This window comes from Carassius auratus, unplaced genomic scaffold (assembly GCF_003368295.1).
Source record: "Carassius auratus strain Wakin unplaced genomic scaffold, ASM336829v1 scaf_tig00040428, whole genome shotgun sequence".
Lineage (NCBI taxonomy): Eukaryota > Metazoa > Chordata > Actinopteri > Cypriniformes > Cyprinidae > Carassius > Carassius auratus.
The window spans coordinates 5,985-146,304 of record NW_020526592.1 but is presented as its reverse complement, the minus strand read 5'-3'; the positions used below and the strand labels follow the sequence as shown (position 1 = coordinate 146,304).

Below are 140,320 nucleotides of genomic sequence, written 5' to 3'. Positions count from 1 at the left end.
GGAGTTCGTTAAAATACAACACATGGAAATGACCAAAAATTACACAAAATATGCTCATAATATTAAAAATAACCGACTTCCTGTTGGGTTTAGAATTTCGCTCCAAGAGTCTTTTTGTAGGTATTGGTGTGTTACATATGTGTGCCAATTTTCGTGCATGTACGTGAAACATAGCTGGAAGGCTGTTGATTTTCTTGGTATAGGTGGCGCTGTCGAGCCATTTTGCCACACCCTCTTCTGAATCCTATATCAGACGAAAAATTTCACCAGGTTTGACGAGTGTGCAAAGTTTCATGACTTTTGAGCATGTTAAAGCCCTCAAAAATGCGATTCATTCGGAGAAGAAGAAGAAGAAGAATAATAATATAAAAACAAAGCAGATACAAGAGGGTCCTCGCACCTCGGTGCTCGGGCCCTAATAATATAGCTGCAAGCAGCGATGGCGGGCTCAAGCCACCAATGCCATCGCCACCCCGGTGGCATCAGGTAAACTGTGCCCAGCGGGCACATGCATTCACAATATCCCTCTGGCAGTGAGGTTTTAAAGGGTATGGCGGTTAAAGGTTAATCCGAATCATCTAGACTTTAAAATCACATTCACAGAACAATATATATATATAATATATATATATATAATATATATATATATTTAGTAACACTTTACAATAAGATTTCATTTATAAACATTATGTTAACATGAACAATATTTATATAGCATTCATTCATGTCATTTAATATTCCCAACTTAAACATTAAAACATTGTTTTATTGTGATTTTTTTTCCAAGCACATTTTACCAATTCCAAGCCATATCAATCTTAATAACTACCATTATTTTTTGTTTAATCATTTATGAGTGCTATACAATATCCAGGAAAGCTGGAAGAGAAAACTCCTTATATTCATGTGCAGAATCATTAGGCATGTTTTCTTTTACAGATGAAATGCGCTAAAAAAGAGTTTTAACTCAAACGTTTTTAACTCAAAGTCGAAAATTATGAAATACCCATGAGAAATATCAAACACAAATGCAATACAGAAATGGATAAGTTAAGATTTGACCATTGTACAAAAATGCTGACTGGGTCATGAGGTCAGAAAAGAAGAAGAAAAAAAAAAACAGGTCAAGAAGAACTGACAAAAATAATTGCAAAATAATTAGGAATTAATGTGAAGATTAATTTTTAGTAAATTCTGCAAGACAGACTTTCAGGAAATGAGGTGGAATAAAAATGAGCTCCTAAATCTTAACCCCGGATTCAGGAAGATATATTCCTCAAACCATCGGACAAGAGGAGGTGGTGCTGGTCCTTCACGAGTCACTCTAATCTGTTCATAAAGCCTATATATAAAGTCTTAATATGTAGTATTTCACAATACTTCATGGTATTATAATTAAATCATTTTTTGGAATCTTAGATCTCTCAGAACCTGACACATTGTAATTCTGAGACTCCAGGAAAGTGGCAGTTCTGTAAAATGTTGGCACTGGAGACTAAATGCTCCCTGATAGTTTCACAACTAATTCACTTAACACACACACACACACACACACACATTACCCACAGTGACAGAGGGACAGAGTGACATCAGATGTATGATAGTTTTTTAATTTTCTATCATCCATATAGTGTTGTATAGTCATGAAACTATGCATATTTCCTCAGAATGACTTGTCTTCTATGTGTAATTTTTTTTTAAGTGTTTAGAAGCTGCACTTAAAAAAATAAAAGACATTTTACTGGTTACTTTTTTACTAATATTTAAAAAATCACCACGACAAAACCATTCAAGCCATTCAAAATTCATCCGCACCTGTACTGTAAGATACATTCTTTAAACTGGTAAAAGAGGATGTGGTGCTGATCCTTCAAGTCACTCAAAACATATCTGTCCATAAAGCCTATAAAGAATTATTCTTAATATACAGTTCACTAATACTTCAGCTTGTTTATTCCTAATTAAGTGAATGTCATTTTATCAGTAAAATACATAAAATTCATATTATTTTTCTTTGAAAGATTTCTATAATGATTTAATCATACTTGTTTCTACAATAATTATTTAAAAGTAATCCTATAGCTCCATCTGGTGGCCATTATTGGTACTAAGAATTGCAAGCTTGATTTATATGTTATGATAGTTTTAAATTTATGCTGGCTCTTGAAAATGATAAAGCTATTAAACTTACTGTGCTTCCTTCAAATGATGACTTCTACGTATATAAAAAATTATGAAGAGTTGGAATTAAAAATTTTAAAGATATAGTAAAATTACTATTGTATTTTTTTTATGTTACTTTAATAAATCGCTATGGCAACACCATTTAAGGTATCCTAAACCCATTCGCAATTTAACATCTTCAGTATATGGCTTCATGTTAAAACAGTTTGGTGTGAACTACTTGTGTCTTCTTGGAGGAGAATGAATTCATTTACAGGCTGAGTTTATCATAAATCCACAATAACATTTATGAGTTCTGTATCAATCAGTGTTGTTGTTTGTTTATTTTTTATTTATTTTTTTCATAGGAAGATAACTGACCCTTTACTCTCCTTTTTAATAAATGTGCTTATAAACCAAGAACAAGCTATTTATAGCTGTATTTATAAACTGCTTACTACTGACTATTAATATTGGGACAAGGCTTTATGAAGCATGAACTGACTATTTACTAATGAGTGCAGTTATTATAAAGTGTTATCAATGCATTTGCTAATCTTAACAAATTAGACATTATTTTACAGTGTTATCAAATCCCTTAAATGATTTGTAAGTGTTTTGTAATGATTTTATTGACCTAAAAGCATTTGTGAAAGTTCTGCTTGCATTAGAGCTTAGTCTTGATCTGTGAGCTGAACAGATTTACTGTTACATCCATGAGATTATGTAAATTCAAATAAATATCATGTCACAGGATGTCAGAGGTCAGTATCAAATTAGTTTTGAAATTATTATTTGCAGCACAAATAAGGTTTTTTAGGATTTTTAAAAATCCCTAAAACTGTCAGAAAAGGATAAGGCCTAAGATTTCTATGTGAGTGGCTAAATTTGTTTGTTTTTATAACTATAATGCATAAACTATGAAACTATACAAAATGTATAAAAAAGTACAAGTTATTCTTTTCCAATGTTTTTAATTTTTTTTTTTTTTTTTTTTTTTTTTTTGGATTTACATTTTAAAAAATTAGCCTACGGCGATCATTCTAAACATCTTGAATAAAACCTGTCAATATTTATTATAGACCACTATAACTGTGTATAATCTAACAAACGAGTTTATTATGAAAATAAAAGCGTGTACACCAGATAACTTGGACGATAAAGAAATTGCTAACAATAGTATAATAGAGCATGTTTTAGGTTTTTAGGCGTTTAGATGCAGAAATGGACAAATCAAATGTAAAATAAAATGTAATTGATTTAATTAAATATAGATTAAGTCTTGTTAGAGCAAAATAATAAATAAATACGTACACACATTAAAAAAGCAGCCAGGATGAATGAGTTTAATTTTTTTATATAGATTAAAATTGAAGACAGAAGCAGCTGGTATATGTGGTCACTTAATATTAAAATCCAGTAGATCCACTTCAGATTTAATTCTCAACAGTTTATCACGTGGCTGTTTTCGTTTATATTAGCCAAGCTATTATGTATTTTGAAATAATCTTGTCCGTGATGTGTTCGTTCTTACGACGAAAGGCAGAAACCTGCAGCTCGAGAGATATGTTATTCTGCCAGACGCGCTTTCAAATAGTCTTGCACACTTAAACGGGTCACAAACACCTGCATTTAGCTCGTGTTGTGTTATAATGGATATATTGTGTGCATTTATGGCAATAATTTATTTTAAAAAGCTCTTAAACAAGAATAAATTCGTTTGTTTTGAGCTCTGAGACACTGTGCGCGCTGATCGGAGGCAGTGATTTCAGATAGGCAGCCGCAAATATTTCATTTTCACACAAACAGTTCAAAAACATCTTAATTTAGCTCTTGGTGTGCTCTAATTGGTGAATTGTGTGATATCGCTGCAATACTTTATTTTTAATAGCTATAAAACAAGAATAAACTATTTTTTTCTGAGCTCATCATTCCACACGCTCCTGCTCAGAGCGGTGATTCATCTCTCGTGTTTCTCACGTATCACTGACCACACATCAATTATTAATGAGCCCTGACCTGATAATAATCATATATGTTGGTTTAGCTTGTCACTGTGAATTAAATCCAAGTATTTATTTGTATTTTAACCGATTTAAAATCGAAACCAAAAGACAGTCTCCTCCCTTTTTTAGTCCGGTAACTGAACCTGTAGGGGCGCTATTTCTCTCAGACAATGGAAGTCTAAGCACACACACTCAAACAGATGGACAGAGTGAGATGAGATGTCTGACAGTTTTTTAATTTTCTGTTATCCATACAGTGTTGTAAAGTCATGAAACTATGCATATTTACTCAGAATAACTTTTTTTCTGTATGAAAAAAGGTTTTGAAGTGTTTGGAATTTAAAAATGCAGGAAAATTAATAATTCCATCTTTATTGTCATTTAAAAAAATCACCACGACAAAACCATCCAAGCTATCCAAAACCCATTCACAATTTAAGTTCCTCAATGTTTTTTCAACATGTAGACTAAGTTTGGTGTGTATAGTGTTACTCTCCTCTGAGCAGTATGCATTAATTCACGGCTAAATGTAAAAAATAATCCACATTCAAATCAAAATAGCCGACTTCCTGTTGGTCGTAGCTGATGACTGTGAATTAGAAAGTTGTCCGTCTTGATAAGAACAATTTTTGTACTGAGTTTGGTGTCTGTAGCTAAAACTAACCCCCCCACTTTTGACAAAAGGTGGCGCTATAGAGTGCCTATTCCACGCCCTCTTATGAACTTTTGCCAGTGTCTAGCTGTCACTAATACTGATGTGTGTTCAGAGTTTTGTGAAATTCTAAGCATGTTATATGCCTCAAAATCACCTGAGAAGTATTCCAGTTTGACATGTTGCCACGGCAACAATTTTTTAGATATCAATATCCCCCTTGCAGATTTATATCAGCTGTGTTTTAACATTATTCTGATGAAGTTTGAAGCAAATCGAGTAATAATAAGATGCTGAATTCAAATCATTTTGAAAATGACACACTTCCTTCTGCCAGTTGGTGGCGCTATAACTTTGACTCCTAATAGTCACATATATGCGATCGACATCATACAACGAATAATCTGATGAAGTTTGATTAAAATCAGGAAATGTATGTGGATGGTATTAGACACTTCCTGTTTCTAATTTCTCGCCATAATTTCAACGCCTCGCCACGAGCAAACCGTTCGAGATATCAAAAATCCCCTGGCAATTTTTCATCCCCAGTGTCTTGAGATCATGTTGACCGAGTTTGGCGGCAATCGAGAAAAAAACCTATGACAAGTATTTCAAATTCCAGAGCATGCGCTTTTTACATAACTCTAAATAGCTGACTTCCTGTTGGGTGGAGCCTATGACATGCAATACGAAAGTTGTTCGGCACGATGAGATCTATATGTGTACTGAGTTTCATATGAATATGTGCAAGTATGTGTGAGCTATACATCAACATTTCTGACTGTGTTCCAGGGGGCGCCGTAGAGCCCCTGTGCCACGCCCGGGTCCCAGCCTCTGCAGGCTCCTAAAGGCCACAGATTCCAAAGTGTGCGCAAATTTTCAAGAGTTTTTGAGTATGTTAAGGACCCCCAAAGCCCCCACAACTTTGACGAAAAATTTGAATACTAAACCCTAAATAGCCAACTTCCTGTTGGGCGGAGCCTATGATATGCAATACAAAAGTTGTTTGGATTGATGAGATTTATATGTGTACCGAGTTTCATACGTCTACGAGCAAGAATGTATGATATATGGCCCTCCATATTCCAGGGGGCGCTGTAGAGCCCCTGTGCCACGCCCGTGTATCAGTCTCTGCCCGGCCCTAATGGCCGCAGGTTCCAATCTGTGTGCCAATTTTCAAGACTTTTTAAGCACGTTAAGGGCCCCAAAAGCCCCCGAGACGTTGGAAAAAAATAATAATAATAATAATAAAAAATAATCCTAAGGAAAACAATAGGCCTCTCGCCCTTTGGGCTTGAGCCCTAAATAATAATAATAATAATAAACAAAGCAGATACAATAGGGTCCTCACACCATCGGTGCTCGGGCCCTAATTACAACAATTAGGAAAACCAAAATGTTGTCTTCAAGCCTATAAAAATATCTATGTAATACAGTGACTAAGTTTGTGAGATGTTACATTTACATATTCAGAGTGAAGCTGTTTTCAACATGATTGGGAGTTTTGGAAAAGATTGACGTTACGTTGTAAGGCTGGTGGACACAAGCCTAAGTCTATTTAAAACTATGGACTTTCTAAACAGTGTTACATGAAGTACATATTATATCAAACAATGTATACCTTGTTTAGATGGCCCAGCAGTGTCAGTAGCAGGCCTAGGTACAGGGGGAATGTTACCATCCTCTGCACACTGCAAAATGGCAGGATGAGTGCTCCTCAAATGGCGCATCATGGATGATGTATTGTTGAAGTAGGCTAGCTGCCTATCACAATACATACATCTCACTTTATTTGGGGTTTCCAAATGGAAATGCTCCCACACCACAGATTTACGGCATCTCTTCTGTGGAGCCTCCATTTCTATCTATTCTATTAATGTCTATATCTATCTATCTATCTATGAATCTATATATTTATGAAAGTATATATATATATATATATATGAATCTCTCTCTCTCTCTCTCTATATATATTAATATATGAATCTATATATAAATTTATATATCTATAAATCTATCTATCTATATATATATGAATCTATCTAAATTCTATATCTCTAACTACTGTGCTATCTGTCAATATCTAACTTAGCCTATATAAATGTGTCACTATATCTATCCTAACTATCTGTCACTGTCTTTAGTTTATCAGTAAATATATTTAACTTAAATGTAACCTAAATATAACTAACTAAATCACACTATAAATGTCAATAAATCGTAAACGCTATCTCAAAATCTTTCTCCTCTCACAAAAACCCATGAGGTGAAGGTGCATTAACTCCTCTTTTAAACTTTGTGGCAGTTGAGACAGATGTGCGATTGTGTGGTTTGTTCCCGCCCCTGTCAATCAAACGCAGACTCGGCAAGCGTGCCACCTGTCGGTCGAGACACTTATGAAACGCGCAGAAGCTTCGTTTAGCCATAGTCACGTGACATGGGTGTTTTGAATCACAGTTCGGAGCAGTGTTTCGAAACATCTACGCTTCGGGATCTCGACACTGTGTCGAAACGTAAGTTTCGCGTCAGCCATCCCTAAAATTCGGACCACATGCTTGGTAAGATAAACAAATGATTTATGATCCCCCCCCGAGCCAAGACAATATCTGATTGGTCAAGACAACATTTGAGGTGTGGCCAACAGGCCTCTTTAAATACTTTGGACACCATGAAATCTTAGCTTTTTAGTCTGCGTTTAGTCTGCTTTTAGTGTCTGCTAAGCGCGGTTTCAGCGTGCTTCAGCCTGCACGCCTGCTACTTAGCCACAATGAGAAGGAACACAACCTAGTCTCGTCAAACTTTATTTCTTTTCTTTTCCGTTTGAGAGTTTCGTGTTCTGAGTTAAGTTTGGTAACGTCGAGTCTTCGACGCCTGACCTCGGGTGCCTGTTCAACTTCAACAAGCGCACACGACTCTGCACTTTCAGCCAACGCCCAACAACCACGGGCTTCCCAAGACGTCACTTCAGCGACTGAACTTCCAGCCAATCAACGACCTCGGGATAGCCCTTTCACCGAGGCTCCTTCTTCACAGGAGATGCAAGTAACTTTACCTCCAGACTGTGACCTTTGCTGGTGTATCTAATATAATTTTAACCTCACTGAGGAACTCAATGCGAGGGCTAATTACTTGATTGATGGTTGTACATGTCTATGCAATTTAACATATTGCTGTAAACTTGGGATTCCATATTTCCATTCTCTTAAACTCATCTTTTCCTAACTTTCGATCTTCCTGCAACTTGTGTGAATGTGTGAGTGCGTGCGTTTATGTGTTAGATTAGTTTATATGTCTTAAATTTATCTAATAAAGCCTTATTCATATTGAAAAGAGAAGTATCTTGTGTTTTGTGCTTACAAGTTAATGTCTTAAACTGCCGATCTTGTTACTGTGCCAATTGATAGTGTTTTCACTATAGCTTGGATATTAATATCCAGCGCAGATTTGATGTTAAACGGCTCGTTCACTGAATCGCAGGGCGTCTCAGTGACCAGCCGTGAAACAGTGATTCTGTTCAAATTCCCTTTAAAATCTTAAATGATTCCCTTTGAGCTAAATTGACCTGTTTCCCTTACAGTTTGGTGGAGAATGCGGGCAGTTTAATCTAAATTGTGAGCATAAACCAAGTTATTTAATCTTTTATTTAGCTGCGGATGAAAGCTGAGTCGAGACGTGTGTGTGTGTGTGTGTGTTTGTGTGATGCATGACTTAAGCAGCGTGCGCCCCCCCCTCAAATGAATGAAAGCAGCCAGAGGAGACAGTTAAACTCGAGTCCGTCTCTTTATTGTTAACAGCAGTAAGTGAACTTAAAAGTAAACATCTGAGATCGTACAATAAGGTAGTTTTATTTTGGTAGTTTAAAATTGAGCGTGTTCCTCATTTGTGTAATGCCTTGTTTTATAGCTGATTTGAGTTTACTGCATGTTCCAGTGTCTCAAACGCTATCTCAGTCACTGTTTGCTGAACGGAGCTAAACTGTTAGTGTTTCAAAAGGGATATATATCGGTGAATAAAGAATAGTTTTGAGCGTGTTCCTCAATCTATTTATCAGAGCCTCCGTATTCATATTTCATATTGTTTGATTGCCAGTGCGTGTTCCACTGCCGAATCAAATTTTATATTTGACTCCCCTAAGTTAACGTTAAACATTAGAGAATAATGTTTGCCCGTTTGTGTCTGTTCACAAAGTGAATGCAATCTCGCGTAACACTGCGTGTGTCTGAGAGTAATTTGAATGGGAGTGTTCTAAAAGCTTGATCAAGTAAATTTTAACTGTACCAACAGCGAAGGAAACCTTTTTGTGTTTGTGTCCAGAGAAACTGGCACGGAGATTCAGATCTGCAGAAGGTCGCTATCGCTGTGTCCCCCTAACTACAGCAAAAGCTGCTATATTTGAATTAAGATTAATTTAACTCTATACAAACTGAGAGTTTAAGTGCCACATCGCAAAACCAACTAAAAGGCGGTGTTGTTATTTGTACAGTGTTGAAATGAACCGACATTTCATGTAACATGCTTAACTGTATTTGCAACAATGCAACGATTCATGTGCTAACGTTAATTCACCTACGTTACACACTACGAGTGTGTTTTGGTTGCCATAGTGACGCCCGTGACCCGGAAGGGAACACCTGAGCTCTAAAAGGAGACATTGTTATCCCTCACTACAAGTTCAAATAAATTAGAAAGACAACCCACTTTCACTTAAAGTTTATTTTGTTTGTTTGGTTGTGCAGCAATTAACACAACGCTCTCCTTGTAGTGAGATAACCGCTACTGAGACTTACCATCTCCGTCCTCTCTCTCCTTTACTTTCCTTTTCTCTTTTTACATTTGTAGGACATTTAAGAACCATCAATCAATTCTAAGTGAATTAAATACACAATCGTGCCAAAGACGACGAATCATCCTTATGAATTTTGATTGTAATCATCCTCTCCTTTGTTCTTCCTAACCTCCCTACATTTGGAAACGCAAAAGTTTTAGCATCTCATCCAACGTTGAGATCAATTTAATAGAGATACGTGTTGAGCAACTGTCGCCTTCGCTGACTCCCTGGTGAGCGGTCCAACTGTAAGGTGTATGGTGTCAATCCTGTCAGACTAAGTAAAGAGATATCAGAGTTATTATTGTATTCTTTTGTCCAAAGCAAGAAATATAATAATATTGTTTACGTTTTGATAACATTTAATTGGAAAAAAATAATTTTCCTCATTTGAAAAACAGAAATTTTGCTTGTCATTTGAATTTGTTTTTCACCTCTGTCTCTCTTTTCCTCTTCCTCATTAGAGTGACAAAGTCTTCGCATCTCTAGTCTACTTAGACACCCTGAGACCAACACAGTCATCACCACATTTCACTAGTGGTTCACAATCACTGATACAACACTTAGTTGTCCCACCACACATAGGCTTTTACTCCACACAGATCTGTGTCAGTCTCTCTTCTCCCCAGCGTGCCAACATGCCGCAGACTGCAGACCCCATTGCCCATGGGGAAGATGTGAACATTTGGCTGAGAGGCATGACAGACAGCCTCACTCCAAAGACATTTGAACTGTTATTATTTTTAATAATAATCCTAATCCTGAGAAGATTCCTGACACAAGATTCAAGCCAGAACAACAACCACGAGGAGCTAGTCAAGATCACGAGCTCACTAAGCTATGCCTTCACAACCCAGCTGAAACTGAGCGACAAGCACATCACCCACCTTCAAGAGGAGCTGACACGTGCTCAACGTCGCATAGACAAGCTGGAAGTGAAAGTTCAACTCAAAGCACCCAGCGAGAGGGAGCGGGAAACAACGGAACAAGTTATGAAGCTCCAAGCAGCCCTGGCAGCAGCTCAGCTCGACCAGCAACATGCAACGGCTGCTCAGAAAGACCTGGTAAACAGACTCCAGTATGCCGAACAGCTACTAGAGAAAGCCAAGATAGACATCAGAAACAAGAATTCTGAAAATAGTGCTTTGAAAGACCACCTTGAAAGGTACAGAACTAAAACGGACAATCTGACCCAAAAACTAGACGATACCAACGATGAGCTCTACATGGTCAGAAAAGAACTCCAAAATGCTTACAAGCACAAACAAGAGCCAAGGAAAGAGAAACCTCTCTTAGCCTCATCACTGCTGAGCAGAGCAGAGTCCCACGTCCAAGAACTGGCATATGACGAAAGGAGCGAAGGGCCACAACCCAAAACCTCACCTGCCTTCGCCACACAACCCTTTCCTGCCAACGAAAGAAAACCTCCCATCCAAGACCTTGGAGCTGCACACGGGATGACAATCAAAGACCTCAACATGCTGTCTGAAAACATCAGCAGGTTCAACCCGGACTCCACAGAGAGTCCCGACATCCAAGCTTACCTGCGAGATATCGGATTTCATCTGGAAGTGAGACCTCATGTGACTGACAGAGACTGGTTATACCTCCTTAGAGCCACGTTCAGTCCCGAGGTATGAAACTTTCTAGATCGACAGCCCAGTCAAACTAAGTCAAACTACCAGCGACTTCGTGAGGTCCTGATTAAAGAGTTTACAGACCCAGAGTCTGAACATGGACTGTTAACTGCCTTGGAAACCAAACAAGGTCGTCAAGAGACTCCACAAGCTTACTACAACCGACTCCGACAAGCCTACTTTGGTGCACACAACAAGCCTGACCTTGAAGAGGATGTGAACTTCAAAAGCCTCTTTCTAAGAAATCTGCACCCTGGAGTCAGTCACCATCTAGGTGTCATAGCCTGTCCGAACTCCATGACCATCCAACAGTTGCGTGACCTAACACAGAAGGCCAGTAACAAGCAGAAGTTGGCCTCAAAGAAAGGTAACAAAACATCCACACTCTTGAACTCTGTCAACAAAGACTCAAGCCTTGCACTGGACGACACCCAGTGTCATCACAACACCAGAGTCTTCCATCAAGAGCACAGAGAACGTGACGCCCATATCCACGACCGCTTTCAGCCCAACTGCTGGAAAAATCCATGGGACCAGCCACGCGTCTCAAGAAACCAAAAGGATAAGAACATCTGGAAACCTAACCAGATATCCAAAGGTAATCACCTGACTCATCCAAGAGCAACTCGTGTGGGTAAGCGACAACAAAACCCACCTCAGCACCACTCAGACACACACAGTGCTGAGTATGCACAAGAACATGACAGCTTACCATCAGAAGACATGGAACAAGTCATGAAACGACTGAGAGAGTTCTTTCAAGACAATTTACATGCATATGACCACAAAGCTGAGTCATCCTCGCTGTGACCAGCGACAGAACGGAAGGCCAGTGATCACCTGGTGCACCACATCAGAGATGACAAGCACCTGTTCAACAACGACCCAGAACGAACAAGTCTTTCACGGCCAACTGTTGATGAAAAATCTGAGGTACTAAAGGACATCACCTCAGACACCTAACACAGTCACTAACAAACTGTCAAATTAACTCCAACTCCAAGAACCACATTCCCTGTCTGTGCAACAGCAACCACCAGAGCACAGAAGGTCAGAAAGTCTGCTACAGCCAGAAGGCATCACAAGAAGAATGCAACATAGGAGACAAAGTTTTGCAACCCAGATTCACACAGCCATGCCAAACTGCCTCCGACTGTCTGCTAAAGAACTTCCTGCCTTGCTGGACTGACCCCTCATTAGACCATGGACACACCCTCATCCAAGCCAAGGATGCAGAGAGCCAGTCTTCAGTGAAATGCTAGAAAAAGGGGGAGACAACACAAACCTGAAAAGATCTGACCACACATGCACTACACCATTATCACACACAACATTACCTACACCCAGAGGTAAACACATCTACTGATAACACATTCAACAAACATATTCTTCCCACAGGTAGAATATCCAACTTTTAGTGTAACAAAGTTACACATACCCACCATGAAGAAACGTGCAGCCATCCTCACAATAGGTAGAACACCTGACACTAAGTTAAGGTTCATGACACACTAGAACACCTGACATCCTAGCTCAATAGTAGTTGTAACCCATGCTAGGAAAACCCACAGCAGCATTGTTTTGTTTTGGTCTTCTTTTACCTATCCTTCTCCTTCCCCTCTTTCTTGAGTAGGTGAAACGCCTAGACACCCTGCAAGGGTCAAAGGTCTGATATTAGGATTGACTCGCAACACCTAATATCCGCCAGAGAGCTCCTTTCATGATAGGTTAATTAATTTAATTGAAAATGAAATTACTAGAAAACTAACGGTATACGTGTAAAGTAAGACAACCTAGAAGAACCAAACAAAGTTAACCACAAATTTGATTGATGAATCAGAATAAAACAACAATTTCCAAGATGGTCTAAACTATCCTCAATGTGCTAAACTACATTGACTAATTGAACTTAACCACGTGTACCTAAATAACCTGATGCCTGCACCAGTACAGTAACTGTCATGGAGGTGTTGTCTTGCTGTTTGCTGTGTTTGTCTGCTTCTTCTGCCTTTGTTTCTCCAGCGATCGACGATGTCTTCACCTAAACACCTCGCCGATCAAAAGGGGGATATATGTAACAGAAATGAGTCGAACCAGACAAATTAAAGAGTCTATCAAAGCTTCCTCAGGAAGTCATAAATCAGTTCTAGTGCCACAAGAACCAAGCAAGATGACCAACCAACTTGTGCACACAACAGTTTTCAACATTAACACCACTAGAACAATTATTGACTATTTTAATTTGCAGAAGAAATCACTTATTGTGTATGTTTTTTTAAATAAGTATGGGATAGCTGAAGGGTACATAGTCATGTCTGGTATGTGTGTGATTGAATTTTCTTGCTTGATATTGTCCTGACAATCATTTATTTGTAAAATATATCATAACCTGGTAATAGGAATCATGTCCGAAATTAGACCGTGCAAGGCAGGAAAATTCAGACCACATGCTTGGTAAGATAAACAAATGATTTATGATACCCCCGAGCCAAGACAATATCTGATTGGTCAAGACAACATTTGAAGTGTGTAGCAGGAACATTCCGTTCTGAGTTACAATCGCCACAGGGCCAGTCTGGTATGTTGACAGCATGAATGCAGATTTACTGGGCATGGCTAACATTGTTGTGGATTTGCCCATATACTTGTCGATCCCTTTTACACTCCGGATACACCGTTTTCAGACCAACTTGTTCAGATTGCCTGGTCTGGTACATTGACAGCATGAATGCAAACTGTGAGTAGTGGAGAGACAGCATGTCCGTACAGCATGTCTGTCCTCCTCTGGTCCAGCATCTCAGTGCACACATGCCAGAAGCGTATGTTAAACCACTGGAAAACAAAAACAACTCTGTGACCTCTGCTTCTTATAGAGATGCTTTTTATGCTTCAAATCCAAGAATCGCACTACATCATCTATGTTGTTTCTGTAGACACCTTCGAGTCTTTCAGCTGGAAAGCCCATAGCTATGATGCAGTTAAATTTGGCAGTATCATAATGTCTTTCCGCACATAGATTATGTATTTTGTAATGATTTTTATGCTTCAAATCCAAGAATCGCACTACATCATCTATATTGTTTCTGTAGACACCTTCGAGTCTTTCAGCTGGAAAGCCCATAGCTATGATGCAGTTAAATTTGGCAGTATCATAATGTCTTTCCGCACATAGATTATATATTTTGTAATGATTTTTATTAGGGGTGTAACGATACGCGTATTCGTATTGAACCGTTCGGTACGAGGCTTTCGGTTCGGTACGCGGTAAGCATTATGTACCGAACGGTTCGTTGGACTAATTAATTATATTTGGAAAAAATAAATAAATTGTGAAATATAATGATATGCGTTCAACAAGGTAGCCCAATAACCCAAACGACGTAACAGGCAACGCCCCTGACACCCCCGAAGAAGAAAAAAACACCAACTTATATGTTTATGTTAGGCTACTCAGTCAGGTGCTCGCTCACTCAGCACGCGCTGAAGGCTCGTTGCAAAATGGCCAATGCGTTTAACAGACCAGAAATAGAAGATCCTCCAGTAACCAACAGGTCTGGTGTTTGGGTGCACTTTACCAATCGATCAGGGCATCCAAACAAGCACAGAAATCAAAATGGACTAGTACTGTACTGTGTCGGAATTTCCTGAGCAGTACGATACAATTAACAGGCCTGCACGTTATTAGATAGAAGAACTGTTATAAATAGAACGTATGCACGGGCAGTTTTGAAAACTCCACCTACTTTGCTCTTGGCATAGTGCAGCGCAAATCGCGTTGTATCTGAAGGGCAACGCTGAGCCCAGGGTCCAGCGCCGCGCATACCGCGTCCTGTGTGAAAGACCCTTTAGCCATTTTGCAACGAGCCTTCAGCACGTACTGAGTGAGCGAGCGCCTTACTCTGTAGTGGAAAACGCAGGTTTTAAGAACATGCTTAATGTAATTGAGCCCCGTTATAATATTCCGTTACACCCCTAATTTTTATGCTTGATTTTTAGGCTCCACTTTAAATCTCCTCTTTCACTGTCTGTACAAGACACAGTAAAATCATGCTCATATTTGTAAACTGCAAATGTTCAGCTTTAATTAGATACTAAATATGTGAAAATAGCTTAAGATTTGGCTCATTTACAACCATTTTGGTGAGAATAGGTCCACAACTAAGCTTTGAATGACCTTGACAAGGCCTACTTGACCTCAACGCACAACACTGAGGTTGGGCTAGACTCAAACTGCACAACACGAGCTTTCCAACGATGTGATACACATTCTGATTGAATATTGTTTTAATGAACAACTAGATAAAAAAAGTTTGTCAAGACAAACTTTAAGTTGGCTTGAGAAAGCCTGACCAGAAAGTTTGAAAAGTTTGAAAAGATTTAAAAGTTTAAGAAGTTTAAAAAAGACAGTGATTAACATATTGCTAGCATAACAAGCAAGTGACTACCATGTCATTAGCATGATTAGCAAAGTTGCTAGCATGTTGCTAGCATGATTAGCAAGTGACTGGCATGTACTTAGCATGATTAGCAAGGTATCTAGCATGTCGCTACCATAATTAGCAAGTGACTAGCCATGTCGCTAGCATTATTAGGAAGTTACTACCATGATTTTAGCATGATTAGCATGTTGCTAGCATGTCTCTAGCATGATTAACATGTTGCTAGGATGTTTCTAGCATGATTAGCATGTGACTAGCATGTTGCTAACATGATTTTAACATGATTAGCATGTTGTTAACATGTTTCTAACATGACTAGCATGCGACTAGCATGTTTCTAGCATGACTAGCATCCGACTAGCATGTTGCTAGCATGATTAGCATGTTGTTATCATGTTTCTAGCATGTGACTAGCATGATTTTAGCATGATTAGCATGTTGCTAGCACATTTCTAGCATGTGACTAGCATGTTGCTAGCATGATTTTAGCATGATTAGCATGATGCTAGAATGTTTCTAGCATGATTAGCATGCGACTAGCATGTTGCTAGCATGATTAGCATGTTTTGCTAGCATGTCACTAGCATTTTTCTAACATGATTAACATGTTGTTATCATGTTGTTAACATGTTGCTAGCATGATTAGCATGTTGCTAGCATGATTAGCATGTTGCTAGCATGACTAGCATGTGACTAGCATGTTGCTAGCATGATTTTACCATGATTAGCATGTTGCTAGCATGTTTCTAGCATGATTTGCATATTGCTAGCATGTCGCTAGCATGTTTCTAGCATGATTAGCATGTTTCTAGCATGACTAGCATGCGACGCATGTTGCTAGCATGATTTTAGCATTTTGTTAGGATGTTTCTAGCATGACTAGCATTCGACTGGCATGTTGCTAGCATGATTTTAGCATGATTAGCATTTTGCTAACATGTTTCTAGCATGACAAGCATGTGACTAGCATGTGACTAGCATGTTGCTAGCATGATTAACATGTTGCTTGCATGATTAACGTTGTTAACATGTTTCTAGCATGACACAGTACTTACTGTATTTTTTTTTAATAAAAAGCCTAGGCTATGATAACAGCTACGACAGGGTTGTCTAGCTGAATGCGAAATAAGTCATGCAAAAACCATAATCTCCTAATACCATTCAATTTGATCTTATTTTAACAGTACTGACAACATATTTTAAGTTATCACACATTACTGAAAAATTAAAGAAGGGACACTATATATAGTATAATTCGGGGAGTCAAGAGCTAAACAAAAAGTCCTGTTTCATTACAAAATACTGTAACTTTTATAAACTTTATACGATCACTACAAAATTTTAATTAATATTTATTAAAAAATAAATATTTCATAAAACTGAAACTTAAATATATTATTTCTATAGGCTATACAAAACAGAAAAGAAAAAAGACTAAATAATAAGGCTGAATAAGCTGATCTATAGCATGTTAAATGGTGGTTGCCTGTCTATGAATGGTACACCCCTCTAAGCACACAGAAGTGGTTTGACCCAAGTCCTCAGCAGCCAATGACATTGACCTGTTCAAACTGATTTTTAACACGTACTTCATGTGTATTTCACGTGTATTTAACGTGTATTTAACACTTGAAATACACGTTAAATACGCACAGATTTTTCACGAGTGAAAAATCCAGAGTGAATACGCGTGAAATACACGTAATTAACGTGTTGTTGACGCGTTAAAATTCATGTGTATTTTACCCTCTTGGCCTTCCATACACATATAATGAAGGGAGACGTGAAAAAAGGACATCGCGTTGTTTTGATATGGATTACTTTATCACAGAATATTTGTTCGGCAGCACTTGTTTAGTTTAAAAGTAGACATATCAAGCTTTCTATAGATATATCTCTCATGTCTCTTCGTTGAGTATTCATGGAGTTACAGTTAATTTTAATGACGTGTTTGTAAATTAAGATCAGCGCAGACAAGGATGCAGACAGCACCTTTGTTATCTTTATTTTTTAAGTGCACAAAGTTTTGTTGTTATGATGTCTGTATCCAAAAAAAAGTAGACCCTTTACAGATTCGATTGATGTATTGCTCTTATCTGTACGATTAAAACTAAAAGTGTAATTGAAGTAATTTTCAGGGTTATCAGGAGAAAATGACTCAAAACGCGTATGCGTTAATCGACTCCAGAGTTAAAAGGCTGTCGTGACTTTTTTTCCTTCAGTATTCATAAGCTGTATCACGCTGTCAAATTATATTTCATTTTGCACACATAAACATTTCAAAAACACCTGAATTCTGCTCTTGTTGTGTTCTAATGGGTGGATTAGTGCATTCGCTGTGATATTTTTGGAAGCTCTTAAAAAATGCTGATGAAGCGCTCATTTCTCTCTCGTCTTTCTCTCTGTTCTTTGGTCAGAGACATAATTTATTAATGAGATCTGACCTGGTAATAATAACATATGTCGGTTTAGCTTGTCCGTGTGAACGAAATGTGTAGCCTATTTTTTGTCCGATAATTTTTCTAGCATGACTACCATGCGACTAGCATGTTTCTAGCATGATTAGCATGCGACTACCATGTTGCTAGCATGTTGCTAGCATGATTAGCATGTTTCTAGCATGACTAGCATGTGACTAGCATGTTTCTAACATGATTAGCATGTTGCTATGGTTGTTTCTAGCACGACTAGCATGCGACTAGCATGTTGCTAGCATGTTGCTAGCATGTTTCTAGCATGACTATCTTTGACTAGCATGATTTTAGCATGATTAGCATGTTGCTAGCATTTCGCTAGCATGTTCCTAGCATGATTAGCATGTTGCTAGAATGTCACTAGCATGTTTCTAGCATGCGACTAGCATGTTGCTAGCATGATTTTAGCATGATTAACATTTTGCTAGCATGTTTCTAGCATGACTAGCATGTTGCTAGCACGATTAGCATGTGACTAGCATGTTGCTAACATGATTAGCATGTTGCTAGGATGTTTCTAGTATGCGACTAGCATGTTGCTAGCATGATTTTACCATGATAAGCATGTTGTTAGCATGATTAGCATGCGACTAGCATGTCGCTAGCATGTTTCTAGCATGATTAGCATGTTGCTTGCATGTTTCTAGCATGATTAGCATGCAACTAGCATGTTTCTAGCATGATTAGCATGTTGCTTGCATGATTAACATGTTGTTAACATGTTTCTAGCATGACTAGCATGCGACTAGCATGTTGCTAGCATGATTTTAGTATGATTAGCATGTTGCTAGCATGTTTCTAGCATGATTAGCATGTTGTTAGCATGATTTTAGCATGATTAGCATATTATTAGGATAGATAGATAGATAGATAGATAGATAGATAGATTAGATGAGTTTGAAGGAGTTTAAATTGATTAGCATCAAAGCTTGATTGAGTCTAATGGGATTTGGAGCTTGGGTCATCTGAGCATCCTGTCAATGAAAGTCTATGGGCATTTTTATGATTTTTTATATTAATTTTTAAGAAAACCATAACTCAAACCAGTCTGAAAAGATATAGCACACCAAGTCAGAACAGTATGAAGGTCTGACCCGAGTTTGGAGTATGTAGCTTGGACGGTCTAGGAGGAGTTATGCCGCGTTTCCACCGAATTTACCCGGAACATTTGTACCAGGAACTTTTTTCCCCCCAGACCTGTTGCTTTCTGCGTTTCCACCGCGGTGTAAAGTACCGGGTAGATTAGGCAAATAGACTGGTGACATAGGTCTGCGCGCGTTTCTCAATATAAAGTACTGCTGATTAAAAAAAAAAAAGTACGCTGATTTTGGACGTGCATCACGGTAGTTAGTTCTGACTTCCTGCATTCGTCTTGGGATTGTGATGTCGGCGACTACGCAACATCATTCCCTTTACTTGCTGGGCAGAAATATATACTGAAAACTTTAAGATTTAACTTCATTGTTTTTTTTCATTTATTAGGAGATATATATCATTAACCATATATTTGAAAATGCCGGGCAGAAATACATACCAAAAACTTAGATCTGACCTCTGACCCCAGGCGGACAGGCCTGCAAAATTTAATACACTGTGATGCTGATCAAAAGCTGATAGGGTTGGCCTGAATGGTTGAGCCTGGACTTGTGGGGCAGAGGAAATGGGTAACATATAGCCCAGATTCAGGCCTTTCACTGGTGTTTTGTATTGCAATAATGTCAAAAATCATATTAAAGGTTTATAATCCTTATTTAAATTTATAAACTACAAATGTTAAGCAACAAAGCTCTAAATTACCTCGACAAGGCCTACTTGACCCTTGATCTCTCGGCCTGCAAACAATGCACAGCACTGAACTTGGGTTCATTTGAAACTGCACAACACATTTGGTCTAAAATTTTATTGAACCCCATACTTATTTTGTAAATTACCATTCAGTATGTTTATTGTATATAGGTTTGTGTATTTGTATATATGTTGTCCACTCAAATTAATTTTAAACTAACAGCAGGTTTAGCAGGGCCCAACTCAGCATTTCAATGGATTCTCTCTTTGTGTGTATCTGTGTGTGGGTGTTTGAAAGAGAGAGAGAGGCCTCCAAGTTGGATGGTTCCTCCACTAATTTTGTGAAATACAGCTTCACCTTGAAGTTTGGAGAGAAGTATCTGTTGGCTTTATCCTTATTGGCTTTATCCAAGTTGTTCTTGGCTAAAGTCAGGATTAGATAATCCTTATCATTCTCTCCCCATTCTGTGGTTTGTTTTCCATCCAGTTCCTTCACTAAACCTCCATTTTCAACCTTCTCTAAGCTCTCATCCGGTTTCAGGGACGAAGAAGGTGTTCACCCAGAAGTGAAACATCTTATCCTTTTTCAGCATCTTGTTCTGCTTGTGGAAGAACTCCACCTTGATGTCTCCGCTCACAGGCAGTGGCTGTGGAAAATCAAAGTACATGTACTTCTCCTCTCGCCTTGTGTGCACTGGATTAGATGTGTGGATTTTCACTTTCAGTTGGTACACCACAAACTGAGGATCCCAATGCCAATTGGTTTTTCTGAACCCATGTGGAATCTGCTCACTCTTGCTTTTTACAGCAGAATCCCTGCAAGTCCCTCCACTGAACATAGGCACGGTCTCAAACACCATCTTGTGTAGTACACATATCGCCTCTGGCTGGGAATAGTTACTCCCTTCTTGTCTCTGGTTCTAACTTCACCATAGAAGTCCAGAGCCTCTTGTGCTTTTTTGAATTTGCCTCGGTGTAACAGGCAGCCACATGATTGTCATTTTCACTGAGCCACTTATCTAAATCTTCACAGAAAGGTTTGAAAATCTTTGCAAATAATGAAAGGGTTAGGCCGTCCATCATCATCACAGCCTCCAAAGCGCTGCTTTGCCTTCGTGACATCCGTTCTTTTAGGTTTAATAAGTTCTAACTGAGGAGGATTGTGATCCTCAAATGGATACTGTGCAACTCTGCAGTTAAATTTGGCAACATCATAATGTCTTTCTGCACATAGATTATATATCTTGTAATGATTTTTATGCTTCAAATGCAAGAATCGCACTACATCATCTATGTTGTTTCTGTAGACACCTTCAAGTCTTTCAGCTGGAAAGCCCATAGCTATGATGCAGTTAAATTTGGCAGTATCATAATGTCTTTCCGCACATAGATTATATATTTTGTAATGATTTTTATTAGGGGTGTAACGATAAGCGTATTCGTATTGAACCGTTCGAGTACGAGGCTTTCGGTTCGGTACGCGGTAAGCATTATGTACCGAACGGTTCGTTGGACTAATTAATTATATTTGGAAAAAATAAATAAATTGTGAAATATAATGATATGCGTTCAACAAGGTAGCCTGACACCCCCGAAGAAGAAAAAAACACCAACTTATATGTTTATGTTAGGCTACTCAGTCAGGCGCTCGCTCACTCAGCACGCGCTGAAGGCTCGTTGCAAAATGGCCAATGCGTTTAACAGACCAGAAATAGAAGATCCTCCAGTAACCAACAGGTCTGGTGTTTGGGTGCACTTTACCAATCGATCGGGGCATCCAAACAAGCACAGAAATCAAAATGGACTAGTACTGTGTCGGAATTTCCTGAGCAGTACGATACAATTAACAGGCCTGCACGTTATTAGATAGAAGAACTGTTATAAATAGAACGTATGCACGGGCAGTTTTGAAAACTCCACCTACTTTGCTCTTGGCATAGTGCAGCGCAAATCGCGTTGTATCTGAAGGGCAACGCTGAGCCCAGGGTCCAGTGCCGCGCATACCGCGTCCTGTGTGAAAGACCCTTTAGCCATTTTGCAACGAGCCTCAGCGCGTACTGAGTGAGCGAGCGCCTTACTCTGTAGTGGAAAACGCAGGTTTTAAGAACATGCTTAATGTAATTGAGCCCCGTTACAATATTCCTTAACGAGCCCATTTCAGCCGGACCGTAATTCCTGCTTTAGTTATAGAGTTCCATATAAAAAGTTACATCTTTGTATTTGTTCATAACTACTACAACAATCTAACATTTAAAAAAAAATTTTATAAGGAGCTGTTTTTGTTTTATACAGTATGCTGCTAAGAAAACACCATAGAAGATGGGTAAAGAATAGCTCCATCATTGTTCAATGTAAAAAATAAATAAATAAACATACTTTGTTAGTTTTAATAAATAAAAACATTTTTTAAAAATCAAGGAAATTTATCTGCCAATTTTTTCTTTTTGCTGTATCTAAAACGTACCGAACCGTACCGAACCGAACCGTGACACCAGTGAATCGTATCGAACCGAACCGTGAATTTTGTGAACCGTTACACCCCTAATTTTTATGCTTGATTTTTAGGCTCCACTTTAAATCTCCTCTTTCACTGTCTGTACAAGACACAGTAAAATCATGCTCATATTTGTAAACTGCAAATGTTCAGCTTTAATTTGATACTAAATATGTGAAAATAGCTTAAGATTTGGCTCATTTACAACCATTTTGGTGAGAATAGGTCCACAATTAAGCTTTGAATGACCTTGACAAGGCTTACTTGACCTCAACGCACAACACTGAGGTTGGGCTAGACTCAAACTGCACAACACGAGCTTTCCAACGATGTGATACACATTCTGATTGAATATTGTTTTAATGAACAACTAGATAAAAAAAACGTTTGTCAAGACAAACTTTAAGTTGGCTTGAGAAAGCCTGACCAGAAAGTTTGAAAAGTTTGAAAATGTGAAAAGTATAAAAAGATTTAAAAGTTTAAGAAGTTTAAAAAAGACAGTGATTAACATATTGCTAGCATAACAAGAAAGTGACTACCATGTCATTAGCATGATTAGCAAAGTTGCTAGCATGTTGCTAGCATGATTAGCAAGTGACTGGCATGTACTTAGCATGATTAGCAAGGTATCTAGCATGTCGCTACCATAATTAGCAAGTGACTAGCCATGTCGCTAGCATGATTAGGAAGTTAATTGCATGATTTTAACATGATTATCATGATGCTAGAATGTTTCTAGCATGATTAGCATGCGACTAGCATGTTGCTAGCATGATTAGCATGTTGCTAGCATGTTTCTAGCATGATTAGCATGTTTTGCTAGCATGATTGGCATGTTGCTAGCATGACTAGCATGCGACTACCATGTTGCTAGCATGATTAGCATGTGACTAGCATGTTGCTAGCATGATTTTACCATGATTAGCATGTTGCTAGCATGTTTCTAGTATGATTTGCATATTGCTAGCATGTCGCTAGCATGTTTCTAGCATGATTAGCATGTTTCTAGCATGGCTAGCATGTGACGCATGTTGCTAGCATGATTTTAGCATTTTGTTAGGATGTTTCTAGCATGACTAGCATTCGACTGGCATGTTGCTAGCATGATTTTAGCATGATTAGCATTTTGCTAACATGTTTCTAGCATGACAAGCATGTGACTAGCATGTTGCTAGCATGATTAGCATGTTGCTTGCATGATTAACATGTTGTTAACATGTTTCTAGCATGACTAGCATGCGACTAGCATGTTGCTAGCATGATTTTAGTATGATTAGCATGTTGCTATCATGTTTCTAGTATGATTAGCATGTTGTTAGCATGATTTTAGCATGATTAGCATATTATTATATAAATAGATCTATTATAAATAGATAGATAGATAGATAGATTAGATGAGTTTGAATGAGTTTAAATTGATTAGCATCAAAGCTTGATTGAGTCTAATGGGATTTGGAGCTTGGGTCATCTGAACATCCTGTCAATGAAAGTCTATGGGCATTTTTATGATTTTTTATATTAATTTTTAAGAAAACCGTAACTCAAACCAGTCTGAAAAGATATAGCACACCAAGTCAGAACATTATGAAGGTCTGACCCGAGTTTGGAGTATGTAGCTTGAACGGTCTAGGAGGAGTTATGCCGCGTTTCCACCGAATTTACCCGGAACATTTGTACCAGGAACTTTTTTTCCCAGGAACTTTTTTCCCCCCAGACCTGTTGCTTTCTGCGTTTCCACCGCGGTGTAAAGTACCGGGTAGATTAGGCAAATAGACTGGTGACATAGGTCTGCGCGCGTTTCTCAATAAAAAGTACGCTGATTTTGGACGTGCATCACGGTAGTTAGTTCTGACTTCCTACATTCGTCTTGGGATTGTGATGTCGGCGACTACGCAAGTCCGGTAAATCTATAAACAGCAGCGTACTTGATAACTTCAGTCTGCTCGTCATGGCTACTGCAATTTTCCTTACTGTATTACAATAAAACGAAATATGATATCAAATACTACTGCCTCCTTTCGTTTTCATTTAAGCATAATAACAGCTGCAGAAATGTACTTAGTTCAGGGAAATGTGTATATGCAGCCATAACAATGAAACAAAATATTATATAAATTTGCCTTTTTTATTTTCATTTTAACATATAGATAAATTGAATACAGACCAAAGAAAACCTGTTAGATTTACCCCGCAGCTGAATTATATGTTATGTTTAACCACTAAAGACACATCAGAGCCAGGGGCACATATCAGAAGGTCTATCCCAGGAGAGGCTGCTCTCTGCAGATACATGAGGACTGAGCTCCCGCTGATCGAGTGGAGCTTACCGTCTACGAGATCGGCGAAACACATTTTTTAAATAGGCACTGTCTTTATAAAAAACCATAGATTTGAGTTTTAAACAACTACTTCTCGCCTGAAATACTTTTAAAATTACATTTCATGACACAATAACAGTAATATTTGAAAATGATCCGAATAAATGGTGGTTGAACTCCACCAATGCTGCGTGAACTCAGAACGCTTTGGCTACTGCAATTTTCCCCTCAGTATATTTACAACAAAACGAAATAGGATATAAAATACCACTCCCTCATTTCGTTTTCATTTAAACATAATAACAGCTGCAGAAATGTACTTAGTTCAGGGATATTATTTTGAACAATACTGTATGTGTGTGATTGAATTTTCTTGCTTGATATTGTCCTGACAATCATTTATTTGTAAAATATATCATAACCTGGTAATAGGAATCATCTCCGGAATTAGACCCTGCAAGGCAGGAAAATTCGGTAGTGGTGGGCAGAGCGAGGCTTCATGAAACACTGAAACAGTTGAAGCAAAGTGGCGTATTTGTTTCGAGGCTTCGAAACTTTACCGACACCCGTCTCCACGGTGACACCTAGTGGCCAATTGCCCATGTTATCTGAAACAACTTTGACAACAAGCCATTTAAAAATAAATAAAAATATTTTGTTTTCGTTAATGTGGTGATATTTTAAAATCCTATAATAATATCCTATATAATCCTATATCATAATAATAACTAGGTTATTTTGGTCATGAAAAATGAATAAAACAAATAAATCCACAATGGTCTAATTTTTTTTTTTTTTTTAAGATTTTTATTCAAATATATTAATTGCTCTGCTGTGGAAGGGCTTAGCCTACTTCTTTTTTTACTGATAATTTCTCCAGCCTTAGAAAAAATCCTCTCACAAGGGACACTTGTTGCTGGCATGCATAGATATTTTTTAGCAAGGACATACAAATGAGGAAAAATCACAGCTCTCTCTTTCCAGTAACTTAGTGGATCATGGGCTCTTGGCAAAAATGCATCTTTTAGGTACTTTTTAACTTCTACTGTGGCATCTGCTGTGGCACTGTGTATCGCCTGGGTTTCATGGATACGACTATCAAAAAGTTCCCATAAACTGTCCTGGGTTTCTGTTGTTGATGTTGTTGTTGATGATGATGATGATGGGCCTGATGTTGACTGTGGCTCTGAATGAAAGTAAAAACAACAATTAGTTACTAAGTCTAAACTGACAGCATATATGAAGTATAAGTCACATAATTATTCAGATGACATAACTCCATAATGTCAGATGAAGAGTGAAACTGCTTACCAGGAGTTGCTGTGTTTGAACGCATCAGCGAAGCACACTCCAGTGTGATCTGCTTTTCATTCTCCTGGGCTTTGGCAGGATTTCCAAAACCCACATTTTTGAACCTTGGGTCCAGCAGTGTAGCCAGAGCCAAGGCTCTGAATGACTCGTACCCACCACATCTTGAGTGCAGACCTTCTTGCAGGTGTGTGCCTGTTCAAAACACAAGCAAACCATATTGGTTATATTGATAAAAAATAATATGACAGTTGTGGCCAATACATTACATACAGTAGTATGGTCATTGTGTGCAGTGTCAGTAGCAGGCCTAGGTACAGGGGGAATGTTACCATCCTCTGCACACTGCAAAATGGCAGGATGAGTGCTCCTCAAATGGCGCATCATGGATGATGTATTGTTGAAGTAGGCTAGCTGCCTATCACAATACATACATCTCACTTTATTTGGGGTTTCCAAATGGAAATGCTCCCACACCACAGATTTACGGCATCTCTTCTGTGGAGCCTCCATTTCTATCTATTCTATTAATGTCTATATATATCTATCTATCTATGAATCTATATATTTATGAAAGTATATATATATATATGAATCTCTCTCTCTCTCTCTCTATATATATATATTAATATATGAATCTATATATAAATTTATATATCTATGAATCTATCTATCTATATATATATGAATCTATCTAAATTCTATATCTCTAACTACTGTGCTATCTGTCAATATCTAACTTAGCCTATATAAATGTGTCACTATATCTATCCTAACTATCTGTCACTGTCTTTAGTTTATCAGTAAATATATTTAACTTAAATGTAACCTAAATATAACTAACTAAATCACACTATAAATGTCAATAAATCGTAAACGCTATCTCAAAATCTTTCTCCTCTCACAAAAACCCACGAGGTGAAGGTGCATTAACTCCTCTTTTAAACTTTGTGGCAGTTGAGACAGATGTGCGATTGTGTGGTTTGTTCCCGCCCCTGTCAATCAAACGCAGACTCGGCAAGCGTGCCACCTGTCGGTCGAGACACTTATGAAACGCGCAGAAGCTTCGTTTAGCCATAGTCACGTGACATGGGTGTTTTGAATGACAGTTCGGAGCAGTGTTTCGAAACATCTACGCTTCGGGATCTCGACACTGTGTCGAAACGTTAGTTTCGCGTCAGCCATCCCTAAAATTCTTTTACCTATCCTTCTCCTTCCCCTCTTTCTTGAGTAGGTGAAACGCCTAGACACCCTGCAAGGGTCAAAGGTCTGATATTAGGATTGACTCGCAACACCTAATATCCGCCAGAGAGCTCCATTCATGATAGGTTAATTAATTTAATTGAAAATGAAATTACTAGAAAACTAACGGTATACGTGTAAAGTAAGACAACCTAGAAGAACCAAACAAAGTTAACCACAAATTTGATTGATGAATCAGAATAAAACAACAATTTCCAAGATGGTCTAAACTATCCTCAATGTGCTAAACTACATTGACTAATTGAACTTAACCACGTGTACCTAAATAACCTGATGCCTGCACCAGTACAGTAACTGTCATGGAGGTGTTGTCTTGCTGTTTGCTGTGTTTGTCTGCTTCTTCTGCCTTTGTTTCTCCAGCGATCGACGATGTCTTCACCTAAACACCTCGCCGATCAAAAGGGGGATATATGTAACAGAAATGAGTCGAACCAGACAAATTAAAGAGTCTATCAAAGCTGTTTGGAACACGAGCAAAATTCCTCAGGAAGTCATAAATCAGTTCTAGTGCCACAAGAACCAAGCAAGATGACCAACCAACTTGTGCACACAACAGTTTTCAACATTAACACCACTAGAACAATTATTGACAATTTTAATTTGCAGAAGAAATCACTTATTGTGTATGCTTTTTTAAATAAGTATGGGATAGCTGAAGGGTACATAGTCATGTCTGGTATGTGTGTGATTGAATTTTCTTGCTTGATATTGTCCTGACAATCATTTATTTGTAAAATATATCATAACCTGGTAATAGGAATCATGTCCGAAATTAGACCGTGCAAGGCAGGAAAATTCAGACCACATGCTTGGTAAGATAAACAAATGATTTATGATACCCCCGAGCCAAGACAATATCTGATTGGTCAAGACAACATTTGAAGTGTGTAGCAGGAACATTCCGTTCTGAGTTACAATCGCCACAGGGCCAGTCTGGTATGTTGACAGCATGAATGCAGATTTACTGGGCATGGCTAACATTGTTGTGGATTTGCCCATATACTTGTCGATCCCTTTTACACTCCGGATACACCGTTTTCAGACCAACTTGTTCAGATTGCCTGGTCTGGTACATTGACAGCATGAATGCAAACTGTGAGTAGTGGAGAGACAGCATGTCCGTACAGCATGTCTGTCCTCCTCTGGTCCAGCATCTCAGTGCACACATGCCAGAAGCGTATGTTAAACCACTGGAAAACAAAAACAACTCTGTGACCTCTGCTTCTTATAGAGATGCAAGAAATTATTTTACGATCTAAATCTGTATCGATTATTATACCCCTCTGTAGCCGTAGTCATCATATCTAATTCCGTACATACAAGTGGAAGTGTGTTTCTTTTTTTTAATGATTCACCTGGCCTTAGACCTGTTGAGATACATAAACAAATGATCTCCCGCTGGTGCTTATGTGAAGGCTCCGGGGGAGTCTCGGAGACATCTTCAGCATTTTAAAAGGTTCTTTGTAGAATGAATAAACGTATTCAATGTTGCTACATATTTCTGAAACTGTGAGCAGTGAAGAGACTTACCGAATCCCAAACTTGCCCTGAATATAGTTCCAGATGGCTCTACGGAGCATGGAAGTGTCCACACCCAGGTGTCTGGCCATTGTGTTGTGTTGCACTGATGAGGGCGGAGCTCTGGAGTGGGACTTCCTGTCGGAGGAGAAACAGTTCCTGTTGGCTTCTTATCAGTCACTCTCTTCTCCGACTCACTGAAAACCAGACATTGTGTTAGAATGAAATGTTTAATTTCTAAAGACTCACCTTGATGCTGGATGGGTCGAGGAAGCTCTGCTATCTCCTGGGACCAGTAGTGCTTTAAGCACATGGGCTGGTGCGCCTCCTCTTTCTGCTGTGTGGCTGGCTGAGCTGATGCACAGAGACCCACAGAGAAAGAAATCTAAAACGCTCTTTGCCACTTACATGCAGAATGTAGATTTCATCATCAATCAATCAATCAATCAATCACCTTTATTTATATAGTGCTTTAAACAAAATACATTGCGCCAAAGCACTGAACAACATTCATTTGGAAAACAGTGTCTCAATAATGCAAAATGATAGTTAAAGGCAGTTCATCATTGAATTCAGTTATGTCATCTCTGTTCAGTTGAAATAGTGTCTGTTTTAATTTGCAATCAAGTCAATGATATCGCTGTAGATGAAGTGACCCCAACTAAGCAAGCCAGAGGCGACAGCGGCAAGGAACCGAAACTCCATCGGTGACAGAATGGAGAAAAAAACCTTGGGAGAAACCAGGCTCAGTTGGGGGGCCAGTTCTCCTCTGACCAGACGGAACCAGTAGTTCAATTCCAGACTGCAGCAAAGTCAGATTGTGCAGAAGAATCATCTGTTTCCTGTGGTCTTGTCCTGGTGGTCCTCTGAGACAAGGTCTTTACAGGGGATCTGTATCTGGGGCTCTAGTTGGCCTGGTCTCCGCTGTCTTTCAGGGCAGTAGAGGTCCTTTCTAGGTGCTGATCCACCATCAGAACTGTGAGTCCACATGAATAAAATTCTAATTACCTAAAGCATGGCATTTTGGCTGAGGTCCGTCAGGTCCGTGGGCCAGGACTTGTCCTTATATTGAGGTTAAAATTGGCATAGTTTTGCATGTCCAATCACTTATTTCCTGTAAGCAGTGACCATTCAAGAATCTGTCCTACACCCGGTGCGTTAGGCTGAGACGGTCTCCGAGGGCACGCTGTCACTGTGTTCCTCTGAAAGTTCTGTGAATGCAGTTATATGACTGACATTTGAGAGTGGCTCTAGCCATAAAATGCCATTTTCATCAAGACTTAAATCCACGCTGCTATCCATCTCACCAACATCTGCTTCATTAGCCCAAAAAGGTCCCTCAGAAAGCTCCAGAACCTGCATGGTCTTTTAGACTTTGTGACATGGAAGTAAAAGCAGACACATCCATCTTTTACCATTCCTGTTGTTTCTTAGTTTTAAGTTGCCTGGCTGTTGTACGCACACCTCCACAGGTTCTGATTGGACTGGGAGGTGAAAATACAGACTTGTTTGAGCCGATAAACTCAGTTTGTGTCTGCATTTGTCCAAGTCACATGGAGGCATAACGTCGCTAAGTTCCAAACTGTCGTTTATTTTCTTCAATATTTCATACCTTTCCTTACCCTTCACCTGAACGACATATATATCTTCATATATGTCTTCATCTTAAACGTTTTTGCATAATAAGAGTTAAAATTAAAAACTACACAGTGAATGCAATGAAATAAAAACCTTAATTTTAAAATGATAAAATTAGCTTTTGAATGTAACTTAAAGCCACTTTTCAGTCAAATTTCAAGCCTTCTTTGTGTTTTGATTCATATTCAAGGTTAGTATTTGTAGTTTAGTTACTACTGATTTATCTGTATCTTTTTTATGCAGTAAAAGAGAGGTGGTCAAACTGGCCTTGTTTCTTTGAGATGTACAAAGTAGATTCAATTCAATTCAAGTTGAATTGAATGTAGATTATGAAAAGTGGAAAAAGTTTTTGTATCAGACATGATCACATTGGCGCTGAAAGGTCTCATGCTGTGGCACATTAGTTTAAAGGCCGGCCCATCTTTTACGATTATGTTGATTTTTTTCACTGTAGCCATTGTGATCATATCTTATCCTGTACATACAAATGGAATTGTTGCATTTTTGATGACTCACCTGGTCCACTGTTTACATGGTGGTGCAGGACGGGTCACTGCTCTCTACTGAGACCAGTAGCGCTTTCACCACATGGACTTGTGCGCCTCCTCTTTCTTCTGTGGCTCTGGGCAACTGGAGTTGATGCAAAGAGCCACATAAATGCTTTGTCCAAAATCATACCTAGTTTCCCTGGGCGAACGGCTTTCCTGGATAATAGGAATTAGTTTACCCTTTAAGCATCTCAAAACGCCCTTTCCGACAGACCTGTACAAAGTAGATATTATCATAATGATCCAGTGAGTTTAAAAATAAATAAGTCTTTCCCTGCTTTCCCTGGGCAACTGGCTTTTCTGCCTTCAGGATGTGGCAGCATACCTTCATAAAAAAAAAACAGTGACGACCCGTCACCATCGAGCATAGGGTTGAGCACAGATGGTCGATGTTACAAAGTGGCGTCAGTATCAGAACTTTAAACTGGATGGTGCGTGGGGGCCACAACCACAGCTACTGATCGACCATCAACTTCACCAACTCCCTTCTGACAAATAGGGGCCGTCTGCATCAACATAAATGTACTTTAGGACTGTAACACTGCAGAAATAATCACACACACAAATCAACAACAAATGATTTTGAAAATGTAGATGATGAAATGGCTCTTCAAGTAGACTTTCTTCTAAGGGAGCTTGACAAGCGCAACACAGAATGCAATTAACTGATAAGTAAGTTGGACAGCTTGGAGCAGGAGAAAACTCAGTTACAGAAGGAAGTAAAAGAGCTGAGGAAATACAGGGAGGAGTGGAGTAAAGACGATTAATATTATTTTGTGGTAAAAATGGCATTCCCTGAAATAGTCAAGTGGACTAATCCGTGTAGCAGGAACATTTTGTTCTGAGTTACAATCACCACAGGGCCAGTCTGGTATGTTGACAGCATGAATGCAGATTTACTGGGCATGGCTAACATTGTTGTGGATTTGCCCATATACTTGTCGATCCCTTTTACACTCCGGATACACCGTTTTCAGACCAACTTGTTCAGATTGCCTGGTCTGGTACATTGACAGCATGAATGCAAACTGTGAGTAGTGGAGAGACAGCATGTCCGTACAGCATGTCTGTCCTCCTCTGGTCCAGCATCTCAGTGCACACATGCCAGAAGCGTATGTTAAACCGCTGGAAAACAAAAACAACTCTGTGACCTCTGCTTCTTATAGAGATGCAAGAAATTATTTTATGATCTAAATCTGTATCGATTATTATACCCCTCTGTAGCCGTAGTCATCGTATCGTATTCCGTACATACAAGTGGAAGTGTGTTTCTTTTTTTTAATGATTCACCTGGCCTTGGACCTGTTGAGATGCATAAACAAATGATCTCCCGCTGGTGCTTATGTGAAGGCTCCGGGGGAGTCTCTGAGACATCTTCAGCATTTTAAAAGGTTCTTTGTAGAATGAATAAACGTATTCAATGTTGCTACATATTTCTGAAACTGTGAGCAGTGAAGAGACTTACCGAATCCCAAACTTGGCCTGAATATAGTTCCAGATGGCTCTACGGAGCATGGAAGTGTCCACACCCAGGTGTCTGGCCATTGTGTTGTGTTGCACTGATGAGGGCGGAGCTCTGGAGTGGGACTTCCTGTCGGAGGAGAAACCGTTCCTGCGGGCTTCTTATCATGCACTCTCTTCTCCGACTCACTGAAAACCAGACATTGTGTTGAAATGAATTGTTTCATTTCTAAAGACTCACCTTGATGCTGGATGGGTCGAGGAAGCTCTGCTATCTCCTGGGACCAGTAGTGCTTTAAGCACATGGGCTGGTGCGCCTCCTCTTTCTGCTGTGTGGCTGGCTGAGCTGATGCACAGAGACCCACAGAGAAAGAAATCTAAAACGCTCTTTGCCACTTACATGCAGAATGTAGATTTCATCATCAGAACTGTGAGTCCAAATGAATAAAATTCTAATTACCTAAAGCATGGCATTTTTGCTGAGGTCCGTCAGGTCCGTGGGCCAGGACTTGTCCTTATATTGAGGTTAAAATTGGCATAGTTTTGCATGTCCAATCACTTATTTCCTGTAAGCAGTGACCATTCAAGAATCTGTCCTACACCCGGTGCGTTAGGCTGAGACGGTCTCCAAGGGCACGCTGTCACTGTGTTCCTCTGAAAGTTCTGTGAATGCAGTTATATGACTGACATTTGAGAGTGGCTCTAGCCATAAAATGCCATTTTCATCAAGACTTAAATCCACGCCGCTATCCATCTCACCATCATCTGCTTCATTAGCCCAAAAAGGTCCCTCAGAAAGCTCCAGAACCTGCATGGTCTTTTAGACTTTGTGACATGGAAGTAAAAGCAGACACATCCATCTTTTACCATTCCTGTTGTTTCTTAGTTTTAAGTTGCCTGGCTGTTGTACGCACACCTCCACAGGTTCTGATTGGACTGGGAGGTGAAAATACAGACTTGTTTGAGCCGATAAACTCAGTTTGTGTCTGCATTTGTCCAAGTCACATGGAGGCATAACGTCGCTAAGTTCCAAACTGTCGTTTATTTTCTTCAATATTTCATACCTTTCCTTACCCTTCACCTGAACGACATATATATCTTCATATAGGTCTTCATCTTAAACGTTTTTGCATAATAAGAGTTAAAATTAAAAACTACACAGTGAATGCAATGAAATAAAAACCTTAATTTTAAAATGATAAAATTAGCTTTTGAATGTAACTTAAAGCCACTTTGCTTTCAGTCAAATCTCAAGCCTTCTTTGTGTTTTGATTCATATTCAAGGTTAGTATTTGTAGTTTAGCTACTACTGATTTATCTGTATCTTTTTTATGCAGTAAAAGAGAGGTGGTCAAACTGGCCTTGTTTCTTTGAGATGTACAAAGTAGATCTCATCATAATGAGCCAGTGAGTTTAAAAATAACTAAAATAATAAGTCGTACCTGCTTTACCTGGCCAACTGGCTTTTCTGTAGTCTGCCTTCAGGATCTGGCAGCATAGCTGAATTAAAAAACACACTGACGGTCCGTTACCATTGAACAAAGCATGGAGCACAGATGATCGATGTTGCAGTGACTTCAGATGGCGCTACGGAGCATGGAAGTGTCCACACCCTGGTGTGTGGCCATTGTGTTGTGTTGCACTGCACAAACATATTCATTCATATAGAGGTTTTTGCCCTAGACAGAAAACAAATCCCAGATGATAGCAATCCCTAGCAAAATAGTCCCATTTGTCGACGTCAATGCCATTTCCTACGACTGCTGTGGATGCTTTTGTTGAAGCAGTCGTGCACGTTGCTGAGCAGGCGTAGTCAGGCCAAAACTGAAAGTAGAAGACCCTTGAAGTCTTCTTCAAGTCCTGAAATATGGGCAGAACAAGAAGAAGCTCATTCATCAAATACATGTGGGTCTGGAATACTTGCCATAAATGCTTTCGTCAACTTGTTTCATCTGTGGTTCACATCGCTGTATTCATCAGGCAGGCAGGAGAGTTGTCTGTTGTCCATCATACGGCCACACCCTGCCGACAATGTTACACCTGTACCTGGAACATACAGGGGAACTACAAAAGGACATGACTGAATAAGTATGAAACTCACTCCCCTTTATGTGTCCCCCTAATAGCTTCAGTCAGGACCATAGAAATAATTGGGTTAGGCCGGCGACACACTGGATGCGTGGCGCTTCGGTTTTTAATTCGGCTCCCATGTTAACAGGTTAGAGCTTACAGAACGCCTGCGTGAGCCGCGCGGAAAACGCGTGCATGCTAGAAATAGAACCGACACCTATTTTTACCGCGACACGCGCGCGTGTTGGAAGCCTTTCCAGGCAAAATATAATAGGAAAATGTGTTTTTATGTCATTTTGTACACAAATTTTGTCCTCACATGTCACCGGCCTTACATTTTGAAACGTTCTTTGCCACGAACATGTGGGATGTACATCTCATCTTTAGAATAAATGGAGCATTACACTAATTGGACTCTATGCTAGGAGGATGAGAGACCACAATAATACTATTAAACACAAACAATACATTCTCTTATTGACAATATATCATTGAACTAAAAATACACGTCTGAACAGACACTACATAGAATAGGTAACGGTACTGCCTCTTGGTTCAACTTCTGCAGCCCCTGGATCACTGGCTTAACGTCACAGTTAACGCTTCATTTACACGTGTGGCTGATGCTGCGCCTCTCTCAACCCCAAACGCCATCTTTCATCAGTTTTTTGCACTCTTCTCTTTAATTTCGGCAGTCTATAGAACTAGAAATGTTTTTCAGAAGCAATAATCAGCCAAATTTGCGAGTCCGTTCAGTGCCTCCAAAATGGCCGATGACGTGTCGTGAAAACCTCTATAAACAAACAAACATGGCCGCACTCATTTACTTTGAGCGAGTCAATGGCGGCCATCATTTCTAATAGCGGCTGGTGGATTTTGGCTCACTTCTCTGCGAAAAATCAACGAAAACGTCTGGAATATACAGAGGGGAGAGTGTTCATCTCTACGATTCGAACGAGTTCAGTGCTTCTCGGAATGGTGGAGAGTTTTGTTTACTTTTTGAATTTTCTCCTCCCGGGACGAAGATAGTTTTACCTGCCTATTCGGTTGGACAGCGCCATATTTGTCACAGGTAAGTTAATGTTTTCAGATGTAAAGGCTTTACGCATTATTTGTGAAAGTTTGTATCATCATTTGACTCTTATTCTTGTTTTCATGTCGCACACCAAGGTCAGATTATTTTGTTTACATTCGTTTCTGATGACAATTTCTAGTTCATTAAAGTTTATTTTTAAAGTATACATTCATTTTTGTTTTGCTTAAAGTTTCTCAAAGCGTTTTTTAAAACATTTATTGTCACATGCAGCTCCTCACTGTCCACTAGCTAACTTACCTTTCCCCGGAACACACTGTTAAAAGACGCAGTCTCTGTCGGCCCAAAAAACAAACTGGGCTAACAGGCAGTTTGAAACATAACAAATTGTTCCAGCCAATAACCACAAGAAGGATTTGGGGGTGTGGTTAGTGTGCGGGTGAGGAGGAGGGAGGGTCTAGCTAGATATTTTTTTTTTTTTTTTTTTTTTTTACAATACTTCGAACGTAAACAAGAAGTGACGTCAATTAGAGCACCTTTAAGAGTGTTTTGGTGCTGCTGTTTACATGTGAGTGATCAGTGTGTTTTGGTTGATAATGACTCTTATTAAGCTCAGAGGAGTCAACGTGGACTTTCCCTTCACTCCATACTCGTGCCAGGAGGAGTACATGAGAAAAGTAATCGAGTGCCTGCAGAATGTAAGAATCTCAGTCACCACACTGTGTGCAACCCTGCATGCACTGCACTGCAAGCAACATTTATTGATAGTCTTTGAAATACTCAATGCCTGTTAAATGTTCTGCCTTAAATTAATACATTATTAGGTAACTGTAAATGTGTATATGTACATTTCTGAAATGCATAACTGATAACTGAATTGCATGCATTTTCTGCAGAGCTCCTTTAAAACGATATGTATTGTGAAAAGCACTATGCAAATACATTTGAATTTAATTTAATTGAAAATAAATACCCTCAAAAACTTTAAAAGATTCACCCTCAAAAAAAAAAAAAAAACTACATTTACTACTAAGGTTATAGCCAAAAAAGACAAAAGTCTGCCACTTTTTGTTGTTTCCAAAAAGTTAAATCACTTTTTCCATCAGAGATAAAATGTAATGGCAGAATGACATTCTATCGAAGGTAGAATTACATTTTGTTTTATAATATGAAGGCTGTAGTGCTTTAATCTAATGCAATAAATATTTGAAAGTCTTCCTGTAAGGTCACACATGTTCTATTATTTTTCTATTAATAAGAATGACATGCACTTGTACTCTACCAGAAAGTCAATGGTGTTCTTGAAAGTCCCACTGGCACTGGTAAAACGCTCTGTCTGCTGTGTTCAGCGCTGGGCTGGAGAGAGAACTTAAAAGACAAAATCTCTGACCGCAAGATAGCCGAGAGAATGGACGGTGTGGAGCTGTTCCCTGACAGACCAATGTCATCGAGGGGAACAGCAGTCACCAACAAAGACACTCCAAGTACTGTCCTTCATTTATTGATTCAAAATTGATACGATTTATTTTCATTAACATTTCTAAACATTGCTTGTGTTTTACATTCTTGTCGAAATTATAAACCAAATCATAGTGACAGTTGACATTACGCACAACCATATGAATTATATTTCAAGAACCAAGTTTCAATATCATGAGTTTTGTCTTGTCTTTGTTTTTTTACTTTAGCTTATGACACGGACATCCCTAAGATCATATATGCTTCCAGGACCCATTCCCAGCTAGCACAGGTCATAAATGAGCTCAAGAACACATTCTACAGGTCAGCTATCTGAGTTAACATCACATATTTAAAGGGATAGTTCACAGAAAGATGAAAATTCTGTAAGTATTTACTCACCCTCAAGTTGTTCCAAACCTGTTCAAGTTTCTTTCCTCTGCTGAGCACAAATGAAGATATTTGAAGAATGTTGGTAACCAAACAGTTGACAACATCTATCGACTTCCATAGTAGAGGAAAGTCAATGGGTGCTGTCAACTGTCTGGTTATCATAAAAGTTATAACTGATTTTTATAAATAATTATTATGTTCTCTGCATTCATAAATTATTATGTTTGTAAGTGTCCTTTTTGTGTGTGTGTGTAAAAACAGTTGACCACAAACAAAGAAATTCTTCTAATATGCTTATTTGCCAGGACACTCTTGAAAAAGAGATTTTCAATCTCAATTAAAAGAGTCTCTTCCTGGTTAAATAAAGGTTTAAAAAAAAGTTTGGTACTCAGGAAACATTTCGTTTTAATATCATAATGTTAATATTTGTCGAAATTGTGATATTTTTTTTTTTTCTCCAGGATTATTTTATCAATAGAAAAAAGAACAGCATATTCATTTGAAATGAAAAAATAAATTATAAAAATGTCTTGACTGTCATTTTTGAGCATTCATCCTTGCTGATTAAAAGTATTAATTTCTTTAAAAATATTATTAACAGATGGTACTGTTCTTTATTATAGGCCAAATATTTGTGTTTTGGGATCTAGAGAACAGCTGTGCATAGACCAGGAAGTGATGCGTCAAGAGAGTAACCACTTTAAGGTATGCTGATCAGTACCTCACTGTGAGTATGTGTGACGACAGACAGTTAAAATACCAGAGGCTGTATCTCAACACCAAATTAATGAAGGCATTATGCCTTAGTTCAAGGTCCACATGTACAGGGCAAATGAGACTATGAGACTAACATTGGTGGCCTGTCAATAGAGATTTGTGATTGTATTAGAGACAATTTTTTCAATTATAATGGTTTTAGTTTGTTAATGTACGACTCTACGAGAAATAGCTGACTATGTTTTTGGGTTTGGGTCTTTATTTAGAGAAAAGCACTAAAAAACCACAAAGAAATCATGAATACTATCATGGATGTGGAGGATCTTGTGAAAACATGAAAAAGGAAAGGTGAGACACTATCCTTGCCTTGACTGAAGCACTGAAAGAAATAGTGGTGTTCTTCAAACTGCTGATGCTGCATCTGAATTAATTCCAATGGGAGTGTTTGTAAATAGTGACATTGCTCAGACTGTTTGTTGTAGAGAGTTTGTCCATACTACCTGTCACGCTCACTCAAACAACACGCTGATGTCATCTTCATGCCTTACAACTACTTGCTTGACCCAAGTATTAATATATTTTTAATATATTTCAAAATATAAGTCCTGTGATCAAAGCTTGGTGTGTTGATGGCGTGGTGATGCCGCAGTGGATAAGACACATGCCTTTGGTGTGAGAGACCCGGCTTCAAATCCACTGTGACACACCAATGTGTCCCTGAGCAAGACACTTAACCCCTAGTTGCTCCAGAGGCGTGTGACCTCTGACATATATAGCAATTGTAAGTCGCTTTGGATAAAAGTGTCAGCTAAATGAATAATGTAATGTAAAAAGCTGAATTTTCAACATCATTGCTCTAGTCTTCAGTGTCACATGATCCTTCGGAATCATTCTAATATGATGATCAAGAAACCTTTATGATTATTGTCAGTGTTGAAAACAGTTGTGCTGCTTAATATTTTTGTGTAAAGCGTGATACATTTATTTGATGAAATAGAAAGTTCAAAAGAACAGCATTCATTTGAAGTAGAAAATATGTAACAAAAAATACTCAACTTAATGTGTCCTTTTTATCAACTTAATGTGTCCTTCTTTAATGAAAGTATTTATTTAAATAATTTATTTACTGACATTTTAATGATATTGTATATTTAGTTTATATTTTAATTATTATTAGTTTTGATTTGCTATGTATAGTTCTAGGATAAACGTTTTTTATTTTAAGTGTTCCTGTAGCTCAAGTGGTAGAGCATTGCGTTAACAAGCGCAATGTTGGGGGTTCGTATCCCAGGGGACACATGTTAGGAAAAAATTGTTAGCCTGAATGCAATGTAAGTCGCTTTTGGATGAAAGCGTCTGCTAAATGGATTAATTTCATTTCATTTCGTTTATTTTAATTTAATTTAATTTAAATAAAAACACAACATAGAGCTGAAAGGAGCTGTGGTTATTTTTGACGAGGCTCATAATATTGTAAGTGTTTCGATTGTTGTTTGAGACATCATAGCTGTTCTATATTTTTGTTTGTTTTATATTCTATCTACTGTTTGTGTACATTTTTAGGAGAAGATGTGTGAAGAGTCCACCTCTTTTGACCTTTCCCCTCACGACCTGATTTCTGCCATATATTTTAAACATTATATAAATAAGTGGTTTATATATTTGTGTGTATGGGTGTGTATATATTAGGGCTGTCACTTTTAGTTCGAAAATCGATTGCACAATCGATCGGACCAACCAAAAAAAGTTTCGAAAATGAAAATAGGGAATCGATTTTAACCAAATATGTACACGAATAGAGCGTCTGGCGTGAATGATTTCAATGTTAAGTCAATGTTAAGTAAAGTAGCGTTTACGTGCCTTTGGAGGTCTCACTGTGCGGTAGACGCGAATTCGCCTCATTCGAGCATCTAGTTACAGATTCTGAGTTATGAAAAAGACCATTGCAAGCTGACAGCGACCGGCTTCTGTGGTGGAGAATTGGCAGTAATACCCCCACCTTGAGCAGCTGTACCGGAGTTGTACCTGAGTGGCTTGCTTAGTTGGGGTCACTTCATCTACAGCGATATCATTGACTTGATTGCAAATAAATGCACAGACACTATTTAAACTGAACAGAGATGACATAACTGAATTCAATGATGAACTGCCTTTAACTATCATTTTGCATTATTGAGACACTGTTTTCCAAATGAATGTTGTTCAGTTGCTTTGACGCAATGTATTTGGTTTAAAGCACTATATAAATAAAGGTGATTGATTGATTGATTGAGTGTCCCTGGGACATCAGTGTGGTCGGAGCGCGTCTTCTCAACAGCTGGACATAAAGTGAATAAAAAACGCTCTGCTTTGCCTAGCCTAAGTGTCGGTTACGCTCAATAAAAAACACACATGGCCTGTTCTCAAGTCCATTTAAAGTTTCATTTTTTTGAACAGTTGTTTGAAATGGATTGAATCATTATTTAAAATAATCTTGGAGATTTTTGAATTGCCTAAATCATAAATGCAGCCGGGTTGAAGCCTTCAGTGATGTTTTTCTTTTGTTATGGCAGCTGTCCCCTCTGCAAATATATTTGTTAGGGAATGTTGCACTCCTTTTGCTATTTGTTATTCTGCACAAAACTTCATGCCAATAAATAAGAAATATTGCTGGCTTGTGCGTTTCCAGCGCTCTCTGTACGTTCGTCCGTTATTTGACGTTGAAAAAGGAAACGTCTTTTTTTAGACATGGAAAATCGATTTTACAATTGATTCAATGAACACTTATGTCTTAAAAATCGAAAATGATTTTTTCACAAAAGTGACAGCCCTAGTGTATATATATATATCCAATAAATAACTCCATTATTTTTATCATTTTTTATTTCACAGGATTAAAACTGGATATCACCACAATTGCAAAAATAAAACGTAGGTTACACTTCAAAAATGGAAATGTATATATTTTATTACCAAATTGAATTTATGTAGTTATTTGGAATACTTTTTTTCAGTAATGAAAATCATTTTTGCTGAGAACTTAATAATCTTACAGAAATGTTGATGGATCTGGGATCTTCCATTAATGGTTTTGAGATGCCAGCAAATAATCAAGGAATCACCAAACCCGGCAGGTGAGTGGAGCCTCACTGAACCGGCGATCTGATTCAGTTTAGTGCTGGGAATGAGTATTATGTATGAGTATGACCTTGATATATTGACTACAAAATCACCAATTTTAGATGCACAACAGCTAAACTGAACTGGTCATTTTCTTTTTCTTCCTCTTTTGAAGCTTCATATATGAGCTTTTTCAAACGGCTAATGTAAACTTTGAGAATAAAACATCTATAGTGGAAGCCATGGAGCAGATTACAGGATATATAGCAGGGAGTGAGTTTTACTCAACTGATCCTCCAATATAATCTCACTTTCTGTTTATCGGTTCAACATTGACCCATATATGTGTATTTTTATTTTTTTTTTGCAGGGCCTGGTGTCTTTCTGAACACCAGCAGAGTACAGAAAGTAGCAGATATTATCCAGGTAAGAAGTGTAGACCGTGTTAAAAAGATAAGTGGACAATTTTCTGTATGTTTAATGTTTTTGTCCTGAATAAGTTGGTGTTTGGGGCTAAACCTACAGAGGACAGCAAGACATCACAGATGGGAAACGGCATGAAGGAATTTAAGGTTTGCTCTGACTGAGTTTTCTTTGTTAAATATCTGCAGACATCAGGTTTTAGTTGGAGTGAGTGATAATGTGATGTTGCAAATTTTATAATAAAAAGGAAATCAATTAAAAGGGTACATTTTAAGATGTAAAGACATTTATAATGCAGACCTGCCAACATGTACGCATTTTTCGTACTCTGCACGCATTTTGACCCATAAGTACGCTTGTACGATTCGCTGCTCTCTAGGTACGCGTCTCGCATTTTTTGTTGCGTTTTGTTGCGTCTCGCATTTCGCCGATTTCAGTTTCTATGCTTGGGAGTATGACGCTGATTCTGCCGCTGATCCACAGTATGTAAGTGGAGTGAAAAGCTGTCGGCCAATCAGAACGGTGCATGTCAACCTGCCGCCCACCTGCCCCTCCTATCCACAAGCTTAGTTCGTTGGCAGTTAGAAAAGTGGTGGAATGGCTTGAAATCTAGAAAGTTTAAGATAGGCCAGGTGCTGATTAACGTAAATTAAAGGTAACAGTTAGGCTATGTTTAGCCTAATTGAATTTATGAATATTAAAAGTGACCTTGACATCATAACAAGCAGTCCAGCTGTGACGAGCTCAGTTCAGTTCACGCGTTCTTGTAGGCTAACATGTAAGGGTGGTGCTGCCAATAACGCTCGTAAAAGCTGTCACAAAGAACCGGCAAAAGTAATGATTATGAATATTTAATGAATATAATTATTAATAAACAAGTGTTTTCTGTATCAATGTCATGTCACTGCAAAGATAAAGTTGACGATTCTGTCTCGCGATCTTTGCAGTAATGAACGCACTAGAGAAATGCACATTCCATATGGATTAATGTTACATAAGCAGAGAGCAGTCTGTTTTCTGTTCAACCCTCTTGAGTCGGTTAACGCGTATACCCGTTATGAGTCATTTTCTCCTGATAACCCCGAAAAGAACTTAAATTACACTTTCAGTTTTGATCGTACAGATAAGAGCAAAATCGAATCTGTAAAGGGTCTACTTTTATTTGTATACAGACATAATAACAACAAAACTTTGTGCACTTATAAAATAAAAATAAACAAGGTGTGCTGTCTGCAGCCTTTGTCTGCGCTGATCTTCATTTACAAACACGTCATTAAAATGAACTGTAACTCCGTGAATACTCAACGAAGAGACATGAGAGAGATATCTATAGAAAGCTTGACGTGTCTACTTTTATATTCTGTGATAAAGTAATCCATATGAAAACAACGCGATGTCCGTTTTTCACGTCTCCTTTCATTATCTTCTGTTGTAACCACGCCCCCGCGCTGAACGCGCTATTCAGATTCTAATGTTAAATAAAGTTTTTATTTTTATTTTACTGTTTGCTTCGCGATGAGAGGAATAAGATATAATTCACCCCAAAATGTGATTTGGTTGAGTATTTGAGATTTGGATTTCCTCAGAAAAAAAGAATGAAGCACTTTATTCAGCAGAGTAAAGGCACGGTCACGCTAGACTTTAAACGTTTAAGACGCCGCTGCGAATATGGGCGGGAGCAAGATAAAACGGTCTCTCCTCAATTATCACAACATGGATTAATATGTGCTTGTACTGTGTCTTTTGCGACGGCGTCGAAAGCGTCTTATTATATTGTACTCTCTGTAACTCTCTCTATATAAATATATACACCCTAAGAAATAAAAAATTATAAAATGTCCTCATTCAAATGTATCATCTGTTCCGATTGACACTACAAACCATGCAGATTCTTTTTTTTTTTTTATAATCTTTTAAATATGTATTATATAAAATAGGACGCTGCGCTGCAGCTAAAGTTAGATAGCGCTTCCTTCATTTTTGAATTTCTGTACAGAGGTCACGCAGTGACGTATCGATCTTCCACTGGTCCCACATCTTCACGTGATGCGAATTCGCAGGTCAGAGTTCACCAAACTTGAACTTTGGAATGCAGCGAAATGCGAAATTTTTCGCATAAGCTTGCGTTTCCGGTCTGACGCATTCGCATGCGTATGAATGGAAGTCAGTGGAGAGAAAAGTTCAGTGTGACCGCTAGGCTTGGGCGGTATCCAAATTTTGATACCGTCAAACCTCCTCCCTATTTTACCTCGGTATACGGTATTACCGTGAATAATTAAAAAAAAATGACGTAAGGCTGAGACAGCATCACCAAACTGTTGGCTTGTGCCTAAACCATTCAGAAACTGAATACCAAACACTAATACTGAAACAATAACAAAATGACATGCACAACAATATTAACAACTTTTATTAGCAACAAATAGCAATAGTCAAAACATAATTAAATTAACATAAACATACAGAACAGTTTTTGCGCACACAAATCAATAAAATCACTAAGGGTGTGCACAGATATTATATTATAATATTTGTTTGGCTCTAATTATTCGATAAATAAAAATGATATTCGAATTTCGACATAATTTTGCTTGCCACAAAGAAAAGAAAAAAGGTCCACAATAAAACCTAATTCGGTCACTTTCTGTGATTCTCCACGGCATATTTGAAGATGTATGAAAGCAAAAAATAATTAATGAATGAATAAGAACTGTGGTCTTCTACAATACTTCAAATATGCCGTGGATAATCACAGAAAGAGACCGCATTCAAGAACATTGTTCCGGCGTCTCTCAAGCAACGAATAAACACCGCTAACTTCTAGAATGCAGTGAAAACTCCTCTTCTCGCATCTGCCTGTAACGCTTTTAATCAGAAGGGCCGGATAGCTTGTCTAAATGGTTGTAGCAGGTGATAAGCAAAGACTCACAGACGTGACGGATATTCCACAGTGGTGATTTATTGTCGTCGTCGTCGATTCGCACACATTGGCAGTTTGCAAAGCACTCCACTAACAACTGCGTTACTAAACAAAAGAAACAAGATGAGAGCAACAGAAAAAAACAAAACGGACCTTTCACGCATACATGCGATGTTCACAGCTCGCGCTCCTGATTCCGACTGCCCACTCTGAGAGTGAGTAACAGAGTGCGTTTTACCTTAAAGGCGCAGTACACAATTCTACTTGTTACATGCCCTAGACCCTCGGCCCAAAGATCTCAGGTTTCTCGATGAAAACATGAGAGAAGTAAGAAAAAATGGCGAATGGTGTGTCACCAACGATGAAGAGGATGCAATGCCCACTCGTCGGAAAAGATCTTCTTCTTCTCCAGTTCTTCAGCGATGATTACAGAGAGTCCAGCCGATACGAGTGGGAACAGTTCTTGCTGGAGCCATGTATTCCACCAGATGAGGATCCCATTCAGTGGTGAAACGAAAACACGAAGCGCTTCACAAAACTTAGTCTCTTAGCACACCGTTATTTGTGAGTCCCGCCAACGTCTGTGCCGTCAGAGCGTGTTTTCTCCGCGGCCGGCCTTATTGTTAACAGACTAGGAGCCGACTTTCCCCCGATTATGTTTACATGCCCGTGTTTCTTAACAAGAACATGTAAAACAATAGAAAAAAAAAAGCAAAAAAGATTTGCAGACAGTTTCAAAGTTAAGTGTAAGCTACTTTCTGTACAATGGCATAATTGCTGCAGGCTGCTTTACGTTTTTTCTTTGTTCATTTTTTATCTATTTTTATTTTTATTTTGCTTTTAATCTGTAGGCTACTTTTGTTTGTTTGCGTTGTTAAAGTTTTTCAGCTACAAAACACGATGTGTAATGTTCAAGCTTATTGTGTGTAAGCTTGTTCCAAAATGACAGAAACAATAAATGTTGCTGAAAAATAACGTCTGTCTCATTAAACTTAATTTAAATAAACGAATATTCGAATATTCGTTTTTTGTGAGCTCAAAATTATTCGAATGTGATATTTGCGGAAAAACGCCCATCCATAAAAATCACACTGCAGAAATAACTTTTAATAACAAAGAGCAGCTTATAAAAAAAGAGCGAATAGACCCACAACACTCAACCAGAGTTGAGTTAAAAAAAAAAAAAAAAAAAAATATATATATATATAATAAAAAATTATTGAAAAGCAATATGTTTAAATAAAAACAACTTCTTTCCAGTCTTCTTTCCAAAATAGTTTTTAATGAAAACCAAATAAAAATACCCGAATCCATTAAATAAATAAAAAATAAACAGTGCCAATAGGAACGAATGGCAAGTGGCATACAATCTAGTCAAGATTTTTCGCTAGGGCACGTTGTGGACCGACAACTTTACCTGCGGTGCTGAAAACTTGCTTCGCTGGTGTGCTTGTGGCACAGACGCACAGGTACTTTCGTGCCACTCGCGACATCTGGGGAAAACACCAGTCAGCATTTTTCCATGAATGAAGTGGTTCCTCGTCTCCTTGAGTAACTGGCTCTAAACAGTAGGCTGTTATTTCAGCTCCGACTCGGTCATCTACGTTGCCGATGCCGACAGGACCTGCCATTGCATCAGTTTTTTTTTTTTTTTTTTGCAGCATATTCCCAGAGTCATCTTTTTTCGTGAGGGCACAATTTGCAAATAGCCTCGTCCTTATTTACCACCTCTCCCTTCTCGTTCGGTCGAAACCCGAAATACTGGCAAACTGCAGAATTTATGTTCTTTTTTTTGAGACCAGGTCACTCAGTGCGCAACTCGCCATCTTTTCCCCTCCTCTCTCTTTCTCCTCGTCTCGTTGTCACGCGATGACAACCACGCATACACATTTTTAGGCATTAAATAAATTATATGTAATATTTAATCCTTGTCTCCTATATAAGTGCATTGTTTTGTTTTGTTTTTTGTTTTTTTATTAACGGTATGACGGTATTGGAACTGATACCGTTGCTATTTTTAGATCCCGCGGTATACCATATTACCGTATTACCGCCCAAGCCTAGTGACTGCCCCATAAGTCTCTTATTATTTATTTATATATGTGTACTAGTTTTCACATAACGTGTGAACATTTTACTAGTTAGACTTTTTCCAAACTATAATTCCTGACTAAATGTATAATCAAGTGAAACATTATGAAGTTTCAATGACAATATACAATACTATACCATTCAAAAGCTTGATGTAAATAATATAAATGTAACAAATAAATGTAACTGTAACAAATGTAACAAACAATGCTGTTCTTTCAATTTATTCCCCCGAAAAAAAACCTGAAAAAAAAAATATTCTCTGCTCTTTTCAACATTAATAATAATCTATTAATATGACTACAGAGATGTTTAGTTCTCTGGTGACAAGAAAAGTCATGATTGCCTCCAAAGGCAGTGTTTGTTACTGTTGTGGAAATTCTAATTCAATAACAATTTGTAGAGACTGAGAATGAAAAACCAAACAGACTTTTGTCTTTGTATTGCTTTAATTCTCTGCAGAGAATGATCTGGTTTACACACAGCTTCCGAGTCTGTATGCATAGAGATAACACACAGACTTACAGCCCACTTTTTATAGAATGTAAAAAGATACATTGAAGGAAAGACTAGGACCTTTGAGCCAATCATGTTGCTCAGTGCACAATCACATCATAACACATGCACATCTCATGTACATCTCATAGTAGATGCCTGGTTACTCTCAAAAACTGCCCATCCCTGGTACACAGTTTCCCCTTAAATGTTGTCATTCAACCTAAAGCAGTTATGTGCACAAGTTACATAAAATAACTTCATGTCCCTATGGACTATATATACTAACTTATTCATTGTATGTTTAAAAAGATACTTAAATGAGATTAATGCAATCAATGCCAAATTAACAAAACTAAACATTTCCATAACACTCCTCCCTTTTGATCATTATTGATCACTTATACTGATTAAATGGATATATTTGTGACCACATTACCCTTATAGTTTACATCAATCATGTAAATACAAGATTTAAAACACCATTACTCTCAAGGGTGAAAAAAAGCATTTGCATTGTTTTTTTATGGAACATAGTCATTCCTAACATATAAGCAAGCTATAAAATAAATAATAACTCTTATATTTGATTATATGTACAAATCTTAGTGTGATATTCAAACAGAAGAAACTTTCTTAACTTTCCTTCCGGTTGCATCATCTCATAACACGGACAATGACCTGCTTTAGACCCGCTTTATTCTACAGCATGTCATGCTTACTACTCTTCTTCTGTAGAGCTGCTGCAGGTGTCAGATTTTAGGATCTCATTGTCTTCATCATTTACATCAGAAGCACTCACATATACAAGTCATTGTACATTAACATCTGATGAACTACTAAAGATTTCATGATTGAATTTACAGCTTTCCACAGTAGGGTTGTAACGATATACCGGTATGACGATATGTACGATTATCATACCATGTATATTTGCTTATCTACAATATTGAGAGAAAATAACGAACACAGAATCTCACCTGCGCGTAGGCAACAACGTTCCACCTAAGGGGCAGTTCATATATCGCGCCTAAAACACGTGGAAAACGTTAGACAAGCTGCTTTCTGATTTTTTCCCAAAGCCTTCTGGCACTAGCGCTCTTGAGGCGTCTGCCGTTGCTAAGCAACGCTCTCTCCATGAAGAAGTGGAAATTTCTGCCATGGATAAATGAATTTGCAACACTAAGAATCGCTTGCAGTAGCTCTGCTACTTGATTTATTTAAAAATGCCAATCCACATACAGCTATGATCAGCTGTTCCTTCATCTTGGCTGAGCTTTCAGCGTTGTTAAGGGAAAGGTGAGGAACATGACCTGGGGTGTGCTCGCGGTATTATGAAAAGTTGAGATGTTTTTAACTCGATGCGGTACAGAAGCGCCTGGAAAAAACGAGCGTGTTTGCTACATTTGAAATAACGAACTTGAGTGCGCGAAGGAGGCAATACGTGAACGGCCTTTTAACTGTTCTCTTGCTTCACCCACACATGCAGCGGAGAAAACATCAGAGACAGAGGCCATTATCTCTAATCTCGATCCCACGTCAAAATATGAGTTAAAATTGGCACTAGTAGGCCTATGGGAATACTTTTTGTATAGAAAAGACGAATGCTTATTTGTCCTTGAAGGTAGACACAGTTTGCAAAAACTGTGGTCGGAAAGTGGCTGCAAAATAAGGAAACGCATCGAACATGTTTACTTATTCAGAAAATCATCATCCCGTGCAGATACAGCTATGTCCCATTTATAATTTAAGGTTAATGCATTATGATTTTTGTGATGCGGAGTGAAGCACAGAATCCAGTCATGACAATGAATTTACAGCTAGCTAATTATTATTTTATTTATTAATGATAAATATAAGTTATTAAACAAAAAAATAATCAATGGTAAAATTTTCTTGTTTTTGATTAATGAAATTCTTGTTTTTGATTAATGAAATTTGAATAAAAACATGCTTTCAAATAATTGTCGATAAGAGATTGATCGATTAAGGCTGAAAAAGGTTGGGCTGGGTGCGGCTCATGCACAGAACACGTGCGAGCGGCTGTGAGTTACATTGACCGTATCATCATTCATTCACAGTGTATTAATTAAGCTTTTAATGTGATTTAAACTTTAAAATTACATTATAATAGAAAGAACGCAAAAGTCATTCAACATGAAAAGCAAAAGAAATGTAGTCATTTCATCAGATAACTGCACTCTGCAGGGCTGCGGGACATAGGACAGATAGACTATTCATTCCTACAACTTGTTAATTAGTTTCTACTACTTATTAATTTGTGGCAATTGTCCATGTTTCGTTTATTTTGTTCCCTAAATAATCCATGATTTAACTGAAATAAGGGAACAAATTAATAAATCGAACGAATTATTAATTCATGAAATCTTTAATTTCCCTTCCCATGTTTACCACACACAGCAGCCGAAGAGATGCAATTAAAAGTGAAAGATAATAAAATAAACCTGAGAAATTAGAAAATTTAAGAAAAGAAACCGGTAAAAAAGAAAAAAATTAAGCCACATTAATGAAGGCTATATCTCGAACGGCAGAGGCATGGTCATCTAATATTTTCCTAACCCTGTGTTTTTTTTTCTCTCTCTCTGTCTCAGCTGTTTCGATCGCATCGGAGCCTGGAGCACACGTATATTCAGGCGATTCAAACTTACATCGCAGTCTGTTCATTATCAAAATAAAATACAGTCAACTAAACATTTAAAATGTTACACTGGTCAGTTTAAATAGACCGTACACCGGTCCTTTCTGCTGTACTTATGACGTTTTTGCTCATATGAAGAGGATTGTCTTTTCTGTGTATGTGCAAATGTGCAAGTAGTTTACATTATAAATAATAGTTTAACATTCAGATACATTGCAAATATGGAAACATTTGGATTTGTGCCGAATGAGACATGAGCAGTAATCTCCAAATAAATCTAGTCAAAGCCACACTCGCTCGTCCTCGTCTACACGCACGCGCTGTCATGACCTAATGCACTGTATGCTTCATTTTTTTAAACAAATAGGCTAGGCCTACTGGAACGCAAAAATTCAAAATCTGACATTTTCTAGAACAGAATCCATTGTTTTGCTGCAGCAGTGCCAATGGATGCGGTTCACTTAATGCATAGCGCAGTCCAGAGATGTATAAAGTACTAGAGACCCATACTTGAGTAAAAGTACAAGTGCTCTATCAAAAAAGTGACTTGAGTAGAAGTAGAAGTGCTCTTTAAGCACCACACTTAAGTAGAAGTACTAAAGTATTCAACATTTTTTGTACTTAAGTATTGCAAGTAGTCTATTTTAAAATTTACTACTCAAGTACTGAAAGTAAAAGTAGAAGTATTGTGATATGTAGCTATTAAAGAAAGTAGTCAAAAGTTTGAACATATTGTTTTTACTATTTCAAATGATTAACCTAGAGGACAATCATAATTCCTTTGACTGTAACTTCTTGTAAACAAAAAACGGTTACTAGGGTTAGTTAGCCCAATTTGCAAAATTATGTCATTAATAACTTACCCTCATGTTGTTTCAAACCCGTAAGACATCAGAGGGTCATTTAGAATTTTTTGAAGCATCGAAAATACATTTTGGTCCAAAAATAGCAAAAACTATGACTTTATTCAGCATTGTCTTCTCTTACATGTCTGTTTTAAGACAAAGCAGTTTGTGATATCCGGTTCGCGTACGAATCATTCGATGTAACCGGATCTTTTTTTGAAACAGTTCACCAAATCGAACTGAATCGTTTTAAACGGTTCGCGTCTCCAATACGGATTAATCCACAGATGAACTTGTTTAATGTGTCTGACACTCCCCCTGAGTTAAAACAAACCAATAACCCGGAGTAAATCATTGACTCAAACAGTACTCTGACTGAACTGCTGTGAAGAGAGAACTGAAGATGAACACCGAGCCGAGCCAGATAATGATTCGTTCACGAGTCAAGAACCGTTTCTGTCAGACGCGTCCGATTCGTGAACCGAGAAGCTGATGATACGGCGCATGTGTGATTTAGCGTGAAGCAAACCGACACACAGAGCGTCTGAAACGAACTGATTCTTTTGGTGATTGATTCTGAACTAATTCTGTGTTAATGTTATTAGCCCAGGTGCAGTCAACGGCAATGACGCCATTGCGTCGAGCGCAAAAGAATCGGTGAACGGTTTTCTTCAACTGGTTTATTGAATCGAACTGCCAGAAAGAACTAACGTTACTGGTCATCCGAGAACCGATGCAACCGGTTCTTGACTCGTGAACGAGTCATTATCTGGCTCGGCTCGGTGTTCATTTCTCTCTTCACAGCAGTTCAGTCAACACGCGCAGTCTTCTTAATCGCTTGATTCGCTCAGTGATGTGCCAGCTTCATCTAACCTGCCATCTACAGTTCTGGCAGTGGTTTGTAATGGAATGATTCGTAACATTTTTATAATTGTAACGAGTAACGATGGAGCACATGAAAAAAATATCGGAGTAAAAGTATTAAACTCAGCGAAAATATGTACCGAAGTAAAAGTGGAAGTAGGAGAAAAAAATAATACTCCAGTAAAGTACAGATACCGCCTTTTAGTACTTAAGTACAGTAGCGAAGTAGTTCTACTTCGTTACTATACATCTCTGGCGCAGTCACTCGCGCGCCACAGTTACATTTGGGATCATTTTATTTTAAATGCCATAATGTCAGTTGAAAACATTGTAATTGTAAAATACAAAAACGAGCACCACGATACCATTTTAAGAGGCAAGTTCAGCGGTCTCTGTGCGGGATAGGAAAGTCAACAAAGTAAATTGATCTCAAATGTATGGCGCTTTCTCTTCATTTTATAAAATAATCCTAATCACATCTATTCATTTTATAATCCTTGTACTAGCATTTTATTCAGACTAAAGCCCCCTTTAATTCAAGTGAGAAAGCGTTGTGTGTGTGTGGCTTTAGCACATTCTGTCATACCAGTGACTGCTGCCTGCAATAGATCCATTTTGCAGCATTATGGTTAATGATTAATAGATAAATTGATTGTTAATTTAAAGGACAATCGATTATGGAATTAATCAATATTTTGCATTCCTACTTTCAAACATTTGTTCAACTCCCCCCCCCCCCCCCCAAAAAAAATAAAACACAGTTTTGATTGTTTAATACCGTGAAACCGTATAACCTCGATATTTTCTGAAATGATTATCATACCGTGAAAATCTCATACCGTTACAACCCTATTCCACAGCCTGTGTTCCCTCTTGTCGAGTTGGTCATGTAGTTTCGCTGCAGTGGTCGGATGGTATGTTTCCTAACAGCTCAAGTCCCTCGCTGTCATCCGTTGACCCAAACTGACCTCAGATCACCCGCACACAGTGATGTTGCTGCGTGTTCAGCTCCCATACACCACTGTATGTTTGCTCACCTAAGTCAGTCAGACGTCCCCCTTGGCATGGGGCAGCTGGTCAATCACTTTACTGAGCTGCAGCCCTCTGGTGGCACTCGAACGTTCCTGCAGTGACTTTCATGTAGCCACGTAGCTCCCTCTGCCACTTTAACCTCTGTGTTATCAACAAGACCTGACATCATGCAAGACTCCTTCCGCTGGCTTGGGCAGAGCATCCTTGACCTGCTAAGATATCTGACAGAGAACAAGAGACAACTTTCTGCTACACTTCAGAATGTCATCTTCACACAAGGCTGTAGAGGACAGTGGTTGTGGTTCCAGTCCTACTCCACTGAAAGTTGGCCTGCCAAACAAAATATCAAATGTACTCAAGTTAGACTGTTCTTTTTGTCATTCTCATATACATTAACACAATGGGGAGTGCTTTTACCCAAGACAATCCTGTTTGCTCACAACACTTCATTAATTTGTTCTTTTATGTCACACCTGACTGATATTTTCATTTGCAAAAGGTGTGCTATTATCACTCATACATTATTATCAATTTGCTGATTTGGAAGTGGGTGTGCTGTTTGTGGCATCTTTGCCCTCTGTCCACTTTGCTCGTGGAACACATCATACATGATTGACAATACCTGTCTACAAAGAAAGGGAATCCCTTTGTTAACCAATATTGATTTAGCAAATCAAACATTCCCCCTTTACTCGTGATCTAGGCCATGTACAAGTTATGCATAGTGTGGGAAAAAGTGTTTTGGCAGACATGGTCTGTCTTCAGTACTCGGCCTGTTTTCAGTTTGCACTCTGCCTTCACCCATTGTTTCTTGTCCTCTGCTGTGGCAAAAGCTTGCATAGCTGTAAGATAATCAGAAGGGAGTGTGAATTAATCATTGTTAAATGTTACAGAGGTAAAAGAAGGTTCTGTTCTAATAGCTGTGTCCTTCGCCGTGGTATCAGCTTACTTGGTACCTAAAATCACAAAACCATAACTTTTGGAATGTGTGACGCATTTGCAGATAGCAACTAACTTTGGTAGCAAAATTGCTTCAAACAATGCTGCTATTATCATGGTTTAAATCAGGCTTACCATCACACTTTAGAAATTTCCTGTGTTTTCACAATGCCCCAAAATCATAACAAACCCCAAAAGAATAACAATAATTTGTGTAAATGGTAACTGTTTGTCCATCAGCAATTTTGCAAGCCTCCGTCAATGCTACTAACTCAGTCGCTTGTGCAGAGCAATGCGCGTGGAGCGCTCCAGATCTTATTTTTGCATATGCAGTGGTTGCAGCTTAACTTGCTCTGTTTTTGCCAATTATTTGGGTCTGTAGATGCTAAACCATCAATGAATAGAATTAAGTCAGCAATTTCTAAGGGGGTTTCTTTTAAATCTGGTCTTGGTGTACAGACCTGTTCAAGTGTGGCAACACAATCATGTTCTTTCCCCATCCTGCTTTGTAGGGAGCAATGTAGCTGGATTTAACACTGTGCATCTTTTAATTGTGATGTTTGGCATTTCTAATAGAATTGCATTGTACCTGAGCCACCTGGCCATTGACAAATGCGATGTTTTCTGTTCCAACAGGATCAGAGACACTGTGTGGCAATAGCAAAGTCACATCAGAGTACCCCACAATTTCCCTTGAAGCTAAAATAGCTTTTTCTGCAGATGCAACAGCTCTCAGGCATTTTTGGCATGCCTGCCGCTACCGGATCGAGCTTACTCGAAAAATAGGCCACAGGTCTCCCCATGATCCTGTAACAGAACAGAAGTCAGAAACCCATTCTCTCATCAACAGTTTGTACAAAATTTATTTCTGGGTCTTGGAGTCCCAGTGTTGGTGATGTTTGTAGCAATAATGTATTCTCAAATGCACTCTCTTCTTCTGGAATCCAGGTCAGTTTGTCATGGGGTTGCAAGCCCTTCCCATGAGCCAAAGTGCTCAGGGGCGATTATTTGATAACATAATCTGGAATGAACGTTCGACAATACGAACACATGCTCAAAAATGACATTAGTTGCTTTTTCATGATAAGCTTTAGAATCTTTTGAATTGTCTCTTTTATTTTCTCAGATTAAGATTTGCCATTTTTAGTGGTGATGACCTAAAAATGTCACCTCCCTTTTTACAAACTGCAGTTTTGACAAACTGGCTCATGACCCTCAGCAGCCAAAAGTTCTTAAAGTTTTACAGTGTCTTGTTTGTATGTTTCTTCATCTTTTTAACAGGGAAAATAGGTGTACGCACAGGAGGATTTTCACAGAGCTCAATTACCCCTAGCCTGACTAGGTCAGACTTCCTACTTCCGCTCAATTTCATTTCGCTTCTGTACTCAGTCTGATACAGCGTCAGAGCTTTCTGTTTGCCACCGGTCTGAAAACAGCCGGGCCAATCAACGAACAGAGGGCGGGCTGAGAGCCGTGACGTAGATGCTTAGCGCAGAGTTTTACATTGTAGGTTAGAGAAGTCGAAAACCGAAACGACCGCGGAAATGGGAAACGAGACACGGGATGCAATTCGCTCTGTTATGGAGAACATTCAACTCTTTTTCAAACTGCAAAAGTCGTTTACAGCCATGTTCACTCCGGTATTTCGCTCGCCTCATCATGTGTTAACAACAGGTTTACAGTGGAAGTTCAATCATAGATTTGAGTTCGATGCATGATGTCTGTGCTTCGATGCGGCTGTACAGGCGCATAACATACGTCATAACTAAACGTATCTGATTGGCTACGGGTAACCAATGATTTTATGCCATTCCAGACTCTATCTACGAAGCAAAGTTAAGTAGCAGAGTCTGGTATTACCAGGCTAAATTACCTCAGCTGCTCTTAATGATTCAAAAACTGGTGTTTACAGAGTCAGTAATCAGACTTTGGAGTGACTTGAACTGGTTCCCAATTTTTAACCAGCCCCAAGTCAAATTTAGATAAAGCCCAAAGTGTTTTAGGGAATTCTTTGAACACTGGGTGAGTCTCTACTTCCTCTTTCTGAGAGAAAGGTTGTTGTCATCGTGTCATCAATTACACAGACTGTACGTACAGCTTTAACAGCAGTCCCGTGCAAACACATTCGGTATGCAGACAGTGTTGGATTGTGTTCAACCTTTTCCTCTGCTGTCTCCACCCAATTCACATGAAAAATACACATTTTTACAAATAAACCAATGTCTTTCCTATGTTCTTTTTGGACAATGAAACGTGGAATAGAATCGAACAACATTTGCTGTTCATTTCTCAAATCAACAGCAACAGCGCATCTATTTTATGTCTCGATTAACCATTTGAGGTCTGTTGTTTCTATACATGAAACCATTTTTGTTCTAAAATTTAATGTTTTCCCAATGATATATGTGCTGAGCAATGTAAATCAGAGAATGGCATAATTCAGAACTAGGTGAAACTGTCTTTTGCAGCCTTGACAAGCTTTTCACATAATTCATCATCTTTCAGTTTACACTGGTAAATATACAACTGCCATTGTTGGATTTTGGCTAAATTTTGAATTTGGAACTGGACCACTTCCCAGTTTCACATTAAATCTATTTCTTACAAATTTTGAAGGCAGTTTTCTGACAGTAGTAAGCACTGCTTAAAGTACATGCAATTCTAATCTTTACACCTCACCTCAATGGTACGGAGAAATTTTCTCTGACCGTATAATCAGATGCAGTAGTAGACCAAACTAAATTTCCACTTAATTTTGGAATTGTATCTATTTCATCCTTTCTAATTACTGAGTTGCCAGCCCTTTCAACTCCATTAAGCCATAATCTATGTGGCATTTGTTTATAAGCTAATTTATGTGCCTATGTTCTTGTCGAGAGAAGATTGATCATTTTCTTCCAATGAATCTTCTTCTTCACATCTTCCAATGTGATCATGTATTAAAGCAAGCATTTTTCTTCATTGCTAAGAGCGGAAATATGAGCAAGTGTATTTTCTTCGTTGCAGTGAGCAGAAACATAAGCAAGCATACTTTCTTCATTGCAGTGAGCTTTAGAGAAAGTGTGTGTGTTTCAGACTCATCTGTTTGTGCTGCGTGGCCTTGGTGGACTTTGCTCCAGACTCCCCACTTATTCTCCAACTTCTGCTGTGATAGTCTCTGTTGTCAGTCTGCCTCAGCTTTCTCTGGTCCAGCCACCGTTTGGTTGATCAAATGTGCACAGTGAAATTTTTCAATGTCCCCTCTCCACCAGTAAAAGCAAACATCTGGATCAGTCTGAGCCAGTCTTTGTCCTCTGCTCTTCTGCGTGATTTTGGTGGTGTTCACTCTGACTGGAAAGGCAGTCTTGATCTGTTGACACAGTGTTTCCACTGCTTGACGATATGCTTTGTTTTGCCTCTTTCAAGTCTTTCTCGTTCCATGGTTGAGACCATCACAGTTCTATTCAGCCCAGCCTCTTGAGTCATGGGGAAAGCTCTGACATGCTCTCCTTTTCCTCCAGTTTCTTCTCGTTCAGGCTGTTCGGCTGCAGTGTTACTCTCTCATGAGCTTTAGATCTGGTGCTGACTCCGGCCATGGAGTATTTCATCATACCGATGACATTGCTGGTTGCAGAGCAGACGGTTTGGAAGATGATGATGCTGTCGAAGTTGTGCTTGTCTTTCGTCGGGCAGTAAGGACTGTGGTGCAGATGCAGTTGCTCTGTAGGATGGAGGCAGCTGTGGTGGTTGAATCTGGTGCTGCTGTGGCATTTTTCGATAGGGGTGAAGCCAGGAGTCCAGATCAAAGTCCACTTTGGCACACCACAGTTCTCTAAGGGGATAAAGAAAAGAATTCTGAACAGTATGATCAGTTATTTTGTCAGCATTTTCTACAGAACTGTAATTTCTCAGTTCTTTCCTAAATGGCACTGATATTTATTTCTCAGCGTTCTGCTGCTTCACGCCTGTGCTTTAAAAAGTAAAATAAAAATTTCTATGTTTCTGAAACTTGTCTTTTTGCTTGTTTTTTAACTTTTTATATTCTCTTAATTTGTTTTCACATTTTTCCAAGCTCTCTTTTATTTTCTTAAGGGCTGTTATGCTAAAGGTACTTTTTCTTTTTTGGAAAACCATCATTTTCAACCCAGGGTATGACTTTTTATTTCCCATATTTCTATTTCATGTCATTGTAAATTGAACTGTCCAAATCATCAAGATTGATCTTAGATGTGACATTCCCAGACCCCATATTCACAATCCAAGACTTTCTGGAACGGGTCCACTTTTCCTCACACTTAGTCGTCACTACAGTGTGGCTTCGCACTTACTTGCCGAAGTCTTGCCTTGTCACCCCCTGTCTTGCTTCCTTGCAAGACGGTCCTGGTCCTGCTTACTCGCAGACCTATTTTCGCTTACCTGGGAAATCTTGTTTCACTTACTTGTGAAACGGGGTGGCTTGGACTTGCAGCAATGGAGATTTTAGGCCAGTAAAGTCTGGGAATACCAGATCTTAATTTGCCAATTTAAAATACCAATTTGTAAATTTTAAGGTTATTGGAATTTCAAAATCAGTCTCACTGTTTGTAGCACGCGTTTTCTAATCCTTTGAGAAACCAGCAGTGAAATTCCACAAGCCCTCAGACGTCAGTCCCCCCTTACCTGAAACCTTTTTGGGGTTTAGGGCTAAACCCTTTGTGGGTTTAGGGTGATCAGCCAACTAACGTCCTCAGGTCCTGGACGATCAACAGTGGAATCCCGTCACTCGTCGCCATGTTTGTTGTGGAAATTCTAATTCAATAACAATTTGTAGAGACTGAGAATGAAAGACCAAACAGAGTTTTGTCTTTGTATTGCTTTAACCCTCTAGAGTCTAAGGGTATTTTTGGGGCCTGGAGAAGTTTTGTCATGCCCTGATATTTGTGCTTTTTTCAGTTTCTTATAAATATCTAAATGGGTAAAGTCTAATATCACTGTAATCAGCACAAACTGGGCTATAATAATATGTGAAATGCATGTATGTACATGATTGTATTTTTGAGAAAAAAATTTTTATGCATGGTTAGTGAAAAACTAAAAATGTTAAATTGCTTGAATAAGGCCATAAAACACATACAGTATTGTTCAAAATAATAGCAGTACAATGTGACTAACCAGAATAATCAAGGTTTTTCGTATATTTTTTTATTGCTACGTGGCAAACAAGTTACCAGTAGGTTCAGTAGATTCTCAGAAAACAAATGAGACCCAGCATTCATGATATGCACGCTCTTAAGGCTGTGCAATTGGGCAATTAGTTGAATTAGTTGAAAGGTGTGTGTTCAAAAAAATAGCAGTGTGGCATTCAATCACTGAGGTCATCAATTTTGTGAAGAAACAGGTGTGAATCAGGTGGCCCCTATTTAAGGATGAAGCCAACACTTGTTGAACATGCATTTGAAAGCTGAGGAAAATGGGTCGTTCAAGACATTGTTCAGAAGAACAGCGTACTTTGATTAAAAAGTTGATTAGAGAGGGGAAAACCTATAAAGAGGTGCAAAAAATGATAGGCTGTTCAGCTAAAATGATCTCCAATGCCTTAAAATGGAGAGCAAAACCAGAGAGACGTGGAAGAAAACAGAAGACAACCATCAAAATGGATAGAAGAATAACCAGAATGGCAAAGGCTCAGGCAATGATCACCTCCAGGATGATCAAAGACAGTCTGGAGTTACCTGTAAGTACTGTGACAGTTAGAAGACGTCTGTGTGAAGCTAATCTATTTTCAAGAATCCCCCGCAAAGTCCCTCTGTTAAAAAAAAGGCATGTGCAGAAGAGGTTACAATTTGCCAAAGAACACATCAACTGGCCTAAAGAGAAATGGAGGAACATTTTGTGGACTGATGAGAGTAAAATTGTTCTTTTTGGTTCCAAGGGCCACAGGCAGTTTGTGAGACGACCCCCAAACTCTGAATTCAAGCCACAGTACACAGTGAAGACAGTGAAGCAGTATGGAGTACCTCAAGGCTCAGTTCTAGGGCCGCTACTCTTCACGCTTTATATGTTACCCTTGGGAGATATCATCAGGAAACATGGTGTTAGCTTTCACTGTTATGCTGATGATACGCAGCTCTATATTTCCTCGCAGCCCGGTGAAACACACCAATTTGAAAAACTAATGGAATGCATAGTCGATATAAAAAATTGGATGACGAGTAATTTCTTACTGCTAAATTCAGAAAAAACAGAGGTGTTAATCATAGGGCCTAAAAACTCTACTTGTAATAACCTAGAACACTGTCTAAGACTTGATGGTTGCTCTGTCAATTCTTCGTCATCAGTTAGGAACCTAGGTGTGCTACTTGATCGCAATCTTTCCTTAGAAAGCCACGTTTCTAGCATTTGTAAAACTGCATTTTTCCATCTCAAAAATATATCTAAATTACGGCCTATGCTCTCAATGTCAAATGCAGAAATGTTAATCCATGCATTTATGACTTCAAGGTTAGACTACTGTAATGCTTTATTGGGTGGTTGTTCTGCACGCTTGGTAAACAAACTACAGCTAGTCCAAAATGCAGCAGCAAGAGTTCTTACTAGAACCAGGAAGTGTGACCATATTAGCCCGGTCCTGTCAACACTGCACTGGCTCCCTATCAAACATCGTATAGATTTTAAAATATTGCTTATTACTTATAAAGCCCTGAATGGTTTAGCACCTCAGTATTTGAATGAGCTCCTTTTACATTATACTCCTCTACGTCCGCTACGTTCTCAAAACTCAGGCAATTTGATAATACCTAGAATATCAAAATCAACTGCGGGCGGCAGATCCTTTTCCTATTTGGCGCCTAAACTCTGGAATAACCTACCTAACATTGTTCGGGAGGCAGACACACTCTTGCAGTTTAAATCTAGATTAAAGACCCATCTCTTTAACCTGGCATACACATAACATACTAATATGCTTTTAATATCCAAATCCGTTAAAGGATTTTTAGGCTGCATTAATTAGGTAAACTGGAACCGGAACACTTCACATAACACCGTACTTTCTACATCATTAGAAGAATGGCATCTACGCTAATATTTGTCTGTTTCTCTCTTGTTCCGAGGTCACCGTAGCCACCAGATCCAGTCTGTGTCCAGATCAGAGGGTCACTGCAGTCACCCGGATCCAGTACGTATCCAGACCAGATGGTGGATCAGCACCTAGAAAGGACCTCTACTGACCTGAAAGACAGCGGAGACCAGGACAACTAGAGCCCCAGATACAGATCCCCTGTAAAGACCTTGTCTCAGAGGACCACCAGGACAAGACCACAGGAAACAGATGATTCTTCTGCACAATCTGACTTTGCTGCAGCCTGGAATTGAACTACTGGTTTCGTCTGGTCAGAGGAGAACTGGCCCCCCAACTGAGCCTGGTTTCTCCCAAGGTTTTTTTCTCCATTCTGTCACCGATGGAGTTTCGGTTCCTTGCCGCTGTCGCCTCTGGCTTGCTTAGTTGGGGTCACTTCATCTACAGCGATATCGTTGACTTGATTGCAAATTAAAACAGACACTATTTCAACTGAACAGAGATGACATCAATGAATTCAATGATGAACTGCCTTTAACTATCATTTTGCATTATTGAGACACTGTTTTCCAAATGAATGTTGTTCAGTGCTTTGGCGCAATGTATTTTGTTTAAAGCACTATATAAATAAAGGTGATTGATTGATTGAAGCATGGAGGTGCAAGCATCATGATATGGGCATGTTTCTCCTACTATGGTGTTGGGCCTATTTATCGCATACCAGGGATCATGGATCAGTTTGCATATGTTAAAATACTTGAAGAGGTCATGTTGCCCTATGCTGAAGAGGACATGCCTTTGAAATGGTTGTTTCAACAAGACAATGACCCAAAACACACTAGTAAACGGGCAAAGTCTTGGTTCCAAACCAACAAAATTAATGTTATGGAGTGGCCAGCCCAATCTCCAGACCTTAATCCAATTGAGAACTTGTGGGGTGATATCAAAAATGCTGTTTCTGAAGCAAAACCAAGAAATGTGAATGAATTGTGGAATGTTGTTAAAGAATCATGGAGTGGAATAACAGCTGAGAGGTGCCACAAGTTGGTTGACTCCATGCCACACAGATCAATCAATCAATCAATCACCTTTATTTATATAGTGCTTTAAACAAAATACATTGCGCCAAAGCACTGAACAACATTCATTTGGAAAACAGTGTCTCAATAATGCAAAATGATAGTTAAAGGCAGTTCATCATTGAATTCATTGATGTCATCTCTGTTCAGTTGAAATAGTGTCTGTAGATGTCAAGCAGTTTTAAAAAACTGTGGTCATACAACTAAATATTAGTTTAGTGATTCACAGGATTGCTAAATCCCAGAAAAAAAAAATGTTTGTACAAAATAGTTTTGAGTTTGTACAGTCAAAGGTAGACACTGCTATTTTTTTGAACACACCCCTTTCAACTAATTGCCCAATTGCACAGCCTTAAGAGCGTGCATATCATGAATGCTGGGTCTTGTTTGTTTTCTGACAATCTACTGAACCTACTGGTAACTTGTTTGCCACGTAGCAATAAAAAATATACTAAAAACCTTGTTTATTCTGGTTAGTCACATTGTACTGCTATTATTTAGAACAAGACTGTACATAACATTGTTTCCCGGGATTGTTGAGAACTGGAGCTTGTAGCCTAGAATTTTTCTTTCTAAATTATGTGAAAATCATCTTGTTTACTCATTCACAGAAAACAATATATTGATTTAAATTTTCTATGACACTTTTTGTTGGTAAAAGTCGTATTTAGTAGGCGTAAACTATCATGAATATCATTGTGATTTACACCTGAGAAGACAAAGCCCTGCATAATGAGCTGCATAATGAGCCTCTCATTCAACTGTGCCACTGAGGGAGGACTTACAAGAAAGAATGTGAGAACAAAATAAAAGTATATAATTTCATGTTTGTAGTGTATTAAGAATATATTTAATTATCCCACAACATAATTTAATATCCACTTGGGGGAGCAGTTAAACAGTTTATTAGGGACAATCAAAGCTGACTTTCAAATTTTTTGGCATCCTTACTCCAGTCACACAATCCTTCAGAAATCCTTTTAACAATCTTATTTTCTACCCAAAAAAATAATAAAAAAACAACATTTATCATCATCATCATCATCATTATTATTATTATTATTATTAATGTTGAAAATAGCTGAGAATATTTTTCAGGTTCTTTTAGGGGGAATAAATTGAAAGAAATGCATTGTTTTTACATTTGTTAGAGTTATCTCTATTTGTCACATTTATATTATTTACATCAAGCTTTTTAATAGTATAGTATTGTATACTGTTATTGAAACTTCATAATGTTTCACTTGATTATACATGTAGTCAGGATTTATAGTTTGGAAAAAGTATTTGGAAAAAGTCTAACTAGTAAAATGTTTACACGTTATGTGAAAACTAGTACAAATAAATAAGAGACTTACTCGTGTATATCTGCTGAATAAAGTGCTTCATTCTTTTTTCTGATGAAATCCATTTCTCAAATCCTCAACCACATCACATCTTTTTGGAGTGAGTTATGTCTTATTCCTCTCATCGCGAAGCAAACAGTAAAATAAAATAAAAACTTGAAGAACAGTCTGGCTGCTTTTTCTTCTGTGTGGGTGTATTCATGCCGCGCGCTTCAGTTTGAATCTGAATAGCGCGTTAAGCGCGGGGGCGTGGTCACATTAGATATAATGAACGGAGACATGAAAAATAGACATCGCGTTGTTTTCATATGGATTACTTTATCTCAGAATATTTGTTTAGTTCAAAAGTAGACATTTCAGGCTTTCTATAGATATCTCTCTCATGTCTCTTCGTTGAGTATTCACGGAGTTACAGTTCATTTTAATGACGTCTTTGTAAATGAAGATCAGCGCACACAAAGGCTGTAGACAGCGCACCTTGTTTGTTATCTTTATTTTATAAGTGCACTAAGGTGTTTTGTTATTATGTCTGTATCCAAAAAAAGTAGACCCTTTACAGATTCTATTGATGTATTGCTCTTATCTGTACGATTAAAACTGAGAGTGTAATTTAAGTTCTTTTCGGGGTTATCCAGAGAAAATGACTAAAAACGCATATATGCGTTAATCGACTTCAAAGTTAATTCTCTGCAGAGAATGATCTGGTTTACACACAGCTTCCGAGTCTGTATGCATAGACATAACACACAGACTTACAGCCCACTTTTTATAGAATGTAAAAAGATACATTGAAGGAAAGACTAGGACCTTTGAGCCAATCATGTTGCTCAGTGTACAATCACATCATAACACATGCACATCTCATGTACATCTCATAGTAGATGCCTGGTTACTCTCAAAAACTGCCCATCTCTGGTACACATTTTCCCCTTAAAGGTGCCATATGCAAAAATTGAGGTAAAAATATCCAAAAAATGACCTACACGCATCAAAAGAATGAGAAGAAATAAGGGCGATGATGTCATTAAAAAAATGTCAAGTTATAGTGCTGCAGAGATATCAACCTTAATTAGCATTAGCATTACTAGCCTCGGCCCGACAGGTGTCGGTAATACCAGTTTCGGCCATGGGAGGCGGTATGCGGGCAACATAACCACCAGCCAACCTGCAATACACGAATAACTCGCACGGCTTGTGGGCGTACCTGAACCTGATGTCAATCATGTGGAAAGTACAGCCCACTGCTTCATTTCAGTTCAGGGAAGAGAGCGGAAGGATGGCTCAAGCCCTTGGCAAGAGACCACCACCCGCTACAGGGAAACAACCGCGCTCGGAATCACAAATCAAATCCGATAAGAAAAGGAGCCGAACCAGAGTAAACATCGGCACTGCTTTCAATCGCTGGAGACAACTGATGGACCTGAAAGAAATGAGGTTCGACTCCGAACTTGCAACATTTCTTTTGGATTGGTAAGTTAGATGCTGTTAGTATTTCGCTAGAAGTTTGTTTTATATGTTTGCGTATTTTTTTCGGGAAGTTATAACATAGAAATTTATCGAAGGCTGTTCGATAAACGTGCTAATGTTAGCGTTGGCTAACCGTAGCTGCGTTTGATAATTACCCATTTTTTTATATCATAACTAACCTGCTCTGTCTAGTCTGTTGGTCTCGGTGTCCTCTTTGCTTCGTGGTTTTTTTGTGCGTGAGAAAATTGATGTGTGGCGTGAAAGCGTGTGAAAAGAGTCAATTGTGTGTGTCTCACGGTGAATGGTTGAGAGTTGGCAGCTCTGGTTACGTTGGTTGGCACTAGCTTGGTCAACATCAGTTGTCTGATGTTGACCAATGATGTTGACAGAATGTTGTCTGTCAAATCAATTTAATTCAAATAATTTGTATATACGCTAGTCCTGCTGATGAGAATTAAGAGAGAAGCAAGGAAGAAGAGGCTGTGGGTACGACTTCAAACTTGTATCGTACAGCTCAGGAAATTCTGACACACAGACAGTACTAGCCATAGATGATGTCTATGGTACTAGCCGTTCATCCATTTTGATTTCCGTGCTTGTTTGGATCCCCTGATTCTATTGGTCGCGCTGGTAATCGTCACAGAGCGCAGCGGCAAAAGTTTAACTATTTTGACCTTTGACAGCGGCGTGCGCGCAAGCACGCAAATGATGCGCACCGCTTGCGCTTTGGTCGACGCAGCAACAAAACGTCCTTGCGCGGCGCAAGCCATTGAGATGAATGGGTTTTATAGCGCAGCGCCGCGCATACCGCATCCTGTGTGAAAGGCCCATTAGGCTTCGGCTATGGCTGTAGGGTTGTTGTGAAGGTAGGGGCGGAGCATAGAGACTATGCCGTTTCTCGTTTGTTACTCTAGAGTACACCAATTCACTTTATTGAGGCATACTGCCCCCATCTGGTATGGAATGTGGAGTATGACTTGATTTTTTTGCCAGACATGACAGATGGCACCTTTAAATGTTGTCATTCAACCTAAAGCAGTTATGTGCACAAGTTACATAAAATAACTTAATGTCCCTATGGACTATATATACTAACTTATTCATTGTATGTTTAAAAAGATACTTAAATGAGATTAATGAAATCAATGCCAAATTAACAAAACTAAACATTTCCATAACATTACAAAGAGACTTTCACTGATGCACTACTTAAAAAGCCAAATCTGCAACTTTTAACAACTTAAACAATGCAAAAGTTTAAACACTATGCGTGGAAAATTATTTAAAAAAAAATTATTTAATGTTTTGATTTATTTGTTTAGAAATAATTTTTTCAGTTTACTTTTATATATTATGGAGTAACTAATAAATCTTAATTGGTGAAAGGATATTATGTGTATAATATGTTTTATAGTGTTAGGTATCTCATAGTTTTCTCAAAGGTGTGTGTGCAACGGTGGAGCATACATTGGCGGTGGGCTGTCAGGTTCTCGCGTGCGTTTGGGGGGGTTGTAGTACTCATAAAATTTCTTCAAGGTTGGCAGGTATGATATTGTTACAAAATATTTTTTATTCAAATAAATGCAATCAAAATCAAAGAATCCTGAAAAAGGATTTCCATCCACATATTATTATAATAACTGTAAACATTGATCATAAATCATCATATTTTCATGATTTCAGAAGGATCATGTGACACTGAAGAGTAATGATGCTGAAAATTCAGCTTTGATCACAGGAATAATTACTGGATTAATGTCTGTTTAAAATAAACGCATTGAAATGTGCTTTTCTACTGTGTTTTTTGATCAAATAAATGCAGCCTTGTTGAACAAAAGACTTACTGACCCTAACAAAAATCTTACTGACCCTAAACTTGTGCATGTTGTAGTGTATGTCAGACGATAGTTCCTTTAGTTCCTTTAATACTCGTCTGTCATCCTGTCAAACCTTGTTTTGTTATTTTCATTTAATATTGTGAAGCTGCTTTGGTACAATCTGTTTTGTGAAAAGCGCTATACAGATATACTGGACTTGATTTGACCAATTCCTTACTGTAAATGTCTTGAAAAAAAAACTAAGACCTAATCATGGCTTAATCTGAGCCCTCTCTGCAAACCCAGGCTATAATGTGTATTATTGCTTCAATATTACATGTTTTGGTCACCTTGGTGGTGCACATGAAAACCCCTTCCACAGTGAAATGCTGAAAAAAAATGATATTGCTCGTCAAACTTGTATGCCAAAGCAAGGAAAGATTGAAATGGTATGAGTATATTTTATAGGGAATGTGCTGAGTTACTGGTGTTTTTCTCCGGGGTTCAGCATGCAGGAGCTGCTCGGACAGGGAGTACGCAGCATCATTCTGACCAGTGGAACTCTCTCGCCGCTCTCATCCTTCACCTGTGAAATGAAAATGTTTGTGCTCTTCTCTTCTAGCTGTCCCTGCCGAGGTTTATGAGTTGATGCAGGTAGGATACTAATTCTCTGCTGATTTTCTGCAGTCATTTCCCTGTATCCTTGGAGAATCTTCATGTCATCCAGCCTGATCAGATTTCCGCCAGTATCATTGAAAAAGGTCCGGACGGCGTGAAGTTGAGCACAGCCTTTGACAGGAGGTGAGTGTTTCAAGTAGTGTAGTGTATCAAGGGCTGTTTAGTCACATCAACACCCTCTGTTTTATACTGTCATTTATTATTCACCCACTTTCTATTTCAAACCCAGGTGCTATTATTTTGATCTGAGAAATTTAATTTATATTTGACCATAGGCTGTCAAGGTCCAAAAAGTACCATAGAAGAAGTTTATATCAGTGGTTCTCTACTGCTTTGGCCATGGGATCCACGTTCTCCCATGGTCATTAAACCCGTGACCCAATTTTTGTAAGAATTTTACATAAAAAAAATTCCATCAGACTTTACTTAACCTGCACATTAATTTTAAGGATATGACTAATACTGATGAATAAAAAGTAGCCTATAAGGTAAGGCTGTTTAATAGCAGTTTTAAAATAGTTTTTGTTAAAGGGTTATTTCACCCCAAATTTTTGGGGGAACCATCCCTTAAATACAATAAAGTTAGTAAGTTGGTGTGAGCCACCACAGTCATTTAGCAATATACACAATGACACAAAGTAGAAAATAAAGTGGCATTTTGGGGTAACAGAAACAAGTTACCATAATAAAAATACAAAAATAGCATAAACTAGCCTAAACTGTTAATGAAATGGAAACTGCTCCTGGTTTATAGAATGAACATCATAGCTGCATGCAAATCCTTCCCAGCTAACACAAGTACCAGTTACGGAATTTACTGGTACTTTTTGGTAATTTTTGTGCTTTATTTATAACCAAGTGATGTATAGTGTGTGCCACCGCAGTGCACCCTAAGAGTGCAGTGTAATGGCTGACAGGACAGGAAAGTAATTTTTTTCTGAGGTTCAAAACAAGTCAGAAAAATGGCTCCGACATACAGTAGCCTGACAACAGATACTGAAGCAGGACAACAAGTTTTTCTCAGACACGCTTTATTTAAACTGCGTCTGACAAAAGAGTCATCAGCTTTTATGCACGTCTTTCAAAATAAGTCTTGCAACAGAAAAACTAAATTACATTTCTTGTTGTTTATTTGACTGCACATCCCCACAACCTACTCACTCAGTCTTGCGACCCACGGTTTATATGACTCGGGAAAGATTAAATGTGAGCCGTTAGGAGGCTTGTAAACTGCTCTTTTGTTTTTGAAGGTTTGTTCCTGAAAACATGTCGTCTATGGGAAACACTCTTGGTAAGACTAGCACAGCAGCTGATCTTAAACTCTTATCAAGAATGATCTGATGATCAGCATGATGATATTCATATGATTGGGTTTGCAGTCAATCTGACACGGCTGGTCCCTCATGGACTGCTGGTGTTCTTCCCCTCGTATCCGGTGATGGATAAGACTCTGGAGTTCTGGAGGGTAAGTGTGTTCGGTCTGACCGTGTTAAAGATATACAGTATGTTGCTGGCGCTGACTGACCAGTTCAAATTGGAGATGATCATTTTAAGTGACGAGTTGTGATTTTGATTCAGACTGATTTCGAGAAAAAAAAAATCATGATGATTTATTGAACAGAACTAAAACAATGATTTGTTTAAAAGTTAGACAGCATGTTTCTTACTCTTGCTAGGTTTTAAAATGATTGAAATACTTTTTCTTTTCTTTTTTTTAAGTTTCTTTGTAAATTTCTGTACCTTGTTCATCTTTTGCCAACTTTAGAATTGAATTTACTATGCACCAATCGTCTTCACTCTCTCAGGCTAGTGGACATGCAGGTCGCATTGAGAAAGTGAAGCCCATGTTTGTTGAACCGAGGGGTAAAGGCACTTTTACTGAGGTAACCACTCAGTATTATTTGATATACAGAAGATACTATCAAAATGCTAGCATAGCTTGATGTGCACAAGCCCTCAGTCAGTTCTGCTCTAAAATTGGATTCATTTGCAGGTGATTGATGGCTATTATGCCAAGCTGAAAGACCCAAACTCCAGCGGAGGAAGCTTCTTCGCTGTATGTAGAGGAAAGGTGAGACTAAACATATTTGATGCAATAAAATTACTTTTATGAACCGACACCAGTAATATCAACACATTTCTTGTTTTCCATCTTTCCCCAAGGCAAGCGAAGGGTTGGATTTTGCTGACACGTACTGTCGAGGTGTTGTTGTCACTGGACTCCCCTTCCCCCCGATGATGGACCCGAGGGTGATGGACCCGAGTGAAGGTACCTGCTCTTCAAAATGCTCAACTGTGTTTCTTTTATGGAATGCAGATATTGTACCCATGTACCATTTTATGTTTCTGTTTTTATCCTTGTTTGCAAATAAAAGTTGTGGGCAGTAAATGCAAATAAATCCATAAATCACAAAATCTTAAAATCTTTTTTCAAAAGCAATGGTTTTATCAAATATGATATAATAGAAAGGAAGTCTCTTATCAGATAATACCTTTTAATAGATATTGTACAACTCCCCAATACATAGTGATTTTTATGTATTAATAATTCATTGAAAAAACAAAAGAAAATATAACATAATCTTCAAATATTTTTACAAATATTTTATTAAATAAATATTCTTATTAGTATTATTATTTTTTTTTTAAATTTTTGATGATCTTAATGATGACTAAGATCATGATGTAAAGGTTCTTATGGTCTGTGTTGTTGTTCAGGATCTGTCCGGGCAGGAGTGGTACAGACAGCAGGCCTATCGAGCTGTGAATCAAGCCATTGGCAGAGTGATCTGCCACAGAGAAGACTACGGAGCCATCTTCCTCTGTGATCACAGGTCAGCGCTAATTACTAGAACAGCAATTCCCAATTTGACTGGAGAGCATGCACTCCAATATTAATGTTCTGGAATTGTAATCCAGGTTCAGTGGCACCGAAGCCCGTAATCAGCTTCCTCCTTGGGTGAGGCCATATGTTAACATTTATGATAACTTCGGTACCATGGTCCGTGATGTGGTTCATTTCTTTCGGACGGCGCAGAAAACAGTATGTTTTTTTTCTTGTTCATCTACCCTAAAAATCTGCTATGCCCTTTTAACACTAATAGGAGCTGACATGCACATTTATTGGTTGATTTGTTTATCAGAGACCAGTTCCTGTTAGGAAAGAAAAAGCAGAGAGCAGTGAGAAGCAGGCAGACACCAGGCCGTTCAACAGAGGCTCCGGCTGTCCTCATAAGAGTGTCTGGCTCACTGACACATCTCGAAAGGCCAAACAAGTAGACTCCCACGTCCCCAGCCTAAAAAGGAAAAAATTAGGTGAGATCACCCCTATTTAACTTTTTTTTTTTTCCCTGTATTTTTTTAATGAGATCTTGGATGAATGTGATTTTCATTAAGACATACTAAGTCTTGGAAATTTATGTTGCCATTTATTCCCTAATTACTTTTATACATTAATCAATATACAAGTCAAGTAATTAAGCAATAAATTGTAATTTGGTCTTATTCTGAGACTGTTGAACCCAGCTGAACAAATGAAACATTAACATAAGATAATGCTTGGAGCTTATTCTATCATTTAACGGAAACAGAGCCCTCCGATTGGATCGTTCATAATTTGTTTTGACGCATTAATTTTGAAATTATTGAACCAAGTCAGCAAAAGTGATTGTGTTGTTTTAGAGTCAGAAGAGCAGTCTGGAAGTGATAGGGATGCCCAAATGTTCATTCAATATGAGATGGACATTGACAGAAAACCAGTCAGCCTGCTGGACGTCCCTGATGACACAACCAACAAAGTGAGGGAAGACACCATGGTTGGGGAAGAAAGGGTAAGACAAGAATTACATCGCGAAAGAGATTTTCTTAGGCCCTGTTTACAGCTGGTGCGTTTTGGTCGATCGGATCACAAGTGGATGAGGCTAAATACAGGTCTAAATGGGGTCTAAAACTTTTGACCTTGTCCACTTTCAAACACTTTTTTTCCGAACCAGTGTTACTTTCTCTCTACTGTTTATCATCTAATGAGATGTAATATAGAATGTCAGAGCAGCTCTTTTCCTAATGATGCTAATGTATACTGCCATGGTCCAAAAAAAAGTATAAAAAAGTAGTTCCATGCGAAGTTTGCTCCATTTTCCAGATCTTCTGAATTCAAGATAGCTTACTGTGAGAAAGACTTGTATAGGCACAAGACATCACATTTCTCTGAGGATTTTTTGCTGAATAAATGAGATGTATAAAACATTACCTCACAAATCATGATCAGGGACACTTTTGATCTGTTACTCAAATCTTTCTACTTTCTTCAGATAAGCTCATTGTGCAGGTCTGTAAGATTTATCACATGCTGTAACATAACTATGTGCTAATTTTCCCTTTATCTCATTTGTCTGTAACCCTGGAGGCGAGTCACTTCTCTTCTCATTCCCTCCAGCATGACAAACGTCTGGATCGTGAATCGAGAGTTGGAAAACGGAAAATTAAAGTGGTTCAACACAGGTAAGGCATCCTGACTGAAGTTTTGTGAGCTGTGTGATTTTTAGTTCCATTTGTGTATGTAGACCTCAATATGCTGTCAATAACATGACTATACAGCAACTGGATTATTTTAACAGATATTCATATTAAAAATGCATATTATTTTACAATATCAGAATGTACTATAAATATCTGTCTATATCTATCATTTATCTGTTTGTATATATATATATATATATATATATATATATATATATATATATATATATATATATATATATATATATATATTAATCTATTATTATCATTTAAAGTATTTTATTCATGTGATAGCAAAAATAAATATTCAGCATCATTACTCCAGTCTTCAGAATGATTCATTAATAAAAAAAATATATATAATAATAATAATCCCCTTGGATTGATAGTTCTTACCTTCTAATTTAGTTAGATTATCACAATAAATGGATTTGGACATTAAAAGGAACAGGCCATGTTTATTGAAGTAAATGTATTCTGTCTTCTGCTTTTTCAGAAAACAACGAATTCATGTACTGAAAAAACAGGCAATGCTATCATTGTGGAGCTGAGACGATGCCTGAGTAATGAGAACTTTAAGATCATCATGGAGGCGTTACAGTGGTACAAGACAACCGATGACCTGAGTAACTTTCTAGTTAATGTGGTTGAACCGCTCCTTCGAGACACATACGGATTGCTCAGAGGTGTGGAATCTCATCATATCCTTATTATTTTCCGCATGTTCTCTCTGTACTTATGATTCTTTACAGCCTTTAACCACTGCCTACAATGGGCTGGATTGTTCACTGGAAACCGAAAGTAACTCACTCCCGCTAAACATTTACTCTTTGAATTATTACACCCGGGAGGGAACAATACAAGTTTACACCATTATGACTAAAAGTTTGCTAAAAAGTATTATCTACTAAAGCAAGGTGCTATTTGACTCTGGTCAAGCGTAACCATAGCAGAATGGTGGGAGTGGCCTTAGATGGCAACATGCCTAGTGAATTATGGGATTTGAAGGTTTCCTACCTATTTGGCTAAAGGGAAGACAACAGAATTTTTTATTTTGTTAATCTAGTAGTATCTAGTTTTATCTTTTATCTTTTATCTTATTTAGCACTGATTAAAAAAAAAAATCATTTTTTTTTCTACTGCACAGTACAACTTATAATAATATATCTACTAACATACTTTTAAATACCTTCAATTATATTTAATTGTGACTGTATAAAAAAAAGGCAGTTAAAGGCAGGGTAGGCAGGTTTTTTTCCCCAAATTTGTTTAAACTGTCTTTATATACCAATACATAATTAAAATGTTAGTACTCTGAAAAGGAGAGTTTAAAAATCGTGTGTCTGTAGTCCTCTCGGGGCTGCAATTAAACACAGCTACTAAATATGATTGGCTGGGCGACTGTCCCTCTCTCTCGCTACCATGGCTACCACCCCTGCTGCTACAGGAGCTGCCCACATGCGCGCATCCACAAGAGGGGAAGAGGCACGCAAGCTAGGAAGAAAGTAACTAAAAATAGAGCTAAATAGTTTATAATTGTTAATTATAACTTGCAATTATAATATAATAATTCTACCGAATTTCTTTTTTTTTTTCTTTTTTTTACATAGAAATGTTCAAGCAATATGCAAACTATCAAGTAAGACATTTATACATTTTTCGAAATACATAACATTTCAAAGAATCTTTACAGAAAGACATACTGTTGTGTTTATATGGTCAAAAACATCACTGTTTTAATAGTTGGTGCTAAATGCTTTAGTCTTCATACATAGAGCAAGCAAGCCAAAGGAAACAGTGGGAAATAAAGAAAAATCTGTAAGATGCCGATACTGGAGTAAAAATACCTTTGGAGAAACCAGACTAACCAAAAACACAGAGGACCAGTTCTCGTATATTCAGTCTAAACATTTGGTACAATGTCAATGGTAGTTAACAGTGTTACTGCATTGATTCAACAGTAAGATTCAAAGCTGTAACATTGTTTTCTCCTGTGGCCCAGGTGATGCAGGCAGTGTTAGTGTGACTAGTGTTTTAGCACATCTGATCTCTTCTGGAAGCTGATTTCAACCGCGGGCAGCATACTAACTAAAGGAGGACTCAATCAATCACCTTTATTTATATAGTGCTTTAAACAAAATACATTGCGCCAAAGCACTGAACAACATTCATTTGGAAAACAGTGTCTCAATAATGCAAAATGATAGTTAAAGGCAGTTCATCATTGAATTCAGTTATGTCATCTCTGTTCAGTTGAAATAGTGTCTGTTTTAATTTGCAATCAAGTCAATGATATCGCTGTAGATGAAGTGACCCCAACTAAGCAAGCCAGAGGCGACAGCGGCAAGGAACCGAAACTCCATCGGTGACAGAATGGAGAAAAAACCTTGGGAGAAACCAGGCTCAGTTGGGGGGCCAGTTCTCCTCTGACCAGACTGAACCAGTAGTTCAATTCCAGGCTGCAGCAAAGTCAGATTGTGCAGAAGAATCATCTGTTTCCTGTGGTCTTGTCCTGGTGCTCCTCTGAGACAAGGTCTTTACAGGGGATCTGTATCTGGGGCTCTAGTTGTCCTGGTCTCCGCTGTCTTTCAGGGCAGTAGAGGTCCTTTCTAGGTGCTGATCCACCATCTGGTCTGGATACGTACTGGATCCGGGCGACTGCAGTGACCCTCTGATCTGGACACAGACTGGATCTGGTGGCCACGGTGACCTCGGAACAAGAGAGAAACAGACAAATATTAGCGTAGATGCCATTCTTCTAATGATGTAGAAAGTACGGTGTTATGTGAAGTGTTCCGGTTCCAGTTTACCTAATTAATGCAGCCTAAAAATCCTTTAACGGATTTGGATATTAAAAGCATATTAGTATGTTATGTGTATGCCAGGTTAAAGAGATGGGTCTTTAATCTAGATTTAAACTGCAAGAGTGTGTCTGCCTCCCGAACAATGTTAGGTAGGTTATTCCAGAGTTTAGGCGCCAAATAGGAAAAGGATCTGCCGCCCGCAGTTGATTTTGATATTCTAGGTATTATCAAATTGCCTGAGTTTTGAGAACGTAGCGGACGTAGAGGAGTATAATATAAAAGGAGCTCATTCAAATACTGAGGTGCTAAACCATTCAGGGCTTTATAAGTAATAAGCAATATTTTAAAATCTATACGATGTTTGATAGGGAGCCAGTGCAGTGTGGACAGGACCGGGCTAATATGGTCATACTTCCTGGTTCTAGTAAGAACTCTTGCTGCTGCATTTTGGACTAGCTGTAGTTTGTTTACCAAGCGTGCAGAACAACCACCCAATAAAGCATTACAATAGTCTAACCTTGAAGTCATAAATGCATGGATTAACATTTCTGCATTTGACATTGAGAGCATAGGCCGTAATTTAGATATATTTTTGAGATGGAAAAATGCAGTTTTACAAATGCTAGAAACGTGGCTTTCTAAGGAAAGATTGCGATCAAGTAGCACACCTAGGTTCCTAACTGATGACGAAGAATTGACAGAGCAACCATCAAGTCTTAGACAGTGTTCTAGGTTATTACAAGTAGAGTTTTTAGGCCCTGTGATTAACACCTCTGTTTTTTCTGAATTTAGCAGTAAGAAATTACTCGTCATCCAATTTTTTATATCGACTATGCATTCCATTAGTTTTTCAAATTGGTGTGTTTCACCGGGCCGCGAAGAAATATAGAGCTGCGTATCATCAGCATAACAGTGAAAGCTAACACCATGTTTCCTGATGATATCTCCCAAGGGTAACATATAAAGCGTGAAGAGTAGCGGCCCTAGAACTGAGCCTTGAGGTACTCCATACTGCACTTGTGATCGATATGATACATCTTCATTCACTGCTACGAACTGATGGCGGTCATATAAGTACGATTTAAACCATGCTAATGCACTTCCACTGATGCCAACAAAGTGTTCAAGTCTATGCAAAAGAATGTTGTGGTCAATTGTGTCAAAAGCAGCACTAAGATCCAATAAAACTAATAGAGAGATACACCCACGATCAGATGATAAGAGCAGATCATTTGTAACTCTAAGGAGAGCAGTTTCAGTACTATGATACGGTCTAAATCCTGACTGGAAATCCTCACATATACCATTTTTCTCTAAGAAGGAATATAATTGTGAGGATACCACCTTTTCTAGTATCTTGGACAGAAAAGGGAGATTCGAGATTGGTCTATAATTAACTAGTTTTCTGGGGTCAAGTTGTGGCTTTTTTATGAGAGGCTTAATAACAGCCAGTTTGAAGGTTTTGGGGACATATCCTAATGACAATGAGGAATTAATAATAGTCAGAAGAGGACCTATGACTTCTGGAAGCACCTCTTTTAAGAGCTTAGATGGTATAGGGTCTAACATACATGTTCGCTGTCAAAGCAGCACACTCCCCTTGTTTTGTGTGAACCCTTGGTATTTCTAACTGACTCGATCCTAGTAATCCGTATATTCAGTGAGCATATCTGAAATATATTTCGGTCCTAGGTCATTTAGTGACTTATATATGAGTAAAAGTACTTTAAAATCAATCCTAAATGTAACTGGAAGCCAGTGTAAGGACCTGAGGACTGGTGTGATATGCTCAGATTTTCTATATATATATATATATATATATATATATATATATATATATATATATATATATATATATATATATATTATTATTATTATTATTATTTTTTTTTTTTATTTTTTTTTGGATATCGTTTTTTTTTTCTTACTAATTCTATTTCTGTTATCCCACAATCTTCTGAATTTGTGGGGTAAACGGGTTGTAGTCATCACAACTGAATTATTATTTTATAACTGGAAAAAATATCAGGCACTTAAAACAGCTACTGCCTTGGTCCTACGCGGACCTGATTTCAACCTGACCCCCACCTGCTGTTAGCATTCCATTGACTCCCATTCATTTTGGCGTCACTTTGACAGCGAACAACTTTACATCTGAGGCGTTTAAAAATTGGCTAATGACTGCGTCATAACCTGCGACTCTCTGTCGCACAGTAGAGAAATTACTGTATGGACAGGAGGAGAAGCTCGCAGACAATCTTTTACTATCTATGAGGTGATCGGGGGGACGCGGAGGCATAAAGTCAATTGAGATAATTAATCAGAATACTTCTAATTGACTTCACTTGTCTCCGTTGATTCCAATGGGGTCACTGTGTCCATTTCTTTTACTGTCTATGGATTTTGCGAGGGGACTCGACTTCTCATCACACCGGAAGTAAGAATTCAACACAATTTCTCCATTGAAAGTTGGGGTATAAGCAGAGAATGTCTAATATGGTGAGAAGTTTCACTCTCACTACACTTCCGGCTTCAGAACTGGCTGCAGTTCCACTCTGATTCCATATGAGGGCGCTCACAGGATGAGTGCAGAATGAATGGAGGTCAATGGCGGTATACCCCTCAAAATCCACTTTTCTCAGGATATAATTTTTTGTTTAGTAATTTTAATGTTGTATTTGAAAGGAGATGAAAAGAAATTACACATTTCCGGATGTTAGATTTTTTAGAGTCACTTAATTTGCTTTAAAAAGTCTTTCAAAAAGTCAATGACGTCATACACATCTTACGACCAGAGATACTGCTTTACAGCAATCCTTCAGTCACTTTGGTGCTTTCAGAGAATGTCTATGGGGTTTTCCAGAGCCGTTGGGTAACTTCTAAAAAACCCATTCAGTCTGTGGAAGGTGATTCAGTGAAGTAGTTAAAATAGTTAAAATAGAAACAAAACAATTTGTATGTAGCAATCGAGTAAGGGAAGAGTCCCCCTCCCAACAACACGTATTGTTACGCTGTTTGGTAGCCCGTTCAACCTGGCCCATTTTGGACATTAGCCAACTTGGCATTTGGCCAGCTTTCCCTCCCACGTGAACCACAGTAAATTCAGGTAGGCTTTGATAATTAACACAGTCCACATGGGTTACCTTTTTTCGTCCTTGGGAAATGAGAAATAGGACAACCCTTGCCCACTATTAGAACAATTTATCATTGCACACCTGCGAGGCTTTTTTTTCCTTTTAAAATTTGTATTGATATTTAGCACTATTGAGCGTGACATTTATTTGTGCTTTTTTAAGGTGGCAATACTATACCATATGTATCCGGTATTTCTTAACACAAGAATAACACAACAAGTACTCAAATTCAATTTATTTTCAGTGTAAATTTCACAGTACATACATTACAATAGGCAGATAAGAGTGCCAGCAACCCAAAAAAATTGCTGCTTTGAAAAGAAAAACAGTCAGGTGAAAGGGACAAATTTAGCTGTCTAGCCCCATAGACTCCCATTCATTTTGCACTCATGGCGATCGCCCTCAGTGGAACTATGGTGGAACTGCAACCAAAATTCGGTACAATAGGACTTAATAGGGAGTGGGAAGACTCTCCGTAGACGGGCTCTGGTATAAGCCATAAAAATTTAACCATACATGTTAGACTTAAAACCAGCTACGGCTGTACTAAGCGATTGTATATGCTCATATAAACGCCAAAAGTTCATTTGGCACTAACCTTGTTTTGAGATAAATGTCTTTTATTCGCAATGGGCTAGGGGCATAAAATGGCGCCGGTGAGCTTTTTTACTAATTTTTTTTATTGAACATCATTAACAACTCAAATTGGCTAGAAGGCAGTGGTTTTAGGACCCAGCCTATAGGACCCCGCTTATAGGACCCTAGTTTTTTCTGACAGCGCCACCTACCGGGGTCCTATAGGCTGGGTCCTAAAGCCGAACTGGATCAACTAAAACACTCATTTGAGATGGACGACATGGACAATCAGAATGTGAGAATTAAATTAACTTTTAATATATTACGTTTAAACGAATCAAAGTTTACATAGCCAAAGTGAGAGCTGCAACCTATGAATTAATAACTAATTACCATGAATGTAGAATTCGTTTTCTAGATGTATTAATTAATTAGAAGTTCTTATATTTTTACAAATTTGGTAAAACTGGTTTATAATACAACATTTGTGTCAGATAGTAGGCTATACTACTGTTTTTTTTATTTTGCATTTGATTTAACTATAACACTGATAAAGTACACACTCTGTTGGTCATCATCCACCATCCCCTGCATCAGATAAAAAAATAAAAAATAAAAAGTTAATTCTAAGAACGTTTACCCATGTATGTGTGCAACAGTGGCCTCATAAATTGTCTCTAAAATTTGAATCTCCAGTAACATTATTTATTATAGCTCTAATTTTTTAACAAGAAGTTTCACTGTTTAGAAGATTTGAGTTAAATTTCCAGTACCCTTTTGGCCTTTGATCTGTGTTAGCAGGTTTAAGAATAAGTTTAACCATACACTGGTCAGTTAAAGGTGCAGAAGAAACTGTAGAGCTTGGCTCCAGACAAGATCTAAATTCAGAGACCAGCCAGAAATCTAATCTAGATTTCACTGAACCATCAATCAAATGAAGGCTTGGACACAAGGGTTTTTAGTCCGCCATACATCTATTAAATTAAACACACTACAAAAGTTAAGCAATATGGCATTGTAATGATGTCTTGTATATTTTGAGGGAGATCTATCAAGCCAATTATCTATTACCATATTAAAGTCACCTCCGAAAATAAAGTTTTCAGTTGGATACCTTTTACCTAAATCCTTTACAACTCTTATAACATCATCAATCAATATTTTGTTTTGGTTTTGATTATTATATCCATATATAATTCCCAGAATCAAAAAACGATCCTCTATTTCAAAAACGCATATTATCCAATGACCACAATGACCACCTTGGTTTTCCATGGAAATTTGTTTAAAAGTATAGCAATACCTGCTGACCTATTAGAACCATGAAAAAAAAGTATTTTATCTCCACCCTGGTTTGACCATAATTTTTCATCGATGTCAACAGAATGAGTTTCTTGGAGAAGAAAGCATTGTGCCCTTTCATTTTTACAAAAAAGGAATACTGATTTCCTTTTAACAAAATCTCTTAGACCCCTAGTGTTAAGTGAAAGCGGTTCCTGCTCATTAAAGAAAATGTCTGGGGAAAGGGAACATTGGGTAGATGATGTCAGGCAGTGGCCAAAACTTACTGATAAAAGCAATTTATTGACAACAATGTAATAATGTAAAAATATGTAAGGTAATGCAATTAAGAAGTGCATTAATTGATGACAACAATAAAACCTAATGCTGTCATTACTAGCTGTATTGCTAATATTTTCACAACCTTCAAATAACTATTAGGCCATCCTTAAAAATATTCTTGTTTGCCAATACCCCGACCGACCCAATTAATTATTTTTTTCCCCTTTTAGTCCGACCGACTTGCCAATTGTAATTGCGTTAAGACCCACAGATTTTTTGTTTACTCTTCAAACAACTAATACAAATGCAATAAAATGTGAGACACACGCAATTGATGATTTTCAGACGCTCTCACGCCACACATCCATTTTCTCATGCACAGAAAAATCGCAGAGCAAATAGGACACAGAGACTGACAGACAAGACCGAGCAGGATACTTATGATAGAAAAAAAAATCTAATCTCTCAGATTCTGTCAATTTTATTACGAAATTCAAACAATAAATGCTCCTCCGCTCGACCAGGAACTCTGTGTATTCCGTATGGCCGTAAACATGGGCGGTCAATGTGCAACAAAGGTTCGTGAGTTCCACAAACTGTTTTATTCCAGGCCTGTAGTTTTGTGCTGTTGTTAAAACAGCCAACCACATAACACGCTCTTCCCGGCATCAATGGACAAAATAGCTTTTCGTACAGCTAACATCTGCTACAGCCACCTACGGGACCAACACGCTAATTCTGCTACTTCCTTAGCAGCAAGGCACGCAGTAATGGCGGCTCTGCTTTACTTCCGTGTTTTGCCGGATTACTGTATAAAGTCTGAGGTATAAATCTCAATCTGTTACCTTGAGAGGTAAATGACATGCTTTTGTCCAAAGCTCTGTCTAATCCAGAGTAACCCTGTTACCGTTGATGTAGCCCACATGTCCTCTGTAGTACACATTCTGGCCTGCCGCCCTGGCCTACTCCATCTTCGGCCATGCAGCTGCACGAGCCTCCCTGTCAGCTTTGCAAAAGTCTTGCTTGAAATGAATCCCCAGATCTTTGCAAACCTTAGAGTTTTTGGATAGCTTCCAGATGGCGTCACGGTGAAATCTCATGGTGAACTGGATAATAACCTGATGGTCTCTCCCCTCTTCTTTTCTCCCGATGCAGTGCACAGTATCAACTACCGAATCCATCGATGTGTCCCACTGCGGCCCTAATCTAGAAGGTATACTCTTGACAATGTCTCTGGTGTTTTCATTGAATTTTTCTTACAAACCATGTATTTTAAGGTTCCATCGTCTCTTGTAACGCTCCATCTCCGTGACTTTATCTTTCAGCTCCTCGTTGTCCTTTACAAGATTTGGGCATTTCTTTTTCTATCGCTTGAATCTTGAGCTTGCACTCTTTAATCTCGGCGACATTCAGATTCACTAGTCTGGTAACATTAGCCACGATGACAGAGTTTTCTCTCAGCTGGTCGCCAAATCGGTCAATTCTGGAGGTGAGCTTTTCTATAGCTTCAACAAGAGACGCGTTTGGCACTTCAGACGAATCCTGTGGGGTTTTTACCTTCGAAGGTGGCACTTCACCTTTCGTTGAAGTTGGAGGGGATGTAGGATTAATAAGGGAATTAAGATACAATACAATACAACTCAAAGGGGATTGAATTACAGTGAATAAGAACTGAATTAATATGCAAATTATTCAGCATTAATATTTAACACTTTATCAACCATTCGTCCACCGATAAATTGAAATTAGGGTATTTTATCAATTTTGGACAAAATATTATCCCGTGGCCAACAATAATAATATCATAAAATTATGATAATAGATTATGAGCAAGGTAACAGAATCTACAGAATCTACAGTTTAAGGCAGTAACTTGTAAGCACACAGCACAAGACGCTTGTATGTAAAATCAACCAAGACTTTATTGAACTACTCTAATACACACAAACTAAACTAACGAAAACACACAAACATTAATTCAAACAGTGACAGAGAAAAGTGATGTTATTAATGGAGGGTGAATGGAGTCCCAAGTGTCTAGCGTTACACACTATTTCTTGACCGCAACCTGAGAGAATCAATCTACTAGCACTTTAATCTTTGTTTTCTTAAAGGGGGGGTGAAATGCTCGTTTTCACTCAATATCCTGTTAATCTCGAGTACCTATAGAGTAGTACTGAATCCTTCATAACTCCAAAAAGTCTTTAGTTTTATTATATTTATAAGAGAAAGATAGTCTGTACAGTTTTTTTCCCGGAAAAACACGAGCGGCTGGAGGCGTGACGTGTGGGCGGAGCTAAAGAATCACGAGCGCGAGTAGGCTTTTGCATTGAGAGCATCTGGAAACTGTTACATTACCGTGAGGAAAAAAACATCATCCAAAACAAACCATGGCTAACAGTCAGATTCAGCCGTATATTTATGATCCAGAATCAGATCCAGAGGCTGAAATTTAACAAGAACAGCAGCAGCAACGACTACAGCAGGACGTCTCTATGTAGTATGTATTGAAACTCTATATATTTGCTTAGCGGCTTTGGAAAATGACTAAGTTCCACTTTATGTCGTCTTTTTTTTTAAGCTGTACATGTGGAAAGTGCAGTTTGATGACATCGCATGTTGTTTACTTGATGTGCTTATGCGCCGATAGCTAAGTTAACAACACAGAGATATTTGAAGCAGTTTTACTCACCGCCTGCGGTTCCAACACACGATCGTGACCCTTTTTCGTTGGGACTGCATTATCCTTAAGAAATAAAAGATATGCAAATCCGGCGTCAAACTGGGCCTTGTTTGTAAAACAAGCATCTTCGAAATGCAGGGAACAAACACAAACACTTGCACAACTCCGTTGATGCTCTGTAAAAATAAACTCCATCCACTTGTCCCTTAATGCTGGTTTTTTTTTTTTTTTTGGTAATCTGTGCAGGGTTGTCTTGCCCTGGCAACCAAAAACACACTTCTTTTGTGACATTTCGCTCTCGCTCTGATCGGTGAATGTCTCTGCTCTGCTCTACAGGCACGCGCGCGCTCTTCCGGGAGAAGTGCCCTTAGGACCCATATAAGGAAATTCCGCTCCATCTAACGTCACACAGACCCATACTCGAAAAAAACTTTCCGAAACTTGTGACAAACCGTACAACTTAATTTTTGAAACTTTGTCCATGTTTAGCATGGGAAACCAACTCTTTAACAGTGTAAAAAACTCAGTATGCATGAAATAGCATTTCACCCCCCCTTTAATAAGATTTGCACCAGTTTCATCTAGAATTAGGAGATATTGTGTACTTGCATTTAGATGCTCCTGTGGGCGCATTGCAATCTAAATGATCCCCCTTACCCAACGAGACTTAGGTCTCTGCAGAGCAAAAGTGGGCGTTTATCACCATATGGGAGTTTTCAAACTGCTGGGTGTTTCTAAATCATGCAGTCTTAATGATCCCCCTTACCAAACCCCACCCCTAAAGCTAACATCACTATTACATCAACCAATCATGTATCATGGTGTAAAAACACCCTGATCTGGTAACTCCAATTACATTCCTGCAGAGACCTATACTTGGCTGGAGACGGAATCTCTGGTGCTGATTGGCTGGCAGTCGGTCGATGACGCGTTCTGAGGGACAGCACTCTTTTGGGATTGGTTGGTTGGCTTTGCCGGGTGGCACTTCGTTTGCGAGACTTCCTGGATTGCGGGTTGCAATGCAACGGAGTTTCTGGAAAGTCTGGAGCGACTCTGAGAGGGTTTTCTTTGACGAAGTTCAGCGAATGATCTTACAGAAGAGTTGATGAGTTTTGAGTGAGTTTTGGTGGTTTAAAGAGTACACGCTGGACGATGGAAAGGTCAGCACAAAACATTGGCAAGAGCCAAAGTCACTGCAAGCAGGGCAAAAAGCAAAGCAAAAACTGCTTGTCATTGGGTTATAAGTGTGTCCATCTGACCCGTCCTTCTTAGTGCGGCAGCCAATCAGATATTGTCTTGGGCGGGACCTACACTCCGTTCACTGGTTCTTGCATGTAATTAGCTTAATGTCCACGTGATCGCGTGTGCCCAAACTCCTGAGAGTTTATTTAAAAGCTTTAATAAGCAAACTTAATAGTTTAAATATGGTGCATCCTACACACATCTACTTTATTTCCAAATTCTAGAAATCATTTACCCATCAAGTAGGTACCAAAATACATATACTTCCCATAGTTGAGGTGGAAGTAAATAAGGATTTAGCCGTGAAGTTTTTAACACCCAAAATTAACTTGAGTAATATAAAGCATGCATAATACAGAGAATACACATGTATGAGGCAACTTCTGGTGATTAGTTCCTATAACTGAGGTAGAAAACCCTATGAATAGGCTGTAATGAAAGTTAAACACACAGAAAGAATTCCATGGGTTATATAAAACATACATGATACTTAAGATATATGTGAGGTAAATACTGGTAATCAATTCAGCTTATTGGAAGCAATTTTGAGACCGTTGTTTATATTAAACCACAAGTGGGTTAAATTCAGTCTATTGGTTTTGGAGACACAAGTCTCTGGAATTTGTAGCTTCAGAAAAAAGGGGTGTTCCCTTGTTTAAGGTTTGTGATGATCCTGGGCCCTGGGCCTTCGTTTTTCTGATAAGGCTGTGGATTTATGCGTTGGGGTCACCACAGGGTTTCTTGACCATTTGGTCTTAAGTTTGGGGAACAAAGAGAAATCTTTTCCTGCTGTCCTGGCGTAGCTGGTATGAGATTAGACAGGCACAGAAAGGAAAGGGGGGGGTGACATCTCCTTTAGCCATCTCGGCACCATGACTGTTTTATGACACAAAAATGGTTCGATGGAGAATCGTTCAGATCTGTGGAATGCGGTGTTGGGTTCATTTAATGAAATGGACTGTTCAAGTATAATCCTACAGGGAACTTTTTCTCTTTGTCTCATCCATCTGCGCGTAACAATGGTCCGTGTTTGCTTGGCCTGAGGTAGCGCTTGATTTAACGTCTGACTTTCCGCTTTGCATTTTCTGTTAAAACTTCGATTGGGCTATAAATGTCTGGAATAAAGTGTTTCAACCCCTTATTTAAAAGTTCAGTTTACTGTTTTTTAACCTTTAAACCAATCACATTTAATTTTGAGGTAAGAATTCTGGGGCATGTGAATGAGAGCTCAGAAAATGCTGCTTGCCCGTTCCGCCATCTTGCCGAATCCCCTCGTTAGCCTATTTTTACAATAAACTGCTTCTACGGGGCCACAACGTAAGATACAAGGTAATGGGGCCTTTTATACATTTTCGTGTTTCTTTAGAAATAATGAATGGACAAATGGAGTCTTTTAAGCTTCAGATGTAAATTCGCTGTAAAAGTGACGCCAAAATGAATGGGAGTCAATGGAATGCTAACAGCAGGTGGGGGTCCGCTAGCCAATGGCGGCGCCCAGGGATGCTTCAATAAAATACAACTGTGCACAACCGGAGGCTGCAGTTTTAGCACCCCGGCTATAGGACCCTAGTTTTTTGTGACAGCACGATCTACCGAACTGGATGATATAGCAACGGTTGCAGTTTCAGGACCGCAGTTATAAGACCCAGGTGGTTTAGTTTGTACATACATAATTTGAAATACAGTTAATCTCATGAGTATTTTTATTAGATTTTATAAAATGTGTTTTTTATTCAAAATACATCAGAGGTTAAATTTAAAAAATGTACTCAAAACAAATTACAAATATATATACATTTTTAAACATCTGAAATAGTGAAGTCTTAGTTTCTTGAATTATACTGACTATATTGATTAACCTCCTTAAGTTTAACTTATTTGCTTGTTATCAGGTAAAATAAAATTGGAATCAGAGTATGCAGTCACTAAATGATATAGCCAGATATTGTAATGGTTGTAGAGAGGCAAGACAAAACTGGAGAATGATTAAAGAATGAATTTATTGACATTTATATAGAGAGTTTAACATGTTCAACTGAAAGATATATCTCTGATTTAACACTTATGAAATGTTTTTGAGCTTTTTCACATTTGGCTCCCAAACTCTGGAATAGTCGTCCTGATAAAGTTCAGGGTTCAGACACATTCTCTCTGTTTAAATTTAGATTAAAAACACATCTCTTTCGCCAAGCATTCAAATAATGCATCTCATAATTTGTGACTGCAGTTGTATCTAAACAAATGTGCTTTCTTATTCTTTCGCGTGAGTTAAATGGGTTAATTTTACTTTGTTGGAACAGCAGCTATGCTAATGATGTCTCTATTTGTTTCTCTGTTTCTGCTGGGATCTTCATCCCGTGGTAACTAGGATTTACACAAGCTCCAGTCTGGATCCAGAACACCTGAGAAGAGATGATGCTGACCCTCAGAGGACCTCAGATGATGCTAACCCTGAATCAACAAACAGAACTAGCAAATATTGCTACAAGTGTGACCGCATCATATAATAATTGCTGTTAATAATGTTCATCGTCTGGCTGACTACGTCTTGTATTGATTTTTCTGAAAAGTCGTGTCATATGCACATAAACTGACAGTAACCACTTTTAAGCTACTACTAAATATTGTAGAAACGTAATTTTCTTTAAAGTTGCTTTGTAACAGTTTGTATTGTAAAAAGCACTATACAAATAAAATTGAATTGAATTGAATTGTTCCGTGAGTTATTCATTACTGTGATTGATAACTGTAGCGATGAATGGAACAAAACATCTGCAAAGCCAATGCCAAAACAGCATTAAGTATATCTTTGCATCAGAACATCGTACAGATATGGGGGTCGGTTTATATTGGCAAGCAGCCTTGGAAGTATCATCAGTGGCAGCTTCCAAGCCACTCCCTAGCAGCAAAACAGAGTACCTTAGCAACCATTTAGTAAGTCTTATTTCTTTGCAACAGTAAATCCTATAACAGGAATTCCAATATGTTAGTCATACTAGTAGTGAATAGCTACATGCATTGGATTCCGTGATCACAGAATCACAGAAATTCCGTGGAGGGACTGGTATTAGTTATACTTTAGAGGAATTCAAATGTTCATTATATTTAATGTAGGTTTGAATAAAAGTAAAACTCATTAATTCTTCGCTTTTCTGCCTTTATTTCTGACCTGTGATCTTTTGAAACCTCAGTACACCACCTCCTCCTCCTTCCGTTCCTGTTCGCAAGTAAAACAGTCAGCAGCAGTCGTCTAGTGCTGGTCACCGTGACTACGAAGCGGTGAACCGTGAGAAGATGGTGATGCATCAGTTTAAATTTAGAAGCTTGTTAGGATATACAGTACATGGCTGAAAGTTTTTGGAAACCACCTTGTAATCCACAAGTCAGTAACCAGATAATAAATCCATCTGCTCAGACTAATCATCTGAGTGAATAATTTGCTGCTTTCTTGATTTTCCTGAAATCAATAGAAACTCTGTGCAGTGTTTATCTTTCACATTTACTGAATATAATGTCTTACATCTGATGCCTGCCCACATCCACATGACGACTGTAGATTTGTTTCCAGAAACCGCTTCAAGCTGGTTTCGAAAACATGAACTTTGTTGAACAATCCTGAACATTTTCTTATTAGTTTTAGAACAAAATCACTTTCTGTTGGTTTAGCAAAATCAAAAGCCAAGAACATCAGTATAAATTCACTGCTTTCATGTTGTAGCAACATCTCTTTTGACAGGAAATGTGTATTTTCTGTAATTGCGAATGTGTAACTACTGAATTGGGACTATGGAGTGGTGTATCTCCCAACATTCATCAGCTTCTTGTTCTCATGAAGCTCTCAGAAGAATACAGTATCTCACAATCCAGTTATTTTAGATATTTTAATGCAATCTGGAGCCATTCATGCTGTTGAATACACTGTTAGTAGTTTTTTAGACCATTTTATGATGTGCTTGATGGCATAAACCAGATATTCCTTCTCCTCTAGGTTAAAAATGAAATCCAGCTTTACCGACTCCTCTCTGTGTGACTGTGGGAAATCATGTGTTGTTTAAATATTATATCTCTATTTATTTATCATAAAGAGTTTTAAATGTCAATAAAACAGAAAGCACACTCAAATGAAGATGTCTTCTAATTTTTATTTAACTTTTATGTGTTTATATGGTTTGATATTTACACAGACAGGTGTGACCTGGGCAATTTATTTATGAAACGCAATTTCTTTTTTAGCGGTTACAAAGTAGCAAAGACTACTGGCTTTTTTCATGTTACAACATTATACAGAAATAATTGTTATAAAAAAAAATGTGTATGTTTCATTTTATCCGTGTTTTTAGTTACTGAAATATAACCCTCGTGGCAACTTCCCGTGTGACAACTAGCCCCAGCCTCCACTGTCGTTTGGTCTGTGCGCGTGACCCTGAGTTTGATTCACTAATGCTGGTGTCACGCACCGGTTTAATCCAAAATTACTGAAACGTGTTCCGTTTTGTGTCCTGGAGCAGCGACGGTCTGACCTGTTTTAAAAAGTTAAATTAGCCTGTTTTTGTCTTTTTGAGCTGCATATAGACGCTCTCATGGATTTCTGCAGGGTAAGATACGGTCATGTTCTATGTGTTTGAAAGAGCTTTTACACACACTTTCACTTTTTTAACCTAATTTTGCGTCAACTCCAAACATTAGCAGCTTTTAGCTGTGTATGATGAAAATAGTACAAACACAATGTAGGCCAACACAAACCGAGACAAATAGCAAAAGGCGGTTTGCTGAAGAATTAACAAGATGATGAGCATTAAGTATTAAATAGAGAAAAAAAGGAGTATAATTAACGTCTAAATAGAGAGCTCACTAGGTTTTAAGACAGTGTCCCTTAACACTAAGTGGAGTTTTTCAAAGTTTGCTGTCTCAAAAGTGTTTATTCATAATTTTGAGGTATAGCCACACATCCTAGCAAGCTGAATATGCATGTGCAAAAAGTAAAGTACTAGTAATGTTTCACCTTAGTTAACTAGTTGCAAGTAGATCTAAAAGAAATGTTCAGCTAATATGGCAATTCAGTCACCCTCTTGTGCATGTGCACTGTTTCTTTTAACAGAGAGAGAGAAAACACGGCAAGGCCGCTTATGGAGATCATGGACCTCAAAGGGCCTTTGGGCTGTTCACAGGAGCCAACCCGCAGAACTATTGGAAACACATCCCAGGTGAGATATAAACACACACCAACACACACACCGATGCCATCAAGTGAATGTGACACTGAAACAGGCCATAATTGCCTAATTAATAGATGTTTCTGTTCTTATTCTGAACAGTACATCACTGCCAGTTATTCCTTCATCATCTTTAATCAAAGTCATATGTCCCATTGTCCCATGTCAAGATAAACTGACAATGAGCAAACATTGTTTGTTCATGTTAGCTCGGGTCCATTAAATAATACTGAAAAGTTGAATAATTAGTTAATGTTGAAGTTAACATGAAATAAGATTAATAAATGCTTTATTGTAAAATGTTATTACTGTACAGTAATAACATACTCTGAAGCTCTGATAGTCTGATGCTTTCCTCTTCTGCTGATGTCATTGAGCCCACACAGACTATTGGAAAATGTTAACCAGTCAGCAAAAAGGTATTTAAGAATTTCTTTAGCATCCTGGTATGTAACCCACACTATTCATTATCCTTTTGCTTAAAATCAAGACCCGACCTCAGTTTTTTTTCTCATTATGTGACAGAGTTCCGCTTTTACTCAGAAATATGTTGTATTACAAATGAAAAATTAGTTTTGAATGGCAAATGACATTTTCAAAAACATCTCAAAGAACAAAACATTTTTTTTTTAGTATAATGAACTTTTATGCAACATTTATAACTCTCTCATAGATGGTTCGGGCACAGCCTGCTCTCCGCTGGTCAGCAGAATGCGGTTTGCTCCAGAGCAGCAGGATCCTCTGGCTGCCGCGCCCAGTGCTGATGAGCTCATTCGGGGCCTGCTGTCTCTGAGCTTCCCTTCCTGGAACCAGCAGCCCTGGAGCCACCCAGAGTTCCAGTGGTCGACCCAGCCCTGCTCCCAAATGCCCCGTGAGTGAACCTGTGTGACGAGAGTGATGTTTAAATGTTGAATGGCCCACTCATGTCTGTCTGTTCAAGCTACTTTCAGACACTTTTTCAGAGCTTTGTCTCGATTATCTAGGAATATATATATATATATATATATATATATATATATATATATATATATATATATATATATATATAAATAAAAAAATAAAATATTTTATACTACAAATTAAAATATAAAACATAAAATATATAAACATCCCTTTAAACAAGATACATTTACTTTAGTTGAAAAACTTTTGCAGAGAAGAGAAATAATAATTGACTTGAATATTGTTTATATTGTTAATTTACAATCAGTGTATTTTTTATATAATTTATAAAATATATATGTAATGTATTATATACTTTTATATTGTTTATATGATTTGTATATTTACTTTAAAGTGCATCATGTAAATTGAATATTCTTCATTCAAATTCATTCGTTTAAACTTTTTTATGTAAATACTTAATCCTGCACCTATAGACAGTGTTTGTATTTATTTAAAAGTATTTTTTATTATATCATAATCCTCAGATAGTGTTGTTATATTATATGGGAAAACATTGAAAAGCAGGAGGGAAATGATTAAGAAATTGTTTTTGTATTTGGTTCAGATCTTTCAAGAGCAGTTTTGATGGATTTTTCTGGAAGGTCTGAACTGTAGTAATGTCTCATATCTTGATTTCTCACTCATAACTAATCATTTTCACACCTTTCACAGAGGAAAGAATGCTGGATTCATCAGCGTTGGCTTGCATTTCTTTTTGACTTTCCCTTTAGCTTCTCTATCTCAGATTACAAGCATAAATGCATGTCCATCCATGTTTTAAATGAAAGCCATGATGTGCCTTAGGTGTGTTCTGACCCAAATCCAGTAACAGAGAGATACACACACACACACACACACACACACAGACAGACAGACAGACCAAGCAGGTTTCTGATGTCTTGCTGTCTCATCCAGCACTTCTTTCATTCATTCAGTGTTTTCACAAGAGTAGTGTTATTTTCGGACAGAATTTCAGACAGATATACACAAATGATAAACATGCCACCATATTCACCGCACTGGTGTGCGAGAAGTTGGGCAGTTTTTAAAAAGTAGCTAATACTCATATTTTATTTTTATATTTATATTTCATAAATATTTTTGTATTATTTATTGGTTTAGACATGCTACATTTCAAAACTACTGACTGTAATTTATTATTTTGTTTCTTATGTTCATCATGGCTGCATTTATTTGACAAAAATACAGTGAAAACAGTATTATTGTCAAATAATTTTACAATTGAAAATAACTGTTGTCTATTTTAATATATTTTTATAAGGAATTTATTTCTGTGATGCACAGCTGTATTTTCAGCATCATTACTCCAGTCTTCAGTGTTACATGATCTTCAGAAATCATTCTAATCTGCTGTTTTGCTGCTCAAGAAACATTTCTGATTGTTATCAATGTCGAAAACATTTGTGCTGCCTGATATTTAGGGCTGCTCCGATCCAGATCGGCCGATCATTAATGCTCATCTCGTCAGTAAAGCCGGTTCTCTAATCAGCGGTAAATTCCATCAGGTTTGTGATTTCACATAGAGCAGTTGTTACTACACAGAGCCATTGTTAACTGAGAAGATGCGCAAATAAACGCTGAAAATGACTGTGGATTTGCGCAGCTTCTCATTTAACAACGGCTCTGTGTAGTAACAGCTGCTCTATGTGAAATCACACACCTGATGGAATTTACTGCTGATTAGAGAACCGGTGTCCTGACATTTTATCCTACCCTGTCAGATTTTCCTACCCGGGTTTACTGCGCACGTGCACATCAATATCGCATCCTTTTGTCTCTGTAAGGGTAGGTTTAGGGTTGGGGTAGGTGTAGACTTTAATAAAAACGCAATCTAATTGGTAGAAAATAATATTTATTGTTGGTTTCCTGAAGCTGTATCCCTTCTAGCTACAACCGCGAATATAACACATAATTACTGTATTTGCAGTACTGTAAGGGTATGATTAGGGTTGTGGTAGGTGTAGACGTTAATAAACCATAACTTTACAGTAGCAGTTTTCGTTGTGGAATTGTACTACCCACTGTTTTAGTGGGAGGTAGGAAAATCTGACAGCGTAGGACAAATCGACAGAACACCGGCTTTAATGACGAGATGCGCATTAACGATCGGCCGATCTGGATCGGCGCAACCCTACTAATATTGTTATGGAAACTGTGGTAATTTTTTTCTTAGGATTCTATAATGAATGTTATGCATATTTATGTATGTATGTTATATTTTTAAACACATTTTTGGCAATTATGTTTTCACCAAAATATGCAATTTTTAGGATAATTAAAATAAATATATAAAGTTGCTCAGTCAGTAAATAGCATGTCTCATAAAAATCACACTGATTCTCTCCTGCAGCGTTGGATGTCTTGGGTGCCTCAAAAGGCAGTGATTCGGGTCAGAAGCACACCTTCCAGGCCCTTGAGTCTGCATCAAGAAAACCACTGGAGCACTTCTCCAGCCTGAAGGTGGCGCTCGAACCTCACTCTCTGCTACACTCGGGATCCAGCAGCCCCATCAACTCAGAGAACTGCATGATCTCGTCTGGATCTGACCACCTGGTGAGCAACAGCATTCCCCTCTGATACCCAAAACCCTAAAGAGTGCAATGGATGATTTAGAAGATTCTGTTTCTATAGCGTTGGTGTCAGTTGTTCCAAAGTTACAGTAAAGTTGTATCTGTATCCGTGTCTTTTAGGGTTCTCTCAGAGTTTCTCCTCCATTGCCCCTGATGCTGCCTGGACTGCAGGTGGAGGGTGTGAAACTGGACACAGATGCCTGCTTAAAGCAGAACCCCCTGAACACCTTCACAAACGCTTCCAGTGCTCAGGTCGAGGGGCCACCTCAGGCCGAGGGGCCAGTGGTTGGGTGCTGGTCCACAGATCCTATCTGGCCCGGCTGGGACACTTTGGCCTTGAACAAACCCAAGTTCTGCATCGAGAGAGAGGCACAACTGCATAAACAAGCTGCAGGTACAGTGACATTAGCCACCCTGCTAAACAGAACAAGAGGCAGCATTACTCTTAAGTTGACTAAAACTTTTCTTTTAAAAAAACTGCTAGCCACAGCTCAGAAACTCAAAGCAGCTGTTCTGTGAAGCATTTTTGGAAGTTGAACAATTTTTGACTTGACATGCCATGTTATTGAAAATGTGATACAGTGTGAATGTAAATGACTAGCTGCATGTTTTCAGTATTTTACATCGTGTCAAATGAATCCTGTAAAGCCTACTGTATCATATTTATCATATGCAAATTTCTAAGGCTTCTAAATTATTAACATGATCAAAACTTTGCTGAAAAAAAACAATCTACTACATGTCTTCTGACATCCTATTGATATTTTATACCTTTTAAACATGTAAAACGCCTTTTAGTATGAGCTAAAAAAAATTATATTAGGTGATGGTTCATCTGCCTTTTTGATTTGAAATCTACTGATTTTTATGAAGTAAACATACAAATAATTCTAATAATGTTAGTAATATTTTAAGATGAACACTTGCTGGACTGAAACAACTTGGGTTTACTTCATTGTCTACCATATTAAAATGTATCAAATATGATCTATTAGATGCAATGTCTATTTGTTCATCTCAATCATCACTGTATATTGCATTGCATTATATGTTTTATCTCCATAGGAAAAAAAGCTTTGATCACAAAAAGAAGCATTTAATGTGATATTATTAAAACATATTATTTGGAAATATAGAGTGAAAACTGATATGAACATTTAGACAAACTATAAAAAGGAATGTGTAAAAAAGTATGTAAAAAATATGTTTGGTGTGATTGTTGCTCTGAAAATATTTTTATTTATATATATATATATATATATATATATATATATATATATATATATATTAGGGGTGTAACGGTTCACAAAATTCACGGTTCGGTTCGATACGATTTACTGGTGTCTCGGTTCGGTTCGGTACGGTTCGGTATGTTTTAGATACAGCAAAAAGAAAAAATTGGCAGATACATTTCCTTGATTTAATTTTTTTTTTTTTTTATTAAAACTAACAAAGTATGTTTTTTTTTGTTTTTTTTTTTGTTTTTTTTTACATTGAACAATGATGGAGCTATTCTTTACCCATCTTCTATGGTGTTTTCTTAGCAGCATACTGTAAAGCAAAAACAGATCCTTATTAAAAAAAAATGAAAATATTATATTGTTGTAGTAGTTATGAACAAATACAAAGATTAAACTTTTTATGGAACTCTATAACTCTTTATATAGTGTGTTTTTACTCAATTGGTTCTCTATAGGGCTTATGTTTTTTGGAACAAAGCAGGAATTACAGTCTGGCTGAAATGGGCTCGTGAAGGAATATTGTAACGGGGCTCAATTACATTAAGCATGTTCTTAAAACCTGCATTTTCCACTACAGAGTAAGGCGCTCGCTCACTCAGTACGCGCTGAAGGCTCGTTGCAAAATGACTAAAGGGTCTTTCACACAGGACGCGGTATGCGCGGCGCTGGACCCTGGCTCAGCGTTGCCCTTCAGATACAACGCGATTTGCGCTGCACTATGCCAAGAGCAAAGTAGGTGGAGTTTTCAAAACTGCCCGTGCATACGTTCTATTTATAACAGTTCTTCTATCTAATAACGTGCAGGCCTGTTAATTGTATCGTACTGCTCAGGAAATTCCGACACAGTACAGTACTAGTCCATTTTGATTTCTGTGCTTGTTTGGATGCCCCGATCGATTGGTAAAGTGCACCCAAACACCAGACCTGTTGGTTACTGGAGGATCTTCTATTTCTGGTCTGTTAAACGCATTGGCCATTTTGCAACGAGCCTTCAGCGCGTGCTGAGTGAGCGAGCGCCTGACTGAGTAGCCTAACATAAACATATAAGTTGGTGTTTTTTTCTTCTTCGGGGGTGTCAGGGGCGTTGCCTGTTACGTCGTTTGGGTTATTGGGCTACTTTGTTGAACGCATATCATTATATTTAAAAAATTTTTATTTATTTTCCAAATATAATTAATTAGTCCAACGAACCGTTCGGTACATAATGCGTACCGCGTACCGAACCAAAAGCCTCGTACCAAACGGTTCAATACGAATACGCGTATCGTTACACCCCTAAGATATATATATATATATATATATAAATATATATAAATACTTTTTTTTTTTTTTTAGTACAGACCAAAAGTTTGGAAACATTACTATTTTTAATGTTTTTGAAAGAAGTTTCTTCTGCTCATCAAGCCTGCATTTATTTGATCAAAAATACAGAATTTTTTACAATATTGTGATATATTATTACAATTTAAAATAATTGTTTTTAAATGTATTATACTTGAAATTATTATTTATTTCTGTGATGAAAATCGGAATTTTTAGGATCATTATCACATGATCCTTTAGAAATCATTCTAATATGATGATTCATTATCAAAGTTGGAAACAGTTCTGCTGCTTAATATTTTTTCAGAACATGTGATACTTTTTTAGGATACTTTGATGAATAAAAAGTAAAAAAAAAAAAAAAAAAAAAGCTATGTTTTTAATATATAAATATTTTGTAATAACAATATACACTACTGGTCAGTAATTTGGGGTCAGTAATTTTTTTTTGTTTCTTCTTTTTAAATAAAATCAATACTTTTGTTCAGCAAGGATGTGTTAAATTGATAAAAAGTGATAGTAAAGAAAATATATTATTAGAATATATATTATTATAATTTATTTTTTATTTTGAATAAATGCAGTTCTTTTTACCCTTTTATTGATCAAATATATTAGACAGCAGAACTGTTTCCAACACTCATAATAAATCAGAATATTAGAATGATTTCTAAATGATCATGTGATAGACTGGATGTTATATGTGACACTGAAGGCTGGAGTAATAATGCTGAAAATTCGGCTTTGCATCACAGGAATAATTTTTTTTTAAGTATATTCAAATAGAAAACTATTATTTTAAGTTGTAATAATATTTCACAATATTACTGTTTTTTTCTGTATTTTTGATCAAATAAATGCAGGCTTGATGAGCAGAAAAAACTTCTTTCAAAAACATTAAAAATAGTAATGTTTCCAAACATTTGGTCTCTACTGTATATATATATATATATATATATATATATATATATATATATATATATATCAGGCTTTAAAATGGTGGAACATTTAAAAAACACATCTTAAAAGCCGTGTGTTCTGTCTACAGCTGTTATTAATATTGTTGTGATTTTATGACTCACTGTTTCTCACAGCTGTAAATGAACCCACTTACACCTGGGAAGGAAGCCTTCCTCTACGCAACTACAAAAACCCTGTTTACTCCTGTAAAGTGTTTCTGGGAGGAGTGCCATGGGACATCACAGAGGGTGTGCTGACTGAAACTCACTTGAGATATAGCTTTTATTCTGTATTATGGTTCTGAACACAATCAACTTTTCTGTTTCTGTAGCTAGCCTGTTGAACACATTTAGTGTTTTTGGTCCATTGAAAGTGGATTGGCCTGGTAAAGATGGAAATCATCCACGTTTTGCGCCACAAGGTAACAGCAGAATTTATCACATAGTATTATATCTTATCTATAATTCAACAATATATGGACCAATATAGAAATATATTTGATGCTTGACCATATAAAGCTTTACGTATCATCTTCTGGTGTATTATTCATGCTTTTTCTTAGGAAACAGAAGGCTTTTAGAATCAGAATCAGAAAGAGCGTTATTGCGAAGTAGGCTTGCGCATACAAGGAATTTGTTTTAGTGAAATAAGCTTCCAGTGCACAGAGACAACAACACACAGAAAGAGAAAAAAGCTAATCATCATCACCATTTGTGTCAAACATATTTTTGCTGGGAAATTGTTGCTAAATTTTATAAAATAACAGCAAGTATAACTTAATTTTGTTACTAATATTTTGGAATCAGTATTAAGCACCTTTATACATAGTTTTTTGTTATTCTTTATATACTATTATAGATTTTATTAATATTTTTAAATTAGCTTTTTTGTAATTTTGTTATTCGCTTTTTTCATTATTATTATAATTTTTTATTAAGTTTTAATTCACTTTTACTTTTTATTTATTTCCAGTTATTAATTACATTTCAAGGTTTAGTAATTTAACGTCAGTTTAATTTATTTAATTAAAATTGTTTTAAAATTTCTTCAATAGTTTTAGATAACCATCATAACCCTACTTAAAATGCCTTTCATGATGACAATAAAATGATCATCAAACCATTTAATTATTAAATTATATAAAGTAAAAATGAGATTTTACCAAGAAACATTTAGTTTTTAACTGATATTTTATGAATATGATACACGCAGACTGCTTCCTAATTATTAAAATTAGATTTGATTAGCATTTTTAATTGTTCATAATAATTTAATTTATGCATATTAACATATTTGTGTATTTACATTTATAATATATTTATATTATTATTTTACCTAGTTTATTTGGTGCCATTGAAACTGTTTTTGATTACCATGAATCTAAATGAAAAGTCCCTTTAATTATTAAAGGATTTTAAATAATAGAAATTCTGCAGAGATTGTTAAAATACATAGATTGTAAAAATACAAAAATACATACAAAAAATATATACACACACAGTATGTACAGAATATAAATTATAAATAATGTGTGTGTGTGTATATATATATATGAACACACATATATACAGTATGTGTATAGTGCTTTGATTTGACGTCTTGTATGTTTTTGCAGGTTATATGTATCTGCTGTTTGACTGGGAGGAGTCAGTGAAGTCGCTCCTGCAGGCCTGTGCTCAGTCTGACGATAATCTTGAGTTCTACTACAAACTTTCCAGCAGGCGGATCCACAGCAAAGATGTGAGAATAACATGCACTTAACCGTACCGACCCCTGACCTCTGACCCCGCTCTCTAACTCGCTGTACTGCAGGTGCAGGTCATCCCGTGGGTTATCTCAGACAGCAGTTTCATCCACCTCCCCATCCAGCATCGGTCCCGCAGTAAGACAGTGTTTGTGGGTGCTCTGCATGGGACGTTGAATGCAGAGAGTCTGGCCCACATCATGGAAGAGCTCTTCGGAGAGGTCATGTATGCAGGCATCGACATAGACAAGCACAAATATCCCATAGGTCTGTGCATTCTCCTCTTATCTACAGTGAAAAAATAGGTGTAGATTTTATACTGGCAACCAAAAGTTTGGCATAATTGGAATAATAATAATGCTTGGAATAGTCTTTTGTGTGTACCAAGATTGCAATTATTTGATCAAAAATAAGGTAAAAACTAATAATTGTGAAATATTATTAGAATTTAAAGTTTTATATTTGAATATACTGTAAAAATGTTTCTATAATGCAAAGCTGAATTTTCAGGTTCATTACTTTAGTCTTCAGAAATGATGCTTCAGAAATCATTCTGTTACACTGATATGATGCTTAAGAAACATTTTGTATTATCATCAATGTTAAACACAGTTAATAATTCATAATATTACAATATCCTAATGGAAAATGTGATACACTACCATTCAAAAGGGGTATAAAAAAAATAAAAAATAAATCAATACTTTTATTCAGCAAGGATACATTAAACTGATCGGAAATAACAGTAAAGACATTTATAATTGTGTAATCCTAACAGATATACAGATACAGATACATACTGTATTTTTATTCAAATAAATACAGCCTTGGTGAGCATTAGATCAATTTCTCAATTATTCCAAACTTTTGGTCTCCAGTTTATTTTCATTCATAAATTGGTTGTATGTACACACAAACACACACACACACACACATATATTCTACTTTTATATTACTGTTGCCTCAGCCATAGAGTGAATGTGTTGCGTTTGTTCATCTAGGGTCTGGCAGAGTGACGTTCAGAAGACAGAGGAGCTATTTGAAAGCTGTGACTGCAGCGTTTGTGCAGATAAAAACCTTCAAGTTTACCAAGAAGGTACATTAGAGCAGAACTCAGATATACCATATGCTGTGGGATCAGCCCTGTGGATATTCCTCACTTCCTTCCTGTTCCCTCTGTAGGTCCAGATTGACCCGTATCTGAGTGACTCCATGTGCCAAATATGTAACAGTCAGCCCGGCCCGTTCTTCTGTAGAGCTCAGGTAGGAATCAGATTCTGCACAGCATCATACCGAGCGTTACAGCTCAGCTCCTAATTCTTTGGTCTATGTTTAATTTGACTTTTGACAATAACATATCTGCATCATTAATGTGATGGTGAACAACCATTTTTTAGCAATGTTCTGCTTATTCATTTATTTTCTATTGTGGAAAATATTTATTTCAAGAAAGGAATCTTTGGGTTGACAGCAAATTTATTTGATTATCAATTCGATTCACTGGGTTTTGATTAAATTCAAATGCAAGATTTGCAATTTCCAAACGATTCAATTCAGTACACACACAAAAAAAAAAACGTATATATATATGTGTGTGTGTGTGTGTGTGTGTATTTATAATTACATTTATCAATTAACTAGATTTGATTTCAATTCGGTATACAGTCTCGATTAATTTGATTTTTAATTAGCATTTTAAATTAATTATAAATATACAGAGGATTTAATCGTTTTGGAAATTTCGTTTTTTATATATATACAATTTTCTATGTGAATATTTGTTATTTAACTATAAAACAAGCATTGCAATTTCTTATACACACATTTTACACATACAGTATCTATATACATTATTAGTTTTATTATTAGATTAAGTTTTTTTTATTAGGAGTGCAAAAACATTCAACATAGGGTGAACACAAAACATAACAAAAAAAACACAAAACAACAATAAAACAGCAATGAAAAATAGTAGAAGGATTTAAATAGTATTAGCATGTATAATAATATTTACAATAATATTTTGTAAAGACGGCAACAGTGATAACAATAACAGTAGTAATAGTAATGCTAAAAGATGGTGATAATATTTTGTGTGGACGGAAATAGTGATATCAATAATAATAATAATAAAATGTATATCAATAATAGCAACAATAATAACAGCAATAATAATAACAATAGTAATACTAAATATATGTGATGATGATAATATTTTGTATTAACAGAAATAGTTATATCAATAATAATATAACAACATTAATAATAACAGCAATAATATTAAAAACAATATCAATAATAAATGCTAATGATGGAAATGATGATAATATTTTGCGATTGCGGAAACAGTAATATCAATAATAACAGTAGTAATAATAATAATAATAATATAATAATGATAAAATGACAATAGAAATAGTAGTAATGAAATAATTACACATAACTAACACATACCACACCTCTCCTAGGTTCTGTGTCAGTATTTTTCTTTTCTTTCCTCCTTCTCATTCACAGTACAGTTACTATTTGTATGTATGCCTAAGCTGAGGTGGTGCATTAAAAGAAGGGTGTGGTGCATTAGGGCTGTCACTTTTAGTTTGAAAATCAATTGCACAATCGATCTGACCAACCAAAAAAAGTTTCGAAAATGAAAATAGGGAATCGATTTTAACCAAGTATGTACACTATTAATTTTAAAAGAATTAAACAATTAAAAAATATATATGTAACAAAACTCACAAAAAAGCAGAAAAAGAAAATAAAGAATTCCGAAAGTGCAGTAGCTATGCGTTGCGAAAGCTAGACAGAAAATAGCAGCAGTTTTACGCGCCTATAATGCTGTGTTCACATCAAACGCGAATAGAGCGTCTGGCGCGAATGATTTCAATGTTAAGTCAATGCAAAGACCTCCAGCGTTTTTTATTCACTGTATGTCCAGCTTTTGAGAAGACGCGATCCGACCGCACTGATGTCCCAGGTACAACTCCGGTACAGCTGCTCAAGGTGGGGGTATTACTGCCAATTCTCCACCACAAAAGCCGGTCCCTGTCAGCTTGCAACGTTCCTTTTCATAACTTAGAATCTCCCGTAACGTCTTCCGCGCCGCGCTAAACGCCTCATTCTGGAGGTCTCGCGGCGTAATTTGACATGAACTAAGAGAAATGAACTAAGAGAAAACATTACCGTCTTCAGCCACGAGAGGGTGCTCTATGTGTCAGAGCCTTTGTTTTGCAATGTGTTATTTTGGCCACTAGATGTCCCCAATGTGCACTCATGTCAACATTGTGCCTTTTGTAATCAGTGTTATTGTTTTCACATGTTTCTTATTCTGGGCTGTCTATTTAAGCTGATCACTTCCTTTGCTTCTTTGCTTGGTTATTATTGTTCCTAAGCAAGTTGCTGCCGTAAGTCTGCTCTAGTTCTAAGATCTATTCTTTGAAAGTATTTTTTGAATTGTTTTCCTGTGATTAGTTTTGCTGTTTTTCTCTGAGTTTTTGTTTTGGAGATTATTTTACTATTTTTGACCCTTTCTGGTCTGAGGATTTTTCTGTATTGTAACCTAACTCAATACAAAGGATATTTTGTTCCCTTTTGCTGCTTTTGTTGAATAAACTCTTCTGAGTTAAGTTAAGAAGGCTTCTGACTATTGGGTTCAACTACCTCCTGTGGCTCAGCGGTAGAAATTAAGACTCTGGCATCAGAGACATAAGTTCAAGCCCCAGTCCTGACAGAATAACCAAGCCACATTATGAACCCAGTGGAGCCAAATCCTCAAAAACTCCTTGCCACAGTTTCCCAGTATGAGTCCACAGTCCAACGCCATGAGTCAGCACTAGCTCGGCAGGAGACTTTGATGGCTAGACACTCCCAGTTGCTGTCTGATCTCATGACTTCTGTCCGTAAGATCTTTGACCGGCTGCCTTCTACCTCAGTTACTGCATCTCCTGCTGCCTCTCTACCCCTTCCAGATTCTCGAGTGCTCTCTCCTCTAAGTGAACCCCGCCTACCTCCACCACAACATTTCTCAGGTGACCCTAGTGCATGTGATGGGTTCCTGACTCAATGCTCTCTCACGTTTGAACTACAACCATCATCCTTCCCCTCAGATCGAGCCAAGATTGCATACGTTATCACCCTCCTTTCTGGCAAAGCTCTTTCTTGGGCAACCGCGGTCTGGAAGGCCCAAGCCCCCTTCTGTACAAGTTATTCTGCATTCGAAAAGGAGTTCAAGCGAGTCTTCGATCACCCCTTCAGTGGCCGACAAGCCTCAAAGAGACTTCTCACCCTCCGTCAAGGTAATGGCAGTGCAGCTGAGTATGCCATTCAGTTTCGGACCGTTGCAGCAGGGAGTGGTTGGAACAATGAGGCCCTTATGGTGTGTTTCCTGAATGGTCTGTCAGAGGCCATCAAGGATGATCTGGTTACCAGAGAACCTGTTGTTGATCTGGAAACTCTTATGGATCAAGCAATCCGGCTGGATAATCGCCTGAGAGAGAGAAGCCGGAACCGGCCATCTGTTTCCTCATGGTCTGCCAGTCCAGCTCTTGCTCAAATGCCATCAGTGCCCCAAGATTCTTCGGAACCCATGCAATTGGGTAGGGCTAGACTTTCCCCCTCGGAACGAGACCGTCGTATGAGAGAGCGCTGTTGTCTATATTGTGGATTGTATGGTCATTTTCGCTCCACCTGCCCCGAGCTTTCGGGAAACGCCCAGTCTCGTACAGGCAAGGAAGGACTGTGACGGGAGTTACACGCACCACTTCACCTTCCAACTCTGGGCTGTTCCTTCCTATCACACTCACTTGGAGAGAACATAAACACCAACTCGAGGCATTGATTGATTCTGGCGCTGCCGGGAATTTCATGGATGTTTCTTTCGCTAAGAGTCTTCAGATCCCTACTTATGCTCTTCCTGCACCCCTAACTGTGACAGCCTTGGATGGAAGACCATTGTCTCCAGGGAAAGTAACCCACCTCACCTCTCTTCTTGGTCTCACCACTTACCAGCACCAGGAGAGTATGTGCTTTCACCTTATACAGTCTCCAGAGTTCCCTGTTATCCTCGGTCACCCATGGCTTCTCCAGCATAACCCACACTTTGACTGGTCGACTGGCACTGTTCTCAGTTGGGGTCCCACCTGTCAGACCAAATGCTTGGCCCAGAACCCCTCTGACCTTATTCTCGAGTCCCAAGAAACCCTAGATCTGTCTCAAGTCCCTGCTCAGTACCACCACCTCAAAGCAGTGTTCAGTAAAAGGAAGGCCACCTCATCGGCCTTTTGACTGCGCCATTGAGTTACTCCCGGGTACCTGTCCCCCCAGAGGTCGTATATTCTCTTTGTCTCCCCCTGAACGAACTGCTATGGACAGATACATTAATGAAGCTCTTTTGGCAGGCATCATCCAACCATCCACTTCCCCTGCTGGAGCTGGATTCTTTTTTGTTGGGAAGAAGGATGGCGGACTTCGACCATGTATTGATTACAGGGGCCTTAATAAGATAACCATTCGAAACCGCTATCCCTTGCCACTAATGACAACTGCATTTGAAATTCTGCAAGAAGCCTCCATCTTCACTAAGCTTGACTTGCGCAATGCCTACCATCTTGTTCGCATTAGGCAAGGAGATGAGTGGAAAACTGCCTTCAACACGCCCACTGGGCACTATGAATATTTATTTATGCCCTTTGGCCTCATTAATGCTCCCCCAGTATTTCAAGCTCTCATCAATGATGTTCTCAGAGACATGTTAAACCAATTTGTTTTTGTCTACTTAGACGATATCCTCATCTTCTCGAGTTCCCTCCAAGAGCATGTAAAACACGTCAGTAAGGTTTTGAGACGCCTTCTTGACAACCATCTTTATGTTAAACCTGAGAAATGTGAGTTTCATGTGACCAAGGTTCAGTTCCTGGGGTTCATCATCAAGCCTGGCCAAATACAAATGGATCCTCAAAAAGTTCAAGCTGTTGTGGATTGGCCGTCCCCCTCATCGGTAAAAGAGGTACAGCGTTTCCTTGGCTTTGCCAATTTTTATCGCAAATTCTTTCAAAACTTCAGTACTGTGGTGGCTCCTTTATCTGCTCTCACCAAGGTGAACACAACCAGTTTTTCTTGGGGACCTGATGCAGAGTTGGCTTTCAACAAACTGAAGAAATATTTCACCTCTGCACCGATTCTCATTCTCCCTAACCCAGATAGACCATTCATCGTGGAAGTCGATGCTTCAGATGTAGGGGTTGGAGCTGTATTATCCCAGAGAGGAGAGGACAACAAGCTGCATCCATGTGCTTTCCTTTCCCACCGCCTTACACCAACCGAGAGGAACTATCATGTAGGGGATCGAGAGTTACTGGCGGTCAAGTTAGCGCTTGAAGAGTGGAGACCTTTGCTTGAGGGGGCCAAACACCCATTCCAAGAACTCACTGACCACAAAAATCTAGAATATACTCAGCAGGCAAAGCGACTCAACCCCCGCCAGGCACGTTGGTCCTTATTTTTCAACAGATTCCAGTTCATCTTGTCCTACCGCCCTGACTCTAAGAACCTAAAGCCTGATGCTTTGTCCCGAGCATATGTTAAAACTCCACAGGAAGATTGTGTTGCACCAATTATCCCAAGTTCCAAGATATTAGCTCCTATCAGGTGGAATCTGGAAGATACTGTAAAACAAGCCCAAGCCAGAGAACCAGACCCAGGAGGGGGGCCAACTCACTGTCTGTTTGTCCCTAAAGCTGTCCGCTCTCAGATCCTCCAGTGGGGACACTCCTCTCGTCTCACTTGTCATCCTGGTACCTCACGCACTCTTGAGCTCCTCCAAAGACGATTTTGGTGGCCAACTATCAAGGAGGATGTGACCGCATTTGTGAACGCATGTCCCACATGCAACCAAAATAAAATCTCTCACCGCTCTCCTCATGGGCTATTGCACCCTCTCTCCATACCTCATAGACCTTGGTCCCATCTCTCCATGGATTTTATCACTGGTCTTCCACAATGACAAGGCAACACCACTATCATGGTCATAGTAGATAGATTTTCCAAGGCCGCCAGATTTATTCCTCTGCCTAAACTACCCACCGCAAAACAAACTGCTGAATTGGTTATCAATCATGTGTTCAGAGTCTTTGGAATTCCACAAGACATCGTCTCTGATCGAGGATCCCAGTTTTCCTCCCGATTCTGGCGGGCTTTTTGTCAATCTCTGGGGGCTACAGTGAGCCTGTCTTCTGGGTTTCACCCAGAGTCCAATGGACAAACAGAGCGGCTTAATCAAGATCTTGAGACTACACTGAGATGTATGGCAGCTAACAATCCTTCCTCTTGGTCTTCATTCTTCATGTGGGCAGAATACGCACACAATACCCTTTGCTCCTCTGCAACAGGCATGTCCCCTTTCAAGTGCCAGTTTGGGTACACCCCTCCACTATTCCCTGAACAAGAGGTGGATGTTGCAGTTCCCTCTGCTCATCAATTTGTTAAACGCTGCCGCCAGACATGGAAAAAAGCCAGACTCAAGCTTCTTAGGGCCTCCCAGCAGTACCAGCGCCAGGCTAATCGCAGACGCAGACCTGCCCCCACTCTGCGCCCTGGCCAAAGAGTCTGGCTCTCCACTAAGAACATTCCCTTGCGGGTGGAATCCTGCAAACTTTCCCAGAGATTCATCGGCCCCTTCAAGATTGCCAGGAAAGTGAATCCAATTACCTATCAATTGTACTTGCCTAAGTCTTTGAGAATTAATCCAACTTTTCATGTCTCCCTGTTAAAACTTGTTTTGTCGTCTCCTTTTCTTGCGACAGGAAGAACTCCTCCTCCTCCTCGTATCATCGGGGGCCAGCCAGCTTACACAGTCCACAGAATACTAGGTGTCCATCAAGTACGTGGGTCCCGGCAGTATCTTGTGGACTGGGAAGGCTATGGTCCCGAGGAGCGCTCCTGGGTTCCTGCCAAGGACATCTTAGACCCCAAACTAGTGCAAGAATTTTACGCTCGCAAGTCCAGTTGTCCTGGAGGGAACGTCAGGAGACGTTCCTAGAGGGAGGGGTCCTGTCAGAGCCTTTGTTTTGCAATGTGTTATTTTGGCCACTAGATGTCCCCAATGTGCACTCATGTGAACATTGTGCCTTTTGTAATCAGTGTTATTCACATGTTTCTTATTCTGGGCTGTCTATTTATGCTGATCACTTCCTTTGCTTCTTTGCTTGGTTATTATTGTTCCTAAGCAAGTTGCTGCCGTAAGTCTGCTCTACTTCTAAGATCTATTCTTTGAAAGTATTTTTTGAATTGTTTTCCTGTGATTAGTTTTGCTGTTTTTCTCTGAGCAGCAGAGATTATTTTACTATTTTTGACCCTTTCTGGTCTGAGGATATTTATGTATTGTAACCTAACTCAATACAAAGGATATTTTGTTCCATTTTGCTGCTCTCAGTGGTAGAAATTAAGACTCTGGCATCAGAGACCCAAGTTCAAGCCCCAGTCCTGACACTATGCTGCTCAGTGCTCCTGTAGTCTACACTGAAGACATAGAGCCCCCTCTCGTGGCTGTAGATGGTAATGTTTTCTCTTGGTTCTTGGTTCTAAATAAATGTGACTTATATGTTTTTTTCCTCAGCATGACGTATTTTTGGACTGATGTGACTTATACTCAGGTGCGACTTGTAGTCCGGAAAATACGGTGTGTGTGTGTATATATATATATATATATATATATATATATATATATATATATTAGAGGTGGGCATAGATTATTTTTTTTAATCTAGATTAATCTCACTGTGATCTTGAAATTAATCTAGATTAATCTAGATTAATCTAGATTAAAATGGCTCATTCGAATTCTGCCGAAGGCATTCAGAATATGTGTTACCCAAATAAAGTTGACAAACAGTAAGTCTCTGAGAAGGGGTTTATCAAGCTAGGTGGTGCATTAGAAAATGGGCTCATCTCCTGTTTCAAAATGTATCACAAAGTGCTTGAAAAAGCTGTAAACTAATGCCACATTGCACAAGGTGCAAACAACATTACTCCTGTTTCACACCAATGTTTACGTTTTTTTTCAAGTTTGTAGGTGTCAAGGTATAGAAACTAAATAATAGCACTGGATAGTAAAAACGTAAAAATGAAATATACACTCAAACCTACATTTATTAAGACACCTTCAACATTTCTCACATTATTACAGTTTTGCTATATATATCAAAAATTATATCTGGTTTGACTGTTAAAACTACAAAGAAATTCAGTCAAGAGCAGTGAGTGATTTTCATTTTCTTGGATTAACATTACAGCAGCCAGTAGCTAAATTAGGCGCGGTCACTTTAAGAGACCATGAACACATCCAATATAATACACATCCCATTTTTTACTTCCTTCACATCCCATTTTTTACAGTTTACTTTCACTTAAGAAATAACTGACAGCTTTTTCAAGAATAATTTCCAAGGTGGATATTTTGACATATTTTGTATGTATTTGTTGACACAAGAGCAAAAATAAGCAAATTTGATTTTCAAGTGTTTTGAGACGCCTTTCTCTGCACGAGCCATGAACACCAGAACACCGTGGTGTTGAATTGGGCTCTTTCACATCTTCTTGTTTGTTCAAACTGCGATTTGCATTTGTTCGTTCGGGTGCAGGACGAACTTCGAGGTGAACTTCGCAGAAGAGAGCTCGGTTCAGTGTCGCTGTCCGTGATACGCGGCTCTCTCTCTCGTGCGCACCTAACGGCACGCGCTACTCTGTACAGCTTTTCCGCGTCTGATGTTTGGATGCTTTAATGTTTAAATCGACAAGCGGTACGGCTTAACAACACGTGAGAAAGATAAGCTTTCGTGACGATGCGCAGCAGTGGCCCGTCAACTGTCCTGAGCATCTATTTAGGCTGGCCTCAGTCAGTCGGTTATATAAAATATCAAGGTGAAAGTCATCATAGCTTGCTTAGTATAGACCCAGCTCCCAACCCAACTTTGAGAATAGATTAACGGCGATATTTTTTTTATCGCCCGATAATAGTCTTGCGTTAACGCAGCACGTTAACGGCGATAACGGCCCACCACTAATATATATATATATATATATATATATATATATATATATATATATATATATATATATTTATATAATAGGGGTGTAACGGTTCACAAAATTCACGGTTCGGTTCGATACGATTCACTGGTGTCACGGTTCGGTTCGGTACGGTTCGGTACGTTTTAGATACAGCAAAAAGAAAAAAATTGGCAGATAAATTTCCTTGATTTTTAAAAAAATGTTTTATTTATTAAAACTAACGAAGTATGTTTTTTTTTTTACATTAAACAATGATGGAGCTATTCTTTATCCATCTTCTATGGTGTTTTCTTAGCAGCATACTGTATAAAACAAAAACAGCTCCTTATAAAAAAAATTTAATGTTATGTTGTTGTAGTAGTTATGAACAAATACAAAGATGTAACTTTTTATATGGAACTCTATAACTCTTTATATTGAGTGTGTTTTTACTCAATTGGTTCTCTATAGGGCTTATGTTTTTTGGATCAAAGCAGGAATTACGGTCTGGCTGAAATGGGCTTGTGAAGGAATATTGTAACGGGGCTCATGCTCGTTGCATATGGCTAAAGGGTCTTTTCACCCTGGGCTCAGCGTTGCCCTTCACATACAACGCGATTTGCGCTGCACTATGCCAAGAGCAAAGTAGGTGGAGTTTTCAAAACTGCCCGTGCATACGTTCTATTTATAACAGTTCTTCTATCTAATAACGTGCAGGCCTGTTAATTTACATTTACATTTACATTTAATCATTTAGCAGACGCTTTTATCCAAAGCGACTTACAAATGAGAACAATAGAAGCAGTCAGGTCAACAAGAGAACAACAACAGTATACAAGTGCCATGACAAGTCTCAGTTAGTCTAGTATAGAACGCATAGCCAGGATATATATATATATATATATATTTTTTTTTTTTTTTTTTTTTTTTATTATTAAATGAACAAAGACAAGAAAAGGAAAAGTACTGGTGTTAGTAGGTTAAGTGCAGGCGAAAAAGATGAGTCTTTAGACGTTTCTTGAAAATGAGTAAAGACTCAGCTGTACGAATTGGGATTGGGAGGTCATTCCACCAGCTGGGCACAGTCCAGGAAAAGGTCCGTGAGAGTGATTTAGAATTTCTTTGGGATGGCACCACAAGGCGTTGTTCACTTGCAGAGCGCAAACTTCTGGAGGGCACATAGGATTTAACCAGTGAGTTTAGGTAAGTTGGTGCCATGCCAGTGGTCGTCTTGTAGGCAAGCATCAGTACCTTGAATTTGATGCGAGCGGCTACTGGTAGCCAGTGTAACCTGATGAGGAGAGGAGTAACATGAGCTTTTTTTGGCTCATTGAAGACAATCCTCGCTGCTGCATTCTGGATCATTTGCAGAGGCTTGACAGTACATGCAGGAAGGCCCGCCAGGAGAGCATTACAATAGTCCAGTCTGGAGAGAACAAGATCTTGGACAAGAAGTTGGGTTGCTTGCTCTGACAGGAAGGGTCTAATCTTCCTAATGTTGTATAAGGCAAACCTGCAGGACCGGGTCGTTGTAGCAATGTGGTCAGTGAAGCTTAATTGATGATCCATCACAACACCTAGGTTTCTGGCTGTCTTCGAAGGAGTTATGGTTGACGAGCCCAGCTGTATAGAGAAGTTGTGATGAATCAATGGGTTAGCTGGAATCACCAGGAGTTCAGTCTTTGTAAGGTTAAGCTGAAGGTGATGGTCATTCATCCAGCTAGAAATGTCACTCAGACAGGCTGAAATGCGAGCAGCTACCGTCGGGTCATCTGGCTGGAATGAAAAGTAGAGTTGGGTGTCATCAGCATAGCAGTGATAAGAAAAGCCATGCTTCTGAATGACAGATCCTAAAGATGTCATGTAGATGGAGAAGAGAAGTGGTCCAAGTACTGAGCCTTGAGGAACCCCAGTAGCAAGGTGGTGTGACCTTGAAACATCACCCCTCCAAGACACACTGAAGGATCTGTCAGAGAGGTAGGACTTAACCCACAGGAGAGCAGTTCCAGAGATGCCCATCTTTCTGAGGGTGGACAGGAGAATCTGGTGATTAACAGTGTCAAAAGCAGCAGACAGGTCCAGCAAGATGAGTACCGAGGATTTTGAAGCTGCTCTTGCTAGTCGCAGGGCTTCAGTAACCGAGAGCAGAGCAGTCTCAGTTGAGTGGCCACTTTTGAAGCCAGATTGGTTGCTGTCCAGGAGGTTGTTCTGTCCAAGGAACATAGAAAGCTGGTTGAACACAGCTCGCTCAAGTGTCTTTGCAATGAATGGAAGAAGGGATACCGGTCTGTAGTTTTCAAGAAGCGCTGGATTTAGAGATGGTTTCTTGAGCAGTGGGATTACCCGAGCCTGCTTGAATGCTAAGGGAAATGTTCCAGAGTGAAGAGAGGAGTTGATAATGTGAGTAAGTGAAGGTATGACTGAAGAAGAGATCGCTTGAAGGAGGTGAGTGGGGATCGGATCAAGTGGACAAGTAGTAGGATGATTGGACAGGAGAATTTTGGAGACGTCCATCTCTGAGAGTGGGGAGAAGGAGGATAAAGAGTGTGCATCGGTCATTGTGAAGTTGTCCTCGGTCTGCGGTGTGGAGAATTGGTCACTGATGGATCTTGTCTTATTTGTGAAGAAAGCTGCAAAGTCGTCCGCTGTAAGAGTCGATGGAGGAGGCGGAGGCGGCGGATTAAGAAGAGAAGAGAAAGTCTTGAAGAGTGTCCGAGCATCACTGCAGCTGTTAATTTTGTTGTGGTAGTAGGATGTTTTAGCTGTGAAGACATTTGCAGAGAAGGAAGAGAGGAGAGATTGATACACACTGAGGTCCGTAGAGATTTTTGATTTCTGCCATTTCCTCTCTGCAGCCCTTAGTTTAGAGCGATGTTCACGGAGAACCTCGGACAGCCAGGGGGCAGATGGGGCAGTGCGTGCTGGTCTAGACAACAGTGGGCAAAAGTTGTCCAAGCAAGATGTTAAAGTGGAGCAAAGAGTGTCCGTAGCACTGTTCGTGTCCAGAGCAGAAAACTGAGAGAGTGGTGGAAGAGAGGATGAAACCACAGCAGATAGGCGAGATGGAGAGAGTGAGCGTAGGTTCCGTCGAAAGGTGACCCGCGTTGGAGTGTGTGCCACTTCAGGAGTAAGTGCTAGGTTAGCAGTAATGAGGAAGTGATCAGAGGTGTGCAGTGGAGCAACTGAAGAGGTGTCCACAGAGCAACAGCGTGTGTAGATGAGGTCCAGTTGGTTGCCCGATTTGTGAGTTGCTGTAGTAGACACTAGCTTGAGATCAAATGAGGTGAGCAGAGTTTTGAAGTCAGCAGCCTGGGGTTTATCTAGGTGGATGTTGAAGTCACCAAGCAGTACCAGAGGAGTACCATCTTCAGGAAAGTTTGATAGCAGCACATCTAACTCCTCCAAGAAGTTTCCCAGTTGACCTGGGGGACGATAAATGATCACAAAGTGGATTTTAACAGGGTGGGTTACAGTAATGGCATGTGATTCAAATGAACCAGTACCTGTAGGTGATGGCTGAAGATCAAATTTCCATTCTTTGGATATAAGGAGACCCGTACCTCCACCCCTCCCAGTGGTGCGAGGAGTGTGGGAACAAGTGAAATTAGTGGAAAGGGCTGCAGGGGTGGCAGTATCTTCAGGTTTGATCCAAGTCTCTGTCAGTGCCATGAGGTTGAGACCGGAATGAGTAGCAATAGAAGAAATGAAGTCTGCTTTGTTAACTGCAGACTGGCAGTTCCAGAGACCAACTGGAATAGAGAGTGTAGTAGTAGAGGTCAGAGGGACATGGCGTAAGTTTGTCAGACAGGCCTTCCTGCGACATACATAGCGTGCTCTCCGAGTGTTAGTAGTGATAGTAGAGATCTGAAAGCACATAGTGACTGCAAGTGTAAGATATATTTGAGATCAAACTATACAAAGAGTGGAGAAAAAAAAAAAAAAAAAACGAAAAAAGCAATACTCAAGTGCCCTGTCAGTGTCCTTGCTCGGTGGAGTCGCGCAGGTAGAGTCGATTGTCTTTACACTCGTCGGTCTTCACACGAGGAGGGTTCACACGAGGGTTGCCGCGACCGCTGCCGCGGTGAAACCTAGTGCTTTGTATTAGCCTGATTACCTGTAATTGAAGTCAGCTGGACACGCCTCACTATTTAGCAGATCGAAACCAGGCAGTCCCGCGATAGGCACACGCAAAACCAAGCGCCACTTTCAGCACGTATTTAACCAGGGTAAGACACACACACAATTTAAACCAAAAACTTTCCTAGCAATGATTATCACACACTAGTCTGATGAGAAAACAAGACAAAACACTCACAAGCTGCTGTCCTTCTATGTTGCTCGACTGTTTCTTCTAATTGTGTCGTACTGCTCAGGAAATTCCGACACAGTACAGTACTAGTCCATTTTGATTTCCGTGCTTGTTTGGATGCCCCGATCGATTGATAAAGTGCACCCAAACACCAGACCTGTTGGTTACTGGAGGATCTTCTATTTCTGGTCTGTTAAACGCACTGGCCACCACGTACCGTGCAAGAACTGCTCGCTCACTCAGCACGTACTGAGTGAGCGAGCGCCTGACTGAGTAGCCTAACATAAACATATAAGTAGGTGTTTTTTTTTCTTCTTCGGGGGTGTCAGGTGCGTTGCCTGTTACGTCGTTTGAGTTATTGGGCTACCTTGTTGAACGCATATCATTATATTTCACTTTTTTTCCCCCAAATATAGTTAGTTAGTCCAACGAACCGTTCGGTTCATAATGCGTACCGCGTACCGAACCGAAAGCCTCGTACCGAACGGTTCAATACGAATATGCGTATCGTTACACCCCTAATATATATATATATATATATATATATATATATATATATATATATATATATATATATATATATATATATACACATACATACATACATACATATATATAATAATATAATTATAAGTTATTCATACATCCTTATATCAAGCAAAATATAATTCCATCAACATCATTATTACTGCTCAATGTTTCTATTATATTGATGATGTTAATAATAACAATAATGTCAATAATAATACTAATAATGAAAATAATAATAATGAAAATACTACTAATAAATCACTGATAATATTACTAATACCTTGTGTATATATGTATAATAATAAATAAATGTATAATTAATTATGATGAGTGTGTCAAATTTGTAATAGTTGAATGAGGTCTGATTTGGAGTGTTGTGGTTATAACATTTCTGCAATCTATATAGCCTACTAGTCAACCATTTTTTTCTAACAGTAAGATTTTTAATGTTTTTTAAAGAAGTCTCTTCTGTTCACCAAGCCTGCATTTATTTGATCCAAAGTTCAGCAAAAGCAGTAATATTTTGAAATATTTATACTATATAAAATAACTGTTTTCTATTTGAATATATTTTAAATGTCATTTATCCCTGTGATCAAAGGTGAATTTTCAGCATCATTCTTCCAGTCTGCAGTGTCACATTAATCAGAAATCATTCTTAATATGCTAATATTTAAAACAGATGAGTATATATATATATATATATATATATATATATATATTATTATTATTATTATTATTTTTTTTTATTATTATTTTTTTTTTATTATAAATTATAGAAATTAATAGTTTTATTTAGCAAGGATTCTTTACATTGATCAAAAGTGATGATAAAGACATCATTTTACAAGAGATATCTATTTCAGACAAATACTGCTCTTCTGAACTGTCTACTCATCAAAGAATCCTGAAAAAATTCTACTCCGCTGATTTCCACATTATCATAATAAGATAAGATAAAAAATCATAATAAGATTTTTTGTAGCAAATCAGTATATCAGAATTATTTCTTAAGGATCGTGTGACTGGACTAGTGATGCAAAAAAAATTCAGCTTTGAAATCTCAATAAATATTTTATTTTAAATATATTCAAATAGATAACCGCTATTTTAAATAGGCTATTAAAAATATTTCAAAATTTCACTGATTTGCAGTACTTGGATCAAATAAATCACCAGGCTTGGTGAACAGAAGAGACTTCTTTAAAAAACTTTAACAAGCTTGCCGTTCAAAAACTTTTGCTGGTAGTGTATACTATAGGCAACTTTAATTTTTCTTTAATTTCTAGCTTTTAATTGGCTTAGAAATATATAACTGCTAGACAATAACAATTAATAATGATTTGTTTATATACTACAACACTTTTTATCACGTAATGCAGAATAGTTTCTATACTGTAATAAATGCTATGTCAATTAGCACTGCATTGTTCATGTACTTTATTTATCACCTGCTGGAGATTTTTTTGGACATGGAAAAAACAAAACCGAAAACAACTGTTTTCATACAGCAATAGCTGGACGCTTTTGTCCATATTAGTAGTCTCCTGGTAGGACTTTCTGCGTGAGAGCGCCCTCCGGCTTCGAGTATGAATGATACACACACTGCAGGAGAGTTTAGTGCTCCGTGAAGTTCATCTCGCCTTCTGGGTCCGAAAAGAACATCAGGTCATGTGCAGACTATCTTGTCTCTTTTAATTTAAATCTATATTTATTCACACTCTTGAAAACCTCTATACCTGCCCGAAAAGAAGTGCGGAGGACGAATTTCCGTGATGATAAAAGTGTCCCCACACGTCCCCCGCATCCCCCGCGTAATCTACGCCCCTGGGGGGAATAATGGGATGCGGCAGCCCAGGAGGCAGTGACGTCTTTCCAAAAGTGTTTAATGGGTGGGCAGTGCCATGTGGCGTGGATATATGTGTCCCGACAGTTTTGAGCAGTGTGAGCTAATTTTTTAAGTAATCCCATTTTAGACAGCCTTTCCCCAATGTAGTGTGTTCTATGAAGTGTCTTATACTGTATGAGCTGAAGATTGGCGTTTTTAGTCTTGGAATAAATATTTTTACAAATTTGAGACCAGAGGTCGATTATTCCAATTATTCCAATTTATTGCTTAATCTGATATTGTAGAGTATAAATCAATGGTTTTAGTTATTTCTTGCAGATATGATTGAGGATTTTGCAAAAATAGTAAAATGTCATCAGCATATAAACTAATCTTATGTTGTGTTTGGGGTGTGTGGATTCCTCTGATGAGTGGGTTCTGACGGATGGCTGCTGCTAAGGGTTCAATGAAGATGGTGAATAAAGAAGAGAGTGGGCATCCTTGCCTAGTCCCCCTGTGCAGTGTGAAGCTTTGTGATGTTAGTCCATTGGTGGTGACTGTGGCAGAAGGTGCTATGTATAAATTTTTTATCCAATTAATAAATGACTCCCCAAAGCCAATTTTTTGTAATGTGATGAATAAGAAGTCCCAACTGACTCCGTCTAAAGTTTTTTTCTGCATCTAAAGTGACTAGATGGTTTTTTCCTGTTGTAGTGATGAATAATGGATTAAATCGTATAGTCTGCGTGTGTTGTTGGATGCATGCCTACCTTTAATAAAACCAGTCTGGTCTGGGTGGATTATGAATGGGATAATTTTTTCAATTCTATGTGCAAGAACTCTACTGATTATTTTGATGTCTACGTTGATGAGAGAAATAGGACGGTAGTTTTTGACGGAAGGGTTGGGTCTTTATTAGGTTTAGGGTTAAGTGAAATAGTGGCTGTGTTCATGTGCACTGGTAATCTTGAGTTTTCTTTTATTTCCGTTATTGCTCTGATGAATAATGGAGATAAAATGGACCAGAAGTGTTTATAGGACTCTGCAGAGAAGCCATCGGGTCCTGGTGCTTTATTTTTAGGCATTCGATTCAGGGCGATATGGAGTTCTTTTTCTATTATTGGTTTGTCCAGTGCACTGATTTGTTCGGTGTTAATTTTTGGGAGTTGAATATTATCATAAAATAAATTAATATAATCTTGTCTTGTGTTATTATCAGATGAATAGTTCAGCATGAAAGTTTCTAAATATTGTATTTATTTCTTGTGGAGAGTTGGTAGGCTTCCCTGCCTACCTGAGTCTTTAATAGTTACAATTGTTACTTTTTCTCTATTTCTTTTAATCTGATTGGCCAAATATTTACTGGATTTGTGGCTATATATTATTAGATTAAGTTTAAAGTCATGTCTTAAGTATGTGTCAAAAATAATTTTCCAGTATTGTTGAAAATGATGGTCTTGTGACATGCATACAAATTATACACCACCTATAAATGATTCAAAGCAATGTATTGATTAAAACTTGCAACACACCGCACCAAACTACCAAACTAAACTCTAATTTTTTCTTTCAACTCTTCAGGCATGTTTTAAATACTACTGTCAATCGTGCTGGTATTGGCAGCATTCTCGGGACGTGTTGAGCAGCCATCAGCCTCTCATGCGCAACCAGAAGGGCCTGAACCCAAATAAACCCACCGCTGCCGGCGTGGGGAAGAGTCTGGACTGAGTTCACTGTTTTGGGGAAGGATTTTACCGTGAGACCAGAGAAACTCACTTGAGGAAGTTGTTTTATTGCGCTGCTATTGTTCATTAAGCTTCTATACACTCTAAAGGGTTCGTTGATGGTGACCCGTTTGCAGTTAACCAGACAGCCATGATCATGGAGATCTGATTTTAAGAGTTGTGTTTTAGATTTTGCATGCACAGGTGTGGTTATTTACAAATATTCAGATTGGACAAAATAAAGTGTTTGAAGGACTGAAACATTTGATGCTGAGTATTATTTTTGTTAGAAAAAAAAAACTCTCAAAAAAGAAACATTTAAGTTATCATTTAAGTATCCTCTGATTTCATTTATAAATTATTTTCATAAAAAAAAATGTTTTTATTCTTGATATAAACGAGAAATAATGACTATAATAGAGCTGTCAGTCCTCCTGCCAGCAGGAGTGTAGATAACATAAGCGGAGGTATGGCACAGTTTGAGCCCACCAGCTGCCCAAACACTACATTTCCCATAATGGCTGCCACACGACCCACTGCAGTGAAAACCCCCAGAGCTGATGAGCTAACAGAAACTGGAATTAATACAGTCATTCTTTCAATTCTCACAATTCTTCTGTTCACAAAGGCTGCATTTATTTGATCAAAAATACAGTGAAATTGTGATATTACACCTGAAAATTAGTTCTATTTGAATACATGTTTAAATGTAATTTATTCCAGGGATTCAAACTGAATTTTCAATTTTTCAGCAATTTTCCTTTTGACCAGTAGTGTAAAATTATGTCTGTTTTGATTGTCTGACCTCTCTGCATTTAAGATCAGTACCAATATAACTTTATTACAAATTAATATTGGGGTTCACCGTAGTTGTGTGGGGTGAAGTTCAGTTCCCAACACGTCTAGAGCGTTCCAGGAGATGACATAGACGCCGCTTAACACGCAAGACATGATCACACTCTGAGCTTTGGTCTTTACTACATAGATAATGAACACGCTCATGCTGGACGCCAACAAACTGACGCCTATCAGAGAAAAATCTGCATCATTATTATAATATAATAATAATTATAGCACTTTATTCTTGAATGTTTTGTTAAGTGTAGAAAAGAAAATCAAATAAAAAAGAAAGCAGCACAGTTAATAACCAAGGAATATCGGCCAAGGTGAGATGGAGGTCACAGCGTGCCGTGGGCAAGAGGAACACACAGGATCTCCACCACATCGCTAGCGTTTGCCCACCCACAGACCACCAACAGCAACCAGTGGAAGAACCCGAACCCCACAGAAACATGAGGATCGCTGACCACTGCATCTGGACATAAACTACATTTAGGACAAATTATTCTCCATATGAAATACACAAAGGTAAAATAAAGATGATTTTTAACCTGCTTTCTCAACAGCCTCTTCATATGAAGGTTTCTTTCTGCTGGACGCCTGGTCAACTAATGGAAACATTATATATACACAGTACAGAACAAAAGTCTGGACACACCTTCTCATTCAAAGAGTTTTCTTTATTTTCATGACTATGAAAATTTGTAGAGTCACACTGAAGGCATCAAAACTATGAATTAACACATGTGGAATTATATACATAACAAAAAAAGTGTGAAACAACTGAAAATATGTCATATTGTAGGTTCTTCAAAGCAGCCAGCTTTTGCTTTGATTACTGATTGCATTCTCTTGATGAGCTTCAAGAGGTAGTCACCTGAAATGGTTTTCACTTCACAGGTGTGCCCTGTCAGGTTTCTTTAACAACATTCCACAATTCATTCACATTTCTTGGTTTTGCTTCAGAAACAGCATTTTTGATATCACCCCACAAGTTCTCAATTGGATTAAGGTCTGGAGATTGGGCTGGCCACTCCATAACATTAATTTTGTTGGTTTGGAACCAAGACTTTGCCCGTTTACTAGTGTGTTTTGGGTCATTGTCTTGTTGAAACCACCATTTCAAGGGCATGTCCTCTTCAGCATAGGGCAACATGACCTCTTCAAGTATTTTAACATATGCAAACTGATCCATGATCCCTGGTATGCGATAAATAGGCCCAACACCATAGTAGGAGAAACATGCCCATATCATGATGCTTGCACCTCCATGCTTCACTGTCTTCACTGTGGCTTGAATTTAGAGATGTTCCGATACCCTTTTTCTCTTCCCGATACCGATTCCGATACCTGGGCTCAGGGTATCGGCCGATACCGAGTACTGATCCGATACCTGGGTGTGTATCTGTATATACAGCTGTATATACTACTAGCCCTGTGTAAATTGCTAGAATTCTTTTTATGGTGTGCTTCAGACAGATCCCTCAATAAAACATGAACAAATACATGGTGAACTACTGTATTTATTACAGTATTTTTATTATCTAACATGAATTTGACAGTATTATTTATTTTCATATGCAAAAAAGAACTTCAAATGCAGCCAAAAATCTAACACCGCAAACTAAAAAAGGTATTTAAGTTTTACAATATAACTGTATAAAAAAACTGCAACAAATAAGTCTAGGAATATAAAAAAAGATCTATTAATCAGATAATCTCTTTACAACAAAACAAGTAAAAAACAAGCAACCATCTAGGCATAATTATTATTATTATAGAGACGTATTATTATTACTGTAGGCTACAACAGTAGCTTTATATATTGTCAATTTACTCATGTAAACCAAACATTTATTTTAATGGGCTGCCATGAAGATCTTTGAGTGTCTGTGTTTATGATATGACAGTTTTCTCAAATGAAACGGTAAATTCTCATGAAGTGACGGTTTATGCGTTCGTGTCCTCATGACACACAGCAGAGACTACAAAACAGCGAGCTCTCGCGCATCTGTGCCAGTCACCCACAGAGATGTAGATTTTGCGGGAGTAATATTTAAATAGTATTTTGCAGTTTAATATTCACAGACACTAGTATATATTCGGCTACTGTCTGGAGCCCTGCGCTTTGACTTACACGGAAGCGACTGAACGCAGCTGCCGGTACTGAATATACTTGAGAGTCTGTAACTACCGGTACTACAGAGACATACTGCTAACCACTGATCTATAATATAGAAGCGGCTTCACTGTGTTTTGGCAGTTTAGAATGTGATGAGTGATCCAGTCATATATAGATAAGGGCTGCTAACGCGTTTTCATTTCTTCTTCGCTGCTCTAAACAGGGGTTGCTTGTGGCAACACAGCACAACTTCCTGTGTTTTCAATGCATTTTGAGCAGCGAAGAAGAACCGTGCAGCAGTTAGGCAAAGCTTGCGGTCATAACTAGGTATTTTTTAAGAAAATGGTATCGGATCGGTATATGGGTTCATGTACTCGCCGATGCCGATGCCAGAATTTGTTGTGGTATCGGAGATATTTCCGATACTAGTATCGGAATCGGAACAACTCTACTTGAATTCAGAGTTTGGGGGTCGTCTCACAAACTGCCTGTGGCCCTTGGAACCAAAAAGAACAATTTTACTCTCATCAGTCCACAAAATGTTCCTCCATTTCTCTTTACGCCAGTTGATGTGTTCTTTGGCAAATTGTAACCTCTTCTGCACATGCCTTTTTTTTAACAGAGGGACTTTGCGGGGGATTCTTGAAAATAGATTAGCTTCACACAGACGTCTTCTAACTGTCACAGTACTTACAGGTAACTCCAGACTGTCTTTGATCATCCTGGAGGTGATCATTAGCTGAGCCTTTGCCATTCTGGTTATTCTTCTATCCATTTTGATGGTTGTCTAACGTTTTCTTCCACATCTCTCTGGTTTTGCTCTCCATTTTAAGGCATTGGAGATCATTTTAGCTGAACAGCCTATCATTTTTTGCACCTCTTTATAGGTTTTCCCCTCTCTAATCAACTTTTTAATCAAAGTACGCTGTTCTTCTGAACAATGTCTTGAACGACCCATTTTCCTCAGCTTTCAAATGCATGTTCAACAAGTGTTGGCTTCATCCTTAAATAGGGGCCACCTGATTCACACCTGTTTCTTCACAAAATTGATGACCTCAGTGATTGAATGCCACACTGCTATTTTTTTGAACACACACCTTTCAACTAATTCAACTAATTGCCCAATTGCACAGCCTTAAGAGCGTGCATATCATGAATGCTGGGTCTCATTTGTTTTCTGAGAATCTACTGAACCTACTGGTAACTTGTTTGCCACGTAGCAATAAAAAATATACTAAAAACCTTGATTATTCTGGTTAGTCACATTGTACTGCTATTATTTTGAACAAGACTGTATATATATATATTAAAAGTAGTGTTTCATGTTGTCACTTCACAGTTAATAGCCTCTTAGAATAAAATTGCAATGTAAATTCACAGTGCCTCCTTTGAGCTGCAATAGACAGTGTGTAAAGTACATCTAAAGCCAGTTCAGATGCTGTTTCTGTACCACCTATACTGCAAAGCTGGGTGTTTGTTCATACAGAGTTCATCAGACAGCCTGAAGCCTCTGACGTTCAAATTTCAAAACACAATTCGACATTTGCTCGCAATGTTTTTTTTTTTATTTATTTTTTTTACGAAACCTCATCATTTTGCAGGACAATTGTCTATTACAGTATACAACACATATAGAAGGGTGCCAATAAAGCTGTGGTGATATACAACACGCTTTAAGAAAAGTTTATTTCCATCACACTGTAAAGTGATCTAGAGGAAAAGCAGATGTGTTTTGCCTATTGGCATACATAGCCTATTACGTGTATTTGTTTTTATTTATGCTATTATAATTACAACCGGGTCACCAACTAATGACAGATTGAGTAAATTAACATATCCTTCTTGACTCTTCAACTGAATGTAATGGTATTTAAGAAGCCTTTAACATTATGTGCTCAACATTAAATCTGTAACATGTAGCCAACATTAAGAATAGGGTTGTGCCGGTGAGGAAAATTTCCCATTGATTAGTTAACTTATGACAACACCAATGTTATTTGTTAATCTCTTCTGTAGATTTTGATCTTTTTAAGTTGTTATGATATATTGTTAATTAAAAAACAACAGTAAAATAGTACAAAATTTTTTTTTTCGCGTATAGCTTACTATAATCAAACTAATAAGACGGGTGACATAAAATACCCATATTATAACAAATAAATAAAATATATTTGGAAATCAAACTTTAAAACGAAGGCTCGGTTTGTGGTTCACAATTATTTTATTAAAAACAAAGTCACTTATAAAAATACAAAGTCACTTATATTAATATTAATATATATATATATATATATATATATATATATATATATATATATATATATATATATATATATATATATATATATATAATGTTTTTTTTTTTTAACATACGTTATATTGCGCTTTTAATTGTCTCCGCTATTGTCCTGTTCAGAGGCATAAAACGAATAAATGACTTCAAAATTCATACTCGCGGGTCATTTTCAGTAAAAATGTATTTCACCGTCATCGGTACCAAGTTCTGACTGCTGACCGAACACTGGTCATTGATCCTCTCCCGCTCGGCGCTGTCTAGCGCAGCTTCACCACACAGATTTAACTCCGCACCGCTAAAAAAACGGGCTGGTGGCAGATTAATATTTAATATTTCTGATGTAAAGATTTCTGTGAAACGCGTAAAGTTGCATAGAAGAAAGCCCAACAGGGTCCGGGTACAGAACCTGCCCTGCACAGCTTAAGAATCGGTAGCCATGGTAACGTTAGAGGGCTATTATTTTGTTGAACAGAACAGACCTGAGCGACAACTCATGACATCACATGCTCAGACTTGCTTGACCAATCGGCGGAAGGGGCGTCTCAGGACCGCCCACATGCGGAAAACGAATTTTGAAGTCATTTATTCGTTTTATGCCTCTGAACTAAAAAACGAAAAATCAAGCCGAAATCTCGTTTTTCGTTTTTTTAAAAAAAACGAAAAAACGAATAAAGGGGGGTCCGTGTATCATCCGATCATTCAATTATTCCATTAAATCTGGCAAACCAAAAACGAAATAACGAATCAAGATTTAGTTTTTCTGTTTTTCTGTATGAACCAAATATGAAAAACTGTCGTTTGTTTCATAGCTTTCAGCTCGAAACGGGAAATATAATAAACAAGGAAACCAAAACGAAATAATGGATCGAATTTACGTTGTCTCGATTTTTCTTTATTTGTGTAGTAAGTCTAACTATTTCCCACGGTGACGTCCTGCTTGCTTTACGCATGCGCAGTGGATAGTTTCAAAGGAGTAGGTCTCCGAGCGCTCAACCCATGATGGGTAACTTGCTAAGCACAAAGTTTCTCCGTGTTTTCTCAGCATTATATCTTAGAAAATACGAGGTTTGAGAAGTAAAAGGTGGGGCAACATTTAAAATATTTCAAAGTTAAAGTTCATGCAAACAAATTTTAATAGACAAGTTTCAGTCAAATATTTATGTTTTATGCCTATAATAAAACCCAGTGTTAAAGCAGAGCGCAAACAATTATATCTGGAACATTATATACTGTACACTAACCAATATGCGCTCACTTCCTTGTAAAGAACACGTTTTTTTAACGATCAGAGGCATAGTTACAGTATGTCCAATAACAATACAACACGCTATAATAAAAATATAGATAGTTTAGATGTACTTTGAAATCACGCTAGCCACTTGTTTTGGTATGTGAGGCATTATAAGTAGATCATTAAATATTAAATACTCTATCTATCTATCTATCTATCTATCTATCTATCTATCTATCTATCTATCTATATATACACACACAACACACATCCATAAATACATTCACATGTACAATACAAATAAAAAAATAAACAAAAATGGAAAGAATTGAAAAAGAAAACAAAGCTAGTGTTTGATGAAAAACTAGCAGTTAGAATAAATAAATTAAAAATAGATAAAATATAATTAGAATATACAGTGCTAGAGTTCAAGGGTCAAAGATGAAAGAGATGTGTTTTTAGATGTTTCTTGAAGATGCATGTACTGCATGTAATATACATTTAGTTTTAAAAAATAACAATTTTAAAGGTAACAATGTAATTAAAAAGGTATTGGTTGACATACTGTAATAATGTTTGTAATAGTATTCTACCTGACAATTACTGTATCAGTTAAATAGATTAAAGCCTTTCATTATACTGAATTTATAGAATAGAACACCTTTATTGCACAGATGTACTTTGAAATTTAAGATCTATTAGCAATACACACTTACAAACGGTTCTAGTGCACATGTAAACAAATACTGTATGCACAGAACTACGAAGTTACATATTTACATTATTTTACAGTTACATTGCAATCTGTACAAATAAAACAAATTCATTTATTCCTTGTGTTATGTCTAAACCTCATCAGCTTATCTACTGCTGTGTGCCGTTCTTCAGTTATCAAATTATTGATGTAGTATCAGGGTTGAAGTAACTATACACTTAGTAGGCCTACTGTAAATCCATGGCTTTATCAGATCTCGTCTGAATTGGCAACAAGTGAGCAGAATTCTGCTGCCTATTTCCTTAGGTTGGAAAGGCAGCAAGTGAAAAATTATATTTAGCAGCTATGTAGTAAAATAATTAATAACTTTAAGATAAATGCAGATCTTTGTGCTTTAATGATTTGTATTCTTCCAAATTCTGCCAGCAGAATTTTTTATTCTTAATTCTCACATAAAATAAATGAATAGACTGAAGAAGACTGTCGTTTTTTTGTGAAGAATCAGCATAAAATCAGGGTTTCATCCACATCTTTTTTTATTTAATTTTGAAATCTGAAAAATGAAATTAATTTACTTCAAACCTGCACTCACCAGAAATTATTCCCATTTCAGTCATTTCACTGCCTGGATCCTTCTTCTACACAGCCATGATGTTGTAATTGATGCAGTATGTGGTCTGGCATTATCATGTTGGAAGAGGCAAGGTCTTCCCTGAATGAGACGACGTCTGGATGGGAGCAGATGTTGTTCTAGAACTTGGATATACCTTTCAACACTGATGGTGCCTTTGATGTGTAAGCTGCACATGCCACACACAGTCATGCAACCCCATACCATCAGAGATGCAGGCTTCTGAACTGAGCGCTGATAACAACTTGGGTTGTCTTTGTCCTCTTTAGTCCGGATGACATGAGCCCCTTTCACACTGCACGTCGGACCCGCAATATTTCTGGAACATTGCCGGGTCGCCTTCTGTGTGAAAGCAACCACGTCCCGGGATTGATTACCGAACTGAGCCCGGGTAGGGGACCTAGTAACATTGGGGGGTTCGACCTGGGACGAGCGCTGTGTGAACAAAAGCCAGATCTAATTCCGTTTCTAAGTGATGACGCACGTTATCGCGCGACTCTTTTACCGGCTGTTCAGGAAGATCAACGTTCGCGACGAAAACATATGTGCAAACTGGAATGAAGCAGAGATCAATGATTAATGTTAAATTCTTAAATGATAAAGTTAAATTGGAATACATGTAATAATTAAATCAGTATTACTCAAGCCTTCAGAGATAGCTGCGTCTGAAGTTGATTTTAGATGTATTAGGCCTGTTTACAGTTTAATACTGATCAGAGGTCTGTACATGCCTTTACATAGCAATTACAACTGTATAATGAAATGACATTAATTTTTAATACTACATTTTTAACACAGAAATATTTTATGACAAAATGAAATGATAGGCCTACTTTATGATACTTATGAAAGTAATATCGCCACTAGGTGTCGGTAAGTCACTGTGTTAATAAAGAAGCCTTTTATTCAATCTATTCTTCCAAGATTCATATTCTTTCAGGAATAAACTCAAGTGTCTGTGTTTAATAATTTGTCACTGAATTGTCTATAATAATGGGTCTTTCAAAGACTGATTCATATCAGGATTCAGAAATGATAAATCACTCTATAGTCTATACGCTTACTGTGACTTTGGTTTGATGTTGTCAAGAAAATACCCCCCACCCATTCACATCTGAAAACTACTACTTATATGTCACACAATGTAACTGTAAAAATAATGTAAATATGTAACGTCAAATAATTCTGTACATATTTGTTTGTTTGCATTTAAATAAAGAGATCTCTTTACCATCTACCTGCTCTCTGTTCATTTTATATCTAGGCTACTTGTTTTTCATTAAAAAAAAATTATATATTCTAAATATTTATATTCTAACTACTTGTTTTCTTTGCGTGTGTGTGTGTGTGTGTGTATATGTGTTTGTGTGTATACAGTAGTCAACGTTTGAAGTGGATCAAATCCTTTAATCAAAGCTGTCCTAAAACCAAATTCGAAATACGATATAATTTAACGTATATATATATCGTTTTGATTGCTTTTATTGATCTCATTAGTAATAAAATAATCTGCAAATATAAATGTTTTAATTAATGATCACTTAAAATGCCCCACATACCAAAACAAGTGGTTAGCGTGATTTCAAAGGACATTTAAACCATCTGATTTTTATTATAGCGTGATGTATTGTTATTGGACATACTGTAACTATGCCTGTGATCGTTAAACAAAAACGTGTTCTTTATCCCTGCGATGAATACGCGGAAGTGAGCGCATATTGGTTAGTCTACACTACAGTATATAATGTTCCAGATATACTTGTTTGCGCTCTGGGTTTTGTTATAGGCATAAAACCAATGGCGCGGGAAGGGGGGTGCTGCGGGGGCTGCAGCCCCCCCCCCCCCCGTCATAGCATCAGCCCAGACTAACCTAATATCAGGGCCGCGGGAAGTAATTTTGAACAGGGGGTGCTGTGAATTTTTTTTTTTTTTTTTTTTTGACAAAAAACCTGAGCCTATAGGCCTATTTAAAATAAATTTTAAAAATAAATACATTGAGATTTACTACTTTATTGTCATATACACTTCAGTGCACAGCCAGCCAGGGTCTGAAACACACAGACATCAGTTCTCAGATATGCGCAATGCGCTATTAATCTGAAGCAGAAGCAGAAATAATAGTTTAATAATCGAAAGAAAACGAAATAATTACTTTCATTACAATTTCAGATAGCCTATACATACATGCAACTTATTTAGATACAACAAATAATATTACAACAAAATATAATATTAATCAAACTTCACAATAACGCTAAAACAATGCAATCGATTTGGTCAGCTGGCTTGAGTCACTGCACGTTTATTTCACACGCAACTCTATTAACTCCAAAATCTTTTTACGCACACCACAAGGAAATAATCTCTGAATATTTAAGTAATTTGTTTATTGAACAGTTCTCCACATCCATTACGCAAAGAACACACGCACAGTATAACGCTTTCTGTCTCCATCTCCAACCTTTTTACACAAACCACAAGGAAATAATCTCCGACTATTTAAACTTTATTTAACAGTTCTCCACAACCATTACGCAAAGAACACACGAATGAAATAATACTCTCCATCTCCATCCCCACCACCTTACAAAAATACTATAGTGTACTACTTACAATTGCTTGGCTAGTCAAAGCTGATCCCACACTTGTTGCCAAAAAAATAAATGTTACAAGCGCGGCAGCACCATGCTCTTACCTGAGCTACATGCAGGGGGGGTGCCCTGGTTACAGGTGTCCAAATGTCTAGGTGCGCTCTGGGGTCGTGGACATAAAGTCTCTCATGAGGGGACGAATGTCCAGGGAGTTCAGAATGTCTGTGTTGGTATGCATCAGCGAAAACTATGTAAATTTACTAGTCAGCTGCTGCCAAAGATGGATGTATTCTGCATGGAACGAGCGGGAAACCTCGTTACTCGGCGACCAAACCTGCCTGCCTGACGTTGACAACGTAACTTCCGAACCTGTTGATTAGGCCTCAAAATATGAAATTAAAATCCAAAATATACGTAATAGCCTACGTGTGTCAAAATAATTTTCTAAAATATTCATAAGGAATTTATAAATTGTGCAAAATATTTTAAAAGGCCTACATTTTTTTTAATCTCCCTCTCGTCACTAGGGGGTGCTGCAGCACCCCCAGCACCCCCACTTCCCGCGGCCATGCCTAATATTGTACTTAAAAACGTGGGAAAAAAATAAAAAATAAAAAACAGACATAACAATGTGTTTAATGTGGGATTAAGATATAGTGTATAATATATAAATTAATGAATATTTTTTTTTATATTTCGTTGATAAAAGACTAACCTAGCCTCCTCAGGAATGCTTCCGCCACCTCACACTTGTTTGGTCAATAAGCAGCAGAAACGTATTTCTGACTTTTTTTAGGGTAACACAGTTAAGAAAAGTAAAAATAGTGATGGAAATTCTTCTCAAACAATGTCATGACCATCCCCGTTCTCAGTGGCGTTTTCTCCCTGAAGCCAAGGGAAGCCATCTCTTCCGACAATCACTATTAGCTATTGTAAATAAAAAAATTATTTGACTTGTGACTTGGCCTCTCATTTCTATGGAGAAAATGAAATAAATGTAGAATTTGTCATGCTTTGTTCCGATCAGAATAATGGGCGTTTACTAGCCGCTCTCAAGCGCACGACCGCATGCATAATTTTGCCACAAAGAACCAGCTAAAGAAATGATCATGAATTTGTCAAAAATAGCAAGGAGACATTTAATTGTTTATTAATAAAATGGTGTTTTCTGTGTCGCTGCAAAGACGATGCGGACTCGCCATAAACGCCAGAGAGAAATGCACATTTCATATGGATTAGGCCTACATATTCAGAGAGTAGCCTATTTCTTTTCTTTTTAATATTTTCGTTTAAAAGTAGACATTTTTAAGCTTTCTATAATAGATAGCCTATATTTCTCAAAACTGTCTGTGAGGCGCAAGCTGAGTTTCTGCGCCCTCCAGTTCACGTGCAATACAAGTTATGTGCCGGCACCTTATTACATTGTCTGCTAATATATTTGCTTGTTTATTAAATACAGGCAATGGGTTGATAAAATATTGATCAAAATTAAGATACAATTTATACAAAACGAAAATCTTTTAAACAGAGCCTTTCTACAAAACAAAACTCAATAAAGTGGTCAAAATCATGTGTTACCCACTCCATATCTCATAGGCTATTGCGCATGATGTATAATATCTTTCTCATGCTGCATGCTCACTTTCATAATAAACATTGATTAAATAAATAAGAAAATCACATTAGCCTATAATATTTAAACAAATATGAAACCAAATGTGTTTTCTTTAATGGCTACAACACATAGCCTAAACAGTACAGAGATTTTTTATTTTTTATTTTTTTTATTTTTATTAAACATCAAAGTACAAGTACATCAAGTACAATTTGTGTGTATAAAACAGTAACAATCACGCCAAGGGAGAAGACTAGTAGAGAAATTTCATGTCGTCAGTCACAACATAATGTCACATATTTTCCAACCCAACCCAAATTTCCCATTGATTAGTTAACTTATGACAACACCAATGTTATTTGTTAATCTCTTCTGTAGATTTTGATCTTTTTAAGTTGTTATGATATATTGTTAATTAAAAAACAACAGTAAAATAGTACAAAATTTTTTTTTTCGCGTATAGCTTACTATAATCAAACTAATAAGACGGGTGACATAAAATACCCATATTTTATGTACATATTTGTTTGTTTGCATTTAAATAAAGAGATCTCTTTACCATCTACCTGCTCTCTGTTCATTTTATATCTAGGCTACTTGTTTTTCATAAAAAAGCCTATAATATTTAAACAAATATGAAACCAAATAGCCTACAACACATAGCCTAAACAGTACAGAGATTTTTTATTTTTTATTTTTTAATTTTTTTATTTTTATTAAACATCAAAGTACAAGTACATCAAGTACAATTTGTGTGTATAAAACAGTAACAATCACGCCAAGGGAGAAGACTAGTAGAGAAATTTCATGTCGTCAGTCACAACATAATGATGTCACATATTTTCCAACCCAGCCCTCATTATTTCGTTTTGGTTTCCTTGTTTATTATATTTCCCGTTTCGAGCTGAAAGCTATGAAACAAACGTCAGTTTTCCATATTTGGTTCATACAGAAAAACAGAAAAACAAAATATTGATTAGTTATTTCGTTTTTAATTTGCCAGATTTAATGGAATAATTGAATGATCGGATGATACACTGGTCCGTGTATGTTTTGGTCATTTGATTTTCTATTTAAAAAGATACACGGACCTACACTGACCGTGTACGTTTTGATAGTTTGTTTTCCAATTTGAAATGAAATAAGCAGAAACGAGAAAACGGCCCCTTTATTCGTTTTTTCGTTTTTTTGAAAAAAAAGTACAGGGACCTTTCTCCCGAAATACATGAAAGTAAGTGGCTGTTGAACTGAACTAAGAATAGAGTAAATTGTATTGTTCTGCTATGTGTGTCTGATAGATGAATAAAACGCATCGGCAAATTATATTTGATTAGATAGTTTTTGCTGCTTCCATAGACATCAGTGTTTATATTACAAACTACCAATGTATTGTTTTACTAGTGATTATGTATATTTAAATGTATGAAACATACACATTATGTGGTTGAAAACACTGCATATTAATTGTGATATATGACAAGCGATGAGCGCGTCCGTCTCTGGCTCAGTGCCAGCCAACGTGCAAAAGCTGTTTGAATCTGACAGTTCTGTGACGCCACTGAACATTCTAAATCATACTCTCAGGGGCACAGAAATAAGAATCCAATATATGGTGCAATAATGCTAAAAATGTTAAAATGTAATTTACATTTTAAATTGTTTTTGTTAAAATATATCTGCTGACATTCGGACTGCCAACCAATCAGCAAACAGCAGCTTACTGTGACCCCAGCAGTTTATGATATAAACAGATAATTTTTGATCGCACATTGCTAGATAGCAATATGTCGCAGAGCTCCTTTCTTAATTTTCTTTAGCAAAAAACCTCAGCTTGATGGACAGCCGGACACAAGGCCTAACGTTACACCTGATGAGGATATTTCTCCCTCCCCTGGCCCAACATCAACAGACAGTGTTGCCAGATTGGAAATGTCCAATTATCGTACCAGAAGTTCAAAATTATCGTATTTGGAAGAAAATAATTACATTTAACAATTAACTACATTTTGACACGACCTGCAAATTACCACTAGGAGTATGGTTGGACGGAAGCAGTGCGACAAAAATACTATCCCATAATTTTGCACAGTAATCTGACAATAAATGTGGCACACCCAGATTTTCATATGCACACCCAGAGACTCTTTTCTGGCTACACTGCTGCTACAGAAAATTGCGTCCTTCACACTGTACTCTAACCAAGAAAACTGTCCATACCACTTTGATGAGAAGCTCCTGGATTTTCCATTCTTGAAAGTGCAATGGAATACCTTTAGATTGGGTTGTGAAGGTATCTATTGCAGTTAGATCGGCGGGTGAACACGCGTCAGGCTGACCGGGAGAGAGCACTGGCACTTTTTAAATAAAACATTAAAGAAACTTGTTTAGCCATTATTATGGCGATGTTATTACACTGGCTAAAGGCCACCAGAGCCCACCGCTCAGAGAGTCTTCGTGTCGCCCTAGCAACCATGGCAACCAAGTTCTGGAGGGAGGTTTTCTACAACTTGCTTCAGCAATTTCCATTTTATTCGGAAAACAAATTAAACACACACCAGTCAATAATAAATCAGGTTTATATTTATATATTTCCTTAAATACATTTAAATAATAAAAATAAACTAAACATTCATTTTAATCAAACTTGCCTGGGCGGGCCAGTGAGTAATGTGGACGGGCCAATGCCGCCCTGGCCTATTACTGGCTACACGCCTGGTTTATTGGAGGTACAGAAAACGTGTATTTCAAACGCAATGTTTTCCCCCCACGGGCTAAATTCACATCACGTGACGAGGCGTTCCCGGGGGCGTTCCCAGACCAACAGTCTGAGAGCGGAAATACGTAGCCGGTTGTCTGTGCCAAGTAAATTCGCGCGAACCGCCAAAAGAAAAAGAAGAGGAAGAAGAGGTAGTAGTCGTTAGAGTAGAATCAGAAGAAGAATTGGAGGAGTTAGTGAGAGTAGTGGTAAGTGTATTTTTAGATTTAAAGCTATATTTGTTATACCTGAGGTAAGTAATCAGCGATTTATTACTTGTTATTTTTAAATAAACTAAAAAGCAAAAGTGTTGCACATTCGCTTGTGACTGATTTAAAACAGAAGCCTCAGACCTGCTTCAGTATTCGTCCTATAGACGTTAGTTGATTCAATTTTTTGTCAGCCATGTCAATGCAAACTGTGCTTTCATCGGAAATTAATGTAATTAACCCTTAAATGCACGAGTGTATTGCCAATCTTTATTAAAAATCTGGGTCTCTAGCCAGATCTCTAACTGCTGTTAAAAACCAACAAACCTTGTTGAAAAGATGACACTGCCCGACGTCTAAACAACATAAAAAAATTTTTTGAATAGTGAAAGTTTAAAAGATGTGTTGATATGTTACCGACTGAGCAGCAACCTCCCGCTCTTTCTCGTGAAGCCAATAAGGAAGTGAATAAAACTGTAATAAATCACTGGCTGCTTGAGCCTGGTTCAAAAAATTATTTTGGTCTATATAGCAAATTTCGCCTTTGATGACAACTGTGGATTTTTTAAAATAAGTTATCCGTTTAAATTATATTAAACCTTAAAATTCTAGTGATGTCCGATTCGCGAACGAATCATTAAATTTAACCGGTTCTTTTTAGTTCTTTTCTTAGTTCCGGTTGAACCAGTTCACCAAATCGAACTGAATCGTTTGAAACTGTTCGCATCTCCAATATAATTAATCCACAAATTACTTAAGATGTTAACTTTTTTAACGTGACTGACACTCCCTCTGAGTCAGAATAAACCAATTTCCCAGAGTAATTCATTTACTCAAACAGTACACTGACTGAACTGCTTTGAAGACTGAACTGAAGATGAACATCAGCCAAGCCAGATGACGAACAAACACGCCCACTGACTCGTTCAAATCACATCAGAAAAGCATTTATTTTAAATAAAAACGAAGGAAATAATCAAAAAGTTGTGAAGGAGGGCTTTATTGTCCTAATATGGTGGCATCCATTTAATAAATTGAATTAAAATGATAATTTACACTCAGTAATTATTGCATACTGTTTTATGTACTACAATACCGAGGTGCAGATAATTGCCACTATTTGCAATAAGTAATATAAGTAACATAGTATAAATAAAATCTATAGCCATTTGCACTTAGTGTAAATAGCCACTGCCTTTCTTATTTTAATCTTTCTTTTGCTATGGTTCTTGTTTATCTATTTATTAACTATAAATTTGGACATTTTTCTTTTGATTTGGCAATTCTGCATGTGAAACATTTAAGCCAATAAAGTAGTTTTAAGTTCAGTTGACTACATACAGTATATTTTCAGTGTCTGCATCCCATTTTATGCAAGGTGCCTCCAAAAAAACCAAACTGATGACAGTGATCATTTTTTATTTATTTCAAAGAACAAAACAGAAAATATAATTGTGTATAGAACAATATAGATTAAGACTATAGACATGACACGAAAAAATTGATAAAACAATAAGCCAAGCAGGTCTCAGGTTGTATTGTTCAGACAATGCACTCCAGTTCACGACACCTAATTTACATAAAAGAACAAACAATACTAAAGCAATATTAAATCATTTTGAAGAAAGGCAGAAGAGCCACAAAAGGAAAATATTTTAAATTTATTTTTAAGTATATTATTGCATGGTGTTAGAAAAAGTGTTATTTGCTTTGTCTGTAAAAAACCTAAGATATTTAATTTATAACCAGCATTAACATCAACTAAATTAATAAATTTTGTCAAGTCAATATTTAGGTTGGCTTGGCTTGAGAAAGCATGGCCTGAAAGTTTGAAGTTTTTTTCAATTAGAAAATTTTACAGTTGAGGGCTATACAGTCTGTCAGAGAAAGAAAAACAGATAATTACAGTACTCTAGCCACATAAAGAGGGTCTCTTCTCTGAATTTCTTCTCTCTGACAATGTCCCCAAAAAGTCATATTAAGAGATATGAAGGTCAATTTAAGAGGTAACACTTTACAATAAGGTGTCATTAGTAAACACTAGTTAATGTATTAATGTATGTACTGTTAAAACAAGAAATGCAAAATCTGACTATTATAAAAATTCACTATTAAATGATTTTACAAATACAAAACATTTTTGGAAAAAACTTAATTGCCTGTTGAATTAATCAAAAAAGAATTCCCTTGTAAAACTAAGAATAAATAATAATATTATAAGTGATCCAACTTCTGTGGCTGACGCCTTTAATCAGCACTTTTCTTCTATTTGTAATTTACGTCCACCTGATTTTTGTTACTCCAACTCCGTAAATAGTAATGTAGCAAACAGTTCTTTCTCATTTACCACAATTCTTCCTACTAAGGTACAGCAAGCAATTTTCGAAATTAAATCTGGAAGTGGTATTGGTATAGATGGTTTGGAGATAAAGTTTATTAAGATTGCCTCTCATGTTCTGGCATTTCCATTATGTGATCTATTTAATTTATCTATGTCTACTTGTAAAGTTCCAGTCATGTGGAAGTGTACTAGAGTAACACCTTTATACAAAAGTGGTGATCCTCTTGATCCTAACAATTATAGACCAATCTCAATTATTAATAATGTAGTAAAAGTATTTGAAAAAAATTATATTCAAGAGATTGTTTAAATACATTAATGAGTTTTCTATTTTTTCTCCAAACCAATCAGGTTTTAGGCCCAATTACTCCACCACTACTGTTCTTACAAAATTTGTCAACGATGCTACATCTTCTTTGGACAATAATATGTCCACTGGAGCAATATTTATAGATCTTACTGAAGCGTTTGATCTGGTTGATCATTATATTCTCCTTGTTAAATTATATAACATCGGTCTCTCTGAACAGTCCATTTTATGGTTTAACTCTTATCTTCACTACAGATGTCTGTGTAATTTCCAATGGTGCTCTCTCTCAGTTCATGATAATGGAAAAGGGTGTTCCACAAGGTTCTTGTTTAGGCCCTCTTTTATTTTCTATTTTTATTAATGACCTCCCACAAATGTGCTCTGACAGTCAAATTCTCTTGTATGCTGATGATAGTTATTTACTCTTCAAAACGTGATATTAATTTGATTCAATCCTCACTGCAACTTGATTTTAATACTATTCAAAAGTGGTTTTTGGCTAATGGACTTATACTGAATAAAAGTAAGTCATAAAGTATGTTATTTTCCACTAGGTTTGCCCGACATAGCCAAGGTAATACTCGAATAATTAAATTCTCAGATGGTACACTTATGGAGAATGTTGAGGAATTTAAATATTTGGGCCTCTGGCTCGACTCCAACCTCTCCTTCAGGCCTCATATTTACTCTATAGTGAATAAAGTAAATTATAATTTAAGACCTTTCAATTAATTGCTTCACACAACTGATTAGATTAAGAATTGTAACACAGCTTTTATTTCCTATTATTGATTATGCTGACTTTATCTATATGAGTACAATAGGGATGGGCATTTTGGGAAATTTCTCATTTCGATCATCCATAGGTTTCAAAAACGATTAATCGATTAATCGGGGGTGGGGCTTCTGCGGTGGGTGGGGCATGGTCATAATGTATATAATGAAAAAATCTGAAGATTGTTATGAAAATGAAAAAAAAAATCTGACATGAAAATCTGTCTATGAAAACATGAACACATGATTAGGACAGGTTAGATTATGATTATGATGAAGCAATTAATTAAATTAATTAATAAAGGAGCAAGAAATATCTGCCTGAGTTGAAGAGTATACCAATAAACGGAAGCTAATTCTATGACACATCCTATGATAAATCAGATAACTAAGATACATATCAGACGTAACATTACAACTTGTATCAGCACAATAAGATGCTAAAGTATGCGTTAGACAGAGAGAGACAGAGAGAGAGAGAGAGAGAGATAGAGATAGAGAGAGAGCGCGAGACCCGGCTGACAGCGCGCTGAAAGAAGGGCAAGGACAGATTTTACTATAGATTCCTATAAAGTTCTCATTATAAATGTATGGCAGATTTGTGCTATATTTTCATCTACGTTATTAAGTGTAGTAGTTGTAATTAAGTTTTATTTTTAAGTTAAGTTTTATTTTTCATAAACCTGGGCGTTTTCTAAGCCATATGAATTGAATTATGCCCACAGATATGACGAAAAAAAAAGGCTCGGCTGCATTATTATAACATCAGTAATAAAATATCAGTAATAATAGAAAAACAAAACATTTAAGAGCAATATCATTATCGTGCATTGCTTATATGAGCATGAAACGAATCGATGATATGCATCGATTTCAGCATAATTGTTCATGTTAATTAATCAGACATAGACTAGCTCTTGCAACTTTTATCTGAAAAAATTTGCCGATGCAGATGTGAACTTGACCAAAAGTGTAACTCGATCAGATTGTGCTTCACAAACACGAAAAGTACAATGAATTCTCATTAGTGTCACTATCATTATTTGTTTATGTATTTTAATATTTAATTAATATTTTGTATTCAATTTGGACTTTCTGATTAACCAAAATATTATTTAAATATTATTTAACAGAATGGAAATCACTGATTATTGCTAAATAATTGAATGAGATTTAAAATATATTAAGATAAAAACTATGACAAGGTAGTTTTTAAAAGATAAAGAAAAAAGTTCACCAAGTTTAACCAAACAACTATTATAAGGTATAAAACAGAGAACAAATAGCCTAAATATTTTAACTATGGCTAAAGCTCAAAACTAAAATAATAATATTATTTAAAAAATGGATATTATATTTACCACGACCGGTGAAACATTAAAATGTCTATTCAAAAAGATAAGTCGGTCTAAGTGCTCAGATGAGAGCCGAGTGCGCAGCCTGTTCACATTTAGTGGAATAAATTCGCTCCGCTGGAACAGATGTTGCAGGAACAGCCAGGTACCACTGGACAAGTAAACCTTCTCTGTCTCTGAAACTAATAGGCAGCAAATCTTTCACCACCATTTCAGCGAATAGCTTTGTCGTCTTCTCGGTTCTGCCTGCGTTGCATTTAGGTCTTACGGCAAGTGATTCAACTCTCATCTGAGTTGCCGCTCTGTTATCGCCAGATATTTTATGTACACATTTTAGATGATAGCGCATTGTATTTGTTGTAGATTTGTGTGAAAGCTTGGCACTGCACAGGTACCCTGAACTGTTTTTAAGCCAGCCATCACTGCGTGACTTTGAGGCCATTATTATGTCTTCTTACGTCTTCCGAGGCATCAAGTGGGAAGCGAACCAATCAGAGATCAGGGCGCCGCCCAACGTGCTGCCATAACCAATAAAATAAAATTAATAATTTCGATCATCGTTTACGTGATCGATCATCGCTGTCGCGGATGAGTACTCCAGTACTCGATCACTGTTGCACATCCCTAGAGTACAACAGAATCACACCTTAAACCCATAAATGTTGTCTATAACAGTCTCTGTAGATTTGTGTTGAGATGTCCGTTTCGAACCCATCACTGTCATATGTATCAACAATTGAATCTCTTATCACCAAAGGCCAGACAACAGCTACACTGGTTTCAGTTTTTCTATAAATGTATATATCGTTAATTATCTTTTATCTTAATCCTCTTTATTTGAAGCAACATTTAGTCCTATATAGGTCAATTTATGGCCTGGGACACCTTGATCATCTCTTTTTTTTTTCTGTTCCAAATATATCTAAAGAAATCGGAAGACGTGCCTTTAAATTTAAAGCCCCATCTGATTGGAACAGTTTACCTTGTTCCTTAAGGTCCATCTCTTCCTTTCCTCTCTTTTAGTCAGCCCTTTTAACTTACTTGCAATCCTGTGACCAATGTAAATGTTTTCCTGATGAATGACCTGGATGTAAGAGATTATGTATGCATGTTTGTTTGAGAGCATATGTGGATGTATGTGTATGTGTACATGTGTATGTATGCATGCATATGTGTATGTATGTGTATGTAGGTATGTATTTTTGTATATGTATGTATTGGTAGGTTATATATACTGTATATTTGTTTGTTTTGGTGGCTTCGTTAAATATGGTTCTTTCCTGTAATATCTTTATATTATACTATACTGTTTATGTGAATACGCTTTGGACAGACTTGGGACAGGTTGGGGTGGTTGGTTGTGAGGAAGAGCTTTATGTGCAAGTGTGTAAGTGTTTGGTGCTATCTTGAGGACCCCCTCGAAAATTAGATGTTTTCATCTCAAGGGGTTTTCCTCCAATAAAATGAAGTGAAAAAAAATAATTAAAAATCTTAACATTACCATTCAAAAACTTTTGAAGGTAGAGTAATCTCTCTTAAAATATCTTACTGGTTTATGATAATCAAAACAGTCCTGAGCTAGATTAATCTTTGATCTCTGCAAACCAAACTATCACTTTAATCAAATATTTCATAATAATAATGTTTAATACCGTAAAACTGCTTGATTTAAGGTATTGCATAAAATACTATAGACGTGAAGTGAAATGCTTTACCGAGCTCGTGCAAACATCCACATCGGTGTAATAAGATGCATTTTAACTGCTGCTTTCAAACTGCTGAGATATTTTAGTTGTTGTTTATTTCGTTGTTGAGAGGAAAACGCCCGTCTTATATTTTCAAATCAAAACGCCATTCAGTTTCTCTGAAGCAGCGCTGAGCGAGCGCTGTATCTCTTCTCTTGAATTGCATCAAAGAGGGCTGAATTACAGGCTTGCGCCACACTGGTCAAACCGCATTATTGCAGGCTTTAAATTAGGTCAAATTAAATCAAACGAATACTTGACAACAAAAATATTTTCGATATTCGACATAGTCGATAACGTCGACTAATCATTTCAGCCCTACTGTTTGTGGATGGAGACTTCTTTACCGGCTACAGGCTCTAATCCTCATTTGCGCGCACACGTGTGTGTGTGTGTCTGAAATGCAGTGCTGAAGTGAAATAGCTGGGCAGTTTGATAGCCGAATTACAATAGGTCACCCTATAAAAATAATGATTTGTTATAATTTAATAAATTAATAGGAGAATGAGCCTCATATCGTCTTGACTATTGACAGAGACATCTGCCATCGTCAATATCTCTGACAATCATCCATACACAATACTATCAGATTCAGATACTTTGTATTGTTTGACTATTCAAAAGAGAATACTGGACAATATTACATAATTTGTTCCCTCTTAGCTAAATTTCACATTCATAAACAAAAGTTTACAGGCACTAAACCTCTTTTTTTATTCAAAGTGAACTTAGACAAGTATGTGGAAACTATTCAAAGTTCTGTTAATTTGAATGCTATGAAAACAGTCTCTTTATAGACATTGACTTGATCTGTGAAGCGTCATAGCTGTGTGGGCGGAGTCAGCGTGGGGGATAACAGTCCTTTCCCCCTCATTGGAAAAATAGGATGTGGCCTACATAAAATCATTTCTGCTGCTCGACAGAGCAACAGATATAGAAACTGAGCTGTTTTGGGTCCGACTGTCCGTACGATATCTGTGACTGGACAAATGGCCCAACGGAATGGACAAAAGTGTAGTTTCCCGACATTTTCTGTTACCTAATGGAGCAAGATTCCACTTACCACAAACTATAGACTGTATAAAAGTGGCCATGCCCTTAATTATGCAGTTTTATGCAATTTTAAAGGTCCCATTGTACACGCTTTTTTTAAGCTTTGATTGTGTTTACAATGTGCAATATAACGTGTTCATGTTTCGCGTGTAAAAAAAAAAAACAGTATTTCACACAATTCACCTATCTGTATACTGCTGTTTTCACTGTCATAAAAACGGGCTGATGACTTACTTGTTCTATGAAGCCTCTCCTTCAGAAATACGTAACAAGTTCTGATTGGGCCAGCGGTTCCTGTGTTGTGATTCGACAGCAGCTTACAGCACGCGTTGCCCTTTGTGTAATAAGTTACAGAAACTGTTAAACGCACCAACTTAAATAATAGAATACACTTACCGGTTGTGGTCCATAAACAACGCCTTCTCCAGACAAAGAGGGAACTGCTCCATCTCTCCAAGAACCGCGTCCCTGGGAAGCCCAAACAAAGATAATTGGACTCAGAGATGAAAATAACAGCGTTTCAACGACATGGCAAACACAAACACAGCTCTTCCTTCTTCTCCTGCGGAGCTTTTTGTGTATTCATGTAGGCGGAGGCTGTTAGTCAAAAAACTGTTTTAGTGACGTCATTACTGCAGGAACTAGACGGATGTAGTCCAAACGGGTCGTTTTTTTGTAGGCGAATTCTGTTAAATCAAATATCTCGCTTGGCATTGAACTTAGAGTATAAATAATATCTGTAAAATTCTAAAGCTCAAAAAACAACATTACACACTAACTAAAGTTTAAAACATGGGATCACGAAGAAGGGGACCTTTTAAGGCTTAATATCATTTAAAAGGATGAGTTATTTTTAAAAAAATTCACCCCGTGTCTAGTCGATGAATTACAGTTTTAGTCACATCTTTGTTGGCTTCACGAGAGAGAGCAGGAGGTCGCCGCTCGTTACAAACCGATACGAAAACGATATGGCTTGTGAACAGAAAACGTTTTGTTTTGCCTAATTTTAATAAAGTGATAAAGACTTGAGTAAAAGCCTGTCGTACATTATTATTGATTTGATATATTAAAAATATTTGTAACATTAGCAAACAGGTCCACTGAAATGCCTTGAAACGCGCAGCTGTCAGGACTCTGGTTTGATCATCAGCCTTTCTGTTGTATTTATGTCTAATGAGAGGGGTAGGCAAGTTCGGTCCTAGAGAGCCGCAGACCTGCAGAGTTCAGCTGTGGCTCTCTAGGACCGAACTTGCCTACCCCTGTCTTAGGATGTCAGTTCCACTCAGTTTGCCATCACCGCTAAACCTTATTCTAATTAGTGCTTCAGCTCTCCAGACACAGACACACACACACACCTGTCTCTCATTTTTGCATTGATTTTCTCCAATACTTATGCTTCTCTCTTTCTTTGGTTCTCTGTCAGTGTGTCTTGGTTACTGCTCGTTTCACTAATGCCCTTAAGATTTTCTTGCTCTAGTCATGCCTAGATTAAATGCCCTATTTAATCTTGTTTTTCTTCTTTGATTTAAATGTATTTTCTTTACACTTAATATAATTATGAAGCACATACACATGATCACAGTAGTGTCTCTCTCTCTTTCTCTCGTAGGATTTGTCTTAATTTTGCTGTTTGGATCTGAGGAATGGATGCGGCGAGCCCTCGCTCGACTAAAACAAACAGGTGTGTGTATATTATAGTGCATGTTTATCATGGTGTGTGTTTATAGTCAGGGGTGCACATAATTTTTTCAGCCTGGTTCTCATATGAGAACCT

At 37.8% G+C, this 140,320-nt stretch overlaps 3 protein-coding genes, 2 long non-coding RNA genes and 1 pseudogene across 16 annotated transcripts; 4 read left to right on the top strand and 2 right to left on the bottom strand.

Annotated features, from left to right (window-relative positions):
* Nucleotides 1-19,464: 19,464 nt before the first annotated feature.
* LOC113084677 (phosphatidylinositol 3,4,5-trisphosphate 3-phosphatase and dual-specificity protein phosphatase PTEN pseudogene) lies at nt 19,465-21,399 on the bottom strand (annotated as a pseudogene).
* An 8,706-nt stretch (nt 21,400-30,105) lies between these two features.
* On the bottom strand, nt 30,106-36,003 carry LOC113084676 (uncharacterized). Of its 5 annotated transcripts, none has more exons than XR_003283786.1 (5): nt 35,933-36,003; nt 31,983-34,593; nt 31,394-31,574; nt 31,248-31,282; nt 30,106-31,150 (listed from the first exon to the last, which is right to left on the bottom strand). It is a non-coding gene; the product is annotated as an uncharacterized LOC113084676 (long non-coding RNA). The 5 variants fall into 5 exon arrangements; XR_003283788.1 differs by having other exon boundaries at nt 31,983-34,575; nt 35,933-35,991; XR_003283789.1 differs by lacking the exon at nt 35,933-36,003 and having other exon boundaries at nt 32,129-34,785.
* Nucleotides 36,004-36,114: 111 nt separating this feature from the next.
* LOC113084675 (regulator of telomere elongation helicase 1-like) lies at nt 36,115-42,829 on the top strand. 6 transcript variants are annotated; one of them, XR_003283782.1, is made up of 9 exons: nt 36,352-37,116; nt 37,321-37,414; nt 38,134-38,188; nt 38,467-38,548; nt 41,072-41,110; nt 41,235-41,313; nt 41,475-41,572; nt 41,670-41,725; nt 41,800-42,829. XR_003283782.1 is itself a non-coding variant. In XM_026254933.1 (4 exons), the coding sequence occupies exons 1-4, from the start codon at nt 36,229-36,231 to the stop codon at nt 38,195-38,197; spliced, it is 486 nt and encodes a 161-aa protein (XP_026110718.1). In that variant the 5' UTR covers nt 36,115-36,228; the 3' UTR covers nt 38,198-38,305. The 6 variants fall into 6 exon arrangements, 2 of the variants coding, with proteins under 2 accessions (XP_026110718.1, XP_026110719.1); XR_003283781.1 differs by having other exon boundaries at nt 38,107-38,188; XR_003283784.1 differs by lacking the exon at nt 38,467-38,548.
* Nucleotides 42,830-66,759: 23,930 nt separating this feature from the next.
* LOC113084674 (regulator of telomere elongation helicase 1-like) lies at nt 66,760-85,930 on the top strand. 3 transcript variants are annotated; one of them, XM_026254930.1, is made up of 11 exons: nt 66,760-66,913; nt 67,000-67,113; nt 68,241-68,281; nt 68,370-68,455; nt 68,796-68,873; nt 68,984-69,061; nt 69,154-69,259; nt 70,672-70,820; nt 71,426-71,490; nt 72,005-72,194; nt 85,879-85,930. In XM_026254930.1, the coding sequence occupies exons 1-10, from the start codon at nt 66,822-66,824 to the stop codon at nt 72,057-72,059; spliced, it is 864 nt and encodes a 287-aa protein (XP_026110715.1). In that variant the 5' UTR covers nt 66,760-66,821; the 3' UTR covers nt 72,060-72,194; nt 85,879-85,930. The 3 variants fall into 3 exon arrangements, with proteins under 3 accessions (XP_026110715.1, XP_026110714.1, XP_026110717.1); XM_026254929.1 differs by having other exon boundaries at nt 71,396-71,490; XM_026254932.1 differs by lacking the exons at nt 71,426-71,490; nt 72,005-72,194; nt 85,879-85,930 and adding exons at nt 69,709-69,824; nt 69,910-70,033; nt 70,134-70,305 and having other exon boundaries at nt 70,672-70,802.
* A 1,966-nt stretch (nt 85,931-87,896) lies between these two features.
* On the top strand, nt 87,897-116,211 carry LOC113084673 (cytoplasmic polyadenylation element-binding protein 1-like). Its single transcript, XM_026254928.1, has 12 exons — nt 87,897-88,105; nt 88,609-88,714; nt 89,397-89,594; nt 92,040-92,242; nt 92,380-92,653; nt 95,918-96,031; nt 96,115-96,204; nt 97,399-97,523; nt 97,596-97,794; nt 98,529-98,623; nt 98,710-98,790; nt 115,821-116,211. Exons 1-12 carry the CDS (start codon nt 88,091-88,093, stop codon nt 115,965-115,967), a joined length of 1,647 nt encoding a protein of 548 aa, XP_026110713.1. The 5' UTR covers nt 87,897-88,090; the 3' UTR covers nt 115,968-116,211.
* A 4,077-nt stretch (nt 116,212-120,288) lies between these two features.
* Nucleotides 120,289-121,005, top strand: LOC113084672 (uncharacterized). The gene is made up of 2 exons (XR_003283780.1): nt 120,289-120,354; nt 120,564-121,005. It is a non-coding gene; the product is annotated as an uncharacterized LOC113084672 (long non-coding RNA).
* The last annotated feature ends 19,315 nt before the right edge of the window (nt 121,006-140,320 follow it).

Coding starts and splice junctions, on each gene's coding strand:
- LOC113084675 (XM_026254933.1), top strand. CDS start 36,229: ATGACTCTTATTAAGCTCAGAGGAGTCAACGTGGACTTTCCCTTCACT. Junction 37,117..37,320: donor CACCAACAAAGACACTCCAA/GTACTGTCCTTC, acceptor TTTTTACTTTAG/CTTATGACACGGACATCCCT. Junction 37,415..38,106: donor CTCAAGAACACATTCTACAG/GTCAGCTATCTG, acceptor TCTTTATTATAG/GCCAAATATTTGTGTTTTGG.
- LOC113084674 (XM_026254929.1), top strand. CDS start 66,822: ATGCAGGAGCTGCTCGGACAGGGAGTACGCAGCATCATTCTGACCAGT. Junction 67,114..68,240: donor AGCACAGCCTTTGACAGGAG/GTGAGTGTTTCA, acceptor TTGTTTTTGAAG/GTTTGTTCCTGAAAACATGT. Junction 69,260..70,671: donor GGTGATGGACCCGAGTGAAG/GTACCTGCTCTT, acceptor GTGTTGTTTTAG/AGTCAGAAGAGCAGTCTGGA.
- LOC113084673 (XM_026254928.1), top strand. Junction 92,654..95,917: donor ACTGCATAAACAAGCTGCAG/GTACAGTGACAT, acceptor TGTTTCTCACAG/CTGTAAATGAACCCACTTAC. Junction 98,791..115,820: donor CGTTCTTCTGTAGAGCTCAG/GTAGGAATCAGA, acceptor TCAACTCTTCAG/GCATGTTTTAAATACTACTG.